Raw genomic sequence first — 103,046 nt, forward strand, 5'->3', positions numbered from 1 at the left:
TTATTTATTCTTTCTGTGCGGCCTGGTAATTAATGACCCACGGACCGGTACCGGTCTGCAGCCCGGTGGTTGGGGACCACTGCAATAGCATGTGGACACCTGACAACATGCTTGCTGGAGATCCATTTTCAAAACAATAGCTTTTCAAACCCATCAAAGATCCCACGTCATGCTAAAACAGAACTGAGCTTTTTGGAAATTTGGAAGCATATCAAACATGTAATGATTTTATACATCTAGTGTGGCTAAGACACCTGAACTCAATCCTTAGGAGAGGTGTAGTAAAAGGGCAAAAATGCACTAAAATATCAAAATTAATAATAATAAAAAAAAACTGGAGTGCTTAGGCGCACACCAGAGCCGACATCTCAAACTCGTCCTTCTAATCTCAGCTCTGCAACCCGGCAGGCTGGGCGTTTACACGAACAACGATTGGCTGTTGTTCCAGGGGGGTGCCGGACAAGACCTCATAACTGATGCAGTTACAACCGCCTGCACAGAATCGAGGAATAATGCGTTGATCAGGGTGTGTCTCTTCATACACAAAGCTGATCCACATATGAACTCATCTCGTGCAGGTGAAAAGATGCAGTCGGTTACTGCACACGTGTCGGAGGGGGGTGTGTGTTAGTCAACGGCTCTGCTCGGTCAGAGTGGAGGTCAACATCAGTAGAGAGGGAGCGTAATGCAATCAGGTAATTGGATAGGACTAAATTGGGGGACAAATTGGGGGAAAATATATGAAAAAAAAAAAAAAACTGACAGTCCATATATTTCAATATCTTAGTCACAGTAAAGCAAATTATGCCCCCAGTATATCAAGTTCCTACAAAGTCAGTAGAGGTAATATTAAATTGGATTATGCAATACTAAGATCAAGGCCCACTTTGTGTTGATTAGATGAATTACAGGTACACAAAATAATACAAATAATATAAATAAATATTTTTACACACTTTAATGCAAGTTTAGGGTTTTTTAAATTAATGTTTAACAGCAAAATAAATAAAATTCTAATTTGTGTTTGTTGCATTAAAGTGGTTCTGTTTAATAAAAGAACCACTTTATTAAACTTAATTAAAGCTCATTTACGATATTAGCTTACAATGCAACTGTTCACGACATTTAAAAAGTGCTAGAAATTCAAATGTCATGTGATCAAAAATAATAAATGTTCCATTTGTGCTGGATTGTGTCAATCATTGTGCTTGCAAGGTTTTTTAAAAAGTAAAATAACAATATTTTGCTGCAATTTAGATGCAGTTGTAACCTAGTGGTTAAGGTCCTGGACTAATAATCAGAAGGCTGCCTCTATTTGGCCTATGAGCAAGGCCCTTAACTCCCTATTGCTTAAATTGTATACTGTCACAGTACTGTAAGTCGCTTTGGATAAAAGCGTCTGCTAAATGCCAAAAATATAAACGTATTAAAGTGGTTGGGTGAAGCCACAGGCCACAAAAGGTTTCATTTCTTGAAATCTGTACCAGCACAAACGTTTTTAATGGCACAGATTTAGCAGAAACAAATTGTAACACTTTCACTTCCTCTTTTATCATATGTGAAGCCAACTTTTTGAAGGAAATAAAATTGTGGTTTGCTTTAGATCTATGAATATTTTTTTTTATTCAGTTGAATATTAATTGTCATAAAAATCTTTATGATTAACCATTTCTCTTGAACACCTCATGCATGTTATATTATATACATGCATGAGGTCTTCAACATAACATTAAAACCACCTCCTTGTTTCTACACTCACTGTCCATGTTATCAGCTCCACTTGCCATATAAAAGCACTTTGTAGTTCAACAATTACTGACTGTAGTCCACCTGTTTCTCTGCATGCTTCATTAGCCCCCTTCAGTGTCATTGTTCTTCAATGGTCAGGACTCTCCCAGGACCACTACAGAGCAGGTATTATTTAGGTGGTGGATCATTCTCAGCACTGCAGTGACACTGACATGGTGGTGGTGTGTTAGTGTGTGTTGTGCTGGTATGAGTGGATCAGACACATCAGCGCTGATGGAGTTTTTAAATACCGTGTCCACTCACCATCCACTCTATTAGATACTCCTACCTAGTTGGTCCACCTTGTAGATGTAAAGTCAGAGACGATGGCTCATCTATTGCAGATGTTTGAGTTGGTCATCTTCTAGACCTTCATCAGTGGTCACAGGACGCTGCCCACGGGGCGCTGGAAATTTTTTGTTGGTGGACTATTCTCAGTCCAGCAGTGACAGTGAGGTGTTTAAGAACTCCAGCAGCGCTGCTGTGTCTGATCCACTCATACCAGCACAACACACACTAACACACCAGCACCATGTCGGTGTCACTGCTGTGCTGAGAATGATCCACCACCTAAATAATACCTACTCTGTAGTGGTCCTGACCATTGAAGAACAGCATGAAACGGGGCTAACAAAGCATGCAGAGAAACAGATTGACTTACATCTGACAATTACAGTCAGTAATTGTAGAACTACAAAGTGCTTCTATATGGTAAGTGGAGCTAATAAAATGGACAGTGAGTGTAGAAACAAGGAGGTGGTTTTAATGTTATGGCTGATCGGTGTATATTATAGTATATTATGGTAATATATAAAGTTTTATGCAAAAGTGTGAACACCCCTGGTGAAATTGCATCATGATTTGTTAATTTCCTAAGTGAAAATAATATCATTATTATATTGCATTAAGAAAAATCCTCTAAAAGGAACAAATGTTAATACATTATTCTGCATATTTTTTGGTGTGCAATGTCTATATATTTGCTAAATGTAACATTAATTTTTGCCCATTCTTTATCTTCCCCCGCCACCCAATAAAGGGAACAAATATAAATACAACATTATTCTGCATACTTTTTGGTGCAGGAAATTCTCCCCCTTCCACCTTTTTTCACCTCTTTTCACAAAAAGATGTTAAACATGAATCCATTTAAGCTTCATATGATATAATAATCAAACTATTATGGCACATGGATTCTGTTTTTAAAGCAATTTATAATGAACAGCGTTTGCCAACATATAGAAATTTTACAATTAACTGCGGTCATCTAAAATGCCCACAATAACTATGATTAGCATATGTAATTGCACTTACGCAAATATGTAATAATAGAGACAGACCTTAACTAAATAAGACAAAGAAACATAACACTGCATGTTTTATCTTTAATGTGGATTCATAACCCCACATCACAAATCCACATCAACATGTTAGTGTCAAACATCAATGCATTAACAAGTGCAATTATCAGTGAAAAAAAAAACAAAAAAAACAAAAACAAACTAACAAAAAAACAACTACTAACTACCATTTCAGTTTTTAATTATTATTATTGGGTTTTTTTTTTCAAATTGAGGTTTTTTTTATAAGAAACATTTTTCTTATATTTTTAGTGTTTCACTGACAGCTTGTTGATTGTGATGACAATTCAGAGCTGAACGAATACTTAGCCGACTTTAATATACTGAAATAAGCAGCCATTCTACATAGGTGGGGGGGGGGGGCAGTAAAGGGGAATGACATTACAGCTACTTATGTTAAGGGTAAGCACATTGCCCAGTTATTTATCCACATGTATTGTGGAGTAAATCAGAAAAGGCCTCTAGATAACCAGTCACATCAGCAAGCATAAAGAAAAATGATAAGCCTCTGAAACCAGCAGACATGCACATGCCAGATTAGTTGTCATTTAACTTGTAGCATAAGGGGAAACAGAAATACAACCAACCTTTCGAGGCAGTGGTGGGACCTCCTGAATTGGAGAATTCTTTCCCAGCACAGGCCTCGCTCTCTTCGAGGGTGCCATGGGCTGAGTGTGGAGGTGTGCCTTCATGGGTGGTCCTCGACACGTCCCTCAGGTCCAGAGCAATGTAGTTGAGGTAGCTGGATGAAGCGTTGCAGCGAATTCCTCCAGTGGCACAGTTAGCAGTGAGAAAAACCGAGTCAGGAGATCCTTGCTCTTCCGTGTAAGACCACACGCTGTCAAACGAGGCAGAATTCTGCCACCTGCAGCCTTCTACAAGATTGAGCATGGCAGAACCTCTGACACCGCAGCCACTGGCAGTGCCACCAGGAGATGGAATGAAAGTCTCTGAGCTGTGTCTCCTCCGGCCCTGTGGGTCCACCCTGATGACCTTGGGCTCCATTTGAGGACTAGGGGTCCTATTAGAAACACATGTATGATGTATCATTTTGGGTGGACTATCAGCTTCTCCGTACCTGCTGTGGAGCTTCTCAGGGCAGAAGTTAGTCTGAGCCAGTCCGTAAGTGCATCCTAAGGGACGAGCGTAGTTCGGGGGGTTCCAAGGCGCTACAAGTGAGTGGCGGGGGGGCCGGTTCATTAAAAGGTTGTCCATGTAGTCAGGGTCCGGTGAAGAGCAGCAGAGCTGATAACAAGGTTGTGAACTTGGTGTGGTGGGGGAGTCCACAGCTGTCGGGGAGGAAGCAGCATGAGAAGGCCTGTCCCCAAATTCCATGTGGATGTACTCACCTGGACTGGGAGGGCTTGGAGGTTCAATTGGGGACTCGAGAACATACTCAGTTTTTCTGCGATCCTCTCGAGAAGGGGTTTTGTAGGAGCGTGGAAGGGAGAAGTAAGAGCTGTGAGATCTGGGACGCTCAGGAGAGTCCTGGTCATAGCCTTCGACTGTGCTGATTTGGGACATATCTATGTATTCGTCATACTCAGCCTGGCTTCTGCTGGAGGGACTGGTTATTCCTGGAGAAGGGCTGTCTCTAGGCATCATCATCATATACCCATGCCCGTCAACCTGCTGTGAAGTGCAGGGGTGAAGATGCAAGGTGGCTGGGTGGTTTGCTCTGGGTTGCATAGGGGTATAATCTGTATTAGAAGAGGGGACAATGTTGTACATCATAGGCATGTAACCATCATCCTTAGGTAGTTTCTTTTGACTGTCTGAGTTGAGCGAGGGAGGCCTGTTTGGGTGATGTAACTCAGAGTAAGACTTGTATCCTGCTTTATGAAAGCAGGAGCAGACAGGGTGTCGTTTTGAATCCACAGGGCTTGATTCATCTAATGATGAGGTCTGCGTAGCCTTCTGATGCATGACACCTAAACCATTACCAGATTTTGGCTTAGAGGAATGTGTAAGTTTGAAAAAAGTCCTTTCCATATAATTACTCTCTTCTTCAAAAGTTCTGGTGCCACCCTGTGGGTCTTTATACCAATCCATTGCCATGTAGTCCACTAGTCTGTACTCCTCCCTAATGGGTGGAGTGTTGCCGTGTGATTCAGGGGTGCTGCTGCTTGGACGGAAATATCTAAAGTCACAAGGGCTGGGACAAAATTCATCAGAAGAGTTGAAACCTCCATCGCTAGGGGAGCCACAAATAGAGGAGCTGGAGGGTCGTGTATGCGTGTCTGAAGCCGAACCATGTCCACTGCTGCTGGAAACGCTAACAGGACTGGTAGCAGACAGAAGGTGCGAAACGGGAAGGGAGGCGGAGCGAATATGATGGGCAGAGCCAGCTAAGACATGGGAACAACACCCGCCGCTCTCCTCTCGGCCCATGTTCATACAAGGAGTGTTCAGGTGAACCAAGCTGCCCGTGCCCGAGCTGAGAGGCCGTTCTGGCGTGCCCTCACCTTCGCTGGAGGTCCGGTGGCGTTGTCCCGTTCTTCCTTTACTCTTTCCTGTCACTGAATCAGTCCTAGAGGCACGTTGCAGCCCTGTTTGGCTGGGAGGGAGGTTACCCATGTGGCGGCGGGTTGTGATAAAGGGAATGGGATTAGATCCAGAGGACTGGCTTTTGCTCCGTGGTCTAAAATCAGGGAAGGCCTTGAGTGCTTTCATTGTCTCCAAAATGGTCTCGTGCATGTTCTGAGCCACGACGGAGTCCTCTACTTGCACCCAGATCTCACCTGGACCAATAATAGAAGAGCGTCCTACTTCGATAAAGAAAAAGCTTTCTGAATGGCCACAGCGGCGGATGTTCATTAACGGCAGGTTCACAGCAGGGGTCTCCGAATTCAACTTCACCAAGTGAATCGTTTTGGCAGAAAGGCACAATCGGTACACCCCCATTAAATTCTTAGTCTGCCCTAAACCTTTAGGTTTTACATTGACCTGCCATACCTCCTTAAATATGGTCCCAGGTGAAATCGTCCCATAGCCGTCATCCAGCTCGTCAGTGTCCAGCTGCCCTTTTTTCCCCTCGGTCATCAGTTCCGTCAGAGCCAGGTACCAATCCTCCTGCTCTTGCTCGTTGTCAGCGACCATAGCAAAATACTCATCTTTAGTATAAAGAGCAATGAGGTATTTGTTCTTGGCATCGGCCCTCTTGTTGACCGTAAAACACTGGGACAGGTAGATGACCCTCTTAGGGGGGCACATAACACCGACAGTCGATGAGGCAGCAGCTTTGAGCGCATTTCTGAATTTTTTCTCACTGTCATAGTACTCCAGGCGACTGGGCCCGAGGTTGCTCGGACCTCTCAGGACGAAGAACCTCTTGTGGTTGTGTTTTTGTTTCCTCAGGTAGCCACACTTCCAGACGTCGGCGTCCACGCTGCTGGAGCAGACGGCGGCGGCGGCGGCCAGAGCGGCGGCGGTGGTGTCGGTGCTGAGAACTCGGCAGAAGGCGGAGTCGTGCACCTTGTACTGGAGTGCAGGCAGGTGTTTTCTCACGACAGGATCCTGAGCGTTGTTGTCGTCCTGGAAAAGATGGTGAACTCGGAAATGGTAAGGTGGCGGGTGTCTTTTCGGCTGGGCACCGTGGTGGTGGTGGTGGTGGTGGTGACGATGATGAGCAGAGGCCGTCGAGTTTGCGGGCAAGCGGGAGCCACCGTTATTGATCGAGCACAAGGAGGAGGATGGAGTCTCCCCGGCGGAGGCATCGCCGTTGGTCGCGGTCGCCGCCGTTTTCGCAACGACACGACGCGGCTGCGTTTCCAGCGTCAACATGACGTCGTTATTGTGCAGAGCCGCCGAATCTTCCATAGGACGCTGCAATGAAAGGTCACTTTACCTCGGTTACACTGACGCACGGCCCATTCTGGGGGAGGCGGTGGTGCTGGTGGTGCTGGTGGGGGTTACGGGATTGTAGCGCCGACAAAAGCTTCACTCCTTCAAGTAATAATCCTCTCCGCTGTCCGACGCGCGCACCTGGTGTATCTTCGGCTCAGAACGCACGACGAAAGGCGACATGTCCGCGGACGCACCGAAAACAAGCCCTGCCATTATCAATCTTTATTTCTCCCCTTCACTCATGGTGGCTACACATCACTACGACCCAGCGAAAACATCACGTGACCTGGACGTCAGCGCCAACTTCGGAGTGAAAGGCGGGCGGTCGGGGGAGAGTCGCGTGATCTGATTGGTCGAGCGACGTGTCTGGCAACTGAACGCACCACTCACGTTTACCGATTGATCAGCCGCGCGTGTGTCATTGGACAGTCTGGTGCTGTGCGCAGACGGAGGCGGTGCTTGGCACAAACAGATTTGTAACGAGAATAAGGACGAGACTGTATACAGATAAAGGAGAAAGATGGGAGGCGATCAGACCTTGTTTGTATCTGATCACACTGTATTGAGCTCCTTTACATCAGTATTCCAATTACTGTAATCCTGTATGATGTAATAATATCTGCACCTTAGTGTATTACTCAAAAATACTTTATTTATTTGAATAGCACTGGATCTTGTATGCATAATTATTAGTGGTGGAAAGTAGCAGTATCTTTTTTAGGGTAACAGTAAAACATTGCTCCCTTGCGAATGGTTGAATTTTTGACTAGCAAAATCCTTTATTTAATTAACTGATTTTTATTAACTTTTTTACGATGCCCAGGTGGGGCGATCTGGGTCCTTTCTGTGTGGAGTTTGCATGTTCTCCCCGTGTCTGTGTGGGTTTCCTCCGGGCGCTCCGGTTTCCTCCCACAATCCAAAGACATTCAAATGTGTGTCTGACATTAACAACTTGTGAACTGATGAATCTTGTGTAACCAGTAACTACCGTTTCTGTCATGAATGTAACCAAAGTGTGTAAAATATGACATTAAAATCCTAATAAATAAATAAATATTAAAAATTTTTTATCCTGGTCAGGGTTTCGGTGAGTCCGGAAGCAGTGCACCACCCAGAAACCCTAGCTGCAAGCCAGGAAGAAAAAGCCCATGTATTAAACCTGAGAAGAACCTGAGCAGAACTCTTCTCAGACAGTGACCTGAAGGCATGTATGTGATCTAGGCTGTATGCCATTCACTTTACCAGCTGTGGCACTGTGCTGCACTTTTGAATATCTGCAAAAGTATTTTTTCATCGTTTTAATTCTGAGACTTGTGTCTGAGGGAAGGAATGACAGAATTAGTTTAGTATCATCCACATTAGAGTGGTAAGAAAAGCAATTGGAGAATATGACCTTACCAAAAGAGCTGTGTAAATGCAAACTTGATGGCTTATTGCCTGTAAGTTGCTGTAATTTTGATAAGTTACCCTACACAGGCAGTAAAATATGTATTATTTTATCCATTGACACTTTATTTAGTTTTATTAATTTAAACATTTTGCTACATTGTACCAGTAACTAAAATGATCACTGTTCTAAATTACACTTAATACTTTAATGGAATACATTTGACTGCACAACATGAATCACACAACTGTAATATAATGACTTACATTTAACAATGATATACACTAAATAACAGAGTAACTGTAACAAATGGCAAGCATTAAAATTTGAACACAAAGTTTGATCAAAATAAGAACAAGATTATACAGCCGAAGTTCCATATTAAACCTTTTAAAATACAAAATCCACTATTAGCTGTAAGCAGATGTTTTTATTCTTACAATGTATTATTTACTATTATAAAATAAAATAAAAAAGTTTGAACCCTTAGCAATGACCTGGATCTTTGCATTGAGCAATTCAAAATTAATTATGTCTTAATTAAACATTTAGCAAATAAAAGAATAGAATGCCTTTATTGTCATACATACATATACACGTGTACAGTACAACAAAATTCTTTCTTTGCATATCCCAGCTTGTTTGGAAGCTGGAGTCAGAGCCCATGGTCAGCCATTGTACGGCACCCCTGGAGCAGAGAGGGTTAAGTTAAGGGCCTTGCTCAAGGGCCCAACAGTGGCAGCATGGCAGAGCCAGGATTTAAACTCTCAACCTTTTGATTGATAGTCCACAGCTTTACCCACTAGGCTACTGTCCTTGATTAATTGTAACAGTTTAGGGCAGAAACTATAAACCCTTGTGTTTAATAAGTGGTATATTGTATACTGGTTGCTGTAGCTGTGGATTACACTATCATTTATGAACATCTTTAGATAATGCCTCAACCTCTCACATAGTTAAAGCTTTGAACATATTTCCCCTTTTAAACTACTCTGTTGTTAGTTTATTTAGCGCTTTTCGGTCATCATCTTATTAAATTATCCAGCTTCAATAAAACTGCAGGTAACAAATCTTTACATTGGCAATCTGTTGTAAAATTGTTAATTCAATATTAAATATTTTTCTCTCAGTGATAAAAAACTTTTATTCTTGCAGAATGCCCACTCTTTAGGAACCAGGCCCCTGTATAACTCACACCCCCAATTTTCACTTAGATGACTTTTGGAGAAGCTGTTAGTTTAGAGTTTCATCTTTTTCTTTCCACCTTGGACTGTAAATGAATAACTAATATGTTAAAAAAAACATCAAATAAAATAAAATGAAAACATACTTAGAATCAATTATATTAACTGTGGTTTATTTTATGGTAGATAAACACCTGCATATTGGATCGAGTAAACTAGATTAATGGGCAAGAACAGAATTTTATTCCTTTCGAGCTTAGTGTAATAGTCCCATATGCTAATTATAGACATTTGCACCAAATATCTTTGACAAGCCTCTTAGTAAAGTTTTTGGTAATCCCCTATTCATAGATAAACTCTGACTACACTGTTCTAATGTATTTTGTTACAAAAAAATTTATATAAAATATTTAAATTACATTAAAAACACGCTAGCACACCAGTGCTGACATCTCAAATTCATCGGTTCGAATCTCAGCTCTGCTACTGGCAAGCTTGGCGCCTATGTGAACAATGGATGACACACTTGCAGGAAGGAGTTCCAGAGGGGATTCCTCATAACTGGTGCAATTATGACCTCTGCTGGTTGATTTATGGCACCTGCACAGAGACAGTAGATAATCGGATCAGGGTGTGACTCTCCGTACACAAAGCTGATCCACATATGAACTCGCCTTGTGCAGGTGAAAAGATGCAGTCGGTATTACACATGTGTCGGAGGGGGTACAATTAGATTGAGCGGAAAATTGGGGGTAAATGCAAAAAAAAATACATTTAAAGTACATTATAAAGGGTAGGGGTCAGGGTTTAATCTGTTCCACAAAATTATATTACTGAATGCTAGTTTCTCCAATACATTTATCAGATTTGTATCATAAATTCATTCAAAACTCATCAATGTATAGCAGAGCACAATTATCATTCAATTTTCTTAAATAACCACATTCTATATCTATTCTATAGTTTTGGTTGGTCCAGAGTCTGCTGAGAAACAATGGTGCAAAGCAGAAAAACAGCCATTACTCTCACCTATCCACTCATTCACTCATTAAGAAATGGTTGAAATGGAGCAACCATTCCACATACCGGCAGTTTCGGGTGGTAGGGTAGTGTACAGTGTAGATGTACTTTGACCATGCACTACATGAATCAGTCTTCTATATTAGTGATAGTGAATGATTATATTTTCTTTAGAGAAGTCCAGTGTGGGCTATTGGGCCACATGCTTCACAATCAAAAGCTTCCTCACGGCTTTCTGAAGCAGCTGGTTAAAATCTTGTGCCACCTCTGGCCTGCAACACAGCAACAAGCAACATTAGTTCAGATTATGTGTACAACCCTTTTTTCTTCCGCTAAAAGTCGCTCTCAGTAAGTCCTGTAAAATTATTTAACAGCAAAGATTAGTCAATTAAAACAGTGGATTAAGAAAGTGATGCAATTGTCTTGAAATATAAAACATTAATTCTGCTTCAGTTGGTTTCAGTATGCTTTCCAGTGATTTCATGTTCAAGTCTAATGCTAGCATGTCTATTTATTACTTAAGGTTTATTTAATGATTCATTTTTTTCCCCAAAATGTTGTATTATGTATTTTTCAATGATTCTGCACTTGTTATTTACCATGTTTAAACATGTACAAAGTTTCATAATGTTATTTTCATAATGTACCATCTTTGTGGTATGGCCTTCCAATTACTTGTTAGTGATTATAATTGACTAAAGCTGATTACTGACTAAAGCTGAGGCTAGACGACACGATGGTTGGGTAAAAAACTTAAACTATCACCTTGCTGAAAGGTAATTAATGCCCATGATGAAGTGTAATCCAAGAAACAACAAAACACTGCTGAAATATTAGTGGCCATGTCTACAGTCGAGTATTTTTAAAATGCATTTTCTCCCTTTTTCTCCTGATTTTTAACACGTCAAATTTTTACCCAATTGTGTTATGCTTCCTCTCCACTGGAGCTGACCCCCGTCCCGATTGAGGAGAGCGAGACTGACACACGCCCCCTCCGACACGTGCGCAGTAGCCGACTGCATCTTTTCACCTGCACGAGGAGAATTAATATGCGGATCAGCTTTGTGCACAGACAGCCACACCCTGATCGCATTATTCTGCGACTCAGCAGACGTCGAATTCACTCAGTTATGAGGAGTCCCTATCTGGCTTATCCTACCCTATGAACAACAAGACAATCGATGTGTCGATGTGGTCGCCCAGCCCAGCCGGATGGCAGAGCTGAGTTTCGAACCGATGAGTTGGAAATGTTAGCGTGTTTTGGAAATGCTAGCGTGTTTTTACCACTGCGCCACCTGAGCGGAGTAATTTCATACCGTTTACATACCCTATATGTTCCTTGAACAAAGAAAAAGCCTCCTAAAAATTGCTTACTAAAAAGATCAGTCATTAATGTTGATAAGAGATAATGGCTCTCATTGTGGTTTGCTGAAGTCCTAGAGCCTTATAATGCATTTTATTAAGATTAGACTATTAAGCGTACTTCACATTGATAGAAACACTATTTTGTTGATGTTTAGATTTAGAAAGGCTCACAGTAATTAAGACTGAATGTTTCTAGTCTTAGTAAGCATGGTTATCAATTAAATCAGACTAATTGGTTGACTAAAAGGAAAATAACTTGTTTTCCACATAGAACAGGTTGACATTGCATAACCATAATTATCCAAAGCAGCAACTGTTTATACCGGCTGTTTTGCCCTATATTTGATTTAATGATCTTAAAAAAAATAAAAAAAACATTAAATGTGACATATGCAAAACACAGAAGACATGAGCTAGGTGGTATAGACATCTCTATCATACTCTATATTCACAATGTATTGTCCATTATGTATGTTTCATAGTTACTGGGCCAGTGTATACTGGTCAGTCAAATTATTCTGATTCTGACAAAAACATTACATCAGAATACTGCAGATAATTCTAGACCAGGAATATATCATTTAAAATTTGACACATTAATGCTACATTACTACATGAATTGTCAAAGCAAACCGATTTTACAACTAGTAAACTATAATAAAAACACATATCAAGGACAAACTGAAATCATCAAGGTGGTGCTAAAAATGGTTCGTGCAGTAGATAACCAGAGGTCAAGAAGTTAAGTAATCTTATCTTCCTTGCAAAACACTACCTCAGTTTTTCTTGGCTAACTGGGCTTCAGCTTTCTTCTGCTTGAATCGTCTTACAGTGTATCACAAAAGTGAGTACACCCCTCACATTTCTGCAAATATTTCATTATATCTTTTCATGGGACAACACTATAGACATGAAACTTGGATATAACTTAGAGTAGTCAGTGTACAACTTGTATAGCAGTTTAGATTTACTGTCTTCTGAAAATAACTCAACACACAGCCATTAATGTCTAAATGGCTGGCAACATAAGTGAGTACACCCCACAGTGAACATGTCCAAATTGTGCCCAAAGTGTCAATATTTTGTGTGACCACCTTTATTATCCAGCACTGCCTTAACCCTCCTGGGCATGGAATTCACCAGAGCTGCACAGGTTGCTACTGGAATCCTCTTCCACTCCTCCATGATGACATCACGGAGCTGGTGGATGTTAGACACCTTGAACTCCTCCACCTTCCACTTGAGGATGCGCCACAGGTGCTCAATTGGGTTTAGTCCATCACCTTTACCTTCAGCTTCCTCAGCAAGGCAGTTGTCATCTTGGAGGTTGTGTTTGGGGTTGTTATCCTGTTGGAAAACTGCCATGAGGCCCAGTTTTTGAAGGGAGGGGATCATGCTCTGTTTCAGAATGTCACAGTACATGTTGGAATTCATGTTTCCCTCAATGAACCGCAGCTCCCCAGTGCCAGCAACACTCATGCAGCCCAAGACCATGATGCTACCACCACCATGCTTGACTGTAGGCAAGATACAGTTGTCTTGGTACTTCTCACCAGGGCGCCGCCACACATGCTGGACACCATCTGAGCCAAACAAGTTTATCTTGGTCTCGTCAGACCACAGGGCATTCCAGTAATCCATGTTCTTGGACTGCTTGTCTTCAGCAAACTGTTTGCTGGCTTTCTTGTGCGTCAGCTTCCTTCTGGGATGACGACCATGCAGACCGAGTTGATGCAGTGTGCGGTGTATGGTCTGAGCACTGACAGGCTGACCTCCCACGTCTTCAACCTCTGCAGCAATGCTGGCAGCACTGATGTGTCTATTTTTTAAAGCCAACCTCTGGATATGACGCCGAACACGTGGACTCAACTTCTTTGGTCGACCCTGGCGAAGCCTGTTCCGAGTGGAACCTGTCCTGGAAAACCGCTGTATGACCTTGGCCACCATGCTGTAGCTCAGTTTCAGGGTGTTAGCAATCTTCTTATAGCCCAGGCCATCTTTGTGGAGAGCAACAATTCTATTTCTCACATCCTCAGAGAGTTCTTTGCCATGAGGTGCCATGTTGAATATCCAGTGGCCAGTATGAGAGAATTGTACCCAAAACACCAAATTTAACAGCCCTGCTCCCCATTTACACCTGGGACCTTGACACATGACACCAGGGAGGGACAACGACACATTTGGGCACAATTTGGACATGTTTACTGTGCGGTGTACTCACTTATGTTGCCAGCTATTTAGACATTAATGGCTGTGTGTTGAGTTATTTTCAGAAGACAGTAAATCTACACTGCTATACAAGTTGTACACTGACTACTCTAAGTTATATCCAAGTTTCATGTCTATAGTGTTGTCCCATAAAAAGATATAATGAAATATTTGCAGAAATGTGAGGGGTGTACTCACTTTTGTGATACACTGTATTTCCTCCAGTTGCAAGCCATGTGCCTTTTGTCTGAAAGATACATTGAAGAGGCACGATAAGCCAATCACTGCACAGGAGCAAGTAAAGGTGCAACCAACTTCAATCCTGTAGATCTTTCATGTGGTCCAGGATTGACCTTCACCTTGGTCTGCTTTACCAGGGTTAATCTTATATCATCAGTATGTAATGACGTCAGTAATGACAATGACGATTTGGCATGTTAATTGTTCTGTAATCTTACCATAGCAGGAGGTTTGTGTTCAGAAAGCCGGATACCCTAAAAAGGCTTTGATTATTATACCTACCCTGGTTTGAGCTCAGGAGGCACGGGGAGTGGTTTGTCGAATCCATCTTTACCCACAAGCCAATAGGTTTCCTCCATGCCTTTGCCCTACCAGGAACAAAAGGTATTTTTTAGTAGTACTTAGTCATCTCTCTATTTTTTAAAACTTTTTTATAAGCACAATGTCCCCAAATGCACATCCTCCAAAACATCCAGGCTAAAATGCAGGGTGCCAGTTGAACCAACAGAACTTAAATACACTAAAGAGCCAGAAAATGTGTACAACACAACTGTGCTTACTAAAAATACCTTATTATAATTTATTTAAAGTTAATTATAAAACCATAAACATTAATATGATGTTTAATATTTTTGCCTTATGTGATTATGAAACCCTTCGCTCCTCTGACAAAGGCTTTCCCCAAAATCTTTGTGTTAATGAGAATTTGTACCCTTTTTTTCTGCATATTTTCCTCCCAATATGATGTATTCGAATTCCTAGTGTGTGCTAGAGTATTTTACCGCTGCACCACTGAGCGGCGAATTTGTAGCCTTTAACCCAGTAGAGCATTTCTGTGGTCGAACTGGACAAGAAGTCCTGGCTCACAATGTGTTCCTATCAATCCGAAAGGTGTTTAAGTCAGGGGTTGTCTTTACAGATTATGCTTTGTGCAGCATACTGAAACAGAAAATGACCTTTTCCAAGGAACTGTTGAGACAAAGTTGAAAGCGTAATATAATTATTATGCTGTGATTGTAAATTTCAGAGCAGCACAGAAATGGCCTCACCTGTAATACACACTATTAAAAATACTGTCCAGTCCAACTAACAATACATAGGATGGACGAAATAATGAACTTAGGTAAGAATAGGTAACTATCAATAGCCTAAGTAAATCAAACCTTGAGAAAAGCTTTATTTTGACAGAGCTTGGAATGCTGTCTTAGAGAATTGTCCAGAATTCCTCCACAAACCATTCAGGATTGTGAAAAAAAATCATCCAGTTCTTTGTGGGATAAAGGAAGTTTACACTCCATATTTTTCCATAAGGGTACAATGATGCTCAAACATGACGATCATGGAGAACATGGAACGCTGTTGACTTCATGTATGCTGACATTAATATCCTAAAAATGGTGCATCATAAGGACAGAGGGTGGCACTGTGGCAAAGCTAGTAGAAGTAGAGTAGGTGCCACACAGAAACATGGTTCCTGAGGTCTAGGGTTAAGTTCATTTCTGGAATGTGCATACATCATAGATTCAGTTCAGTTCAGTGGTGCTTTATTGGCATGAATGTAATTAGATACACTATTGCCAAAGCAGTAAACAATAAACAGTAAACAGAAATTAGAAAAGAAGATACATATATATATATATATAAAATTAATAACAATAAAAAAAACCAAAACAAATAAAACAGATTAGAATACAACTGTAGAATTTAAGTTATTTACAGGATTATTAATGATCAATAAAGAAGGTCAAAGAAAAATTTATAAAATAAAAACCCTGTAATATCAGTAATAATCAATAATAATTTGTGGTCGGCCTCACTGGTTGTCCCTCAGATTGTGACAAGCTGCTACAAATTGTGCAGCGTGTGTGATCAGTCGGCTCTTCTCTCCCAGTATGTAGGGCAGTTTGTGTGTGTTACTGCAGTGTAGGAACTCTATCATAATTATTAGTTAGGAGCAAACATTGGTTTAAATACAGCCTTTGGTTTCCTTCATAGGTAAATCCATTAAGATGAAGAAAACATGGTAAAAGTTGACCTAGCAGACCATATAGCATTTTAAAAGCTTGGTGGTTCAGTTTTATTACATTTTTTTGCTTCCTAGACCAAATTCTGCGTCCTGTAAAGTTTTCTTCTGTCCAGGTCAGTGAGTGTAGACTTGCAAGCACTGTTTCTGCTTGCTAATGCTGCAGGTGTATAGTTGACAAACTCAACTATGACTTTTAAGACAGAAACTATATATATTTTTAACATTATTAGTTGTATAATTTCACATATCAAAGTGCTAATTTTGCAAAATTCATTGACATGTAATGACTTGTTAGGCACTCAACAGACACAAGTGGAGGCCAGATGTAGTATCATCATCTTGCAGCTCATACTGTTTGGTTGTAGCTCTGACACAAGTAACCAAGAAATATGGAAATTGTACTGTGGCCTTCTCTGCAAGCTGAGGCTCTTTGTAAGAATCCACCTCTGGCCAGAGTAAAGATACAGCAGGCAGACTTACACCTGTTGGGAAAGGTGTGTTCTAGCCTTTGTTCTTTTTTTAGCCCAGATTGTTGGTGCAATGGTCTGAATATTACCTAAATGGACTTATCACTGTTAAAGAATTATGCTAAAACACAAGATTTACAGTAGGTACATATAAAGCCTAGTAATCAGATATTACTGAATAACAGCAAAACTTAAATAGAAAGTTGATCACCGTTAGGTCACTTCCTCCACGAAGCTGGACCTTGTAGCCTTCCCTAAGCTCAAGGAGGATCTTAACAGTAGCGTGACTGATATGGATGCGATATGCTGTAGAAAACAGTAAAATGCCAAATTAATCTTACACAATATGAAACATGAATATTTTCTGATGTCCTGTCATAGTTATGTATACCATAAATTGCAACACTAATCTAAACTGCCAATGAACCGGATTATCTGTATCAGGTACAGAATATTAGTGCTGGATTTAAACTAGTTTAGGTCCTTAGCTTAAAGTTACCAATACCTGTTTTATAGACCAGCATGACCATCTCTACATGCTAGATGTGGCTGTTGTTTGGCCACCCAAAAATTATCCAAACAAACCATGATGAATGGCACACTGTAGGTGCAGTGGTCTGTTACACTAGCCCACCAAAGCTGAGCTCCAGGTTTGAATCTCAGCAGTGCTATCGGTGTCTACACAAACATGACTGGCTATGTCTGAGAAGGGGGTGGCTAAAGTTCTGCTATGGATTGGAGCCCTGTCCAGGGTATTCAAGGTACGCGGTTGATGAAAATTAAATGAAAAATAAGAAACAAAGTCCTGATGAATGTAACATTATCTAAGGTTGTGTTGTGGAAAAATAAGGTGAGATGATAAAAGGAAACAAAGATTACAGTTGACTGTATTGGAGAATTTATTGGCATGATTGCGGGTTCTTACAACAGTGTAATAGCTGAAGAACAAAAAGCAGAACTGTGGGCCTCTCTTTATATTGCTCTAGTCACATCACATTGGGTGTTGGACTTTGGAACCTCCATTCTGTGCTAACTGTTGTTTCTTATCTGCTTACAGCCTAATGACAGACATGTTGCTTATGTCTGTACTTTAGACTCATAGCCACATCTTAAGCAGCCACAAAACTAAGGATTTAATGCACAAGCAGCATAAAACTAATATTCAGTTGACAAACCTTTTTATTTTTCTATAACAGTTGGCTTGTTTATCATTAAAATACTCATAAGAAGAAGATATACTTTATCTGTCATATATACATATACAGGTGTACAGTACAATGAAATTCTTTCTTCGCATATCAGAGCAGGGTCAGAGCGCAGGGTCAGCCATCGTACGGTGCCCCTGGAGCAGACAGGGTTAAGGGCCTTGCTCAAGGAACCAACAGTGGCTGCATAGCAGAGCCTGGATTTGAACCGCCAATCTTCCGGTTAATAGCCCAAAGCTCTACCCACTAGGCTACCACTGTACCACTGTAAACTTATCTAAATAGAAATGCTCTTTCTATTGACTACAGCACATTTGCACAACACATCATTACAGTTATTTAAGTTTCACCACATTTCATTGTTCTTTGGTCTTGGGTAATAGAAGCATGTGGTAAACCCTGGGCACCACAGTGGACAACACCTTCTTAATTTCCTCATATTTTATATAGCAACTAACGTCACTTACGCATTCCTGTAGATTCCATCCTAGAAGCAGTGGTCACAGTGTCCCCAAACAAGCAGTATCGAGGCATGGTGAGACCTACTACTCCAGCCACACATGGACCTGAAGAACAATGCCAAGACATGCTAAATAACACATGGATGTCATTTCACAACATAGCAAATATAGTTAATTTGTTGCAGTAAGTGTTTTGCTGATGTTCTCTAAATATCCCTAATATTTATCTTTATATACAGTCCTACAACAAAACTGTTCTGACAGTTTAAAAAAAAAAAATAGAATAACAGGGTTGAAAAGGTTTGTATTCATTCCAGCCATTAGTCTATGTGGATATTCATTCATTCATTCATTCATTCATTCATTTATTGCCTGTTTTACCACCGCTGTGTCCTATTTAGGGTCACGGTTGGTCCAAACTACTAAACGAAGGGCAGGAAACACCCTGGACAGGTCACCAGTCCATCACAGGGCAAACACACATACACACATTCACACACACACTCATACCTAAGAGAACTTTTTAGTTCTCCAGAGCACCCAGAGGAAACCCACACAGTGCTGCTCCTGCTGTGAGGCGACGGTGCTACCCACTGAGCCATCTCTATGTAGATATGTCTGTACCAAATTATATTGTAAACAGGTATGGACTGCTCTCTAAGTTTTTCCAAAGCTATTTAAACATCATATTTAGGTCAGGGTTCTAACTCTGACACTTATGGACATTTACCGTCCTATTCCTAAACCACTGCATTGTTTTGGCAGTGTGTTTAGGGTTGTTGCAGTACTGTAAAGTGAGCCACCTGCCCATCTTCAGCTGTCTGGTATAAAGGCACATGATTACCTCACGAATTAGGGTGTACCTGACCAACTGCTCGCTTATTACTGAAGCGAAAAATTCTCACAATGTAACGTCACCAATACTGTACAACCATAGTCTCACCTGAACTTACCTAAATCTTACAATTGCAATTAAGACTCAGTGGAGTTTTCTTTCTTGCCACAGTGCCATAAAAGCCAGCCTTGTGTGAAGCTTGTGTAATACCTGTCACATGCACAGGCTGACCACTCTCAGTCATTAAGTCCTTCAGAGTTGCCAGTGGCCTCTCGGTTGTTTATAATGTTATAATAGTAAGGCTCTGAACAGTACAGTGTAAGTTCAAGCTTACAAGAATCTTTTAACGTCTTTCTTCTGAAAATGTGCTTTCTGCAGCATTGTTGTTCATATTTGACACCTTCCTCTTGCCAAATTGTATTTACTTGACCAAGGTTAAGAGGGTCCTTGATGGGCGTGCAATTTTTAAATACCTTTATAAATGTTGAATAGGAGGAGAGAGTCAGGACATTGGCTGGTCAATACAAGCGACTTCACCTTAATAAAAAACTTTATTTTGACTTTGTTAGGGTATGTTATGAAACACTGCATGGCACACTTCTGGATGTCCAGATTTATTGACATTGACAATTTCCACAGGTGACCTTCGGATTTGCTCAGCAAAACACTGTCATAGTGTGTTTTATTTTAAAAAATTTCAACAGATTCTTTTACTAGCTAAATTTAGGACAGGATAATTCAGTATTCAGCCATTAGTTGTTTTCAAAGTTTTCAAAGTATTTTCCCAACCCTGTTTGTTTGTATTAGGATTGTGCTAGCCATATATGTGAATGTGTTTTAAAAGGAGCAAGGAAACAACAGCTTCTTACCCGTGTGTAGTCCAATGCGGATGCGTACAGGTACATCAGGCATGTGTCGCATCTTAAAGGTGCCAACGGCACTCAGAATGTCCAGTGACATGTTAGCTATTTCAGCAGCATGTCGGTCACTGTTGGGAACAGGCACGCCAGATGCCACCATGTACGCATCTCCAATAGTTTCAACCTGAGTGTAAAACAAAATTGCATAACAGTTTAGTTTAGGATTTTAATCACCAGCAATCATCAAAAGTACCTATAAGCATTTAAATGTCCAACTAAAAACAGATAGAAACATTTCAAAACATTTACTCTCTTTTACTCTCAAAACTGGTAAACCATTTTTTCTGGCCTTTTCCATGAGGGGCTTTGATATTAATTTATTAGGTCATTTCATGTCAAGAAATCAGTATAATTTTAAAGAATTTACAAACTTTTCTGCAGTTGTAAAGGCTGTTCAGGTGGCACATTTTGCACAAATATTTTTACTTTAATCCAATGTGATTTATTAGGTTTTTACCTTGTAGACATCGTGATTTCCAATAATTGCATCAAATAAGGTGTACAGATCGTTGAGCAGGTCTACCACTTCAATAGGCTCACTGTTGGCAGAGATGGTAGTAAACCCTACTATGTCACTGAAGTACAGCGTCACATTATCAAAGTATTCTGGCTCCACTGTGCCTCCAATTTTGAGGGCCTCAGCAACAGACCTGGGCATGGAATCAACGTATGGTAAAATATCATTTTTTTTAACAGGATGCAAAGAATCAAGTTTGGTGTGTTTACAGGGAAAAATATGGTGCACTTACGGAGGAAGCATTTGTGTGAGCAGTTTTTCAGTTTTTTGCTTTTCTATCTCCAGCTCCTCCGTCCTTTCACGTATAAGCTCCTCGAGGTTAGACGAGTACTGCTCTAACATGCGCAACATGGAGTCTATGATGTTTGTCTTCTTTCCTTTGTTAATGTTCCTGAACTTGGGACAAAGAAAAAAATTTATTTTTAAAATGCTGAAGGAAAATATTGAACAGTAAAATATATTTTTTAATAATTGAGATGATTATTTAGAATACAATTTCTTTACTCTTTAGGGTAGGGCGATTGACTTAAACGTCTGCAATTTCTTATTTGTGCCATTAACAACCCCTTACCTTTGGTATGTATTCAGAATGTTTCATAATTTAACTGAATTGGGTTTTCAGATATTTAATACTTTCCTTAATTTTGTTTTTCATGCTTTAGCGTTTAATATATCTGCTGACTGTTTTAAAAGAACTTTTTTAAGACTTGATGGAGGGAATATTTTGCATCTTTAATTCTTCATTATGTTAGTTTAGTTCTCCTCTCTGAAACTACTTTCACAACAAATGATTCTGTACGAAGTACACCATGTATTTTTTTCTTTACATATAATAAATTTTACATTTATCTATTTTCTTTGTTTATTGTTAGTGTTTGGATTTTAAAACAAGGTAAATTTTATTGAAATTGAACATCCTTATATACTTAATTAGGTACACTTATCTGGTATGTAATTTCATTGATTAATTTATAAGCCAACACCTACCTGTAACACTGAAAGCCTCTGTGTGCTCTGGTGTTCCTGATGTGCCACGCCCCCCTCTCCATGAGCACACTCTGTCTGTCTCCTGCCACGCCCTAGCTCATGATTGGTTCCCCTGAACTGATTAGCTCCAGCTGCCCTCCATAAAAGAGGAAAGCTGGAGGACTCCTTGTGAACTATTGTCGTTGACTCTGACGTTTCATTGATCTTTGCTTGGGCTTTGTTGGACATCTTAACTGGACTCGTTTTGGCTCTGTAAGCTCTTGTTTAGTCATGTTACTAGCCCTTGTTTAGTCATGTTACTAGCCCTTGTTTAGTCATATTCCTAGCCCATGTTTAGTCATGTTCCTAGCTCTTGTTCATAGTTATGTTATGTTTCGGTTTGTTTAGTCTTAGTTATCTTGTTTAGCCTAAGTTAGTGTATTTAGCCTTAGTTAGCCATTCTATGCTTAGTGGATAGGCAGGCAGGAGTAGGTCATGGTGAACATACAGAGAGTCCTCCTCAGAGTTGTACACATAAATCTTCAGGTTGCAGCAATCCTTCTCAGCCCTACCAGCAAGAATAAGATTATCAGTAGGCTTGATTTGAAAATCTTCTCTTTCATATTGGTCAGTGTCTTTAATTGTAATATATGGATCTTCATCATTACTGCCAAACACAGCCAGGCCTGCCAAACTGTCCCCAAGGTTAGCCGTCTCAGTGTCATGATCATCATATGTATCCAGGTTATACTCAGAAAGATCATCTCCTGACTGTTTTTCTTTTGTATTTATTATGTAACACTGAAAGCCTCTGTGTGCTCTGGTGTTCCTGATGTGCCACGCCACCCTCTCCATGAGCACACTCTGTCTGTCTCCTGCCACGCCCTAGCTCATGATTGGTTCCCCTGAACTGATTAGCTCCAGCTGCCCTCCATAAAAGAGGAAAGCTGGAGGACTCCTTGTGAACTATTGTCTTTGACTGTGACGTTTCATTGATCTTTGCTTGGGCTTTGTTGGACATCTTAACTGGACTCGTTTTGGCTCTGTAAGCTCTTGTTTAGTCATGTTACTAGCCCTTGTTTGGTCATGTTACTAGCCCTTGTTTAGTCATGTTCCTAGCTCTTGTATAGTCATATTCCTAGCCCATGTTTAGTCATGTTCCTAGCTCTTGTTCATAGTTATGTTATGTTTCGGTTTGTTTAGTCTTATCTTGTTTAGCCTAAGTTAGTGTATTTAGCCTTAGTTAGCCATTTTGCTTTAGTTAGCTGTGTTTAGTTTTGTTTAGTGTTGTATGTTCTGGTTTTGTCTTGTTAGTAATAAATATCCTTTGTTTTCCTAAACATCTCTGCGTGTGTCTGCCCTTTTGTCTCGTCCTAGACCCCCGTTACACTACCATACAATTACTGACTGGAGCCAATTAGTTGCTCTGGACACTTTGTCCCTAACTGTAACCCATACAGTGGTACCTTGTAACTTGATGTCCCCTAAACTCGAAATCTTTGAAACTTTACCTTAACGTTTACCTTAAACTTGACATGTATGCGACTGCCGCTTTGTTCAGAGCTCAGCTTGAGCAGTGTAAACGTCATCAAAGTGCGAATATGAGATGAATCTGCATTTGTGTGGAATAACCGTCACAGATATATGTGGAAAGCATTCACATGTATCTGTGTTTAGCTGGATTTTTCTCCTTTTACTTTTAAACTTGTGTTATATTTCAGGGTTCTAAGAAATTGTGAGAATCAGCTTTTTCAAAAGAATCGTGACAATGTATTAAAAAAACAACATAGTAACACAAAACCTCTCCTAATTATTACTGCTTATAAGTTATCTGCACTAATTAAATTCCTTGCTCGTTGTTGGTACAATAAATTACTTTAAGCTTCATGCACCGCCACACTCTATAACGGCACAGCCAGCACAAAAGTGTTTTTGCCGCTTCTCATGTAAATGCACCTTTACTAAACTCGCTAAGGAATACGGTATTGCAAGATCAAGCATCTCCACGATTAAGAAGCATAAGGAAACAATAAAGAAGTAAAGAAAAACTGCAGGTTTTATTGTATAATTGTTTTTCAATTGTATTTCAGTGTTTTTTGTGTTATTTTCAGTGTAGAAGTGTCAAAAACAACCCCAAGATATATGCAGCTCCTCATACACATTAACAGGTTTCCCATACATCCTTATAGAAAAAAAATACCTTAAAAATCGATGCCTTTTAAAGTCAACACCACTCCCAGAACTAGCTGATGTTGAGAGACTTTCATAGGACCCCTCCTGAACAGATGTTATTAGGGTGGTGGCCTAGTGTGGTAATACAATAGCAGTGTGTTTCTTGTTTAATTGTAGCAGATGTAGTAGTGTTGTTGAGGGTTTAGAACACCTCACTGGCAATACTGGAGGGAGAACAGTGCTCCAGCCAAAACTATAAAGCCAAAAGCACCCTGTAATCAGTAAGTGTCCAATGATAAGTGACTAGAGGAAAATTAACTCATGGAAAAAGAAAATAGCTTAAGTCTCTAACTTCACCTACAACAAGTACTAAGAAGGTATGTGTTCCGAACAGAGAAGCGAAGTGTACAGAGCAATAGATGACCTACAGTCAGTAATTGTGTACAGAAAGTGTAGCTTATAACATAATCAGTAAATGTACATACCACATAGTTGTACCAAATAAAGTACATAGTGAATGCTTGTCATAATACAGTCTGGTGAATTTACTGGGAAAACTCATTTCTACCACTACAAACATAACCAATTACTTAATATGTGCTTTATCAAAAAGTATTTTAAATGTATTCTGAAAATAATTTGTTCTTTTTATGAAGTATTTTGTCCAACCCTAATTCTACAAATAAGTGATTTTATTGATACTGTGCTTCGGATGACTTAAAAATAAATGCATAGATTCTAAAACCCACCTGTTCAAAGATCTCATCAAATCTTGGTCGTCTATCTGGCTGCTCGTTCCAACATTGTTTGATGAGCTGAATGCATTCCATAGGTGCAAAGTCAGGAGAAACCACTGGCCTGAACATTGGAGGAGGTTTCTTAAGCTTCTGAATTATTTCTGTTGATCAAATCATAGCAGTTTGGAACAGAACATGACATTAATCTCTAAAATACAATAGATGTATAATACAGTTTAGTTGCTCATATGGACTGACACTTTGGTGGAATCTACATTGCACAAAAACCTAAAATGTAAATGAAGCAACAGTTGGACATCCACTTTCACTACTTCCACTTGGAGAGTAAATACATGTATGTTATGGAATTCTTGAGATTTCAAGAATGTACACCCCCAAATTAATACATTTGACATAGCAGATGTTGCCATATTGTTAGGTATTCCACAATAAGCACAATAAAACAAATAAAGTACAAACTGTCCCTTATTACTCTCTACCCAAGGTGCATTGGGATGTAGCATTAATAGAAAAACTGTTTGACTGAAGCTTTATAAATAACATTGTGTGTGGCTGGGCACCCACTCACAAGCCTAAGAGTACCATGTGCAATGCCAGGTGAAAGCTGGAAATAAAAATGTGTTGTAGAGTGATGAATCACAGACCATCTGGCAGTCCAATGGAAAAATCTGGGTTTGTCAAATGCCAGTTGAAAGCTACAAGCAACTATGATAGTGTGCATAGTAAAGTTTGGTGGAGATGGTGGTCTGTTGAGCTATTTTGTTCCAGTAAAGTCACATCTTAATACCTATTTATACGATGGCATTGTAGATTGTTGTGTGTTACAGTTTGTGGAAGGTATTTCCCTTGTTCAGCATTAAAATGCCCCTATGTAAAAAGCTCCAAGTGTTATAAAACATTTCTGTTACTTGTGTGTCAGATTTTATGGCTTCACAATAGTGCACATCCTCAATAATAGCCAACTTTTGGTTTCCACTCATACAAAAGGTTGATTGGCTGTTTGTAATTTACCCTAGGTGGAGTAAATAAGTGAATGTGATGCTACTGGTTGTCACTTTTTCTGTAATTACCTTACTGACTCTTTTTAGATTTAATTTATTTTGAACCACATCAGCATTATTTTTGCATTTCCCCCCATTTTTCTCCCACTCTAGTTGTATCCAATCACACTATCGCATTACGCGTTCTCTCTACTGATGCTGATCTCCACCCTGGTTGAAGAGAGCCAAGACTGACACGCCCCCTCCGACACATGTGCAGTAGCCGACTGCATCTTTTCACCTCCACGAGTTCATATGTGGATCAGCTTTTGTGTACGGAGAGACACACCCTGATCCCATCATCCCCCGTCTCTGTGCAGGCGCCATCAATCAGCAGCAGAGGTCATAATTGCACCAGTTATGAGGTCCCCTCCGACACCCTGCCCTTGAACAACAGCCAATCGTTGTTCACATAGATGTCCAGCCTGCTGGATGGCAGAGCTGAGTTTCAAACCAATGAGATTGAAATGTCAGCTCTGGTGTGCTAGTGCTAGTTTTATCACTGTGCCATTTATCAGCATTTTTAATGTATTTTTAATTAAGCCCACCTTCAGCAGGCATGTGGAGCATAAAGAATGGTGGTCCTCTCAGCACCACTTCTTGAACTATGATGGAGAAGCTGTAGACATCACCCTCATAAGAACCAAACAGTCCAGGGTGAGGGGTGCGCAGGTGCTCTGGAGCAGTCCACAGCAGCTCTGCATTAAAAGAAACACATCATTAATTATTAATTCACCATGTTTGAAACCAGATTAACTTTATAGCTTTTTAAAACACAAACCCTGTTTCTAGTAAGGTTGGGACATTTTTTAAAACTCTTTTTCACCTTTATTTATTGACATTTGTTTTTCCCCAAAACAAGCTGAAACAAACTCATCTGACCACAGCACAAATTACTATTATCTTTTAGTTCATCTGTGATTAGCCTGGGCCCACAGTCTTGTATTATTACAGATCTTTCTTCTAAATCAAGAATAGCTAAAAGAATGCAAGTTCACTGACAGATAACATGATAAATTTAAAACAAACATATCAAATGTTAATAATGAGAACAACAACAGAGAAGAGAAAATCAACTCATATGAAACGTATGTAATAAGGCTTCAGGCTAAATGTACACAGAATGCTTTTTGACTTTGCATTCAAGTATAAACAAAGATAAAATACTAGGGGAAAATATAGTTACTGTGTTAAAAATGTAATTATAAAACAGATAGTTCCGGTCCTAAAATCTGATTGGCTGAGCCGCGTTCGAAGCCATTGTAAAATCCCCGATATGCGCACACCTATGACCACCTCACATCATTCCATATTAATACGCCACTGAAAAAAAAAAGTACAAACTTGGTTGAACACTATTTTAAGTCATGTACTGTACATGGAAATGTCCAGATTAATATAAACAGTAATCCTGATCATTAAGCGGGTGTTTCGTCCAAGAAATAGTGTAACAGTGTTTGTGGAGGAATGTTTATAGCGAATGTTATGTTCGCCCTCATGTTGCCTGGCAACACTGTTAACGGACTACCTGATTTCGCGGAAGAATGCTTTTTGTAAGTGTTTTTGTAAATAAAAACATTTATAAATTGAATATTGTTGTATTTTATTATATTTTATGTTGACCGCCGTTTTATAAAAGCAATAAGCCACTCGAGACCGTGCGTTACTGCTATGATTTTATCACGGGGAAAGACGTTTTAGGCACTCCGCTTAGCGTCGTGCGAAAACATCCTTCCCTGTGATAAAATCGCAGTAATGCACAGTCTCTCGTGGCTTATTGCTTTAATACAGTGGTACCTTGTAACTCGACATCCCCTAAACTCAAAATCTTTGAAACTTGACGCCCTTTTTTGAGAAATTTGTACCTTTAAACTTGACCTTTACCTTAAACTCGAAGTGTATGCGACTGTCGCTTTGTTCACATTTATGCTGTCCATTTTACTTCAAATAAATGAGTATTAAAAATTACCATAGATAAGAGCACAGCTCCCTGATTCAATTCCAATGAATAATTAGTTTGAAAAGAGTCGTTTCTGACTTGTTCTAACTCAGTGATTCAGTTTGCTTTTTCATAGACATTTGCCACAGGAATAAATTGTTGGTAATGGAATATGATATTATATTATAAAATTATATATGCAGTTCCACAGGACCATGGAACGCATTAACATGTTTCCCATACATCCTTATGAGAAAAAATACCTTGAAACTTAACGCCACTCCAAGAACCAATTAACGTCAAGATTCAAGGTACCACTGTATGTAAAGATTACATGCAAACCAATTAAGTTCTACATATTAGTGCTTCAGGGCACTATACAAATTCTACACGTTTCTTAACCAGTAGCAGGTGTTGTTCATTACCTTATATTTAGTCTTCTGCATTAAGCCAAAACTTACCCTCTGGTTCGAGTTCTGTGTAGGGAAACTTCTGGGTCTGCAGGACTTCATTATAGCCAAAGTCAGTTACCTTCAGTACAAAGCGACCATCCACCACACAGTTACGGGACTTAAGTCGGCCATGACACACACCTCTGTGATGTAAATACTTCATGCCCTGGTAAAAACAAATAATGATAACCAAAAACTATATTGAAATGTTCTGGCTTTAATTTAAACTCTTAAAATCAAAATAATATATCAAAAGGTTTAATGTTCTAAAGCTCATTTAGCTTTATATTTTTATGAAGACATATTTTGCTAAATGTAGACAAACCACATATCAGTCATATCAACTGACTGACCAATGGGATGTTAATTTTGAGAAAATTACACTTAATTTTAATTTTAAAATAATCAACACTAAATAACACAAACTTACCGACCCCTGGGATTACTCTTATGCAAGATTGTAAACTTTAAAATAAATGAAAAAGAAAATTAAGCAAAAATTATGTGGTTCAGAAACTCTACTGAAGCGTTAAAATACTTTAATAAGAATTAATATGTACATATTTCTTTATTTATTATTGATCCTCAAAGGCTTAATGTAATTTAAAAGCTATTTACAGGTCAGTTTTTCTAAACGTCACTTAATTTCAAGTGCATATTAGAACTGAACTGTTATGGTGATTTGCATTGTATTTTTTGTCTTTGTGTAGCCTATTTGTTTTATTTATTTATTTATTTATTTATTTACTGAATTTATCTCCATGGTTGCATATCTTGAATGTAATGTATATCTGTTTATCACCTGTTTATACTTATAATGTACACTGACGAGGCATAACATTATGACCACTGACAGGTGAAGTGAATAACACTGATTATCTCTTTATTACAGCACCTGTTAGTGGGTGGGATATATTAGGCAGCAAGTGAACGTTTTATCATCAAAGTTGAGTGGTCAGTATCTATCAAAAGTGGCTTAAGGAAGGAAAAGTGGTAAACCGGCGACAGGGTCATGGGTGGCCAAGGCTCATTGATGCACGTGGGGAGCGAAGGCTGGCCTGTGTGGTCCGATCCAACAGACGAGCTACTGTAGCTCAAATTGCTGAAGAAGTTAATGCTGGTTCTGATAGAAGGGTGTCAGAATACACAGTGCATCGGAGTTGCAAGACCAACACAATATTAGGAAGGTGGTAATAATGTTATGCCTGGTTGGTGTATATTACCTGTTTATACTTATATATATGTTTAATGTTTTTGTTTTCACCTTGGCCATGGAAAAATGGATTTTTATCTACTGCACACTGTATATGATTTAAATGACAATTAAAACCTGCTTGAAATTATGTTTATTCTAGATGCCCTTCATCGTTTAAAATGTTTGCAATTAGGTACCTTCCAGGAACCATTAGATTTTACCGTAGTTTGATCAGCACATGCAACAAGCTGTCCTTTACCTTGCCTAGAACACTGCTTGTTAATACTGGTTATAACCAGTGTCATCCTGTTTGTGTACCTTGATCAGATCCATCAGCAGGGAAGATTTGAACATCCAATCCAGCTTAACATCCTCATTGCGAAGTAAGTCCTCCAGACTTCCCCGAGAACAGAACTCGGTTACGATAGCAAACACACCACGGTCATGAAAGAACCCCAAAAACTGATTCAGGTTTTCATGACGAATATCCTTCATCTGTGTAAGCAACAGATATTGTGAGCAAACAAAATATGTTAGTTAGTCCTAAAAAATCGTTTATGGAACATACCAATTTAAAGATGTCACTAGTCTTTGGATTGATAGACCCAAAATGTCCAGATGGCAGCCTTTTCAGCCAAGCCCAATCCCCCTGTACAAAGAATAAATACCACCTTAAAATTTCACTTTTGACTGAAATAAAGTGGGATGTACATGTTATGTTCTCATACCTCAAAAATAGCTACATTGGAGTTTTCATAATCAGGCTCTGGAGTGTCCGAGACGGTGAGGCATGAATTCATTCCGCTATTAAGATCTGACAAGCATTTGTCCACCTCTCCTCTACTATCTTCCATACTCAATTTCTAAACCATAAACAATGACACATGATGGACAGTATTTCTGAATTATAATTAATTAATCTAAAATGTATAAGACACTGATTTTTAAACATTTGATCACTAAACTGAGCAACTCCACAATATTACAAGAAACTGACCTTGTGACTGAGGGAGGGATTAATGAAGGTCACATCATTTAGTGTAAGAAGCATCTTGTTGGGACCTCGAATTACTCTTATTTGATTGATGCGACGTCTGCAGTTCAAAATCAGTTCCAACCATGAGTAAAAGAATTAGACAAGTATATAAAACAACTAATAGAAAACTACACACAGATTACTTCAAACAAGCATATCTTCAGAAAGGTGAGTGAATGCTGAGTTTATTATATATTTCTAGAGCTTCCCTACCTTATGCAATATCCAAGACTGATGACAAGAAGAATTACAGAGAAAGCTGACATTAACACTTTAAACAAGAAAAGCGGATCCAGCCCTGTTTAAAAAAGAAACAGAAAGGTAAAGACACAGTTGTCATTAAACATAAGAACTGTAAATCCTTTAAAAATATCCATGGATTTATGAATTACATTTTAATTACTACATATAAACTAGACCCAACCCCTTAAGCATGTCTAAAAAACTGTTTAAACCTTAGCATTTAAGTGATAAATTTAATTTAAAACAATTTGTAGCTGCTGTTCATGTTTTAAATTATTCTGAAATCAATAAATAAAGCATTTAAATGATTAATTAATCTGTTCAATAATAGACACATATTTTTTTTTAGCTTCAGCTTCTTCAATGACTGATAAATGCGGCTCCTATTTTCTCTGAATCATACAGCACCTTTGGCTGAAAGATTCCTCATTAGTGCACAACATTTCCTTCCAAAAGCTAGATTTTGTTTTGCTTTAGTTGCTGATTTTTGTAATAAAGTCAGATGTATGCATTCAAATGACTCCTTGATGCAGATCATGTTTGTAAAAGCATTGCTGAACAGTACTGTAGAATGGTGCACTTCCAATCCTGTGTCAGCCCAGAAAACACAATGTCTAATATTTCCAAAAACAGCTTGAAATGTGGACTTGTATAGACCACAGAACAGCTCAGATGAGCTTGAGGCTAGAGTAGGAGGCATAGATTCTGAATGTTGTTCATATATTGTTAAAACTGTGTTTACTGACAAGGGTTTTCCCTTTATTATTTTAGCATGTTAATTTACAATAGTACAAAGACATGCAGGTAAGGTGAAGATACAAAATGAACTGATTAATCTTGTAACGAGTAACTAAATGTCCTGTCATAAAGTGTGTATAACATGATGTTAAAATTATGATTTCATCATCATTTTATATAATTGTTTTTTTATATATATTTTAATAAAAGAAAAATTTTATATAGTCACTTTTATTTTCACAATAAAAAGGCAATCGATAAATAGGTTAGCTTTAAAAAACTTTTATTCAATTTGTTGGTGTTAATGTTTAGTGTTTAGTTTAACTTCTCAACACTTACTCTATTGTGTATTATATTTCTTAATTTTTCTATTACTTCTGTTAATATTCTAGTTCTCATTATTGAAAAGCATGTGAAAAGAGGTTTTAGAGACTGTAGCTATGTTCTTTTCTTCCTCTTAAGGTGTTACAACGAACCTGTGTTACAAGCATTATGTCTCCACAAAGTACTGCACAAGGCCAGGAATTTTCAAAGGATTCACAATCATTTTTTTGCAACTTTAAACTACTCCACATTAATTTGACTGTCATAGACTTCATCGGGTAAAACATATATTTTTTCCCCTCAATTAGGCCTACCTCTAGTACAAAGAGGTCCTCCAGGACTAAACCAGCAGCCGGAGTCAGCTTTGGGGGGTCCTCGTCCAGGGTAGTGGATAGATCTCCCAAGGTACCGAATCATGTTAGCCTCTACATCAACAATGTGTGTGGGATGCAGTTCCCAAGAATGGCCATCTGTGTCAAGCACCACATAGTTTAGGAGGCTCACTCCAGATGCATTTGTGCGAATTCTCTGGCTGAAACCTTGGAAGACCATGTTCTTAGTGTGACGGGCTAATGTTGCTCCTGAAAGCCAGGTTGCTGATTCACGAACATTTTGTAGTGCATTTGCCATGAAGATGATTGAAGTGTAAATGGTTCCGAATAGAGGTGACAAGATAAATAGAAGATATGACTTTTCAAACCATTACAATGAAATAGAGTAGCATATTGTTTAGGGTTTTATAATGACCAACAACAATACAAACATGTATACATCTTTAATATTGTAAAGGTGCTGGGATCTGTGAAGGTTAATGAAAATGAAGTTTAAAAATGCCCCATGTTGTCTTACTGTCATCCTATCTTGCAAATAACAGGTAGACACAAATGGTGTTTCCGTATTGGAGTTTCAATTTCATATTTATATTCTCAGTGTTTTTTACAATTGTTGGAAAACCCAACAAGAATACATTTGCGCCCACAGACAATCCTGAACACCTTTTTATGTTCCAAACTGTACACAGCTGTACTAAACTGAATGTCAAATTGTAGCAAAAGTTTATATTCTGACACACTTTATGACACAGGTTATGTTAGTAACAACTAACAAGCTGACGGCAACCATGCTGGATGGCTAAAAGCTAATAAACTATCTTATACTTGTCAAAAAAATATGTGGTATTTCAGTACCAGAAACTTAATTTACATCAGGGCACTGATTTATTTATGATTAGCATTTATGATTAGCACTTGTCAAAACACACAACCTACCTGCATTTATGTAGTTAATACTAGCACACAGCTAACAAGCTTGCACACAAGCACTAGCACACAGCTAACAAGTTGGCAGCTAACTGGCTGGGTAAGTAATTAATAATAAAACAAACCTGCATTTTTTTTTAGGGATATTTCAAGTCTCATAATTTAGTAATCAGATGTGATTGGCTTTTTAAAATTGTTAAGCTTAAAGATTGACATTACTCTTAAGATACCACTAAATCCACAATCTTTCAGCTCTAAATCTACAGTAAGTTCAAAACTCTGAATGAATATTCTTGTATTTTGTATTTTTTTCTATTTTAATTTAATGTTTTTTTATACAAATCATATATTCACCACAGCAATGTAAGTGAAACAATAGAAACTAAAAGATTAATACATTTTTAAACTGTTTTTAGTATTAGGCACTTTTGAGAAGCATGTAAGCACATCTGTAATGTTATTTTAGATTATCCAGAGTCTTATACTTCCCATTAAACCACATGTTTCACCAGTTGGACTAATTTATTTATTAAAAGTTTGTTTAATTTAAACAGTCTGCAATCATTGTTTACCTCAGTGGTGTAATGACACCCAATTAACTGAAGCATGTGTCTCAGAAAAATGTTGCTGTGCCCCAAATCAATTACACTCGATAACAAAGCTTTATATATGTAGTATATGTAGTTATACACCTCCTCCGACCTGCACACAGCCCTTAACCTGCCTTCAGTCAGAGCCAGAGAGGGAGAAGCATGGTGGTGCAAATCAGATAGATCTGATAGATTTACATTCTTTCTGTTTTTAGTTGTTCAAGAAAATGCACATAAACAAAATTAATGTCATTAATTCAAATTTTTTACAGTTATTTTGTATTTCATTTCGCATTCTTGGCAGGGTAAAACCAACTTTACTGTTCAATCACATCTTCTGTTTATTGTTTAACAGGTTTGTTAACACTATGACTGGCAAGCAGAGAGGTACAGCTGTGCTCCTCTTAAGTCAGTGTGCGACCCAGTACAAGAGGTAATAAGGAAACATGTCTGGTTCACCTACTATAAATATGGCCATACCAAATACTAAGAAATTATATAATTCATGAACATCTCTTATTTTAATAAATTATTATGTTAATTATAGAACTGGTCATTTAAATGTATTTTTTAAGTTCAGGCCAGCTAAAAGGCATTGTAAGGTGGAGGGCCATTACCTCATGAGGCTTGATGCTTGCAGGCACCTCTTTGGATTTAACGGCATCCTGGAGGGCACTGTAGAATGAATTCTCCTCTGAGTCCATAGTAATTGTTAAGACAGCATCATAGGCCAGCCTCAACTTGCTGTTGGTGTGCAATGCATGATGAGTCACCTGCTTGTATGGTAAACTATAGAGAAGTGTGTCATAGGGCACAAATAACACAGAGCCATCTGTCAAGCGCATATCCAGAGCCGTCTCCAGCAACAGCTTTTGAGTTGTTCCACCAATCAAGACAGAATGCATGCAGAGGATCACCACTGGGAGGACGAACAAAATTGTTATTGGAGTTATTGACCCATTTAGGATACACATTTAGTTAATTTCTGAGGATTAAATAATGTGAACTTCAGTTGCTTGATTTACACACATTGTATAAGCAAAAGTTGATACACCGATCACCGGTTTTAATGTTGTGTGCAACATTAAAACCACCTCCTTGTTTCTACACTCACTGTCCATTTCATCAGCTCCACTTACCATATAGGAGCACTTTGTAGTTCTACAATTACTGACTGTAGTCCATCTGTTTCTCTACATGCTTTTTTTTAGCCTGCTTTCACCCTGTTCTTCAATGGTCAGGACCCCCACAGGACCATCACAGAGTAAGTATTATTTAGGTGGTGGATCATTCTCAGCACTGCAGTGACAATGACATGGTGGTGGTGTGTTAGTGTGTGTTGTGCTGGTATGAGAGAGAGGATCTAACACAGCAGCGCTGCTGGAGTTTTTAAATACAGAGTCCACTCACTGTCCACTCTATTAGACACTCCCACCTAGTTGGTCCACACTGTAGATGTAAAGTCATCTAGAAGAGATGATCGCTCATCTATTGCTGCTGTTTGAGTTGTTCATCTTCTAGACCTTCATCAGTGGTCACAGGACGCTGCCCACGGGGCGCTATTGGCTGGATATTTTTGGTTGGTGGACTTATTCTCAGTCCAGCAGTGACAGTGAGGTGTTTAAAAACTCCAGCAGCGCTGCTGTGTCTGATCCATTTATACCGGTACAACACACACTAACACACCACCACCATGTCAGTGTCACTGCAATGATGCTAATGATCCAACACCCAAATAATACCTGCTCTGTGGTGGTCCTGTGAGAGTTCTGACCATTGAAGAACAGCATGAAACAGATGGACTACAGTCAGTAATTGTAGAACTTCAAAGTGCTTCTATATGGTAAGTGGAGCTGATTAAATGGACTGTAAGTGTAGAAACAAGGAGGTGATTTTAATGTTATGGATGATTGGTGTATACTGCATTACATCCTTCTCTTGTCTAGGAGGTCTTCTCACTACGCTTTAATTCAGAATGACTAAATATCTGCATAATTGGTGTGTCTGACCCATGCTGGCATTCCAGTTTGTCCTAATGATGTTGGGTGTAGTTAAGGTAAAGAACACAGTAGTTCACTGTAGATCTGTTGATGAACATTTTTACTCCTGAAGATCATACAGAAATCAGTAGGAAGATTTGTAACCTTGGTGTTATTGCTCACTATGCCATTTAGCACTAGTTGGTGCAGTGATGAACAGTTTGAAAAGTAGCTTGATGAACTACTGTTGAACAGTAGCTTGATGAACAGTTTTTTACTCCTATGGAAATCAGTAGTAAGATTAGTAACCTAGATGTTATTACTCACTATGCCATTTAGCACTAGATGGTGCATTGATGAACAGTTTGAACAGTAGCTTGATGAACAGTTTTTTACTCCTATGGAAATCAGTAGTAAGATTAGTAACCTATATGTATCACTCACTATGCCATTTAGCACTAGATGGTGCAGTGATGAACAGTTTGAACAGTAGCTTGATGAACTACTGTTGAAGAGTAGCTTGATGAACAGTTTTTTACTCCTAAAGATAATACAGAAATCAGTAGTAAGTGTTGTAACCTTGGTGTTATTACTCACTATGCCATTTAGCACTAGCTGGTGCAGTTCTGTAATCTAAAACAACTGCAATGATTTTTTGCATTGACATGTCTCCATGCTAGATTATGTATTATGCTGAATTTTATAGTTAAAAGTGATGCATGAATATAATATAATAATCCACATATGGTATTTTCTCTACACTACACTACAATACACTACACTTTACTGTAGCACTATTATAAAAGGGTAAATTTATTATGACACTCATGCTGGTATAACCTTTATAAAGTGACTGTAGCCATTATCAGCTATATTGTCACTTACTGCGAAGCTCTGCCATCTTCCTGATCCTGGAGAGAGACTTGCGTATACTGGCAGGGTCATTGCTAGTGGAGATCACCATCCTGACAGGGAGACCGTAGCTTCTCAAGGCATCTGCTACCTTGTTGGATGTGTCCACCCACACATTATCGGCTGAGGCCACAATGGCTATATTTGCCCAGCGGAAATGATGAGCCACAGTCTGCAGCACCCAAACAGGAGAGGGCATAGTACGGATGAATGATGGGTGATGCCATGAACTCTCCAGCTCATAATTTACACAGGACCAGGCGAAGAGTGCTTTATTCCAGTTTCGGGTGAGCAGAGATGCTGCCTCACAGTATCCAGGATTCAAAAGCCCTAAGAAAGCTGAGGCCCGTGTGTAGTAACCCAGAAAGCCTTTCAGTGCTATAGAAGTCTGACAGTCTTCTTCCAGAATTACATAGTCAAAGGTAGTACCTAGAGACAGTGATTGATCTTGGTTGATTCTTCGCACAGCCAGTTTAGCTGCAATCTCAGGCATTGCCTTGGCAAATATGGAGTCACAAGACCATGGCCCTATCACTCCAATCTTGAATGTGGTAGCCTGAACCATATAAGGATTGACGAGGGTTACTAGAAATAACCAAAAATGGCAGGATCCAAAAGGTATATAGGGGTATGTTGGTCCCTTTGTGGTGATGGTTGGCATACCGTTGGCTGGCCACACATTTAGTGGGTGAGTGAAGATTTGTTAGATCTGCAGCATCATAGATTCCCATCACCTAATGTTAGACAGATGATGCTCTATGTCTCAAAGTTTTATCTGTCATTAGCTCTTGGTCCTGTAAAAATGGTTCAGCAAGTACAAAAAAAATTGGTTCATCAGCGAACGTACACTGATCAGCCAAAACTTTAAAACAACCTCCTTGTTTCTACACTCACTGTCCATTTTATCAGCTCCACTTACCATATAGAAGCACTTTGTAGTTCTACAGTTACCGACTGTAGTCCATCTAATTCTCTACATACTTTTCACCCTGTTCTTAAATGGTCAGGACCCCCACAGGACCACCACAGAGTAAGTATTATTTAGGTGGTGGATGATTCTCAGCACTGCAGTAACACTGACATGGTGGTGGTGTGTCAGTGTGTGTTGTGCTGGTATGAGTGGATCAGACACAGCAGCGCTGCTGGAGTTTTTAAATACCGTGTCCACTCACTGTCCACTCTATTAGACACTCCTACCTAGTTGGTCCACCTTGTAGATGTAAAGACAGAGCTGATCACTCATGTATTGCTGCTGTTTGACTTGGTCATCTTCTAGACCTTCATCAGTGGTCACAGGACGCTGCCCATGGAGCGCTGTTGGCTAGACACTTTTGGTTGGAGGACGATTCTTAGTCCAGCAGTGACAGTGAGGGTTTAAAAAACTCCAGTAGCGCTGCTGTGTCTTATCCACTCATACCAGCACAACACACACTAACACACCATGTCATTGTCACTACAGTGCTGAGAATGATCCACCACCTAAATAATACCTGCTCTGTGGTGTTCCTGGGAGTGTCCTGACCATTGAAGAACAGCATGAAAGGGAAACAGATGGACTACAGTCAGTAATTGTAAACTACAAAGTGCTTCTATATGTTAAGTGGAGCTGATAAAATGGACATTGAGTGTTGAACCAAGGAGGTGGTTTTAATGTTATGGCTGATCAGTGTATAAACAGACAAACACATTCTGCCTTAGCTAACGAAACATGCAAAAAAAAAAGTACTTTTTTTTAATCGTTGAAAAATTAATGTGTAATTACCAGAACAGACAAAGATAAAAATGCACACAGTTTAAAACTGCCTTACTTAAGTTAAACTACAGGCTATAGTAAGGCTGTGTGTGTGTGTGTGTGTATGTGTGTGTTTTTTTGCTTGTAGATTGTTGTGTTAAAAAAGGAAATTTAAATAAGTAAAAAGAACAAATATATGACAAATGTTTAATTAATATTTAATACATTAAATAATTAAATAATGATTATTTAATAAGTTTTATTTAATAATTTAATAAATTTAATTTGATTATATAAAATAATATTACTACATTAGTCATATGCACTTACCATGTCTTATGTTGTAATGGAAGAACTGTATAGTCCTCCTTAATCCACATATTTCATTATCATTATAAATCATCATATAGCTTTAAAATTAACAACATAATAAAGTGTTTTGAAGGTGGTGATACATGCAATCCACATAATCAGTCTAGCTGTATCAAGTGTATGACAGCACAACAGATTAGTCTGAGTGACCTAAAGATTACAATAATTCCCTCCTATTATTGTTGCAAGCTCTCTCTTATCCAAACGACTGGTCCATTTGCTTCAACTGCTACAGCATATTCATTTAATATGGAATAGCTACAGTTGCAAATAGTCTGAATGCTCTGGATATTTGCATTATTTTTTATACTATTATAAAACATAAATGTTCTTTTTATGTCTGTATTGTTATAAGTAATTTATCAATAACAGTCCTGATTGGGAAATGTACTGGCATATATTAGTCATGACAACCTGAGGCTTATTAGAAGCTAGATAACCGAAAAATACAAAACACTTAAAAGCCAAAACACAACAGTTTTTACAGTTTACAGTTACACAACAGAGTCCAGACATTAACCTAACTGAGAAGTAGCAGCAAGATCTAATGTGGGCTATTCATGCCAGGAATTCCACAGTCGTCTGAAATACCTTCTCACTATTGTAAGTCTGATCAGCAGTTACTGAAAACACTGACAACAAATGAGGTTCTGTCGATTATTTTTACACTTGGACTGTAAATGAACAATAAGTATTTAATAAAAAGAAAATTAAAATCTCTTGTGCAATTATATATGTGTTGTAAGTTTAGTCATTATACACAGTTGTTTATATGACTTCAAAGATCACATTTTAATCCATATACAGAGGACCAAAAGTCTGAAATAACAATTATGTCAAAGCATGTCCATAAGTGGTCTCAGATGTTGGCCCCCATGTATACCCTGATGAGGCATAACATTATGACCACCTTCCTAATAGTGTGTTGGGCCCCCTTTTGCTGCCAAAAATAGCCCTGACCCAGCAGATCCTTTAACTCCTGTAAGTTGTGAGGTGGGGTCTCCATGGATCGGACTTGCTTGTCCAGCACATCCCACAGATGCTCGATTGGATTGAGATCTAGCGAATTTGGAGGCCAAATCAACACCTCAAACTTGCTTTTGTGCTCCTCAAACCATTCCTGAACAATTTTTGCTTTGTGCCAGGGCGTATTATCCTGCTGAAAGAGGCCACAGCCATCAGGGAATACCATGGTCTGCAACAATGCTTAGGTAGGACCACAAAGGCCAGCCTTCACTCCTCACGTGCATCAATGAGTCTTGGCCACCCATGACCCTGTTGCCGGTTTACCACTGTTCCTTCCTTGGACCACTTTTGATAGATACTGACCACTGCAGACTGGGAACACCCCACCAGATCTGCAGTTTTGGAGATGCTCTGACGTAGTCGTCTAGCCATCACAATTTGGCCCTTGTCAAACTCGTTCAAATCCTTACGCTTGTCCATTTTTCCTGCTTCTAACACATCAACTTTGAGGATAAAATGTTCACTTGCTGTCTAATATATCCCACCCACTAATGTGATGAAGAGATAATCAGTGTCAGTGTATATGTGTAAACATTTTGTCTCCATATATTGCATATTATTCAAGATGTTACAAGCATTTTGTCTAGATATGATCAATGGTCAGATATGGATATAAATTAAATTCTTTTAATATGTGTCAGGAAAGTACAACATAATTATTCTGTTTTACTAAATATTACATTCACTTAGTGTAGAAGACAACTAGTTCCAAGACAACTAATGGTATAACAAAGTATAACTAACATTTAGATGAAAACTAGCTTCTGCTGCATTCATTTTAACAAGTATTTTTTTGCAATTTACATAATATAAATTTCTTTTACATGATTTATTCATATAACGCATTTTAATCTTTTTATTTAGTTACCGAACTTGTTAAAACAATAGATTAATTTGTTAAAAATATTAAACTGACAACTGAAAAAGCATAAGATATTTACAAGTTAACTGTTCACAAGTTTAAACAAGCAATAATGTAAAATAATTTTAAAGCTAAAACAACATCGAAAGCAACAGCTCATGGACAATGTGACTGCATCATGTTGTGTTTTTTGTAACTGGTTAACTCCGCAGCTCCAGGAGCTGCAGGTTTTGAGCTCCTCAAAAGCTCTGTGGCTGAGATTCGACTCCCACAGCTGGCCTTAGCACTTCTTGTCCTCCTCAGAAGAGCCATGAAGTTGTCGTTTTGGGAACCAGTCGTAGAAACATCACCAAGTGTTTGAGTACCAAAGTCACTTTGCTTGTTATCGAAAGAGTCTTTCCGACCGAAAAGTCTTCTTTTAGACCTAAAAAATAATTAAATAAGTGTTAAATGTACAACCCCAAATCAGAAAAAGTTGGGACAGCATGAAAAATGCAAATAATAAAAAAACACAGAGTTTCTTACATTTACTTTGACTTTTATTTGATTGCAGACAGGATGAATCTGAGATATTTCATGTTTTATCTGCTCAACTTCATTTCATTTATTAATAAACATCCATTCCTGCATTTCAGGCCTGCAACACATTTTAAACAAAGTTGGGACGGTAAAGCATTTACCAAAGGCTATTCCTTTTCACCACACTTAATAGACGTTTTGGCACTGAGGATACCAAGTGATTTAGTGCTTCAGCTTTTATTTTGTCCCATTCTTCCTGCAAACACGTCTTAAGATGTGCAACAGTACGCGGTCGTCGTTGTCACATTTTCCTTTCAAAATTCTCTATTGGGGACAGGTCAGGACTGCAGGCAGGCCAGTCCAGTACCCGTACCCTCTTCTTCCGCAGTCATGCCTTTGTAATGTGTGCAGCATGTGGTTTTGCATTTTCTTATTGAAAAATGCATGGACGTCCCTGGAAAAGATGACGTCTTGAAGGCAGCATATGTTGCTCTAAGATCTCAATGTACTTTTCTGCATTAATGCTGCCATCACAGAAGTGTTACTTACCTTTGCCAAGGGCACTGACACAGCCATATACCATGACAGACCCTGGCTTTTGGACTTGTTGCTGATAACAGTCTGGATGGTCCTTTTCGTCTTTGGTCCGGAGCACACGGCGTCCATTTTTTCCAAAAAAAGACCTGAAATGCTGATTCATCTGACCACAATACACGTTTCCACTGTGCGATGGTCCATCCTAGATGCCTCCGAGCACAGAGAAGTCGAAGCCGCTTCTGGATATGGTTAACATAAGGCTTCTTTTTTGCACAGTAAAGGTTTAAGTGGCATTTGTGCATGTAACTCTGTATTGTAGTGCTTGACAAAGGTTTGCCAAAGTAATCCCTCACCCATGTGGTTATATCAGCTATTGTTGAGTGGTGGTTCTTGATACAGTGCCGTCTGAGGCTTAAGCTTGCGCCCTTGGCCTTTACGCACTGAAATTCCTCCCGATTCCTTGAACGGTTTAATAATATTATGCACTGTTGAGGGAGAGATATGCAAGTCCCTTCCAATCTTTCTTTAAGGTTCATTGTTTGTAAACATTTCAATCATTTTATTATGCATTTGTTGACAAACTGGAGATCCTCTAATCATCTTTGCTCATCAAAGACTCAGCCTGTCCTGAATGCTGCTTTTGTACCAAACCATGATTACAATCACCTGTTGACATCACCTGTTTAAAATCGCATCATTATTTAGTTTTTTCACTTCATTACTAGCCCTAAATTGCCCCCGTCCCAACTTTTTTTGGAATGTGTTGCAGGCCTGAAATGCAAAAATGAAGGTTTATTAATAAATGAAATGAAGTTGAGCAGATAAAACATGAAATACCTCAGGTTCATCCTGTCTGCAATCAAATAAAAGTCAAAGTAAATGTAAGAAACTCTGTGTTTTTATTTTATTTGCATTTTCCATACTGTCACAACTGTTTCTGATTTGGGTTTGTAAATGTATTTATAGTAATTAAGGAAAGAATTAGAAATGTAAATGATCAAGACAAAATCTTTTTAAAGCATACCTGTGAATGATGGTGAACAAGTCTTCTGTTGTGTGAGGTTCTGGCTGCTGAAGAAAAACCTCATCCTCTTCATTTACCAACTGTAATGCACCAATGTCTGGCATTTGCCCCTCCTCTTTATCATACCATTCATGATCTGATACAGAAAAAATAAAATAAATTAGTAAAAATACATTTTCATTACCCAATGAGGATCAGCTAGCTAACCAAACCAATAGTTTCATCCAAGCTTCACTGTAGTCATCGCCCATTCTCACCTACTACATTTCTATTTCCTATTTTTGCATTTAGCAGACGCTTTTATCCAAAGCGACTTACGGTACTGTGACAGTATATTGTCTAAGCAATTGAGAATTAAGGGCCTTTCTCAAGGGTGGCAACCTGGCAGTGGTGAGGTTTGAACCAGCATCCTTTCGATTAGTAGTCAAGACCCTTAACCACTAGGCTACAACTGCCCTAGAATTCCATCCCTACAATTCCATTACCTACTACGTTATTACCTTTTTCCAAACTGCAGTTCAAAGAATGCTATCTGGCCACTCACACGCTAAAACACACGTTTGAAAACCAGAGCTGGGATCTCAAATACATTGTATCGAGTCTCAGCTCTGCCTGCCGTCTGGGCTGAGCAGCCACATGAACAACGATTGGCCTGTTGTTCAGATAGGGGTGGGATATTAAGCCGGATAGGGTCTCTCTCATAACTAATGCAATTACGACCTCTGCCAGCTGATTGATGGCGCCTGCAGAGAGACGGGGGAAAAGAGTGCTGTCAGGGTGTGTCTCTCCGTACACAGTGCTGATCCACATTGCACTTGTCAAAGAGTAGGTGACAAAATGCATACGGCTGCTACCCACGTGTCGGAGGGGGCATGGGTTAGCTTTGTTCTCCTCAATCAGAGCGGGGATCAGCATTGGTGTAGAGGAAGCATGATGCAATCGGGAAATTGGACGCGCTAAAAGGGAGAACAAGTGGAGAAAATGCATAAGCGTAAGCCTACAAATTATACGAATGAACGGAACCCCACCACAGAGAACAGGGACAATTATGCTCCCTCCAAGTTCTAACTTTAAAAAGCAATGGAGTTGCAATCTACTGATAACAGGTCAAATGCTTTTTAAATACTTGGAAGCGTACAAATTTATATAAAAACTGATTTTGTTGTACGACAACATCTTTATTACAAATAACTTACCAGGTATATTGGATGCATTTGTTTGTTTATTGTCACCAGCATGTACATTTGTTGGAATAAGCCCATACACTGTCACATGGTATTCTTGTTGAGAACTGTGAGGTGACTGGATATGCTTGTCGGACTTCTTCAGTCTAGTGTTATCACATAAATAGACCATGTTTGGTCTTTTTGAAACTGGGGGACCTTGTGCTTTTCTAGTCTTATGTGATTCACATGGGTTTCCATCAGTGGCAGTGTTGAAGGTCTGAACATTTGTAACCACCCCAGTACCGCACTGGAATTGTGAGCGTCTGGTCTCCTTTATATGCTCCTTCCCTTGCTCATGGTCACTTCTGGCAGGAAGAACAATGGTAGACTTGATTTTGTTTACCGTTGAGTAAATGCTTTCTTGTTTGTAATTTGGATTTCGTACCAGTGGATCTGTAGCAGTAGCTGTGCCAAAATCAGTTGCTGGGAGAGCATTAGTTGGCCGTTTAGCTGGCTTGGGTGCAACTGGGGGTTTAGTTTTTGGACTGTTCTGAGATGCAACCGAGCTAGCATCTTGTTCGTTCTCCTCCTCGATGACCCCAGAGACCATTCCTGCTGCAGAGTCCAGTTCAGAACTACTGACTGAACGTAAGCGCACATTGTTCAGGTCTTCCAGAGTCACCATAGGCATTGCCAGTATGCTGTTGCTCAGTCTCTGCTTAGGTCTTGAGGCATCGGAATAACGACGATTCGGTTTTGGCAGGTCAGTGGAGGGTTCAGGATTAGAGCTAGAAGCTTGCATTTCTGGTAACTGCAGGGATAATCTTGATCTGCAGTTCCTGGCACTAGGAGGTTTTTGACGCATCCTGCAGCCAAGTGAAGAAGGTCCGGTTGTAATAGAGGTTGACTGAGTGGGTGTCTCGCACTGGCTTGAGTAACCACTGGAGGGAGAGGCTGAACCTGGTGGTTTGGTAGGGGACGAGATGGAGCGTTGAGAGGGAGACGATCGAGAGGACGATGGGGAGTTATTGCAGTCGGAATTACTAGAGACTTTTGTAGCTTCATTTCCAGGAGTTTCTCCAGAGGAGCTTGTGCTAGACTTGCATGGATCAACAAACCTTAAGTCTTTTTGCGATCTGTGACTGAAATGGGGCTGATTCACTGGAACCTTTTCTGGTGCTTCAGAGCTGATTGTGGTCAACTCTGAATCACCAGCTTTCTTTTGACTTGATGGAATAAGGTCAGGAAGGAGCATGGCACTCTGACCATCATTGGGAATGTACAGGCTTTGTGTTCTGCGTTCTGGAAGCTTCGAATCTGCAAGTCTGTTCAAAGACACTGTCCGTACAGGTGGTGATGGTTTCCTTTTTGCCTTTTTCAAAACGATGCTGCGAGCCCTGCGCTGAGGCACTGCACCAGGAATGTGATCTCCTTTCTTTACAGAGGTGCTATCACTGCCACTGTCGTCCGAGCTGCTGCTGGAATATGACAGAGCATAGCTCTCACACCGACGCCGTGTTCCAACTGGGTTGGAGTTCACGGCCGTGGAAAGGGACAGTGAACGTTTGTGGGGCTCGACGGCGCTGGCAGGTCTGCTTTTGCGATCCTTTGGCTTGGTACCTGTCCTAACCGTTGCTTTATCTCTTCTTCTAATTGCACTGGAGCTGGTTGGTGGTGACTGGCAGGGTTCCACTGGATCCTGAAATTGTGGTGGGGGTTTGATAACATCAGGTGCCAGAAGGTAGGAGTTCAAGGAGTCATCCCACTCAGAGGAAAATGTTGAAACGTTGGGGCCTTTCCAAGTCTGAGATGGAGCAAATAAAGTTGTGCGCTCCATGTCTTCTTGCAGAAGCTTGTTTTTGATACTTTTGCAGAAAAGCTTTCTTCATTAAATGCAGAAGGATTCCATCAGTTCTTCAGGATTATGTTTCAGTGCACCATGAGAAATACAACAATCCTGTAGCAACAACAAAAATGAATAAAAATGTATTAAAACAAGTTAAGAGAGAGAGAAAAGAAAATAGATATTAGTCTATCTGAATCTCTGTTTGATACACAAGTGGGTGTTCACCATGGCAACAGTTACCTTTTTATCCTAACATGCAGTTAGAACAGACCACAAATGAATATCAACTGTGGATATACAGTGCGTGCTTCCAAAACCACAAGCAATCGTGGATTATTTAAAAGCTGAAGCCAAATGTTTGTATAATAAGAAGAAATTAATAACATTGTCTAAAACATGACAATGACAATGTGCTGATAACCATTGGACTGTCTCATAGGGCTGTCTAAAAATTGTTCAATTTGCTCATACTTTCACCTGCAGGAATTGAGCGTCACATAAACAAATTAAATTAAATACGTCAGTGTGAAGACATATGTCTATTCTACTGTCATGTCCAGGTCCCTCAAGTCAAAATTGTATTGGGCCTTCAATAGATTGGTTCCGTTAGTTTGACAGTCAATGTAACTAAGTGTAGTTACTAAAACTGATGTGACTATTCTACTTTCTTATGTCTGGTAGCTTGATTAGCTACTTGTTTTATTAAATAAAGTGACATTTACTAACAAAGACATTTCAACGATTGGACAGAAATGTGCTTGGGACACAAGTGCATGTTCCAAAAAAACCTTATTGGAATGAGTAGAATGAGTCTAAAATAAGAAGGCATTTAAAACAACTTCAACCAATCAAAAAACACTGGCTAGGCGCATCAGGTGGCGCAGCGGTAAAATACGCTGGGATTTCGAATACATAGAATCGCTGGGCTGAGCGCCTACATGAACAACGAGGGGTTGCATAACGCAATCAGGGTAATTGGATACGTTTAGATTAGGAGAGAAAATTGGGGGGGGAAAACACTGGCTAGTTTTATGTGTATGTTTTAATTGGGAGTAAGTATATTAAACTTTATCTTTATCTTAAACATTTTTTACATTACCTTCTGGGGTTAAATTTTAAATAGTGTTCTCTTTGGTTGTAGAGCACTACAGGGTCTAGACATGATAAGAATATCGGATCAAATCCCATGTTTTGGATTAAATAAACATATTCTCCACAAACTTTTGCATGAGTTCATGCAAAAATACTGTTCATTTGCAAAATGTAACATTAAAAATCTGGAAATGGGCCATGTGCAAATGGCACATTCTATAGTAAATATAGGTTTTTTTTTCCAGTATGGTAAATTCAACAAATACGGTATGTGCAATGCATTTAAATTTGTATTTGCATAAAATGGTATATTTATGTTTGCAACAAGTAACATGCAACCTCATGTCATTTTCCTACATCATTTTTTGCTTTTTTTTTGTCCTAGATTATTTTTATTATTATTTTTTTTTTCAAAATAGTTTTTTTACTATTATTATTTTAATTATTTTTATTTATTTTGCTTGGGTGGCACAGCTAGCCCACCACTGCTGAGATCCAGGTTTCAAATCTCAGTGGCTCTATCACACGGCTGGGCGTCTTGGGGGTGGTCGAAGCCCTGTAATGGACTGGTGCCCTGTCTAGGGTATTCCTGTGTTGCACACAGTGACTAGGATAAAGCAGCTGATAAAAATAAAAAAGGAAAAAATACAATTTATTATTTACATTGCCTTATTACAATATATATGACAAAAGTCTCCAAAATGCTGTACTGTGCATATCTGATATTTTCAAACGTAGAAAGTAAAACTTTGCACTTTTTACAATCGATACTGGATGCACTTAAATACTGGAAGCAATATTAGAAAAGGCAAGAATAAATGAAACATACTTAGGTCAAAAAGAATAAACATTGGACATTCCATTAATATTCATACAGTTATGAAACCAACTGCAGTAAACATTGGTTTGAGCCACGTCAAATAGATGCACACTATTACGTTGACGAAATGCTTTTTATGAAAGAGTAGGATTTAGTTTAGTAATTCATTCATTTATATATTCATTACTGCTTAACCATGAGCAAAGCTTATACCGGGAATATTATGGGCTCAGTTTATCAAAGGACATCACTGACTCATACCTAAGAAGAATTCAGAGTAGCCAGTTTACCAACTGTCATGTTTTAAGGTGTTGTAAGGTGGGAAGGAACCAAAATTACTCTGAGCAAACTCAACACAGACCCAGGCAAAACATGTCAAACTCCAAACAGACAGTTACCAGAGCTGAGAATTGAAGCTGCCACTAAAAGCTCCACTATGACCAATGTTGGCAACTATACTTCTGCAAAAGGAAATTTAACCCAAATCATAATCTGCAGATATACATATTTTGTTCATCAGCAGGGATCTCTTATACTTGTAGGAAGCCGAGTACTGCATATTTAAATTGTTTTGTAATTATTTATCCTTAAATCACCTGCAAAGAGGTGATAAATAATTTAACCAATAATACACAATTCACCCCTCATGTGTATCTAGTAAAATGTATGCTGTTGCCAGACGGTGCCATCACAACATTAACGTATCTTTCTAAACGGGCTGCGACACATCAATGAAGCATGACGTATTTGAATAAACATGCATGCCTAATGAAAGTGATGAACACCAGTACATTCATGAACCAAATGCACTGCCTGTCATCAACATTACGCAAGCAGTAGAGAAGATCAAGCAGAGAAGGGCATACATAAGTTGTATTATTAAAGTCAGGGGACACCTTGGTAAAAGACAACACTGCAATATTGAAGCAAACATCACATGTGCGACATCACTGCCGTTGCCTTGTCCTGCAAGGTCAATGTCTATCCATAGCGGCAAAATGTCAAGCCCAAAATCCCCTCCTAAAAGCCTCTGTTACCTACCTTTCAGATGGCCCTGGAGACTGAGCTTGTTTTCTAATGCAGTTCTCTTACTTGTTCGCTTTTTCTATCCCTCCCTTTTCGCTTCTCTCTCTCCCTCGTACTAACATTCTCATGCTGTTACCATGACGATAGGAAGTGGGCTACTTGCTTCCTCTCTGAGTTTGTGAAGAGAACGCGAGAGATGGAAAGACAGAAAAGGTGACTGGAGAATGAAATGGAAATGATAGACACATTACATAAACGGCAACTTATCAGAGACCTAAATTCAATACAATGCCTATCAAAAGAGCAACAGATTAAACAGATTGAACATGATGTGGTGTAGATTAAGAAACATTGAAACCAAAAGAAAACCACATCAAAGTCAAGGTACAATTGAAACACTTAAGATTAGTCCAGTAATTTAGGTGACAGATCAGTTTATATTTACTGGTCAATTGACCTTAAAGACGCACTAGTCGATACTTAATTATTATTCAGTAAATCAAAGCAAGAGTATCATAACACTAAGGAAAAAATATCTGAGTCAACATAGTTGACTCTTGTGCTAATTAACTAGCTTCTTAGTATACTATAGTTACAGGGTTAAAAACGCTGTAGTTCACCATGTACCTACTAGTGTAAAAATTCTAATCTTTAACACCTTAACAGTACAATGCCAAATCATAAAGATGTATAATACAAGTTTAAAAGTGAAACAGGAGTAGAATCCAGCTAAACACAGATACATGTGGACACTCAGAGTGAATCTGACGGTTACTGGTCAATTGAACTTGAAGGTGCACTAGTCGATACTTAATTATTCTAACTATTACTAATAAAGCAGAAATATCTGTAAATCAAAATAAGAGTATCATAACACTAGAAAATTTTTTTTTGAAAAACACAGATCACCTCACTCCACCACAATCATTACTGCTCACAAATGAAAACATGGTAGACTCTTGTGCTAATTAACTAGCTTCTTAGTATACTATAGTTACAGGGTTAAAAATACGATCTGCTGCTGTAGATCACCATGTACCTACTAGCGTGAAAATTCTAATCTTTAACACTTTACACCTTAACAGTACAATGCCAAATTGTAAAGACCTACATGATTAAAAACCCTAAGCTGAAACTCTGTGTTCCAATCAAACGTTGGACATTACACTCTCACCTTTTTCTAACACACTCACATCAAGTTATAAGTTTTATATACAGTGGTACCTTGAAACTCGATGTCAATTGGTTCTGGGAGTGGCGTCGAGTTTCAAGGTATTTTTTCCCATAAGGATGTATGGGAAACCTGTTAATGCATTCCATGGTCCCGTGGAACTGCATATATTTAAGGCTTATGTAAAATAATGGGGTTGTTTTTGGCACTTGTACACTAAAAATAACACAAATATAATATAAAAACACTGTAATACAATTGCAAAACATTTAAAAATCAATATAAAAATACAATCGAACCTGCACATGAGCGCTTTTGTGCTGCGGCTGTGCCGTTATTTCCTATAGAGTGTGGTGGTGCACAAAGCCTAACGTGACTTATTGTACTAAAACAGCGAGCGAGGAATTTCATTAGTCAAGAGAACTTATGAGCAGTAATAATTAAGAGAGGTTTAGTGTTTCTATGTTGTTTTTTTTAATACATTAAGTCACATTAAGCTTTTTTTTTAACGATACACATTTTAGACTCACAATTTCTCAGAACCTCAAGCTATAACACAAGTTTAAAAGTAAAACAGGAGGAAAATACAGCTAAGCACAGATACATGTCGACACTTTCAGAGTGAATTTGATGGGTATTTCACACAAATGCAGATTTGTCTCATATTCACACTTTGATGATGTTTTACTGCGCCGCTCAAGCCAAGCACTGAACAAAAAGGCAGTTGCACACACATCAAGTTAAGTAAAATATCGAGTTTAAGGGTACAAATTTCTCGATAAAGGGCGTCGAGTTTCAAAGATTTTGAGTTTAGGGGACATCGAGTTACAAGGTACCACTGTAGATATAACAAATATGCCTACTGGCACGTTTTGTGCTTCAGGGGAAAACCACAGGGATCACTGTTGCAGATGCAAGGAGATGACTCTCAAGCCTTCTCTTTCTCAGACACAACCACTTTGTTCATGCAGATGGCCAGACCAGGCCATTGGCACTGCTGAGACTCAAACCTGGCTTGTCATGTTAGGGTTCTTCCATGTAACACTGCTGAGCCACCCAAGAACTAAAATAAACACCCAATACTTAGATAGCTTACTACATTCCTCCCTATATTACCAAAAACTATTTTAGTATATTGGTAAGTAATTTATATAACTGCTGTTTAAATCATTGCCTTAAATATAAGGCTGTGTAATCTGATAATGTTAGACTGTAATAACACTGAAACTATTCACGCATGGCAGATGTTCTGTCACGACCGAGTGAGAATGTGTGATACTGAGAAAACACATACGTGAGGTGGGGGTCGAGGTGTGGAGGACTCACAGAGAGATGAAACCAGGTCCACCTAGTTTCAATCATTCGGAGGACGAACAGTGTTTTGCTACTACGACAGGCTGTGGCGTGTGAAATGCAGAATCGTGGTGCATTGCACAATAGAGTTACATAAGCAGTCCATCTGACAGGGAAAAAAATGGTTTAGGTGGGCTGTAGCCAGCAGTAGCAATAGTATAAATGCTTAAAAGGACTGGATAAGAAAATGAGTGGAACTAATTTATGGTCGGGCAGCACAGTGGCGCAGTGGGTAGCACTGTCACCTTACAGCATAAAGGACCTGGATTCGATTCCCCGGACAGGGTCCTTTCTGTGTGGAGTCCTCTGGGTGCTCCAGTTTCCTCCCACAGGCCAATTGGACCTCCTAAAACTGCCCTAAGTTTGAGTTTGGCAGTTGTAGCCTAGCAGTTAAGGTACTGGATTAGTAAGCAGAAGGTTGCTGGTTCAACCCCACCACGGCCAGGTTGCCACTGTTGGGCCCTTGAGCAAGGCCCTTAACCCTCAATTGCTTAGACTGTATAATGTAAGTCGCTGTGGATAAATGCTGAAACTGTAAATGTGCAAATGTGTGTGTGTGTGTGCTCTGTGTTGAACTGGCAACCTGTCCAGGGTCTTTGCTACCTTTCACCTGATAAATTAGACCCATCACAACCCTGACCAGGATAAAGTGGTGGTAAAACAGACTATAAATAAATGAATGGATGAATGAATGAATGAATTTATGGTAGATAGCTCTAAGCATGTTTCAACTACTGTAAATAGGGATTTTACATTTTAAAGATTTCTGTGGGTCTAGTGGCAACTGGAAACACTGGGACCACGACAGGAATTCATCCTGTACAGGGTTCCAGTCAATCACAGAGCATTACACACTTTTACTCATTTTTTGATTTTTTTTTACTCATCACTAACACTTAGGGCCAGTTTAGAGAAGTCAGTGACGTGTGGCAAAACTCACAACGTAGTTTCACTATTAAGAAAAAATTTGCATGTTTTTAGCATGCATTTCAGTTTCAACAACTGCTTTATCCTGGTCAGGGTTGCGGTGGGCAAAAGGCAGAAATACCCTGGACAGGGTGTCAGTCCATCACAGGGCTTTGGCCATCATGTTTTACACTTTGGTTACATTCATGACAGACATGGGGAGAACGTGCAAACTCCACACAGAAAGGACCCAGACGGCCTCACCTGGGGATCAAACCCAGGACCTTCTTGCTGTGAGGCCACAGTGCTACCCACCGAGCCACCGTGCTGCCCCCAATCATCTGTGTAGTCTGTGTAGATGCCCATCAGTCTGTGGCACTGCTGAGATTTGAAACTGAATTTCAGTGATAGTGGGCTGGCATAGCAGACTGCAGTGCTACCCGAGCACTTAGTGTTTTCAGTATTAAATAATATATAGAAAAATTAATATTTTTTTTATTAATGTGTAACTGTATCACCTATCAAATTATAGATGGTTTAAATAATAGGTTTTTTGTTGTAAAACAGGTCCAAGTTAATTTTTACTAAAAACAATTGAATAACTATTTTAAAACGCTTGTTGTTGTTTATTATAGAGAGAGAGAGAGAGAGAGAGAGTACTGTGGATAAGTAAGCTTTCAGTATTTGAAACCAGATGTAGATACAGCATTTGCTTATATACAAATGCCCCTGACTAAAATCTTTACAACTCTTCTTATTCCACCACTGCCTCAAACCACAAATGCAGCCCATCCCTATAAATAGAGGAAGTTCATTTCTTCATGTATTTTGTGACAGGAACATCCAGCGCACGTGTCTCAAGCCTCAAGTTCAGTTACTCTCTGTGTGAAGTTTAACATTAATAAAACGTCATTAACTTGACACGTGCATCTGACCACACTGTATGTTTAAAACCTACAGACAACAGACATAAAAATGTGCATTAAAATAGCATGACATGATTGGTTTTATTGTCTTTTTTATTTAAATACAGTAACTTATTAAGTGTATGTTGCACATCAAATACATTTTAAAATACTTTCTGCAAGCATATGATACAGCCACATACACTGAATTTCAAAAGTGTTCAGACCACCTAACTTTTTTATTTAATATTGAATGGATATAAATGCCCATTAATTCACCAATCAATCATTTATTTTGGTTTACTTTAATAAAGATATTGCCAGTTTAATGATCTTTGTGTTATTTTTGAGTCGATTTGGACTGATTTTGTTTACCATATCCCAAAAGAAAATGTTCATTACATACTATAAAAGTTATAAAAGTATAAAAGTATAAAAGTTTTTTCATGCACATAATATGCAGCATTACTTATGCAGAGTGTAAATGTTTTTATTTTTAAGCATGTATGTGAGTTTTACTGCAACTATTTTTTCTATACTGCTGCTACTACCTCTGTTAGAGAGATGCCATACAAAACGTAATTGTACCTGTGTATAGTGACAATAAAGATTCTGTTCTACTCTATTCTATTCTACTGTATAATATATATGTTTTAAAATACAATGTAAACAATACAAAGATTAATTTGAACATGTAGCAGTAAATAACATACATAGCATTCTTTTATGATTCTGTTAAAAAAATACATTTATGCAATTGTAAGCAAACAACAAACTGCATACTAGTGATTTTAATCATATTTCCTCAAATGTAGCATTTTAAAACTGTGTATAATGTGTCAGTACCTGATGGTTGTTTCCAGTCTTTCCAGGTTTACAGTTCACAGTTCCAGTGGATGGTAAAGACTTCGGTATCTAAAGCCAGATGTTGGTTTACATGTGTACCTATGAATGCTAGGTACACCCTCTATTTAATGCTGAACAATCATTCTCACAACACCACTGCCCAAAACCACAAAGGCAGCCCCTCCCTGCAAATTAGGGAAGTTCATGTCCTTAAACATTTATAGACACGAAACCTAGGGCTGCATTTTAACAGTAAATGTACTCTAAATGTGTCTGTTAGGTGTTCCAAAAAAAGAAACACCACCCTAGATTACACATGCTTTTGGGTACAGTTGTGGTCAAATTATGCAAATAGTCCAAATATGCAAATGGTGAACACTGTTTTACAACATAAATTAAAACACAATAAACTTCTAACAGAACAGAAATGAAACAGCAAATTATTACTTTGATTATTAATTAAATTTACATTAGCTGTAGAATATGCCACCCTAAAGATCAGTGTTTTTACACATGGCTCTATCATAGAATACTAGTCAGTGTGTCATATTTCTGACCCACTAACTTTGCAAACTTTGCTAGTTATTGTCAGGTAAAAACATTAAAGCACACAGAATTTCACCTCCAAGTGCTGAAGCACATAGTGAACATTAAATTGACAATCCTCTTTTTCAGACATAAAATATAAAAACAACTGTCTGTCAAGTTGTTTATGGATTAGGTTGCCATGTCTTCACACTACCTGTTGCACCACTATATCTTCAACAATAAAATTATTGGTTTATTTGTATTGTAGCGCAATACACTCTGGACAGGGCACCAACGGCAACAATGCTGCCCTTGGCGGGCCACATGATAGCACAAGCATTCTCTCACATGAGCCATTCCCACAAAAAGCTTTAACACAAATGAAGGACCATGCTATACTCTATGTATTCCTCACCACTCTTTAACCATATGGCAGGGAACAGCCAAATTTGTGCATACACAAACGTAAAATCCCCATACACAATGGCAAATGTTAGCTTGAGCTCCATGCTGAAGTGAAATTAGTCAGATTCCAGAAAAATTTGATACAGTGGTACCTTGTAACTTGACGTCCACTAAACTCGAAATCTTTAAAACTTGCCGGCCTTCATCGAGAAATTTGTACCCTTAAACTCAACGCGTGTGCGACTGTCGCTTTGTTTAGCGCTTGGCGTAAAGTGTGAATATGAGACGAATCTGCATTTGTGTGGAATAACCGTCAAATTCACTCTAAAAGCTCCACATGTATCTGTGTTTAGCTGGATTTTCACTTGTTTCACTATTAAACTTGTGTTATAGCTCTGGGGGCTGAGAAATTGTGAGAATCAGCTTTTCCGAGAGAGTCTAAAATGCTTATTGTAAAAAAAGAAACTTAATGTGACTTAATGTATTAAAAGAACGGAATAGAAACACTAAACCTCTCTTAGTTATTACTGCTCATAAGTTCTCTCCACTAATAAAATTCCACACTCGTTTTAGTACAATAAGTCACGCTAAGCTTTGTGCACTGCCACACTCCATAGGAAATAACGACACAGTCAGCGCTAAAGCTATTTTGCTGCTTCTTATGTGATTGTGCCTTTACTAAACAGAATACGGTATTCAAAAATTAAACATCTCCATGATTAAGAAGCTTGAGAAAACAATAAAGTAAAGAGAAGTAAAGGTAAAGAGCAGGTTTTATTGTATTTAACTGTTTTCCAATTGTATTTTAGTGTTTCTTATATTATATTTGTCTTATTTTCAGTGTATAAGTGTCAGAAACAACCCCATTATTTTACATTAGCCTTAAAATATATGCAGTTCCACGGGACCATGGAACGCATTAACAGCTTTTCCATACATCCTTATGGAAAAAAAACCCTTGAAATTCAACACCTTTAAAACTTGAAGCCACACCCAGAACCAATTGATGTCGAGTTTCAAGGTACCACTGTAGTTGGTTACGATTGCTATCTGTAAGGTGTGGTGGAGAAAGAAAAATGGTCTGTTTCTTTTGTTTTTACCTGGCCCATTAATGAAGAAAACTCCTGTTCCTTTTTATGCATGACAATAGCCCTGGGTTAAATTAAGTAAAAGCAAGCTTAGTGTGAAACCTAGCTGGTCTGTATAGAGCTCTAATGTCTCATCCAACACTTTTGCCAACTGTGACACTATATACCAACGTCATTAATGCTTCTGTGGCTGAATAAAAGCAAATCCCCAGTCATGTACCAAACACAATTATATAACGATATAATATGAATAAATAAACCTGTACTTTTACAATCTTATATAAAGTTATTATACATTTTTATAAAATATTTTTAATTAATTATTAATAATAAATGTATGTTTAATTATAAATAACGTAGGTTGTTATTAATAAGGTATTTTTAAATTGTCTTTCTTTCGAGTTAAGCCTGAATGCACTACTGTTTACATTTAAAGAAATTTAGGAGACGTCAGCTGTTAAACATGGTGGATTAATAATCTTTCAATCATCCATCCCATGAGAGTTACAGATAATTTCTGTGCATTGCACATGTTCCCATATTCCAAGATAACAATGAAATTCCCCAAACAGCCATTCTGATCATAGTTTTTAAGTCCCTTAAATTAATCTTATCTCCTGTCTAAAGGTTACAGTGACATAAGACCTAGAAGATCAGAGATCAGCACAGATATCTCTATTCTAAGCCAAAGAATCCAGCTAGTCCTGGAGAAATTCCCCAGCTACACCTGGGGAGTATTATCTTACCAGGGGGTATCCTCATGAGATGTCCACACTACTTTAACATCTGAGCTCATTACTCTATTGCGGAGTAATCATAGCCATTCATCAAATAATCCTTCTTTCTGCCACCCATTACATTTTACCATTTATATATGTATATGAACATAGATAAGGATTGGGGAATAAACTGACTTGTTCACACAAAGCTTCATTCAAAATAAACATCTAAGCACAGAACAGTCCTGTCACTAATCTCATCCAAGTACAACTGTACCAATTAATCAGTACATTAAAAATAAATATTTCAATTGATGAATTGCAACACAAACAAACCTCTACTAATGGGTTACATGCTTTTTTACAGTTGTCAAAAAAGCAGGATTTATAAGAATTCATAAACATGCAGTCATCACAAACTTACCAATCTACTCCATCACACATAGAGATCATAGAAAATAGCCGATGTGTTTTTGCCAGGAGTGAGACACCCCATGCGGAAACTGGGAGAACATGCTAAACTCATTCAGAAATCAGAAATATCAGATCCATTTTGACGTCCTACCTGTCAGAGCTTCCGTTCAGAACACTATAACTACCTGGTTAAATTGTGCCCCAGGAAAGAGTCCAGCTATGTTGGGGTACTGTTGTTACGTAGTGTTTAGTAGGGTTGTATGATTTTGGATGTTAGTTAGAGAAGTAATGATGTCATCGGTACTGCGCTGTGTGACTGCAGTGGACTGTTCTGCCACCTAGTGTCTGTTTTGGTGAACTGATTGCATCAGCACCACATCGTCTGAACAGCGGTGCTAGTAACGTAACTCCTGTGGGGGGGGGGGGGGGGGGGGTGCACTGGGGCCCATGGTAGGTGGGGCCCTCCACGACATGAACTCAACCATCTACCTCACTGCCCCCCATTGGCTGCACGTATTATGCATGTATTATAGCAAAAACATGCCTATGAACATGCCTAAACATACAGTATATGCTATAAGGGTGATTCTTCAATTGCGGGCTCTTTTGACCATCTTAACTGTTGAAAAATAAAATTAGGAATAATTTAGTTTTAATTATGTCAAGATAATGCTAGAGCAAAGACTTAATGATGGCTACAATTGAGCTTATATAGAATTTTAATATTTCATATTTATTTGCGAAGTGGCATAGCAAAATGTCATTATGTGTTGGTAATGACGTGTTGCGGTAATGACAATTTGTACTTTTTTAAAGAAAAAACTAGCTAGGCCATGGCTAAAGCTAGTAAACAGCTAGTACAAGATGCACTTTAAATACATATAAATAATGTGTACATTTCTTTTTTTTTGGTAAAGTACTGCCATACTGATGTAAATGGTAATGAGGCTGAATAAATATACTCTATGATCAGGAGGAATACATGATTAAATTACTCACATTTCCAGACATTAAAATGTCAATCTTCTCTCATGGCTGGCATGTGCTTCCTTGCGAGTCTTTGTTTCCATGGTTACAACATAAACAAGTGTTACCTTCAAATGATTCCCTACAGAAACCATACACTGTTGCGGTAATGACGATAATGCTGGAGACAGTAATATATTGCTCAAAAATATGCATAGGTTGTACAAATATGAAGAAAACAAATTACATTGTTTCTTTTTAAGTTATTATAAAACTTATACTGTGATTTTTTTATAATGAATTGATCACTTTTTAGCATTTTATTAGAGCAGAGAAGTTTTAAAGTCTGGGTTGGGGACAAGGTCAAAGTAGCAAAATATTGATGTTTAAATCATCATAAAAAATTAAAATCATAATTATTTTGGTATGTAATTTTTTAGTGATGCAATGAATGATCTTTTTAATACCTAAAATATTTGTTTTGTAATAGTTTTTTTTTTGTAATTGTTTTTGTAAAATCTAAGTATTTTTAACACAAATTTATAACTTAGGGACGTAAAAGTTCCCCCAATTAAGGAATCACCCATATATATATATGTTGAGGGGGCCCAAGTTTTTTTGCACTGGGGCCCATGAGCTCCTAGTTACGCCACTGCATAACTCCACATGCACACTGATCTGTAACATTAGACTGTCAATTTGCCTTTTTTTGTAGTTTCAGAACGAAAAGTCGTTAGAACTAAGTGGGTAATAACGTTAACAGTTTAAAAGGTTTAATAAAAACTTACGTTTAACAATGTACCATAAATTATAACAATAACGTGACAAAAATTACAGATTATGACTCTTTTATGGCATGAAAGACATGTGAACTCTAGTTTAAAAATTACATTTATACTATTATTTCTAGCTTTTCCAATTTTTCTGACCAACTGATTAAAGTATATAGTATATTATTAATGACAATTATTTGCAATAGTTGGTTCTCAGGTCTTACTAGTATAAAAACTAAATATATGCACAAACTGTGCATTTAAATTGACTTGACTTCAACTCTTTCTTACACCATTTGGCATTTAGAAAGGGAATCATAGCCGCTCAGGTGGCGCAGCGGTAAAGTACGCTAGCTCACCAGAGTTGGGGTTTCAAATACATCGTATCGAATCTCAGCTCTGCCTTTCCTACTGGGCTGGGCGGCAGCATGAACAACGATCGGCTGTTGTTCTTAGGGGTAAGAAAGTCGGATCATAGGTTCTCATAACTGGTGCGACTGCGGCCCCTGCTGGCTGACTGATGGTGCCTGCATGGGGCTGAGGAATAATGCTGATGGGGGTGTGGCCCTCCATGCACAGTGCCTGTCAATTATAGGAACTCGACTCGTGCGGGTGAAAAATGCAGTCTGTACTGACTGTGTGTACCAGAGGGGGCGCATGTCAGTTGAGAGGCGTCCTCAGTCAGCGGTGAAGGGTCGAATCAGTATAGAGGAGACATTCAGGGTAATTGGACACGACTAGACTGGGGGATAAAAATTTGGGGGGGGGGAGAGAAGAAAAAATATAAATAAAAAAAGAAAGGGAATCATATTAATCACTTCTACAATGTCCTTAATAAAAGAAGCTATATGCCCACATGTATGTGAACACCTGACCATGAGCTTGGACATTGGACATTCCATTCCAAAACAATGGGCATTTCTATGGAATTGACCCTGCCTTTGTGGCTATAACAGCCTCTCCTTTTCTCTAATAAGTCTTACCTAGTACGGCAGATTTCGAAATGTGATGTGTACCTCAGTAGCAATGTATGAAATTGTGCTTGTAGAGTTGAGGACATTTTTGAGTTCATACACTGAGCTTCCACAAGAAGACCTAGTAAGAAAGATCTCAACGGTCACTCTAAAAGAACTTCAAAAGTCCTGTGCAAATCAGCTGCCTAATAGATACAGTGAAACAAGGTGGTGGCAGCATCATGGTATAGGGTGCTTTCAAGAAGATTTTGGAATGTGTATGTATGGAATTGTGCTTGTTGAGTCGAGGGCATTTTTGAGTTCATACACTGAGGTTCAACAAAAAGACTAAGAGAAAACTGTCAATCTAAAAGAGCTTCAAAAGTCCTGTGCAAATCAGCTGCCTAACAGCTACAGTGAAACAAGGTGGTGGCAGCATCATGCTATAGGGTGCTTCTTAGAGGCAGGGACATGGCAAATGGTGAGAACTGAGGAACCGGATTAAACCACAACACAATAAATATTGCAAAAAAATCAAGGGGTCAAAATTCTCAGTTTAACTGAAAATCGCCCGGATTGCTCTCATAGATTCTCATGTTAAGGCTCTTTTTTTTTTAACTGCAGGCGCTGCAATACATTCTGAATGGGTTCCGGGAGGGCTCGCACTTACGTGCTTGCGTCACACGTAACCTGGTGTCGCGATCTCGTCACCATGACTACCATCACCTCAGTTCGGAGCAACTCAATCGTGTAATCAGGATAAATTAGCAACTTAAGAATTAGGGCCACCCGACCAAACTACAAAGGAGGGAAATCATATAAGTAACAAGTAAATTACAAGTAAGTAATGTAATTTTTAAATTGTGAATTGTGATTGCACTTATTGTATCTCCCCAATTGTTTAATTGTACTTCTTTATTCATTGCACATCAGCCCAGATGCCGATCTTTATTCTGGAGCTGCTGCACCTAAAATAAAATGCTATCTGATGAAGACCGAATTAAATTGTTAGTGTGAAGGTTTTACTTCATTTTATGATTAATGGTAGAGCTGGTCTCTCTCCATGTTCAAAGTTATTTGTGAGGGCAAACTGACAGATGACTTAAGATGTTAATTATTTAAGCTTTAATTTACCCATTGAACGGGTCACCTTGGCCATCATCGCAACAATTAACCCCCCTGAGAGATTTGGCAGGAGCCGCCACTGCCAGTTAGATGTAACCAGCATCCAGACCGGTAGGTGTTGATTTAGGTGTGTTAAATCCTTAACCAGTGGGCTAAATAAGTGTAAGTGTTAGTTCTACATCCTACTCTTTTCGGCCATCTCTCACACCTTAGCTCTGTAACCATGACGACAGTTCATCTCTCTCTCTCTCTCTTTCTCACTCTCTCGCTCTCTCTCAGTTCTCAAGAACAGAATGGAGCGCGCTCGTGACGTCACGGCTGCGCGAGTCCTGACTGACCAATCGCGTACGAGCAGCTGGACGCCGCTGTCCACGAACCGCCAACCTTCTCAGCTCACCGACCGACCGAGCGAGCGACCCGGCTACACTCACCGAGCAAACACACAGTGAAAACAAAGACACGGAGTAAAAGAATGAGTTCTAAACTGTATGTCTAAAACATCACGTCCTTTTTATATTTAATCTCTGTATTAAATATCAGCACGAGATGCGCGACGTCCTCCAGCGCGCGACCATCTTCCCTTCTTCACCTGAGGGAGAAGAGATGGAGGCTCGAGCGCAATATCTGGTTAGTGCTTATATTTGTCTCAGTTATTTAGCTCAGTAGCTAATGTAAGGTAAACTAAAAAAACCGTGTTTTATTAAGTATATAATAATTAAAATAATAATATAATTATTATTATTATTAATGTTTTCTTTGCTGACGTGTAAATGAGGAGTTTGGTTTCTGTCAGGCTAAGTAGCTCTTATTTTTTTATGAACGAAACTGCTAGGTTTCTATAAATAGCATGTTTACACGTTTAGGCGGGACCAGTATGTCTTCCCTCTACATTCTCAATAATGCATTAATTTCACCTCACTTAAATCCTCCTTTTGTCCTCCTTTTTGTATATAGTGGGGCCCTTTAGAATTTCATTAGCAAATGTGTGCTTTTTATTAGTGCTTTAAATCATTCAAGACCAAACAGTAAAATTGATAAAATTATATGCACAATTTAATGTTCAAGGTGGGCTTTCAAAAGAAGGTAATGATCATTCATTCAGGAAAAATCTCATTCTCACATTCTGCAAGCTGCTAATGAAATATTTGTTCAGTCTTTGTACCCGACAAAAGGAGATGACCTGCATTATTAATCCAATCAGCACAAGGAGGTATTTTACTTGCTGTCAACCATGCATGCATTCATGTGGGTCTGGGGTGTGGCTTTAATGGGAACACAGAAGAGAGGGTACAGATTTGACTGGTTTTTGGTTTTTTAAACGAGGCGCTTAAGTTAGATCAGCTTGTCTAAACAGGGCTGATGTTCCTTTGAAGTGAACATGTTCTGATTTAGGACTGCTTAAAGCAAGGTCGTAGTGTTATATATATTTATGTCATTAATTTACTAAAATATGTGTCAGTGGGACAACACAGAAGCTGGATGAGATATCTGACACACTGGTTACATTTTGACAAGTCAAATTCAGTATGAAGGTCAGTATCCGCTGACTGACTGCTGTATGGAAAACGGTTACATATAGCAGCATTGAAAGCAGTCAAGGTATTCTTTACATCTGTAATTGGTGGATATCGCCTTGCTACTGCGGTGCCAGGTGTAGCTCTGGACCTGCAAGAATTGTAAATGAACACTATTTGCTGTAAAGCAATACTATGGCTAAAACACAAACAAAGAATAATAGGAAAATAAAAATGGTGGCTAGAATAATGGAAACAGTAATACAATGCAACAGAGACGGGATAGAAAAGCGCATAAAACTGGTGAAAACTTATGAAAAGTGGTTGTCACAGCATAGGGTTAGGGTTAGACTACCTGCGAGAACACAGTTCTCACTAAAAGAAGACTGGTCCAAGCCTGGCATCACATTTTCAAGACAAAAACAGGTTTTCCAACAAAGGACCCGACACCCCGATCACCTATGCCTTCATGCCCCCTATGCCTGCCATATTTAGTAAGGCAGAAGGACATGATTCCAGAACTGAGCCATGCCACTGATCACCATGGCAGGTGGGCTCGTAACAAGATCCTAATTAGGCCTACTAATACATTGGTCTCATTTATAAATCTTGTCACCTACATTATTACTATGACAGCTTAAACAGCCCATGCTGTTATATTTTAATAATTAAAGATAATTACTAGGAATGTTTCAACCTGACAGTATATGACCGGAGTATTTGACATTTTTAGAGCCAATCCACTAACACATTTTATGTTGTTTACATATGAGATGTCTGGCATGACACAAACACAGACTTATAATTGTTTTACGGCTTGTTACCATTATATGTTAAGCATTTTGTGCAAATGGCTTTCCAAACCTCCCTAATCATTTATCAATTTTATCTACCTGGACCTGGAATGTACAATAAGATGAATTAGTTGAATTGTGAGCACTTTGATGCACAGATCAGTGTAAGTATCACAGTGTTAACTGCGATGCTGAGGGTGCCTAATGAACACTGTAAAGATCTATTCTATATTAACAAAAGTTAAGAATGTGTACTGTGTGATTGTCTGTATCTCATTCTTCTCTTTTATGACTGCTATCCTGCACTCTTTTCTTTTCTCTTCCTCTCTCTCCTGTCAGTGATTCATCCTCATGCCGCAGCAATGAGTAACTCTCTCCTCAACGCCTCCTCCTTAATCCCAGATGCGCAGGAGATCAGAAACACGACCTCAGTGTTGCAGCTTCTGCCCCTTAACCCATGGGATGTGGTACTATGCATCACCGGCACACTAGTGTGCTGTGAGAATGCACTGGTACTCGCTCTGATTGTTCACACTCCTTCATTACGGGCACCTACGTTTGCACTAGTGGCTAGCCTGGCGTCTGCAGATCTGCTGGCCGGCCTGGGCCTGATTCTCAACTTCATCATCACATACATGATCAAAACGGACTTGGTGATGTTGCTGTCAGCCGGTCTGCTTATCACTGCCTTCTCAGCCTCTGTGCTCAATGTGCTAGCAATCACAGTCGACCGTTACCTTTCACTCTACAGCGCCCTCACATATCATACGGAGCGTGCCGTTACATTCACTTATGTGGTGCTGCTGCTTGTCTGGTCCACAAGTGCAATACTCGGCGTTCTTCCTGTGCTCGGCTGGAACTGTTTGCGTGACGAGGCGGAGTGCAGCATCTGCCGACCAGTGCACAAAAGCAATGCAGCTGCGCTTGCCATCACCTTCCTTCTTGTCTTTGGGCTCATCTTACAGCTGTACCTCCAGATCTGCAAGATTGCCGTGCGACACGCGCAGCAGATCGCTGTGCAACGTCACTTTAAAGCTGCCTCGCATGCCTCCTCTGCTGCCAAAGGTGTTTCTACTTTGTCAGCCATATTGGGAACATTTGCGCTTTGCTGGGTGCCACTAGCCATGTACTCACTGGTGGCAGATACATATTACCCAGCAATTTACACCTACGTTACCGCGCTTCCAGCCATCTGCAGCTCCATGATAAACCCCATCATATATGCCTTTAGAAACCCTGACATTCAGAGGTCACTGAGGGTCGTTTGTTGCGAATGTTTGCCCTACGGTGTTACACTGCGACCAAGGATACCAAGTGATGTGTAACAAGCCTTTAAATGCTAAAGCTAAGGATGTAACTTCAAAATTTCTTTACTGTAAGCTACACAAGTGTGGAAGTTGTGAGTTGTCTGTGTTATCTGGGTGTATTTTTAATTATGTAACTGTAAGTTGGTACACATAAGTGTTTAATGTCTTTTTTTAAAGCCTTTTAACTGCTTCGGGTTAATATTAAGAAGCTGTGCTGTCACCTATGTAAATAGCACTTGTATAATTACACAGGCACAAAACACAAATGTAGCGGTAATTCTTTTTTTGTTGCTTTTAAGCACTGTGAGATGCCTACAGACTTCCAAGAACTAATAAACAAAAGAGCTAATTAGTGTTAACTACATTGCTGGCAATATATTTATAAACTGACATATTAACAACTTGTAACTCAGGTTGAGAAGCACGCACATGAGCGTGAAATGCTGCCAGCACCAAGCTTTAGGCTAGGGGTGCCTAACTACACACATAGGACCCAGTTATTTACTCCTACAAACCTCCTAAACTTGAATGCTGAGTTAAAAAGGTGTGTTAATGCAGTAAAATCATTAAACTGGGCCCTGGTCTCCCAGGATGGTTTTTGGACAGTTCAGCCTTACACCTTTTCCACACATGCCACAAGTACAAGCAATGATTCCAAAATCACGCTGTGAACTACCCTCAGTTGTTTTGTAAAATTCCAGTGTGTGAGCCAATTTCTCTCTGAAAATGTGTGTTTTGGCTAAATTTAGCACTCTTAATGATATGCTTATAGTGCTTGACTAACAGCTTTGATGGTTCAAAAATGTGCTGATTTTCAAACAAATGGAATCAGGGAAATAAACTGAGGTGCACTGCACAGACAGAAATGCAGGTGCGCAGTTTAAAAACCAATTATTAATTATAGAAATGTCTCACAAAAATGTATTTCTATCAGAACAATGCAAGTTACATAAATATCTCATGTTTTAATGCTTATGTAAGTCGACTGGGTCTTCTGAGATTCTCGCAGTTTTGAGTGCTTAGTTGTAACCTGAGTCAATAAGAAGTTAAGACTGGCCTTAAACCAGATTAAAGGTCTGATAACTGCTTTCTGAATTACAGGTGTGAAGCACTTAGGTTTTGAAATTCCTGAGTCACTATATAGGAATGATTATCATAAGCCAGCTCATTTTATATGCACACAGTATTACTGTGTTTTGTAGAGATGCACTGATTTGGGTCAACGGGATATTTTAAAATGCAATATTATTCATTCAAGTCAGTACTGATACCAGTATTTTGAAATGTGTATAGTTTAGAGACTAGATTGATCCTTAAAGCACTTGATAGCCCAAATTATTTGATTACAATACAAAAGAAATTAAATTATTCTCTCTGCAAGTTTACCATTCTTCCTTTAGCATTTTTTTTTTCTCATAACAAATTAGGGCATGTCTGCTTTGTCATATTTATAACATATGCCCCTAAACATATACTTATGCCAGTAAGGAGAATGTTTATTTTTTAATACCACACATGTAGAATAGAGATGCTTTAGCAGCATAAGGCTTGCAACAAGGCTTGCAGCTCATTTAGTTGCACCGGACATCTTTGTACTAGGGCATGTGTAGTTCTTAAGCTTCTTTTTAAACTAAAAATGTATTCTGATTGAAAGGTTAATTGTGATCCTGCATTCTTGTCGGATCTCCTAAATTTAGCTCCATGGCCCTAATTAGAAATAGGAGCATTTTTGGACAAAATTTTACCATCTGTCTTGTTCATGCCTTAAAACAATAAGCCTTAAAAAGCAAAAGTATTTCAGTACAACAGAGTTGTTTTTCCTTTGCATAATTATATGTCCTTCACAGTAGTACAGCACATTGCAGATGCATTTTTGCTAGCCTTACAAACTTTTGAAACTACAGTTGACATATTGTTCAGCTTCAACACAGGTTGGCTTGTCACATCACAGCTCCCTGCTACATCTTTACCTTTGTTGCATTGTTTTATGTGTGGGAAAAGGTTGTTAGGCTTTAAACTAGAAGCATAGACAATAAAGCACTATTTATCAATCAAATGCCACAGTGGATTCAGAAAGTATTCAGACCAGTTGACTAGAATTTGCCCATTTTATTGTGTTGTGGATTTGATTTTTAAATGTTTATAATTGCCATCTTTTACCAACATAATCTACACCTAATACCCCAAAATAATGAAGTGAAAGGTTGTGTCAATCTTCTTCTGTTTCAGAATTATTGATTATTGATGTCACTGAGGTCCAGGAATCATTCATAGCCTTATACGCTTGCCCTGATTTGTGCCTTGAAACTATTTAATCGGAAAAATTCCCAGTCTCTTGCCTGGACCTAATGGCTTGTTCTTGTTCTGACACGGCAGTGTAAATTGTGGGCACATATAGATGTGTGTACCTTAACTGTGTGTAAATAATTCAAATTGCAATAGGTTAACTCCAGCTGAGTGCCAGACACATCTCAAGCAAAACTGAAGCAAACACAAGTTCCATATCAAGGGGTCTGAATACTTTTGTAAATAATATTGTTTTTTAAAAACATGATTGCATTCAGTCATTATGGTTGATAAATATTAGTGTAGTACGATGGGTAAAAATAATTCGTCTCAAGTTTTTAGCAGTATCCCTCTGGTAGTGTATTATCCATAGTGAGTACATATTAAAAACACTTTCTGTAATTCATACATAGCCCATCACCACAGAGATAAATCCTCTCATCTCATGTGATGATATCGCTGTATAATCACTGCCATTTGGAGAAACAAAGCAGGGACCAACTGCATTAAGGCAACGTCTTCAATTTGCTTTAATGTGCAGTTTATAAAATGACCAAGCACCAGAACTGCCATTATAAGTGCAACTTAATTAGCCAATAGCATATAGCATTTTTACCAAGGATTCCAAAATGATACAGTGGAAGGGGTTGCAGACTGGGAAACTCTAGCACTAACATAGAAAACCACATCTGATATAACACAAGTTATTCCAACACACACGACATTCACACACATTTTATATATTACGTAGATGTTGACGAGCATGCATACTGCTTGCCTGTCAGTTGTCTTGAACTAGCCTTGAACTAGCCTTCTAGCATACCCAGATAGAACTGATGCATTTTCTCTGCTGTGCATTTTCAGAGGACACTAAAAGCAGGCACTTTTATTCAGTGCTGTCTGTGTACGATTAACACTGGCTGTATTTTGTGGTGTATGATACACATTCTTGACTTCCAGTATTATAACAATATTGCATAATATTTCAGGTATTGTGGTGTTCACTAGGTTGTACAAAACTGTTTAGTCGAACACATATAAGGTGCATCTTGTCTACCTGTTAGACTAGCTATCTTCTGCCTGTATCTTTAAACGCTGTCTTTTTAAGCAATTATGCTGGTAGCTGACCAAAAACGAAAAGGGTGTGGTTTCAGAAGTGGGGTGCATTTTTTAGATTGGGGTCTACCCTGTTCAGTCCCACATATACACACGCACATATGATAAATGGTAACAGTAATGTTATCGCCAGCTATTGTAAGCAAATGTAATGAGATTTAAGCCTGATTTTTTTCCGTACTCATTTTGGGGAGGTGTGCGAGAACCAAACTTGTTGCATATCCATACTAAATGATAGTCTAGTATAAGCAGATTAACTACCCCCAGTTGCTGATTGGGACTCTAATTATTGTATAGCGCATTTGAAATGAACTGTGATTCATCATGTATTGGGTGACACAGTGGTGCAATGTGCCCACCACTGAGAATTTGACCTTTTGAGATCTCCAGCCATCTAACAGGCACAATTGGCTGTGCCTAAAGGAGGGAGGTCGAGGGGTTCCTCATTGCTACCGCAAATACGACCTCTCCTGGCTGGTCATGGATGATTCACGGAAGAGCATAAATACACAATATGGCTCTCTGTGAGACTTCTAGAAGCGGTTGGTGGCATGTGTCAATGGGGCTTTGCATGAACAGGGCAGGGATGGTGGATCAGCATTACCCTAGATGTCATTATTAGTGTTAAATCTCAACCTAGCATAACTTTTATTTTCTGTTATCACTTACATCATAAGCATTTTTAGTGCACCCTCATTACCCAAGTTTGAAAGTAGATGGGGGAACAGCAATAGAATTTTAAAAAGTCTGTGTGTGCGTGTGTGCCTATGACAACAATAATACTTTCTGCCAAAATCAGCTAAAGAAATGTGATGTGAGCTTAAAGAAAAGTGCAAATGTCTGATTAATTTGCCTTATGTTCTCAGTGGCAATAATGTACTGTACCGTGTCTATAACAAACAAAATACATGAAGTAATATTCTTTTGTAATAAAACTATGCTTGTCATCACATATTTAATAAGTAGCCTGCTATCATACAGGGTCTGTGTCTGAAGACTATGGGCCATATCCAGAGTGCAGTTACATCGGAAAGAGCTAATACCAGAATCTTCCTCAGTATTTGGAATCAGTATGCAAAGCAGAGATGTTTGTTTGGACTTCAGCACTAAGAGGCCAGTTATGCTCGGATTGAACACAATAGCAGTGTGACTTATTTGCAATTCACTGTTGAATTCACAATGTGGAATGCACGATATTTTACTGTGTAATATACTGTATACACACAACACTGTTAAGTTACATCCCATTTTAAATACAGATGTTAAATCTTGCATACGGCATTATTGATTTTAGAATAGAATACCTTTATCTGTCATATATACATATCCATGTGTACAGTACAATGAAATTCTTTCTATATCCCAGCTTGTGTGGAAGCTGGGGTCAGAGAACAGGGTCAGACATTGTACTGTGCCTCTGGAGCAGACAAGATTAAGGGCCTTGCTCAAGGGCCCAACAGTGGCAGCATGGCAGAGCCGGGATTCGAACTCTCAACCTTTCGATTGATAGCCCAAAGCTGTATCCACTAAGCTATCACTGTACATACTTTGACAAACATGTGTGCTTGAAATATGATTAGACATTACTGGACTACATAGGAAACCATTAGTGTTTTTTGGAATTTGGGTTTAAAAAACAAATCATAAAAATATGGCATCTTGAAATGATTATAAATAAATAATAAAGTGCACTATTGTTGTGTTCTTCCAAACATTACGCATGTTTCTTACAAAATGCGATATGCTACGTTATTGAAAGTAGTTTACGCCCTGACATCTCCACACAACAAAAACATGGCAACCTTATAGGTGAATATTGCACAGGTATCTGAACTTGCCGCAGTTTGGCCTAGTGGTCTGTTACACTAGCCCATCACTGCTGAGATACAGTTTAGAATCTCAGTGGTGCTATCGACTATGCAGGCACAGATATATACACAGACATGATTTGATGTGTCTGAGGGGGTTGGACAAAGACCTGCAATGGATTGGCACCCTGTACAGGGTGTCCCTGCCTTGCGCCCAAGGTGACCTTGACCAGGATAAGTCAGTTAATGAAAATGAAATTACAAGAAAAAGAACGTGCCATCTCAAAGATCTGGCATGACTTGCGCAGCCATGTCACAAGTCTGGATATAAGTACTTTTACAAGTTGCTAAATCTGGATATGACCCTATTCTTGTGTAATAATACTGTGCCCTATAAATGTTCTATTGTGGTATAGTTTGTATAAAAACCTTGTACGTAGTCATTTACTCACTCTGTTGTTTGTAGATCAGCCAAAGAGCTCATTTAAAATGGTCCTTTGTTGGAAGTGAATTGTAGAAATCACTTTAAATAAAGATGTCAGCATTTTTGAATGTATGGTGCCAATAATTTTTCGTTGCGTGACTGTGATGGTTTCTGCCTTGATTCGTTTTGTAAGAAAACTAGAATTTTGGTTCATATAAGGTCACGTTAAAGGTGTGATCAGCAATAGAACTATTTTTGTACTGTGAAATGCTTTATGCAGCTTCCTGGATGTTTTTCCAATGTTTTGTCATCCGTGTTTCAGTCACCTGCAATAACGAAATGCTTTTTTAGATGTAAAATGTCCTTGCTGATTGTTTCTATAAATGTCAAATTGATCCTTACCTTCTTGACCCTTGATCCTTTCTTGCTTTTCTAATGAATAATACAAACGTTTTGTTGCTGATGGTGTGATTTTAACCCAGTAAAAATGTAAATCAAAGTATGGTCAAACGATTAATCAAGTCCTCTTCATTAATCAAGTCTAATCTTAAAGCCTGGACAATTCTTGCTTCTCAGTATTGGCGTAACTGATCAGATTTTGTGTTGACAGTCAGCACTTGTTAATTTTAATTGTGCACATATACCTGTATGTCAGGAAGTCTATAAGCTGTGACAGGCGCAAAGTCAATTCATCCATTAATGGCTTTACGGTCTCTTGAGGACCCACGTAAACAGGTTGTGTCCATTCTGCTGTTTGTCAGCTGAGCATCCAGTGATCCTGAGGGACTCTGTAGGGAGCTGGCCATGGCGGCAACGGCCAGATGGAGCCTCTCAGGTGGAGGTCGAATATTACGTCACAACCACAGTGGAAATCTGTAAATACATAACAGATATTATAGATAGTTCTCGCTCATTCTGACTCTTTCTCTTTCCCTTATGTCCTTTTATTTAGGATTTTATTAAAGAAATAATAACTTTAACTAGGGTCAGTTTTACTTGGCTTCTACAGTACATTCCAGATCTATAAAAGAACCATCAGATTGTATGCATGCATACGATAAAGCACGTGATCAGTGTAACATCGGGCGGCACGGTGGCTAAGTGGGTAGCACTGTCGCCTCACAGCAGAAAGGTCCTGGGTTCGATCCCCAGGTGGGGTGGTCTGGGTCTTTTCTGTGTGGAGTTTGCATGTTCTCCCCATGTCTGCATGGGTTTCCTCCGGGTGCTCCGGTTTCCTCCCACAGTCCAAAGACATGCAAGTGAGGTGAATTGGAGATGCAAATATTGTCCATGTCAATCTCAATATGAAGTCTAGTGGGTCCTGTGCCTATCCAGAAACACTGGGCAAAAGGAAGGAAGAATCCATCACAGGGCATCACACACTCACCCATTAACATGCTAGATCTAGAGTAGTCAGTCTACCTTCTGCACCCTGGACCCTGGGGCTGTGTGGCACTCACACTTCTTGCTGCTCCACTATGCTGCTAATCTATAGCTTCATTTGTATACAAATGACCAAGATTTATGGCTGTTCATTAATATGCATTTTAGAAAATACCAGCATGTCTTTCTGGATCTCAACAGCAGGTTTGCTTAGTGAATGATAACAGCCAACAGGTGGCACAGTGGTAAAACATGCTAGTCTATCACTGCTGAGATCTCAAGCTCTTGAATTTGAATCTCAGCTCTGCTATCAGCCAGCTGATAGGCTACGTCTGAGGGTGGGAGGGCTGAAGGGATTCCTAAATGCTGGCTGCTTAATGGCACCTGCACAGACACAGGAGATACAGTAATTAGGATTATTGCTTGACTCTGTGGACTATCGTACATGATACTGATCCCTGTGTGAACTTGCCTCTTGCAAATGAAAAAAGCGGAGCTCTCTCAGAGAGAGCTTGTATTAGGAACGTCCCTCCTCGGTCAGAGTAGGAGTCTGCAGTAGAGCATATACAACTGGGTAATTAGATACAATCAATATGGGAAATAAGGAAAAAATGTATAAATAGAATTAATGTATGCTGAGTTTTAAATATACGTAATGCATCTTAAATTATTAATGTGGTAGTGCATATCCTGCATGTCATTTAAGTTTGTGGCTTGGCCTCCTTGTTTCTTGTTAGTGCTTATGATTGATCAAGCTGGAAACCGACTGCATTTTTATACCAAAATGTGGATATTTTGCATCACATCCCACTTTAAAGCTAACATGATTATCATCTTATAATAACTACACTACTGCTGCCTGGAAGCGCTTTAATATACCGACTGCATTGTTACTGTTTATGATAAAGCAGGAATACTTGTTAATATAAATCTTTGTTATGTGTTTTCAAATAAGAGCCTCTTGTTGTTAACGGTTAACTGTTGACTAATGACATTCAGTGTTTGGTTAAAATAATTTGGGGCGTCGCCCAGGTGGTGCAGCGGGACATTCCGCTAGCACACCAACGCCGAGATTCTGAACTCCTCGGTTCGAAACTCGGTGTTGCCTCCGGTCGGCTGGGTGCCATCTAGCGGGCATAATTGGCAGTGCCTGCAGCAGATACTAATTGGCCACCGTATCTGCAGGGTGGGGGCTGGACTATGTATGGGTGGGTGGGTCTTCATTCGCTGTGTAGGGACCCTGACTGGCGGAAGAGACGCCTGTGCAGAATGCATGGACGAGAAGAGGGCTTGTCGGAGGAGGCGTGTACAGCGACGTGCTCTCCTTGGATGCAATCTGGTATCCTTCAGCAGCGGAAGACAAATTGACTGCACTAAATCGGGAGGAAAATGAGGAGAAAATGCATAAAAAATAATAATAATAATAATAATTTCGGGCAAATCTGAGAGTATTTATAAAATGCATTAATTAATGATTTTTTAATCAGCCCTCCCTTATTATCCTAAATAATTAAGTAAACCCATGCTATAGAAATAGCAGAAGAAACACCACAAACACAAGGCTCTCATTAATGACAATGTATTTCTTTTATTTTGTTAACCACGCATACATGCATAATCTATATATTTTTCTGATAAATAGTCATTTTATACTTATACCCAAATTCATCTTACAAGCAATGTTACAAAAATCTATACAATAAACTGTAAAACATCAATACTGTATTCATAAATGACAGATAACAACAGACCATGTGTGTATTCAGACAGCTGGGTGTTAACTGGTAGTTATAAATACATCTAAAAGCTTGCCGGAGATAGACAGCACAACATAAACATCAGACATTATTAGCACACATGCATTCTTTCTCTGTCATACCCATACCCACACACACACACACACACGGCGACAAACTCTACCTTGGTCCTCCCTTGAAACACTGTTAAATAATACTAGTTTTTCATCATTACCTCTATAGAAAGAAAAATAACATTGTCAGATCTTTTAGACTCCACAGTCTCAAAAAGGATAAACAATTCCACTTAGGATCAATATTTATCACAACACCGGCAACAACTGTGAGAAATTGTAGTTACAAATGAAATACTGATCATTAAGAGTAGTGGAAAATGTAGGCATACACCGGGTTGGGTAGTGTAGAATACAGGTAGTCTGAATACAAAAAATATGTTAAAAAACGTAATCGATGCTCGATTATTTTTTAAAAACAGGTTCATGATAAATACAACTCTACCCAGAAATGCTGGTTGCTGGTATTGTCCTGGTACCACACGTTAAGAACTGTTTTGGAGTCCCTGGCTTGGCAAGTTAGAGCTTTTTTGGACCGCAGAGCAGGCCAGTGGTCTAAGTGTTTGGATTTATCAGTGTAACAGAGCTGGTGTGTGTGCGAGGCAGATCCCCACACACCTGTAATAACAGAAAGAGAAGCCAATTTGCAAATAACTAATTAAGGTAGAACAACACTGTGACTAGCAAGCCACCAACCAAAAAAGGGGGACAACTGCAAATAAATACACAGCCAAATTATTAGAAAATGAAAAAGATAAAAACCTTCCACTTGAAGCGACTTAACGCTTATGAGGCGCAGGTGACCATTAATCAGGAGACAAATCACACGCAACTGTGCCTTCACGCTCCATCTGCTGGCCAAACTAGGCAGTGCAGAGGGACATGACTTCTAATATGTAGCAGCTTCTGCCACCACATTACACTCAGTGTATTTAATAGTAAAAAAGCATTAGAGGGCATTGATGTATGTACTGTTTAGAATAACAAGGTAATTTAATACTGATTTTAACTAACCATTTAAATAATTTTTTATGCAGATTTTCTATTACTTTCTGAATAATTTCATTTCATTTTTTTTGCATTTTCCCCCAATTTTCCTCCCAATCTAGTCGTATCCAGTTACCCAATTGCATTACGCTTCCTCCCTATGATGTTGACCTTTACTCTGACTGAGGAGAGTCGTAACTAACACACGCCCCCTCAAAAATGTGTGCAGTAGCCGATGCTGCATCTTTTCACCTGCACGAGGCGAGTTCATATGTGGATCAGCTTTGCGCACAGAGAGACACCCTGATTCCCATTATCCCCCATCTCTGTGCAGGAGCCATCAATCAGCCAGCAGAGGTCATAATTGCATCAGTTATGAGGGATCCCCACATTGTTCGTGTAGGTGCCCAGCCTGCCATTAGCAGAGCAGAGATTTAAACCGATGAGTTTGAGATGTCAGTTACTTCCTGAATAATTGTTATACTAATCTAATCATTTTACAATCATTTCATTTACAACAGTGTGGTAATTTTTAATCCGATGAAATGGTTTGATTAGATGGCACATTTTATGCTCCCGTTAAACAGGACAGGCTCCATGTCAGTAACATTTGGCACCAGTCACAAAACATCATTTAGCAACATTATTTAATATTTAGTGGGACACAGGGCTCCTCTTTAATTACTCGTTTTATGTTACTAAAAAGTCTTATTAAATACATGTAAGACAGTGTTTTTATATATATTTTTTAAGTATTCTACCCAACCCTATGCATACAGCAGCTACCACATGATCTGAACACAGTACAGGAGCAACCAGTATGTGAGCATTGCTGTGTAGTACACTCTGCGTTTAGTTTTGATTGTCCATACTATACTGAAGCACACGAGACCTACTCGATGAATCAATACTGGAAGCGGTACTGCAGCATGCTGCATTATGTAAAAATAAAACAAATGCATATCACGGCTAAAAAATGCTTTTTGGTGAGAGTGATTGAATATGTAATTTCACATATTTGTAATTCTGGACAAATATCAAAAACCTAATCAAATCCACACAACAAATATTATTCCCATAAAGAATTTCTTGGCAACTTTGAAGATACAAATACATATAATGTATTTCACACTGTATACTAGGTTGTAGATGTATGTGCTTACTCACGAGATCCACATTATTTTCACTTCTCCGACTACTTGTCCTTAGCCCAAATTCCATCAACACTCCAAATCTTTCCTCCTCTACTCTACACTTGCTCTTTACTCTTGTCTTTTTATTGCACGCTCCCTTCTCCATCTTCTTCAGCACTGAAGGTTTTTTTTCCGACTCTGTATTTACTCGTGTGCTGTAGTTAATGAACTCGTCCGTCTGTACGAGCAGAGTGTGTTCTGGTGTGAGGAAATAGCAGCAGTGTGTGTAGTATGCGCTTTGTCCGCTTCTCAGTCAGACCACTCGTTCTCCTCAGGCTCCGAGTCTTCGTCTGATTCGCTGTACTCCACAGCGATGCGGCGGGACAAGATGGTGGCTACGTCATTACCCACCGGCTCCTTCTTAGCCTCCTGTTCTCTCTGCTCCTGGACCTTACGCAGCTGGATGCCTGGAGTAGAATGCAAAATAAAGGCAAGGGTTAGGCACAGCTAAGCTTGTTTTACGGGCAGTTGTAGCCTAGTGGTAAAGGTACTGGACTAGTAATCGTAAGGTCGCTGGTTCAAGCCCCACCACTGCCAGGTTGCCACTGTTGGGCCCTTGAGCAAGGCTCTTAACCCCTAAACTGCTTAGATTGTACACTGTCACAGTACTGTAAGTCGCTCTGGATAAAAGTGTCTGCTAAAATGTAAATGTTTTAGTTGTCATTACCACAAGACCACAAGCAATTTGTCCCATCAGGATGTTGCAACCTTCCTTGTGATTGTTGCGGCCTAAAATGCTTAATTATGGATGGTTTGTGACACATTTTTCCTTTTGGAGAACAGTTTATCACATTAATTTACTAAAAACTGTAAATGTGGTGGTTGTGGTGCAAAAATGCCTTCTAGATAGCAGGTGGGACATTCATGGCTGGGAGACACAAATAATCCAAAGACACTAGTTACTACTGAGTATCTCTGTGCTATTTATGTGTAGATGTGGACAGTTAAGTGGTCAGTTAAGTGGTCTTCTTCCAAAGAACACCCCAATGACATTCAGCTGAACTGAACTACAGAACCTTCACACACAAGCACCACAGAGGGAGTTATAAAATCTCTGGACGGGAGGACAATGCTTTACTGCTGTACTACTTGGGGACCAAAATAATATCATGCTAAATATAAAATCTCAAATACAGCTGTGCCATCAACATACTTCTGTACTTACACGTTTACAAACAGCTCAAGTCATTTGCTGTGGCATTTAAACATTGTGGGTAGGTGAATACTGTTGCTTTCAATATCATTCAGAGGTGTCTAAAACCCAAATGGAGTCCTCCTTTTGCATTTTTACCTAATTTAACATAGTTTGTAAAGCCACACACCTGTGTCTCTAAGGCCCCACAATTTATACTGCATTGCAGTTTACTCTGGAGGTTTATTGACCTGTTTGTTTCAATCAACCTGTGGCAGGTCATAGATCAGGGCAAGCACAGAAAACATTATTTATTGCTTTGACTCTTCCCATGACCACAGTGGCCTTTAATCATTTTTAATAACCGATTGAATGGGCAACCTTCTCTGCAGCACTACATAAATCAGGCCAGAGTGTCAAGAATAGCAAGACAGAAGCCACTGCTGAATGAAAGGCATATGACAGCCTGCTTAGAGTCTGATAAACAGCATGTAAAGGACTAAAACAAAAATACATAAACATCTTATAATATTATCTAATATATAATATTAACATTTTTATATTATACTTTACAATTATTATACTATACTATAATAGCATATATCTTACTTAACTTTTGGGCAACCAAAATCCTTACATAGTGTTGATAACCCCACCCTTTAGTCCAGTCTTCCCCAGCAGACTGGAAGCTAATTTTGTCTGCTGCAGACATTAGCCAATTGTGCCTGCTAGAGGGCGCCCAGCCGACCAATATCAGAGCCGAGATTCGAACCCAGGAGTTCACAATCTCAGTGCTGGTGTGCTAGCGGATTATCCCGCTGTGCCTCCTGGGCACCCTTAAAACATTTTTGTTACACAATTTGCTTATCATAAAGATAATATCTTATAGTATAAAACAAGAAGAAGTTCTTTTCTATGCTCTAAGCACTCACCTCTGCGGATGGCAGCCAGGAGGTCGCTGCGGGCATCGCTTATGGGTATGAGGGGTACTGTGCCCTTTCTGGGCAATGTGCCCTCTCCAGGTGGGTGGGCAGCAGCTCTGGCAGGGGAGGGGGCATGGGTTGGTGGTCCTGGAGGAGGAGGGGGCGGGGCAATTGGAGGGCCACTCACAGGGTGTGATGGCGAGGGGACGTAGGCAGAGGGTTGTGCTGGTGGAGGGGACGGACTGTAGGGTCGGGACAGTGCCGACACTGTACCCGGTGCCAAAGCTGGAGGACCAGAAGTGCTGTCGAAGGCGGTCTGCGCTGAGGGGATTAGTGGAGGAGGAGGAGGGGGAGCAGGCGGGATAAAATGTTCCTGCATCTGATGGCTGCTGAAACATAAAAGGAAACGATTATTAAAAGTGCCATAAATAGTGAATAGGCTGTCACTTGTAGGCAGATCTCTGTATTAAAGTTGTTCTGAAGCTTTCACATCACATGTACTTCTTGACATTTATCAGAAAATGTAATAATAAGTTTGCGGAAAGCTTTTTATTTTTATGTAGTATTTAAAGAGAATAAAAAAAATCAAATGTCACAATTAGGGATGCAAATTTTGGCACTTTATTTTAAATGATAGTCAACAGTTAACCTTTAGGTTTTTTTTTCTCTATTTATTTATGTATTTTATGTATGTTAATTTGTCTCCCGCTGCTGTGGATCCCTGATTGCGTTCGAGGAGGATATTTTGCGGATCCCTTTTTAAGTCCGTGCTTCTGCACAGACACCTCTATCCGCTAACCAGGGTCCTTGCACACCCCTACCATTTAGTCTGGTCATTTCCCCACCCAGCAGACACACGATGGGCAATGCAGGCACTGCCAATTGTGCCCGCTAAATGGCGCCCAGCCGACTGGTAGCAGAGTCGAGATCTGAACCGGGGTGTTCATAATCTCTGCGCTTGTGTGCTAGTGGAATATCCCGCCGAGCCACCTGGGCGCCCTTAATCTTTACTGGAGCCTGATGCAAAATATCCACATCAAATTTTTATATAATAAGATATATCCACATGTGCAGTGTAGTTAATAGTTTTGTCATTCATGATTTAATAAGTGCGGAAAAAGATTTTCTGCTTAGATAAAACAGCAGCACAGAAAGACGCATACGCATGAGGATGATGAATTAGTGTTCTAAACCCGGAGTGCCTGACCGGGGGGCGTGACATTGCGAGATTTTTTTACTTCTAAAACTAAAGCAATTAATTTTTCACCCACGGGAGACAGATTGAATTATTCTCACTGACCACGCTCACACGCACGTTTAATGTTATTTAGTTCCGTTTGAAAAAAACCAAAAACCTTCAAAATAGAGCTAACAGCGAAGATAACCGGTTACAAAAGCAGCGACCGCTGTTATAGGACGTGTTTGTGTTCAATACTCTGTTCACAGTGTCGATACAAGTGATTCAGGAGTCGACTCATTTTAAGCTTCTTTTCTCAGTCATCTCTCCGTTTTTACTGTTATAATGAATGATGCGGTTGTAAATAAACACCAACTACTACAGAACATTTTGTGTGACTCGCTTACCTTATAAAGCTCAGGCTTAATTATACTGGTTATTACCACAGAGCGGGAGCCGACTCAGAGTCGTTTACGATTTACCGAGGTGAACCACGAATGTATGTGCTGATAGAATCGGCTCAGATGGGATCGGACTGTATTATCCTTTTAAAGTAAATATTTCAATCAGCAGAATCGCATCACATGTATGATGTGCACAACGGTAATTATGTGCGTTTATTAATGAACGTTAACGTTAGCTTGTCAGAAGCTTTCTCAATGATGTCTGTGCGGTGTTTTTTTTTTTTTTTTTACAATTAGTGATGGCAACCCAAGCAACTGTTCCACTGCACTATTTTACACTAAAAACTACACTATTCCATAATGCTCCAGATTGCATCATTCTAAATAGGTATCGGTATCGGCGAGTACTAAAATACATGTACTTGTACTCGTACTCGGTTGGGAAAAAATGGTATTGATGCATCCCTAGTAATTATTGTGCATGTTGCAGTAACAAATGCTGTTGCCGGTATGTTTGTATTATAATAGTGTGTGTGCTTGTGGCAGTCTAATCATTGCTGTTGGCGGGAGAGTTTTTGCTGTGAGACCTTGTTAAACTCAATATAGGAGGAACTCTAAAATGTTTCCCTCATGGATGCCTGAAACCACAGATAATGTACTAAGAGAAAGATAGCTGTACCTGTAATCTTTGGCAGCAGTTGGTCGTGGGCCGTTAAGCGAGGAATCAGAGGGTGGAGCTCCGTGATGCTGCTGTACGCGGCCCAGGGAGTGCTGGCGATTGGAGGCAGAGGTCGAGACAGGCGGACGATACGCACGGTCCAGTGACTGGGTCTGGGTGGGGCCTGTCTCCTTCCCATCACTTCCTGCTCCACCTACATCCTGCGGGTGGTTGGGGCTGGTTGGGTACGAGCGTTCATCCGACATGACAGACCTAGATCATATGAGGATGAAATGAGAAATGTAGAAATATTTATTCATGTATTAGGACTTTAATGTCATATTTTACATCTTGGTTCATTCATGACAGAACAGGTAGTGACTGGTTTCACATGATTCATCAGTCCAAGTTCGATGTCAAAGATCATCATAGGCAAGTTTGTATCTCCAATTCACCTCACTTGCATGTCTTTGGACTGTGGGAGGAAACCCACGCAGACACAGGGAGAACATGCAAACTCCACACAGAAACTATGAACGCTGTTATAGTGTTCAGCCCCTGGAAGTGCACATGACAGTACACTACGAAGTCCATTATTGTTACATAAGTGACAGTGAAATCCCTACAGAGTTCGTCTTTCCTTCGCAAAGCAGGGTGTAACCTTTCAGATGGGGTAGGACAAAGAGCATCCTGATCCCTGCTAATAGACCACAACCACAATCCACCAGCAGAAAGCTATTTACCAGGCACAGAAAGAATATGAAATGTGTATTAATCGAACCTGTCTGGAGATAAAGAGCCTTCGGATGATATGCCATGGTAAGGAGACGGCGTAAGGCGAGTGTCTGGTCGGAACTCCTTGTCATAAGCCATCATGTTCCACTCCTGCCGACGGTTTCGAGCCTTACGCACCTTCTTTACCTCTCGAGTGGGGTCTTCCAGGTGCTTCTGCTCTTGCTGAGATCAATAAAATAAACAATAGCTTACTACTAAGCACATATCTATATATAGCTGAAAAGCTGCAAAAAGACGGGAGGGCAACAGATGTCCACATAAATTTGGCCATATAGTGTAGCTGTGCTCTCCTGTGTTGAATGGAAAGGTTAATGACCCTTGAATCCATTATCATCTAGTGTTTTTTTTTTGTGTAAATCTAGAGTATACATTTCACAGCTTTTCTCCTCCAAATAACATCCCCTATCTGACTGGCTTGCTCTTGGTGGGTTACAAAGACCACCAAATTGTTTTGCCCTAAACACCTTTTCTTATTATTTGTTTCCATTCTATTTCTATTCTATTTTGTCCTGGTTTAATCCTTTTAACCAGCACTACACTTTTCTGTAATAATATCCAGTGCTGGTAATAATTTTGTGCATCTTTAGGTATTTACTGGTATGCATATGTTGAATACCATTGCTTAAATTGGGGTAGTTTAATCCAAGTTCTTAAAATCTAATACCACCAGAAGCCAATTACGATCACAGTTTTGGTCGTGTTTATATTTGTAGTTCGGTTGGTCTGGACCAAGCAAGAAAATGATACGTTGTTACATTTTAGTCCTGGTTTGCTTAGTGTTCACATTCATAAATTTACAATCCAACCACAATAAGTAAAAAAGTGATGGTTGATGCACGTATGACGCATTTTGTGAGCCAGTCATCAGAAAAATGCACCACGCTGGGTTTAATGCACTTATCGGCATTGTATATATACAGTAAGAGGTGGTAAATGGATAAAGGAGTCAAAACAGCACCAGAAATTTACCTTTATAATAATCATTGTTTTCAATACACTCTGTTCTCTAACGGCACGTTCAGTGTCGCATCTTGTAACATCAAGTCATGTGTTCGGTTCGTTGACATGCCTTTGGTTCATATTGTGTTCATACCTAAAATGAATTGCACCAGAATTCGCTTCGAAACGGACTGAGACCGGTTTGTTTAGGCACTGCTTATCTGGTGCGAACCAGAGTTCAAAGGGAAAAGTCCACACCTACTATAACGAACCGCACTAATAGAGCAATCGCACCGGAATCCGATTTAATCGAACCAAGGCTGACAGGTATAAACACGACCTTAGTGTGCATGTGAACATGCTCAAAATGTGCTTGTATTAATATGGTTAATACTGATTCATTTAGTGGTGTAATTTTAAATGTGCTTATGCAGCTTCCATGCAGCAATTTGATTCTTTGTTAGCCAGTTTTGAGGCAAGACGCAGTGAAAAATCATCAAAACAAGATACTGGCACGCTATGTGTGCTGGTCAAGAATTTAGCAGTCAAGGCATAACAGCGAAAGGTTGTGCCATTTACAATTCACACTGATGGAATAGAGCTTTATTACAGAAATACCACAAGATGACTATGACTTTCCCATTGCAGCTCCCATTGTGTCTCTCCCTCTTTCCCTGTTTCTGCTACCATGTTCTTAGCTTTTTTGCTGTCAGAAAATACGCTGACACCAGGGCAGTATCAGAGAGTGGGCAAATATGAACTATAATAATGCTGGCAGAGCTGAAGGTAAGCAAATCATGGATGGAGAAATGAAAAGAGGGAAAAGGATGCAATCAGAAGGAAAAAACTAGGACATATGTGACACACACACACACCTTCTGTCTTCTCTTTTCCTTCCTCTTGTTCTCTGTGGCCTGCAGCATTTTCTCCTTCCAGAGGTTGAAGAAGTACGATGGATCAGTGTAAAACTTGAGGCCATCTTTTTTGTCGTCTCTGTAAAGCAGCAAATCAGAGATTTAAGAGCTGAGTCGCTCCATCTAAACTGACTAACCTACTCCTACTAGTATTATTAAGGACAGGTTGTATATTGTTACTGAGAACACTTTGACAGAAAAACTCTTTGTAAGGTAGACTAGTACAGTAAAATGGTGACTGTGACTAACCACTGTTAACAAATCAATTTGGCAGACTTTTGCTGACCTGTAAGGAGTGAGGATATTGAGAGGAGGTGGCTTGTCGCACCGTTGGTACATCTCCATCACTGAGTTTAGGATGGAGTTTCTGGAGACAACTTGTTGGTCCTGGATGGTGGAGCTCTTAAACGCTTTTCTCATGTTGATGTCCTGCAGGGACACTGTTTAACACAAAAGTAAATAAACATTTTATACTCCTAAATGAGACATATGCATTTAGTCTTCCTGAGCCCTCTGTTAATAGTTGTTTTTTTCTGGATTCTTTTTTTTTATATTTATATATCTATATATATTTGTTTATGCATTTTCTCCCCCTTTTTTCCCTTTTTAGCGCGTCCAATTGCCTAAATGTGTCATGCTTCCTCTCCACCAATGCCGATCCCCGCTCTGGTTTAGGAGAACGAAGCTAACCCACGCCCCCTTCGACACGAGGGCAGCAGCCGTATGCATTTTGTCACCTACACTTTGACGAGTGCAATGCGGATCAGCACTGTGTATGGAGAGACACACCCTGACAGCACTCTTTTCCTGTCTCTGTGCAGGCGCCATCAATCAGCCAGCAGAGGTCGTAATTGCATTAGTTATGAGAGAGACCCTATCCGGCTTTTTCATATCCCACCCCATCTGAACAACAGGCCAATCGTTGTTCATGTGGATGCTCAGCCCAGCCGGCAGGCAGAGCTGAAACTCGATACGATGTATTCGAGATCCCAGCTCTGGTGTTCCAGCGTGTGTTTTTACCACTGCGCCACCTGAGCGGCTTTTTCTGGATTCTTAAATTAAACATTAAACATCTTAAACATTACTGGTATTATTATTGGGCTATAATAATTTGCAGCACAATAGAGCAGCAGGTCTGGACTGAAACCTCACCTTCAGTTACTACTTTATTTGTTTGTCACTTTCTTCTGGTATTTATAGTTTTTTACTCCCAGCTTATTAGTGCAGACCACACCTTCAGCTGTAGTGAATGAAGGCTGAAGCCTTATAGTGTCAGGGAATGTAGGGAAACTTTGTTGGAGTTCAGAGTGACTCCCTCTTTGTACTGGGCAGCCCGGGCAGCCCACCCACCCTACTTTTATTTATTAATTTACAAAAGAAAATGTGAAGACCTGTGGAGGAAATGGGGAGGAGGTGGGTGCAAGGACTCAGAGAGGAGATAAGGGAATGATAGGAGTAAATCTATAGACAGACAGTTAGGAGATGGTAGTTTCAGCTGTGTCCTTTTCACCAAAACTGAAGTTATTTCATAATTTCATTAAGTGTATTGGGTACACTAAATACGCCCGTGTATACAATAAATGAGTAAACAGGCGAGGTTCTAATGCCCTGCAGTGGACTGGCACCCATTCCAGGGTAAATCCAATGGTTATTGTAGTACACCCAGGATACAATATAGGATCACATACTCATCCATTCACATCTGCTTGTTTTTTTGGAAGATGGGAGAAAACCAGAGTAGCTGGAGGACATCCAGATGCAAATACATTCCTACCTCTGCATGAAGTCAGTGGAAAATGTTCAAACTGGTCTACTATTTCTGGAAGACTATGGTAACAATATGGAAACAATAACCACATTTTACAAAGGTGATTTGAGGAAAAGCACAACAGGAACACACACATGCTTACAGAACCTGGATAGCTGAATAATGAAAAAAACATTGCCTGATCTGATGAATCTTAATTTAAGCTGTGACAAGCAGATGGTAGAATCCATATGTGGCATGAAACCGCATGAATTCATAGACGCATCCTGCCTTAGGGAAACAGTTCATGCTGGCATTGTGGCGTAATGGTGAAGGAAATGTTTCTTGGTGCACATTAAGCACCCTAATAACAACCTAGCATTGTTTAAAGGTCACAGCTTATCAGAGTGCTGTTGCTGACCATGTGCATTTCTTTATGGCCATAATTTACCATCTTATAATAGCTACTTCCAGCATGATATTGCACCATGTGACAAAACACAAGTGATCTCCAACTGACTTAATAAACCTGAAAATGAATTTAGTGTACTTTAATGTCCTCTCCAGCCACCAGATCTAAATCCATTAGAGGACCTTAGGGATGCGGTATAATGAATGATTTGAGGCATGAATGTGCAGCTGACAATAACATGATGCAATTATCTCAACATGTACCAAACTCCCAAAGCTCTGTTTCACACACCATGTGGAATCCATGCAAATAAAGCTGTTTAGTAAAGATTATCCTAACTTGTATTATACTGGTATTCCTAATAAAGTGGCCACTAAGTGTATATGGTGATTCATCTGATAACGTGTCTTAAGAAGTGGGAGAAAACTAAAGTACCCAAAGAATATTTATGTGGACACAGTGAGAACATGCCTGATTGCACAAAGAACGTGAATAAAGGCAATGACTGAACCTGAGTAATTATGAGTATGCTGCAGTGTTGTTAATTAACACAGTTTACACATCTTTTTAAATACAGTGGTACCTTGTAACTAACGCCCTTCGTCAAGAAATTTGTACCCTAAAACTCAACATTTCCCCTAAACTCAATGTGTTCAGTTTTTTTTTTTTTTTTTTTTTTTTTTTTTTTTTTAGAGACGAATCTGCATTTGTGTGGAATAACCGTCAGATTCACTCTGAAAGCATCCACATGTATCTGTGTTTAGCTGGATCTTTCTCACTGTTTCACTTTTAAACTTGTGTTACAGCTCAGGGTTCTATTACATTTGTGTTATTTTCAGTGTGTAAGTGTCAAAAACAACCTCATTATTTTACAGTAGCCTAAAATATATGCAGTTCCACGGGACCATGGAACACATTAACAGGTTTACCATACATCCTTATAGAAAAAAATACCTTGAAACTCAACACCTTTTAAACTCGCCACCAGTCCCAGAACCAACTGACGTTGAGTTTCAAGGTACCACTGTACTATAATAACTAAGACCCTACCTAATTTGCGGCTGTGAAAATCGTGTCACAGACCGTGAAATGAGGTTTGTGTTTAGCGATTTAACATTTTTCATTCACGTAGCATATGAAATATGAGGCTCAATATGCAATATGAGGTGGTTCTAGCAATCATACGGCAAAAAAAGTTAGTGTAACAGACTTTTCTGTGGTGTAGTGTTCTAACAATGTTTGATGTGTGTGTTTACATATTGAGTGCATTTTGTCCCTTTGGGTGTTTCATAATCAATAAATAAGTGTGCTTCTCTACACACGTGATCATCTCTTTGTAGTCTGTGCTGCTCCTCAAAAGAACAAGCCAGTAAAGTATTATGCTCCCGATAGTTTGTCAGTTTGTACAGTTTATTTCATACTTAATAAACTCAGCAAACTCTAAAGATGCTCGGTTACACTAGCAATCGGTTAGACAAAATATACAAGATGTCGAAGTCTTAAGCTGCTAAAAACACGACTCAGGTAACTGAGTTTGAAAAACTTCCAACCAATTCTGTGGACACAGGGGACGTCAAAACACGATGGATGGACTAGGTTTATTTAATTTATGAGTGTAATTTAATGACTGCTGTAAAATGTGGCACTTTTCGGTAAAAATCCATGCAAATTTTAATATGATGTTATACAGTGTATGTACTGTACACAGCTTGCACCAAAAAGCATCAAGTCATACATCTGAGGTTTGTACTTATGATCCAGTCATCACCGAAAACACTGCTTATTCTCTAAGGACCACTGTGGCTTTCTGGCAGTCTGTTTTTTCTCATTTCACTCTCTCTCTCTCTCACTTACACACACAGACACTTACCCTCCTCAACAGTGGAGTCAAGCTGTGTAACCTTGACTGCCAGCAGGTCAACTTTCTCCTGTAAGCCGTTCATTCGTATATAGAAGCTGTTAGCCTCGTTGAACAGCTCCCCAAAGATGTCCTCTGCATGCCTACCTGCAAGTACACATACACAATGCATTATAGGAATGACTAACTGTTTTGGTATCAGTACGTAAAAATGTCAATTTACTTTGAAGTTAAATTGATCTAATTTCCTTAACACTGGAGTTAACTGTTTAATTAAACTTTAAATCTAGCATGACATGCAAAAACAAATTTGAAACAGTGGTAGCCTAGTGGGTAGAGCTTTGGGCTATCAATCTAAAGATTGAGAATTTAAATCTCGGCTCTGCCATGCTGCCACTGTTGGGCCCTTGAGCAAGGCCTTTAACTCTCTCTGCTCCAGCCGTACAATGTTTGACCCCAGCTTCCAAACAAGCAGAGAAATGCGAAGAAAGAATTTTGTTGTCCACAGAAAGAACTTAATAAACTCATGTGTAAGGCTCACAGCAATTTGGGACTCACCTTATCTGTGGGGAAAGAAATGACGTGTGGTCTTGTGTTAAAAGTAAAATGAGAAATTCAAGTTCTTGTAATTTTGCTTAACTTACCGTGACTCGCCAGAAGAAAATGTTGCAACAAAGCTAGCATCATAAACTCATGAGGAGAAGCGCACACATCTGTTTCTGTGTACACTCACACAGTGTGTGCATCATTTCTGTCCCCACAAACGTGGTAAATCGTGGTAAAACAGATGAGGTCAGCCAGACCATATTTAAAAAACTACTAATAAGCTCCTACTCGGTGGAGAAACAGGAGTAAACATGAGAGTAGTGAGTTGCATGCCAGCCCAATAGGGTGCTTGACATTAAAAAAAAACTTATATTTCCTACTGCATTCTACTCTGTGTCTGTCTACCCCTTTGCTGTAAGTGATGTTCTTCGAGTATGGATGACACTGTTAAACGATTCTTACTTAGTCCACCCAGCTGTTTGATAATAGCTGCCAGTGTGCTGTTGGTTACACACTCCAACTCGCTGGTCACCCCTTCAGGCAGTGCCCCCCGACACAGGTGCCTGGGCTCGATGCTTCGTTTCACCAGTGGCATAGCTGCCCAATCTGCACACAGCTGGGGGAAAAGAATGCCAGTTAACATCAATATTAAAATCTCACTTTAAGAACATTTGTAAAACTTTAATGTTTGATTTTAGGCGCTAAGTTATAATGAAGTACCTTTTATTATGTATTATTATAAAATTTTTAATTATTATGAATTTAATTAATAATTAGGTGGCAGGTGTAGTCCCATACCTGCAAGACTGGGAAGGATAAACCCAATATGCAGGATGCCTAACCAAGGTAGAACAAAACTGCAGCTAAGGAGCCACAAACAAAAATGAAACTACTAAATAAAGGCGGGCCTTTAATAAAATACTCAGCCCAAAGCAGTAAGGCAATAGGACAAGCGCATTAGTGGAGTAGGGGATACCAAACTCCACACACTCGTCCAAAAATAAGGGACTATGCTGCCCCAGCAAACGTGGGAAAACTCAGGTGGCCATGTGATACGCCCCCAGCGAAACAAACAACCACAGAGGAAAGTAGTGAACAATAATTTGTGAAAAGAGGTGAAAACTGAGCTGTCACAGCACTAGCTACTCGGTCCACCAGTATGAGATAAAGAGATAAAAAGAGAGAAGCTCAGTATATGCCAGGTAGCGGAGAAGGCACTCCATCACTGATGCAGCCCGCGTCCAATGGGATTCGTCTGTGGTGCTTTGGTCAAAAGGGTAAAGTCACACTGTGGCAGCTTGCCCTGGAGGCAGCTTGCCAGTCCAGGGTGTTTACTTTTTTTAAACTACAACCCACCCCTTTACAGGATTTGATTTGGAATGGATATAATTGATGTTTTTACCCATCTTATTTACAAAAGTATTCAGGCTTCTTTGGCAGCTACTCTTCTTGGACACATCTCTAAAAAAATGCACACATACTTTCATGACAGATGGCTCTCAAGCTCTGTCAGGTTGGATGATGTTCAACTGGGTTTGAGTCGATCTGAAACCACTTAAGAACATTCAGAGACTTGCCAGCCACTTTAGTGTTTCCCTAGCTGTGTGCTTCAGGTCAATGTCATGTTGAAAGGTGAACTGTCACCACAGCTTGTGGTTTTCTCCAGTGTTTGGCTGTATTTATCCATCCCTAAATTGGCACTACTCTCCTTGTTCCTGCTGGTAAAAAAACACCACATAGCATGCTGCTGCCAGCATCATGTTTCACCATAGTGATAGTATTAGCCAGGTGATGCACAGTGTCTGTTTTGGCTAACATAGTGCTTGCTGTTACATTTTAATCTCATCTTGGTTCCCCTATTTGTTCCATGTTATTTATTTTAACATTACTGTTACAGTGTTAGTACTGCAGACTGCACTTTTGTGGAATGAGTTTAACCTGGCAGGTGTAGGAGGCGCATTTGGAGAAATAGTGTGGGTGTCTTTAAAAAGCACTTCAAAGCAACCTGCCTTGGTTAAGCCTCCTGGCACCTCTGTAACGAAGCGTTAACCATTTAGTGAAATCTTAATATTTTATACATCTGAAATGTTACTACATATGTAAGCAGCAGCATTTAGGTGCAGTGTTAGTATACTTGCCTTTCATTCTAAAATCACAGCACAGATCAGCTGAATGATAAATAGCAGTGCACTTCCAGTACACTAAGTATCAGATTGTGTGTTGGAACTGGGACGGTTTGTAAAATGCAATAAAACATTAAGCTGTGAGTTGTTAATTCACTTAAACCTTGATTTAACTAACTAAAGTACAAAGAAAGGAGTTTCAGTGTTTTACTGGCCAATTTAGTTGTATTTTTAAATATAAACACATTTTAAATTTAATACCTGCACCATGCAACACATTTAAGTTGGAACAGAGGCATATTTACCACTGTGTAACCGCACCTTTCCTATTAATTTGACTATTTAATCATTTAGGAACTGAGGATGCTAATTGTTACAGTTTTGCAAGCAGAACACTCAGTAGTTGCTGTTGTTTGAGTCTCCTCATGGTGCGCCATATATTTTAAATAAGAGACAAATCTAGACTGCAGACAGGCCAGTCAAGCACACAGAGGCAGGCAGGCCTGTTGCAGCACATGTATAATAAGGCCTGGCCATGGACTTCCCTGGAAAAGACGTCGCCTTGATGGCAGTATACACCGACCAGGCATAACTTTATGAACATTATGAGCACTGACAGGTGAAGTGAATAACACTGATTATCTCTTCTTCACTGCACCTGTTAGTGGGTGGGATATATTAGGCAGCAAGTGAACTTTTTATCCTCAAAGTTGATGTTAGAAGCAGGAAAAATGAGCAAGCATAAGGATTTGAGCGAGTTTGATAAGGGCCAAATTTTGATGGCTAGACGACTGGGTCAGAGCATCTCCAAAACTGCAGCTCTTGTGGGGTGTTCCCGGTCTGCAGTGGTCAGTATCTATCAAAAGTGGTCCTAGGAAGGAACAGTGGTAAACCAGTGACAGGGTCATGGGTGACCAAGGCTCATTGATGCACGTGGGGAGAGAAGGCTGGCCCGTGTGGTCCGATCCAACAGACGAGGTACTGTAGCTCAGATTGCTGAAGAAATTAATGCTGGTTCTGACAGCAAGGTGTCAGACTCCATGACTCGACGGGTCAGGGCTGTTTTGGCAGCAAAAGGGGGACCAACACAATATTAGGAAGATTGTCATAATGTTATGCCTGATCAGTGTAGGTTTTTTGTAAAATCACAATATACACTCCTGCGTTAATGCCAACTTTACACATATGCAAGTTACCCATGCACATACAAAAGTAATTTCGACCCTTCCCCTACATGGACTGAGGTTTCTGAACCTAACTGTTTTTTATTAACATTAATATTTGTAAAAGCATTTCATTGTGTAGATTTGGCAGATTAAAATAAAAATGTTTATGTATGAGTTGTTCAGGCCGTAAGGACTGTCTTAAATTCTGATTAATGTTTAAGAAAAGGAAAGTAAATGAAAGGCTAATGAATTATTAAAGAAATATCTTATTCTATTTTGAAATTTATGCTGTTAAATTTGTTTAATTTCTATAGTACACATGACTATTTAAAAATGATTATCAGTTTATCTTTTACTATAACACCCTAACAGGTGGAATTTCTTGGTCCAATCTGGATTATAAGAACCTTTCTCACAGACTCTGATCTGCTTCTTGTTGCCATAGCAGCGCTGTCTGCTACTGCGAGGGCTGTCATGGTAACTAGTTTTCATCGCTACCTTTGGTCTAAGTGATTTTTATTCATCCTTGCACTGAATGATTCGATGTGCAGCCTGTGGCATTATCAGACCATTAATTGTCTTGTATGGCATTTTAGTACAAACACAAATTCCATGCACATGAAGTGCAATCAGATGGACCTCTAATACAGAGCTAACTCATATCCAGTGTAAAACCATATTAAGAGAGAAAAAAGACAAAGACTGTATTGTGCTGCTACAATGAGAGTTCTGTTGAATAAAATACTTCATTTTAGTATCATTCATGTACATGATTGTATTGATGTTAACACGAATGAATCATGTTTCATGACATGCAAGGTCAAGCATTATGCTGATGCACCGGATGTGTGCCTTTTCAAATACAGCTACATTCACAATTCAAGATTTAGTGTCACCCAAAGATTTAAAATGATTTAAAGTTATTGCTCTAAAATCCTTAAAATTTACATTCAGGCAAGTGTGTGCAAATGTTTTAGCTGTAAGATTCCCTTTTGCACTGGCTATATGGCACTGAAGGCAAACCTTGAGTTTATTTTTTACTCTCAAGCATACACATAAAGTCATCATAGTGGCATTCTAGCAACACTGGCTTCAGTGACTGTACCTAATTAGCTTTACCCAGATGCTCGCCTACAAAGCCAAAATGGACCAGCCCCAAGCTACCTTAGAGAACTCATAAAATCCTGCTCTGTACCACTCAACCTTCAAGCCACTAGTCTTGCTCGTCTTGATCTTCCTCCCAGAATTCAAGGAACACAAGCATCAAGGCTCTTTTCTGTACTACCACCCAAGCGGTGGAACGAACTTCCCCTGTCCGTTCGTACATCTGAGTCCCTCGCTGTCTTTAAAAAACGATTAAAGACCCACCTCTTTACTAAACACTTAGGCTGAGCAATAACATAAATTACTAACCTTCTATAGCATCTTACTTAATACTTTGTTTTTTGTTCTAACAGGTTTTCAGCAGATTTGTATCCTTGGACTGTTGTCTACTTAAACTAAAGTAGGGAAATGTAACGCTGAAAATGTAACGTGTTAAAGAATCAGTTTGGGCAGGGACCTAAGCCTGGTGCACATTACATAAATGTAATAAGTCAGAATCTTTGTACAGTGCACACTACACCACCTGATCACATTTGTCATTTTGTGATTTTAGGGAAGTGTTCACTACATGATCATTCAGCAATGAGGAATTTCACACTACACATTCATGTCATTGACATGTACTTCCCGAATCCAGGCTTTACTTTGATATACAACTTGAGAACTATGTAACTGTTAAAGTACATTAACAAAACATATTTATGCAAAAACAGATGGGAGCGGGTTAATACCAACTGTTTCATACAGCGTATGTCAGTGGTTGCACTACAGTATGATGTGAGTAATCAGTCAGTCTAGAAATAATCTAAAACAAGAACAAAAAGTACAGAGACTGTTTTCAGGGTACATGCAGTAAACCAGTATAAACATAATATAGGTATAATATCCAAAACTAAGAATATCAGGCTGCACGTATCAAGAAAAATATCAAAGTATCTTTTAACGGATCATTCCTATTTTACAAAGATGACTGTAAAACAAGAAAAAGGAAACTTGTGGACAGCGTTTTTGGGGGGCTCAGTGATTCTAGATTTTTTGCTAAATTCCACACATTTTTCTATATCTGTAGAATGGTTAGGTTGTCAAATATGAGGTGGGTGTGTGTGTGAACAGACAGACTCTATTCCATCAACCCTCAGACTCTAGAGGCCATTACCATGGTAACCTGCCAGTGCCTTTTCCTTATGCTTCAATGCCCACTCACACGGCCTCATGAAGACAGGAAGTATAGGCTATGTGAGACAGAACAAAAGCTTGTTCTATCAACAGAGTTTTAACCAAAACAGAATGACATTCTCATCCTAGAATGTGCAGGCACTCAGCCCTGAGCTGAGATTTGAACTTGCGAGTTTGAAACGTCCACATTGATGGGAAAGCCAGCTTCTCTTTAGCTTCAGTTACATTTGGTGCCAGAATTTGTTTATATTCAGTGGAATCCCTTTTTTTATCTGTCTGTGTTTTTCTCTGCCACTGGCTGCCACAAATATTACAGATCAACCTCATGCTTCAGTGTTTGCAATATGTTCCTTCCATTAGGTGCTTTTTTCTCCAAACATACCATTAGTAATTATATTGTGGCTTGCTTTAAGGTTGCTTCCTTTCACTTTGAAAATATGCTATTTGGCCAAGGGTTCACAAACTTTTGCATACAATGTACATTATCATCATATTTTACCACACAGGGCCTTGAGTGCGCCTACACAACTGTACCAATATTTAATAAACTATACCCAATAATTTAAACAATACCCTTTTCCAAGATAAATAAATTCATAAAATGAGGCAGAGATCCACTACGGCATGTTCCCCAATCCTATCAATGAGAGTCTGGTCCTATTAGTTGTTGGGTTGGACTGGCTTTTACTCCACAATAACTATGTCCCAAATGACTCACAACTACCCTGTGAGCTATTTGGATTGTGACAGCTTTCCACTGAATCTCGCGCGCGCGCGCGCGCACACACACACACACACACTGCAACTGTAATGTAGCCAGGAGGCTCAGGGGAACTACCCAGAATAAAAATAATGGGTTGCAAAATCTCTACTGGCACCACTGTCTAGAGGGCTTTTAATAAGCATTAAATATACTGTACAAGAAACTGTAATGTATAAAATAAGTTGTTAAAAATATAATGTATTTCCCAATTAGAGATGCAAACTTTGCCAATTTATTTTAATGTGATAACCCAACGTCAGTAGTCGATGATTGAGCAAAAACTGACAAGCATATAGTGTCTCAACAAGCCTGTCTGCCTATCAACAAGTCTTAATACATTTAAAGACAAAATACAGTGTAATGTTGTGAACAACGCAGTAATGTAAAACACTAAGATAAACATAACACAGTGAGCAGAACCAGTTCAACATTAGGACCATACATTTTAAATAGTAGCTGGCAGCAAACTATTTATTCTAAGAGCTTATTATAGGAATAGTGGTAATGATGTTGCGTGACTCTCCATGCGTGAAACAGATACCCATATAAATTCGCCTCATGCAGGTGAAAAGATTTGTCGGTACTGCACAACTGGGAACACTCAAAGTCTTAGATACACTATATTGCCAAAGGTATTCACTCACCCATCCAAATCATTGAATTCAGGTGTTCCAGTCACTTCCATGGCCACAGGTGTATAAAACCAAGCACCTCGGCATGCAGACTGCTTCTACAAACATTTGTGAAAGAATGGGTCGCTCTCAGAAGCTCAGTGAACTCCAGCGTGGTGCCGTGATATGATGCCACCTGTGCAACAAGTACAGTTGTGAAATTTCCACACTACTAAATATTCCACAGTCGACTGTCAGTGGTATTATAACAAAGTGGAAGCGATCGGGAACGACAGCAACTCAGCTACGCAGTGGTAGGCCACGTAAAATGACAGAGCGGGGTCAGCGGATGCTGAGGCGCATAGTGCACAGAGGTCGCCGACTTTCTGCCGAGTCAATCGCTACAGACCTCCAAACTTCATGTGGCCTTCAGATTAGCTCAAGAACAATGTGTAGAGAGCTTCATGGAATGGGTTTCCATGGCCGAGCAGCTGCATCCAAGCCTTGCATCACCAAGCGTAATGCAAAGCGTCGGATGCAGTGACGAATCATGCTTCTCCGTCTGGCAATGGGGATGGCCCCTTCCTGTTCCAACATGAATGTGCACCAGTGCACAAAGCAAGCTCCATAAAGTCATGGATGAGAGAGTTTGGTGTGGAAGAACTTGACTGGCCTGCACAGAGCCCTGACCACAACCCGATGAAACACCTTTGGGATGAATTAGAGCGGACATCGTCCAACATCAGTGTCTGACCTCACAAATACGCTTCTGGAAGAATGGTCAAAAATTCCCATGAACACACTCCTAAACCTTGTGGAAAGCCTTCCCAGAAGAGTTGAAGCTGTTATAGCTGCAAAGGGGGGCCGACATCATATTAAACCCTATGGATTAAGAATGGGATGTCACTCAAGTTCATATGCATATGAAGGCAGGTGAGCGAATACTTTTGGAAATATAGTGTATGTTTAACCCCTTTCCCTGGAATATGCCTTGTCACAATTTGATAATGGACAATGCAGTGTAAATTGTGGGGCCTTATAGACCCAGGTGTGTGCCTTTCCAAAAAATGTTCAATCAATTCATATTGCAACAGGTGGATTCTAGACACATTTCTGAGTTCTACACACATCTTAAGACTGTGTCAGGCTGCACCTGACCACAATTTGGAAGGTTACATCAAAGGATTCAGTTATATGCAAATTCAATTATATCCATTTAAAATCAAATCAACAACACAGTACCATGTGCATAATGTCAAGGGGTCCCAATACTTTCTTAATCCATTGGAGATACATGTGCTTTACCAATTTACATGTGCTTGTTATCTTGTGCACTCTGATAAAAATCCACACACAAAGGCTGCTTCCCAAAGAGTTTTTCTACACATTAAATGTGTGCACTTTTAGCGATATAGCAGAGATGTACAGTAGTTCTGTAATGCTGTGAATGTGCCGATGTTTTTGAGACGCTGATTAAAACCTCACAGAGACACAAAATCACACATTCAGCTTTGACATTGTGGAACGCTGTAGTGATTAATAGGAGGGAGCCATGGTGACACCTCAGCCATGATGGTGAAATTATACGCTGTGCTCTTGTACAAAGAAGACACATTTGCATAATCTCTTCACTGGAAGCCAGAATACAAATTGAAGGCCTGGATCCAATTCTTCCTATGGGAAGATTTGAGTCAGTGGTATTCCCCCCTTAAAAGAGGAAGCATATTAGTCATTCTTCTATAAAATATGCCTTGACAAAAAACCTAATGAGCTAGCAAGATGTGTGGCTGTTACACGAGGCCTGACTGTGAATACAGTAGCTATTTAAAACTCTATTTAACAGTGAGTGAACCTACAACAAATGTTTTCCGAGAGACACTGGTTGGCACTTGTTTCTGTGACAGCAAGCACTAGACGAGTGCTAATGCGGATCAGCCCTGTGTACGGAGAGACACATCCTGATCAACGCACTCCTTCCCCGCCCCTGTGCAGGCGCCATCAATCAGCCAGCAGAGGTCGTAGTTGCATCAGTTGCCAGGAGACCCAATCCGGCTTACTACTACCCCACCCCTATATGAACAACAGGCCAATCGTTGTTCATGTGCCCGCTCAGCCCAGCCGGATGGCAGAGCTGAGATTCGATACGATGTATTCGGGATCCCAGCTCCGGTGTGCTAGCGTGTGTTTTTACCGCTGCGCCACCTAAGGCTTTTTTGACCTGAATTTGATTTTAGCAGTACAAAGACAAAAGTCTGGTGTTCTAACTAATCAACTTTATTGTGATTTGTATATAGAGGGGCGGCACAGTGGCTTGGTGGGTAGCACTGTCGCCTGACAGCAATAAGGTCCTGGGTTTGATTCCCAGGTGGAGTGCTCCAGGTCCATTCTGTGTGGAGTTTGCATGTTCTCCCCGTGTCTGTGTGGGTTTCCTCCGGGAGCTCCAGTTTCCTCCCACAGTCCAAAGACATGCAAGTGAGGTGAATTGGAGATACAAAATTGTCCATGACTATGTTTGACAAAGACTTAAACTGATGAATCTTGTGTAACGAGTTACTACCTGTTCTGTCATGAATGCAACCTAATTGTGTAACAACATGACCTTGAAATTCTAATAAAATAAAATAAACATATCTGTATATACAGAGGCCTATTTGGAAATTGCAAAAGACAGGGGCATGAGACAATGTCCTATAATTAGTCTAACTTGAGTATGGCAGTAGTGAAGATGTCATTTTCCCCATTCTTACTTAATACAACATGTCAGACTTAATGTACTGTACAATCAGCTCAATTTCATATTCATGGAACCAGTCTGAGATGCCTTGAAGATAGCCATTAAAAGATAGTTAAATGTGGCCATAAAAAAATGCTCAGCAACAATGTTAGATTTTAGTTATGACATGCAAATGATCCTCATTTGGTATTGGGGGCAATGTGTGTCAAGGAAATCCTCCCCACACCATTACTATCCTCAGCTGTTGACACAAGGTATATTCCAGGCAATGTGTTTCCACTTTTAAACACTTTTTTTAGTGAGCCTGTGCCAACCTTTGTTTGAGATTTCTTTTCTTGACTGGCAGGGAAGAATGTAATGTAGTCTTTTGCAGTTGTAGCTCATCTTCTTAAAGGTTTGACAGGTTTGCTTGCACAGCTGTCGCTTACTGGATGTTTCTTTTATTTGAATGCTTTTTTTTTACTTGAAGAAAAAGAACGGTCAGTTCATGGGTATGAATGATATCAATGCTGTAGCCAAGAGGATGCCCCAATCTTACCAAATACACCAAAATACATTTCTGAAGTATTTTAACATATTGCCTATTATTAAGTACACTTTGAAATCTAATGTAACTGCTACCTGCTGTTTTATGTAATGACAACACATGTAATGATCACATTTCCCAGAATAAAAAGCACTGATTCTCCACAGCAAGCAGACAGTCTGTTGTACACTCCCTTCATTAACCATGCCTCTGATTAATGTGTTCTCTGGAGCCATTTTTGAGTCCTGCTGAAAAACAGATTGATCGAATTCGCATTGTATTGCAATAAATGATTGATGAAGCCCTATGCCACTGGTGGTGTCTGCACAGTCGTATAATATCAATTCATCAAACGAATAACCAAATGTATTATTTATAAATATGAAAGCCAGTGATAGCTCAGTGGTTAAGGTACTGGACTAGTAAACAGAAGGTTGCCGGTTCTAGCCCCGCCACCACCAAGTTGCCACTGTTGGGTCCCTGAGCAAGGCCCTTAACCCTCAATTGCTCATCGTGTCCCGCTCATTGTGTAAGTTGCTTTGGATAAAAGCGTCTGCTAAATGCTGAAAATTTAAATGAAAGCACAACCATGGCAAGATTTATGCTTAACTTACAGTGAGGGCCAAATGTCTGATGCTGCAGGTGAAAATGCCTCTGTTTTGCATTTCTTAAAAATTGTATTTCATCTTTACAAAAAATCCAGAAAAAAAACATTAAATAAAAGTTATAAATTAATTTGTATTTAATTAAGGGAAATAAGTATTTGATCCCCTACCAACCAGCAAGAATTCTGACCCCCACAGACCGGTTATGTGCCCATGAGGCACACAAATGAGTCCTGTCCCTGTATAAAAGACACCTGTCACAGAATCAGTTTCTTCCGTTCAAATCTCTCGACCACCATGGGCAAGACCAAAGAGCTATCAAAGGACGTCAGGGACAAGATTGTAGACCTGCACAAGGCTGGAATGGGCTACAAGACCATCAGCAAGAAGCTTGGTGAGAAAGAGACCACTGTTGGTGCGATAATTCGAAAATGGAAGAAATACAAGATCACAGTCAATCACCCTCGCTCTGGAGCTCCATGCAAGATCTCACCTGGTGGGCTAAGAATGATTCTGAGAAAGGTGAGGTCAGTCCAGAATTACACGGGAGGAGCTTGTCAATGATCTCAAGGGAGCTGGGAGCAGAGAAATGCTGGATATGACCCCATGAACACCATCCCCACCGGGCATTTCTTTGCCTCCAAACACGGCGAGTGGAGTTGATGCCAAAGAGCTCAATTTTGGTCTCATCTGACCATATCACATTCTCCCAAGCTTTCTCTGAATCATTCAGGTGTTCATTGGCAAACTTCAGACGGGCCTGTAAATGAGCCTTCTTGAGCAGAGGGACTTTGCGGGCACTGCAGGATCTCAATCCATTACGGCGAAGTGTGTTACTAATGGTTTTCTTGGTGACTGTGCTCCCAGCTCCTGGATTTTTTGTTGATATTCTGTCTCTCTCTGTTAAAATAAACCTTCCATAAAAATTATGGACTGTTCAAGTCTTTGTAAGAGGGTAAACTTACAAAATCAGCAGGGGATCAAATACTTATTTCCCCCACTGTATTTATCTTTATTCTCACTAACTCATAACCACTTTACAATATGTGCATACCAAAAATACACACTGGCAAGACATCTTTCTAAAGCCATCACACACTTATGCCCCCCATATGACATCTAGAGTAGACAATTAAACCACTGGCAAGATTTGAGGCATAAGAGTAAGTCCTCATGTCCTCAATTCCCATTCCCTTAAAATCCTTCAATAGGTAATCTGAATGTACTCATTTTATTTCACCTTCAATTTTTTTTGTAAGTATGAAGGAATATTTAAATATGTGATGCCTTGTTTCCAGAATAGGCTGTGTACCCACTGCAACCTTGATTAGGATATCGAGGTTAATGTTAAATTATGAATAAATTAATAACTGATGCATGAATGACAGCGTAAATTAGTCTTTAGTAACCACTTTATTCAGGTCAGGGTAATGGTAGGTCCAGAGACCATTCCAAAAAAAATGTGTGAAGAATATACTCTTAACAAAGTACCAAAGCATAGCAGGACCCCATGCATACACTATTTTTTATGAGCGATAAATTACACTATCCCAGTACTGCTGGGATCCAGGAATTGAAACCCCAGCTATGCTATCAACCAGTCAGGCATCTGCATACAGACATGGGCGGCATGGTGGCTAAGTGGGTAGCACTGTCGCCTCACAGCAAGAAGGTCCTGGATTCGATCCCTAGGTGGGGCAGTCCGGGTCCCTTCTGTGTGGAGTTTGCATGTTCTCCCCGTGTCCGCGTGGGTTTTCCTCCGGGTGCTCCGGTTTCCTCCGACAGTCCAAAGACATGCAAGTGAGGTGAATCGGAGACACTAAATTGTCCATGACTGTGTTCGATATAACCTTGTGAACTGATGAACCTTGTGTAATGAGTAACTACCGTTCCTGTCATGAATGTAACCAAAGTGTAAAACATGACGTTAAAATCCTAACAAACAAACAAACAAACATACAGACATGATTGGCTATGTCTAAGGGGATGACGTCCTGTCTGAGCTGTGTTACTGCACTGCGCCCAGTAATTCCGGGGAAATCTGAGCCACTGTGACAATGACCAGGATAAAGCAGTGGTAATAAAACATGAAAATTAAATAAAATGCAGGCAAACTTAGATCCACCTGTTGGCATGTTTTTGTGAAGTAGGAGGAAATACAAATGGCCCCTGGAACAACATGTCAATCTTCTCACACACAAACACTGATCTCAAGACAAAAATCGACACTCACACATGTACTTACTCACTCAAACATCAGTTTAGCATTTTAAGCAGACATTAAGCACCATCTGCATGATTCTGAAACATCCCCACAGACAGTGACCTAAGGCAAGACTGTTACATTAAGTAAATGAATGATTGAGTGTGTGGTGCTCCCAAATGAGCCACAGATGTAAATAAATAGGATTATAGGAATCTATTATGCCTTGCAACAGGCTGGTGCCTAGTCTGGTTGTATTCCTACTTTGCATGTAGTGTTTCCAGGATTTGCTCTGGATCTCGGCGACCCTGACCATGAGTAAAGAGTGATTACAGAAGAATAATTAAAAAATACGATAAATAAATGAAATGTGATTTGACACTGTAGGTGTAATTTGGGATTGGGACACTAAGCTGGAATAGAGGTGTTATACTGTTGTTGATTGCAATTACGTCACATACAATTACGCTCAGTAGGTGAACAGGTATACCACACACACACACACACACACACACACACACTCACACTCACACACACACACACAATTTCAGTCTAAATAAAATAAAGCCCGTCAGCTTTCTGACAGAAACGACCGTTAAATGAAGTAAATACATATCAGCGTATAGTAGCAGTGCAGCTAAACGCTAAAACGCACTTAAATAACTGAAGCAGTTGTTATGTCTGGCGTCTTATGTAACTACTGCAAACGACATTTTTACTGTAATAAACGACAAGAAGCCTTAAATGTGTTTAAAAACCGTCGTTACTCACCAGCAGCTATTAAGCGTTCCTTCCTTTTGAACCACTCCTCACGACGAGGGGCTAATTTCAGGTAATATTTCACCAAGCGTGTTCCTCATGAAGCGCTGCCATGATTATCGGCGGGTTTATCGCAATGCTCTAAGGATGCGGGACGACTGTACATCAAGCGGCGGGCGCTTCTGCTTCACGTGCACGCGCGCGCGTTTCCTTGGCAGCGAGCGCACCGCAGCAGAGACGCCAGGGCGCATGCGCATTATTGTCAGACCACCACCCAGCGTATCGGGCACGAGCGCGAGGGCATCAGCAAGAAGGGACCGACGACTGGACAAACATAATCGATTACACATCTTTGGTTTCACAAATAAAACGTATTTTTGCCGTATGGTCGTTATGCTGTCCATCAATTAAAAGAGACCACCACAAGCACAATCGCTGACCTATTATTTGATTCATTTCATATAGGCTACCCTTATAGTATAATTGCACAATGATAATCAATTAGACATAATTATGATGTGCCTACACCAATGCTTTAAGGGTATTATAATTACATTTGTTTGTTTGTTTATTAGGATTTTAACGTCATGTTTTTACACTTTGGTTACATCCATGACAGGAACGGTAGTTACTCATTACACAAGGTTCATCAGTTCACAAGTTTATATCAAACACAGTCTTGGACAATTTAGTATCTCCAATTTACCTCACTTGCATGTCTTTGGACTGTGGGAGGAAACCGGAGCACCCGGACGAAACCCACGCAGACACGGGGAGAACATGCAAACTCCACACAGAAAGGACCCGTACCACCCCACCTGGGGATCGAACCCAGGACCTTCTTGCTGTGAGGCGACAGTGCTACCCACTTAGCCACCGTGCCGCCCTATAATTAGATTACATGTGTTAATTAAATGCATTACGCATTATGAAAACCAGTGAACCAACTAAAAATATAAAGTCAGCAACATGCTGTGGGTGTCCTATGGGAGTCCCTTTTGATTGATAAATAGGGAACAAGGTAACAAAGTAAACTGAGCAGAAGATAGTAAATGCATACCCTACAAGTTGGTACTTTTCAGCAAATGTACGTACTAGATACACTATACATGGTGGCTCAGTGGGTAGCACTGTCGCCTCACAGCAATAAGGTCTTGTGTTCGATCCCCAGGTGGGGCGATCCGGAGTTTGGATTGTGGAGTTTGCATGTTCTCCGCATGTCTGCGTGGGTTTACTCCGGGTGCTCCGGTTTCCTCCCACAGTCCAAAAACATGCAAGTGAGGTGAATTGGAGATACTAAATTGTCCATGACTGATTGTCCATATAACCTTGTGAACTAATGAACCTTGTGTAATGATAACCAAAGTGTAAAACATGACGGTAAAATCCTAATAAACAAACAAACAAACTAGATACGCTATATGGACAAAAACATTGAAAGACTTTTTCAAATTATTGAATAATGTGTTTGAGCCACAACAATTGCTAACAAGTGTAATAAATCACTTACATGAATGAAAAGTATATGCTTCCAACTTTGCAGCAACAGTTTAGTGTTCCAGCACTATTGTGACCCTGTGCACAAAGCTAGAATCACATGAACAGATCTGGAATGAACTAGGACATCAATTGAGGCTTTCTTGATCAACATCAGTGCCCAGCTACACAAATGTTCTTTTGACTGAATGGTCAGATGTTCAAATACTTTTGGCCATATAGTGTAGGTGCACCTACTAAAGTCCTTAATGTGTGTATAATACACCTGGACGAAATGTATAGTTCACAATAACTTTTGCAGTACAATTAGAGCTCATGTCTCAGAGCCCATGGCATTGGTATAAAATGTCCAACAAGGTTATGGTCAGGCGTCCACATACTCCACATCCACAAAATAGATCTGTTTGCTAGATGGTGCATTTATACTTAAGAAATAAATTTCCAATTGTTGAAGGCAAACCTTTCCACATCCATATCAAATCTAAACCAAGTCTGTAAGCTCAGTCTGTAGTAGGTCTGTAAATATTATGAATCAGTGTCAGAAAACTGCTACATATCATAAAATTAATATAGAATCCCAATTTAAACAGAGATAACAAGCAACATCTTATACGTAGATCAAGGTCAAATCAAATAAAAATAAGCTACCTTAACCACTGAGCTACCACTGCCCCTAGAGACACAAAGTTTTTTAAGTTAGAGAAGAAACAAGCCAAAGGCCAGCATGGTGGTGGTGTTGAGAGTAAACAAGATGGCACAGATCATTTTAAAAAGACTTGCTGGTAGCATCGCTCATCAGTCATTAGTGGTAGTGTTTACAAGGTTGTTATAGTAACAGTTTGCATGTGTTTTCCAAGTGTGAAATCTGCTAAGCAATATTAGTTGTCAGAAGAACCCAGTAATGTTTCCGATATTAAGTGTGATTAAGGGGCATCTTTTAGAAGGTATTGACAAATAAAACAAATAGAAATTGACAAAAAGTACATCTTTATTTTTTAAATCACAACATTTCTTATTACATAATAACAAGGTAAAGAGTGGTCTC

General features: G+C 39.5%; 5 protein-coding genes across 6 annotated transcripts in view; 1 reads left to right on the plus strand and 4 right to left on the minus strand.

Moving 5' to 3' along the window:
* The window catches only part of irs4a (insulin receptor substrate 4a), a 14,286-nt gene extending 7,038 nt beyond the window's left edge, over positions 1-7,248 (minus strand). Inside the window, exon 1 of the mRNA XM_063011407.1 lies at positions 3,737-7,248. Within this exon, the coding sequence (XP_062867477.1) occupies positions 3,737-6,968 (3,232 nt within the window). The 5' untranslated portion in view covers positions 6,969-7,248. The remainder of the gene's footprint in view (positions 1-3,736) is intronic.
* A 3,528-nt stretch (positions 7,249-10,776) lies between these two features.
* LOC134330215 (retinal guanylyl cyclase 2-like) lies at positions 10,777-36,998 on the minus strand. Its single transcript, XM_063011246.1, has 18 exons — positions 36,407-36,998; positions 34,160-34,461; positions 32,008-32,383; positions 30,602-30,686; positions 30,350-30,446; positions 30,081-30,215; positions 29,921-30,001; positions 29,671-29,847; positions 28,167-28,323; positions 26,315-26,464; positions 24,718-24,866; positions 21,063-21,226; positions 20,771-20,963; positions 20,263-20,437; positions 18,565-18,663; positions 17,104-17,198; positions 14,682-14,767; positions 10,777-10,858 (listed from the first exon to the last, which is right to left on the minus strand). The coding sequence occupies exons 1-18, from the start codon at positions 36,996-36,998 to the stop codon at positions 10,777-10,779; spliced, it is 3,195 nt and encodes a 1,064-aa protein (XP_062867316.1).
* Positions 36,999-40,207: 3,209 nt separating this feature from the next.
* On the minus strand, positions 40,208-45,555 carry si:ch73-362m14.2 (NHS-like protein 2). Its single transcript, XM_063011778.1, has 3 exons — positions 43,702-45,555; positions 42,506-42,641; positions 40,208-40,849 (listed from the first exon to the last, which is right to left on the minus strand). The coding sequence occupies exons 1-3, from the start codon at positions 45,506-45,508 to the stop codon at positions 40,582-40,584; spliced, it is 2,211 nt and encodes a 736-aa protein (XP_062867848.1). The 5' UTR covers positions 45,509-45,555; the 3' UTR covers positions 40,208-40,581.
* A 15,455-nt stretch (positions 45,556-61,010) lies between these two features.
* gpr185a (G protein-coupled receptor 185 a) lies at positions 61,011-64,514 on the plus strand. Its single transcript, XM_063011400.1, has 2 exons — positions 61,011-61,234; positions 63,255-64,514. The coding sequence occupies exon 2, from the start codon at positions 63,278-63,280 to the stop codon at positions 64,238-64,240; it is 963 nt and encodes a 320-aa protein (XP_062867470.1). The 5' UTR covers positions 61,011-61,234; positions 63,255-63,277; the 3' UTR covers positions 64,241-64,514.
* A 9,793-nt stretch (positions 64,515-74,307) lies between these two features.
* si:ch73-362m14.4 (actin-binding protein WASF3) lies at positions 74,308-100,682 on the minus strand. Of its 2 annotated transcripts, none has more exons than XM_063011854.1 (9): positions 100,517-100,682; positions 87,197-87,350; positions 86,201-86,335; positions 82,458-82,611; positions 82,133-82,250; positions 80,305-80,480; positions 79,545-79,796; positions 77,294-77,670; positions 74,308-75,636 (listed from the first exon to the last, which is right to left on the minus strand). In XM_063011854.1, the coding sequence occupies exons 2-9, from the start codon at positions 87,327-87,329 to the stop codon at positions 75,479-75,481; spliced, it is 1,503 nt and encodes a 500-aa protein (XP_062867924.1). In that variant the 5' UTR covers positions 87,330-87,350; positions 100,517-100,682; the 3' UTR covers positions 74,308-75,478. The 2 variants fall into 2 exon arrangements, with proteins under 2 accessions (XP_062867924.1, XP_062867923.1); XM_063011853.1 differs by having other exon boundaries at positions 77,294-77,673.
* Between the last annotated feature and the right edge of the window lie 2,364 nt (positions 100,683-103,046).

Source organism: Trichomycterus rosablanca, chromosome 16, assembly GCF_030014385.1.
Source record: "Trichomycterus rosablanca isolate fTriRos1 chromosome 16, fTriRos1.hap1, whole genome shotgun sequence".
Lineage (NCBI taxonomy): Eukaryota > Metazoa > Chordata > Actinopteri > Siluriformes > Trichomycteridae > Trichomycterus > Trichomycterus rosablanca.

Bases quoted from the DNA above. Each gene is read 5' to 3' on its own strand.
- LOC134330215 (XM_063011246.1), bottom strand. From the start codon at position 36,998: ATGGTTCAGGCTACCACATTCAAGATTGGAGTGATAGGGCCATGGTCT. The intron at 34,462-36,406 runs GTAAGTGACAAT...TCGTCCTCCCAG, and splicing joins GAAGATGGCAGAGCTTCGCA to TGGTGATCCTCTGCATGCAT. The intron at 14,768-17,103 runs GTGATCAACTTT...TGTTCCTGGTAG, and splicing joins GTGGAGGAAGTGACCTAACG to GGCAAAGGCATGGAGGAAAC.
- si:ch73-362m14.2 (XM_063011778.1), bottom strand. From the start codon at position 45,508: ATGGAGCGCACAACTTTATTTGCTCCATCTCAGACTTGGAAAGGCCCC. The intron at 42,642-43,701 runs GTAAGTTATTTG...TTTCTGTATCAG, and splicing joins AAATGCATCCAATATACCTG to ATCATGAATGGTATGATAAA. The intron at 40,850-42,505 runs GTATGCTTTAAA...ATTATTTTTTAG, and splicing joins TTGTTCACCATCATTCACAG to GTCTAAAAGAAGACTTTTCG.
- gpr185a (XM_063011400.1), top strand. From the start codon at position 63,278: ATGAGTAACTCTCTCCTCAACGCCTCCTCCTTAATCCCAGATGCGCAG.
- si:ch73-362m14.4 (XM_063011853.1), bottom strand. From the start codon at position 87,329: ATGCCACTGGTGAAACGAAGCATCGAGCCCAGGCACCTGTGTCGGGGG. The intron at 86,336-87,196 runs GTAAGAATCGTT...GTGTACTTGCAG, and splicing joins CAAACAGCTGGGTGGACTAA to GTAGGCATGCAGAGGACATC. The intron at 82,612-86,200 runs GTAAGTGTCTGT...TGTGTTAAACAG, and splicing joins TGACTCCACTGTTGAGGAGG to TGTCCCTGCAGGACATCAAC.